The sequence below is a fragment of the Arachis ipaensis genome, chromosome B9, assembly GCF_059453495.1.
Source record: "Arachis ipaensis isolate K30076 ecotype BB chromosome B9, ASM5945349v1, whole genome shotgun sequence".
Classification (NCBI taxonomy): Eukaryota; Viridiplantae; Streptophyta; class Magnoliopsida; order Fabales; family Fabaceae; genus Arachis; species Arachis ipaensis.
In genome coordinates this window covers 97,571,246-97,715,424 of record NC_142444.1, presented here as the reverse complement: position 1 = coordinate 97,715,424, position 144,179 = coordinate 97,571,246, and the positions used below count along the sequence as shown (strand labels likewise).

The window sequence follows — 144,179 nt, the reverse complement described above, 5'->3', positions numbered from 1 at the left end:
CATCCGAGCTTCATATTGAAGGTCGAATTCGGACAACTCGACTGCCCATTGCAAGATTCTGCCTGCTAGGTCTGTTTTCTACAGTATCCCTTTTATGGGCTGGTTGGTCCGAACCTTAATGGTGTGAGCTTGGAAGTATGGGCGAAGTCGTTGAGATGTTAGTATGAGAGCATAGGAAAATTTTTCTATTTTTTGGTAGTTCAGCTCGGATCCTTGTAATGCTTTACTGATGAAGTACACGGGTTGCTACCCTCTCTCGTCTTCTCGAACTAGTGCTGAGGCTACTGCCCGACTTCCTACCGCGAGGTATAATATGAGTGGTTCTCCTTCTTGTGGCCGAGATAGGATAGGTGGCTATCCTAGGAATCTTTTGAAATCTTGGAAGGCTTGTTCGCACTCCGTTGTCCATTCAAACCTCTTTCCTTTCCTTAGAGTAGCATAGAAGGGAAGAGATCTTGTCGTTGATCCCGCTAGGAATCTGGACAAGGCTACCAATCTCCCGTTGAGTTGTTGTACGTCTTTGACACAAGTTGGGCTCTTCATGTTGAGTATGGCCTGGCATTTATCCGGATTTGCCTCAATTTCTCTTTGTGTGAGCATAAAACCTAAGAACTTGCCAGCTTCAACTGCAAAGGTGCATTTTGCAGGATTGAGTCACATGCCATGCTTCCTTATAGTGTCGAACACTTGGACCAGGTCGGACAATAATGTCTCTTCACTTTGTGTCTTTATCAACATGTCGTCCACATAGACTTCCATGACTTTTCCGATATGATCCGAAAAGACTTTATTCATTAGCCTTTGATAAGTAGCTCTCGCATTTTTGAGACCAAAAGGCATCACAATGTAACAGTAGTTTGCTTTTGGTGTTAAGAACGAGATTTTTTCTTGATCGGGTGGATACATTGGGATTTGATTGTATCTGGAATATGCATCCATAAATGAGAGGTATTTATATCCGGAGGAGGCATCTACCAGGGCGTCGATACTTGGGAGTGGATAAAGGTCTTTTTGGCAGGCTTTGTTGCGATCAGTATAGTCGGTACACATTCGCCACTTCCCATTTGATTTTTCACCAAGACGATGTTAGCTAACCATAGTGGGTACTTGACTTCTCTTATAAGTCCTGCCTCCAATAGAGCTTGTACCTGCTCTTCCACAGCTTGGGATCGTTCGGGTCTGAGCTTTCTACGCCTCTGTTGTACTGGCCGAGATCCAGGGTAGACTGCTAGCTTATGACACATTAACTCGGAGTCTATGCCTGGCATGTCTGCAGCCTTCCACGCAAAGAGGTCGGTGTTTTCTTGTAAGAACTGTACGAGTGATTCTTTTATGTCTCCTTTTAGAATCGTGCCAATATTGGTTGTTTTGTCCGAGATGTCTCCGATCTGGACTTTCTCTACTTCACCTTCAGGTTGTGGACGGAGTTCTTCTCGCCTCTGAACTCCACCAAGTTCGATTGTGTGAAATTCTTCTCCTCTGCCTCTGAGGTTTAGACTTTCATTATAACAGCGGTGTGCCATCTTCTGATATGCTTTTATCGTAGCTATCCCTTCTGCAGTTGCGAATTTCATGCATAGATGTGGAGTTGAGACTATTGCACCGAGTTGATTTAGTGTTGTCTGACCTATTAGGGCATTGTAGGCTGAACTCACGTCAACCACGATGTAGTCTATCTTGAGTGTTCTGGATTGGTTTCCTTTTCTGAAGGTTGTGTGTAGTGGGACGTATCCCAGTGGTTGCACTGGAGTGTCTCCCAGTCCGAACAGGCTGTTTGGATATGCTCTAAGTTCTTTATCTTCCAAGCCGAGCTTGTTGAAGGCAGTTTTGAATAAGATGTCGGTAGAGCTCCCTTGGTCTATCAGTGTGCGGTGGAGATTTGTATTTGCCAGTATAATGGTGATGACCATGGGATCGTGGTGTCCTGAGATGATACCGGATGCATCTTCTTTGGTAAACGTAATTGCAGGGATGTCGGGTGCTTCCTCCTTTCCTTCGATATGATATACTTCTTTGAGATATCTTTTGCGAGATGATTTGGAGATTTCTCCTCCTACAAACCCTCCGTGTATCATGTGAACATGTCTTTCTGGTGTACGAGGTGATTGCTCGGTTCATCCAACCTCCTCGTCTCTTCTCCTTTTTCTTTGCTCATCATCCCGGGTGGCCAGATACCAATCTAGTTTTCCTTCTCTCACTAATTTTTCTATGACATTTTTTAAGTCAAAGCATTCGTTGGTGGAGTACCCACGGACTCGATGGTATTCACAGTATTCATTCCGGTTTCCTCCTCCCCTTTTGCCTTTGAGTGGTCGAGCTGGGGTATTTTTTCTGTGTGGCAGACTTCTTTGTAAACATCCACAAGGGACACCCGAAGAGGGGTGTAATTATGATATTTTTTAATTTTTTCCCCTTGTCGATCTTCTTTCTTTTTGGACTCTTTATCTTTGTCTCGGTAGGTGAATCCGGATTTTGAGGTTTCTCCTAGTCGAGATTTTTCTTCCATGTTGATGTATTTCTCCGCTCGTTCTTGCACTTCATCCAGAGATGTGGGATACTTCTTTGATATAGATTGCCTAAAAGGTCCCTCTCGTAGGCCATTGATGAGGCCCATGATAGTGGCCTCTGTCGGTATGCTTTGTATGTCTAGGAATGTTTTATTGAATTTTTCCATGTAGTTGCGAAGACTTTCCCGATCTCCTTGCTTGATTCCTAATAGAATGGGGGCATGCTTAGCCTTATCTTTTTGGATGGAGAATCTGGCCAGGAACTTTTTGGTTAAGTCGTCAAAGCTTGAGATAGACTTCGGAGGTAGGTTGTCGAACCATCTAATTGCTGTCTTTGTGAGAGTTGTTGGGAAAGCTTTGCAGCAAACTGCATCTGAGGCGTCGGTGAGGTACATTCTACTTCTGAAATTGCTGAGGTGATGGTTGGGATCTGTAGTGCCATCGTACAAAGCCATATCCGAAAGTTTGAAGTCCTTAGGTATTTTGGTCTTCATGATATCCCTAGTGAATGGATCTTGATCCTTACGAGAGTTGTCCTCAGGGGTGGACCGAGTGGCTTTGAGATTGGCTTCGAGTTTTAGAAGTTTATCTTCTAATTCTCGGTGTCGCCTTATGGTATGCGAAATTGTGATCATCAACAATGGCGCCAAAGGACTTGGAGCTCTTAAACGTGAATCACACTTTGTCACAATTCCGTACAACTAACCAGCAAGTGCACTGGGTCATCCAAGTAATAAACCTTACGTGAGTAAGGGTCGATCCCACGGAGACTGTCAGCTTGAAGCAAGCTATGGTCATCTTGTAAATCTCAGTCAGGCGGATTCAGATGGTGATGGAGAATTGATAATTAAAAGATAAATAAAACATAAAATAAAGATAGAGATACTTATGTAATTCTTTGGTTGGAACTTCAGATAAGCGTATGAAGATGCTTTGTTCCTCCTAAACCTCTGCTTTCCTATTGCCTTCTTCCAATCATTCATACTCCTTTCCATGGCAAGCTTTATGTTGCGCATCACCGTTGTCAATGGCTACTTCCCGTCCTCTCAGTGAAAACGTTCCAAATGCGCTGTCACCGCATGGCTAATCATCTGTCGGTTCTCGATCATGTCGGAATAGGATCCATTAATCCTTTTGCGTCTGTCACATGCCCCACAATCGCGAGTTTAAAGCTCGTCACAGTCATCCCTTCCCAGATCCTACTCGGAATACCACAGACAAGGTTTAGACTTTTCGGATCTCAAGAATGACCGCCAATAATTCTAGCCTATACCACGAAGGTTCCAATCTTAGATTAGAAACCCAAGAGATACGCATTCAAGCCATTGCTAGTAGAACAGAGGTGGTTGTCAGGCACATGTTCATAGGTGAGAATGATGATGAGTGTCACGAATCATCACATCCATCAAGTTGAAGAACGAATGAATATCTTGGAGAAGAAATAGACTTGAGTTGAATAGGAAAACAATAGTACTTTGTATTAATTCTTGAAGAACAGCAGAGCTCCACACCTTAATCTATGGTGTGTAGAAACTCTACCGTTGAAAATACATAAGAACAAGGTCTAGGCATGGCCGTGAGGCCAGCCCCCAAACGTGAAAAGGTCTATCCAAGTATGAGTAAAAGATGAAAATACAATAGCAAAAGGTCCTATTTATAGAAAACTAGTAGCCTAGGGTTACAGAAATAGGTAATTTAATGCAGAAATCTTCTTCTGGGCCCACTTGGTGTGTGCTTGGGCTAAGCATTGAAGCTTTCATGTTTAGAGACTTTTTTTGGAGTTAAACGCCAGCTTTTGTGCCAGTTTGGGCGTTTAACTCCAGCTTTTGTGCCAGTTTTGGAGTTAAATGCCAGAATTCTTGAGCTGACTTGGAACGCCTGTTTGGGCCATCAAATCTCGAGCAAAGTATAGACTATTATATACTGCTGGAAATCCCAGGATGTCTACTTTCCAACGCAATTGAGAGCGCGCCAATTGGTCTTCTGTAGCTCCAGAAAATCCACTTCGAGTGCAGAGAGGTCAGAATCCAATAGCATCTACAGTCCTTTTTCAGCCTCTGAATCAGATTTTTGCTCAGGTCCCTCAATTTCAGCCAGAAAATACCTGAAATCATAGAAAAACACAAAAACTCATAGTAAAGTCCAAAAAAGTGATTTTTATTTAAAAACTAATAAAAACATAATAAAAACTAACTAAAATATATTAAAAATATACTAAAAACAATGCCAAAAAGCGTATAAATTATCCGCTCATCACAACACCAAACTTAAATTGTTGCTTGTCCCCAAGCAACTGAAAATCAAATAGGATAAAAAAAGAAAAGAATATACAATGAATTCCAAAAACATTTATGAAGATCAGTATTAATTAGATAAGCGAGGCTTTTAGCTTTTTGCTTCTGAACAGTTTTGGCATCTCACTTTATTCCTTGAAGTTCAGAATGATTGGCATCTATAGGAACTCAGAATCCAGATAATGTTATTGATTCTCCTAGTTAAGTATGTTGATTCTTGAACACAGCTACTTTATGAGTCTTGGCCGTGGTCCTAAGCACTTTGTTTTCCAGTATTACCACCGGATACATAAATGCCACAGACACATAACTGGGTGAACCTTTTTAGATTGTGACTCAGCTTTGCTAGAGTCCCCAATTAGAGGTGTCCAGGGTTCTTAAGCACACTCTTCTTTTTGCTTTGGACCTCGACTTTAACCGCTCAGTCTCAAGTTTTCACTTGACACGTTCACGCCACAAGCACATGGTTAGGGACAGCTTGGTTGAGCCGCTTAGGCCAGGATTTTATTCCTGTGGGCCCTCCTATCCACTGATGCTCAAAGCCTTGGATCCTTTTTATCACCCTTGCCTTTTGGTTTAAAGGGGTATTGGCTTTTTCTGCTTGCTTTTCTTTTTTCTTTCTTTTTCTTTTCTCTCTTTTTTTTCGCATGTATCCTTTTTTTTTTCTTTTTTCTGCAAGCTTTTCACTGCTTTTTCTTGCTTCAAGAATCAATTTTATGATTTTTCAGATCATCAGATAACATTTCTCCTTTTCCCATCATTCTTTCAAGAGCCAACAATTTTAACATTCATAAACAATCAAATTCAAAATTATGCACTGTTCAAGTATTCATTCAGAAAAACAATAGTATTGCCACCACATCAAGATAATTAAACTGTTTTAAAATTTGAAATTCATGCACTTCTTTTTCTTTTTCAATTAAAAACATTTTTCATTTAAGAAAGGTGATGGATTCATTTTCATAGCTTTGAGCCATAGACACTTAGACACTAATGATCATGTAATAAAGACACAAACATAAATAAACATAAGCATAAAAATTCAAAAAATAGGAAAATAAAGAACAAGAAAATCAAAGAACGGGTCCACCTTAGTGATGGCGGCTTGTTCTTCCTCTTGAAAATCTTATGGAGTGCTTGAGCTCCTCAATGTCTCTTCCTTGCCTTTGTTGCTCCTCTCTCATGGTTCTTTGGTCTTTTCTAATTTCATGGAGGAGGATGGAATGCTCTTGGTGATGTTCTCTCACTTGCTCCATCCTTTTCTTAGTGATGGGCTTGTCCTCATCAATGAGGATGTCTTCCTCTATGTCAATTCCAGCTGAATTGCAGAGGTGACAAATGAGATGAGGGAAGGCTAACCTTGCCACAGTAGAGGACTTGTTCGCTACCTTGTAGAGTTCTTGGGATATAACCTCATGAACTTCTACTTCCTCTCTAATCATGATGCTATGAATCATGATAGCCCGGTCTATAGTAACTTCAGACCGGTTGCTAGTAGGAATGATTGAGCGTTGGATGAATTCCAACCATCCCCTAGCCACGGGCTTGAGGTCATGTCCTCTTAGTTGAACCGGCTTCCCTCTTGAATCTCTCTTCCATTGAGCGCCCTCTTCACAGATGTCCATGAGGACTTGGTCCAACCTTTGATCAAAGTTGACCCTTCTAGTGTATGGGTGTGCATCTCCTTGCATCATAGGCAAATTGAATGCCAACCTTACATTTTCCGGACTAAAGTCCAAGTATTTTCCTTGGACCATTGTAAGCCAATTCTTGGGGTCCGGGTTCACACTTTGATCATGGTTCTTGGTGATCCATGCATTGGCATAGAACTCTTGAACCATTAAGATTCCGACTTGTTGAATGGGATTGGTGAGAACTTCCCAACCTCTTCTTCGGATCTCGTGTCGGATCTCCGGATATTTGCCCTTTTGAGATTAAAAGGGACCTCGGGGATCACCTTCTTCTTGGCCACAACTTCATAGAAGTGGTCTTGATGCACCTTTGAGAGGAATCTCTCCATCTCTCATGACTCGGAGGTGGAAGCTTTTGCCTTCCCTTTCCTCTTTCTAGAGGTTTCTCCGGCCTTTGGTGCCATTAATGGTTATGGAAAAACAAAAAAGCTTTAGCTTTTACCATACCAAACTTAGAAGATTACTCGTCCTCGAGCAAAAGAAGAAAGAAGAGAGTAGAAGAAGAATAAATAGAGGAGATGGAGGGGATTAGTGTTTTGGCCAAGGGGGAGAAGTAGTGTTTAGGTTGTGTGAAAATGAAGGAGTGAAGATGGGTTTATATAGGAGTGGAGAGGGGGGTATGGTTCGGCCATTAAGGGTGGGTTTGGGTGGAAAAGTGGTTTGAATTTGAATGGTGAGGTAGGTAGGGTTTTATGATGGATGGATGTGGATTGGTGAAGGGTTTATGGAGAAGAGGGTAGGATTTGATAGGTGAGGGGTTTTTGGGGAAGAGGTATTGAGGTGATTGGTGAATGGGTACAGAAGAGAGAGAGAGGTGGGGTAGGTGGGGATCCTGTGGGGTCCACGGATCCTGAGGTGTCAAGAATTTCTCGTCCCTGCACCATGTGGCATGCAAAACGCCCCTTGCTGTCAATCCTAGCGTTAAACACCAGGCTGCTGCCCATTTCTGACGTTTAACGCCAGCTTCTTGCCCATTCCTGGCGTTAAACGCCAGTCTGGTGCCCATTTCTGGCGTTAAACACCCAGAATAGTGCCAGACTGGGCGTTTAACGCCCATTCTGCTACCCTTACTGGCGTTTAAACGCCAGTAAGTTTCTCCTCCAGGGTGTTCTATTTTTCATTCTGTTTTTTCTTCTGTTTTTGATTTTTCAATTATTTTTGTGACTTCACATGATCATCAACTTATAGAAAACATAGAATAACAAAAGAAAATAGAAATTTAACATAGATAATTAAAGATTGGGTTGCCTCCCAACAAGCGCTTCTTTAATGTCAATAGCTTGATAGTGGGCTCTCATGGAGCCTCACAGATGTTCAGAGCAATGTTGGAACCTCCCAACACCAAACTTAGAGTTTGAATATGGGGGTTCAACACCAAACTTAAAGTTTGGTTGTGGCCTCCCAACACCAAACTTAGAGTTTGACTGTGGGGGCTTTGTTTGACTCTGTATTGAGAGAAGCTCTTCATGCTTCCTCTCCATGGTGACAGAGGGATATCCTTGAGCTTTAAACACAAGGGAGTCTTCATTCACTTGAATGATCAATTCTCCTTTGTCAACATCAATCACAGCTTTTGCTGTTGCTAGGAAGGGTCTGCCAAGGATGATGGATTCATCCATACACTTCCCAGTCTCTAGGATTATGAAATCAGCAGGGATGTAATGGTCTTCAACCTTTACCAAGACATCCTCTACAAGTCCATAAGCCTATTTCTTTGAATTGTCTGCCATCTCCAGTGAGATTCTTGCAGCTTGTACCTCAATGATCCCTAGCTTCTCCATTACAGAGAGAGGCATGAGGTTTATGCTTAACCCTAGGTCACACAGAGCCTTCTCAAAGGTCATGGTGCCTATGGTACAAGGTATTGAGAATTTTCCAGGGTCTTGTCTCTTCAGAGGTAATTTCTGCCTAGTCAAGTCATCCAGTTCTTTGATGAGCAATTGAGGTTCATCCTCCCAAGTCTCATTACCAAACAACTTGGCATTTAACTTCATAATTGCTCCAAGGTACTTAGCAACTTGCTCTTCAGTAACATCTTCATCCTCTTCGGAGGAAGAATACTCATCAGAACTCATGAATGGCAGAAGTAGATTCAATGGAATCTCTATGGTCTCAGTCTGAGCCTCAGATTCCCATGGTTCCTCATTAGGGAACTCCTTGGAGGTCAGTGGACGTCCATTGAGGTCTTCCTCAGTGGATATTACTGCCTCTTCCTCCTCTCTAGGTTCGGCCATGTGAGACGTGTTTATGACCTTGCACTCTCTCTTTGGATTCTTTTCTGTATTGCTTGGGAGAGTACTAGGAGGGAGTTCAGTAATTTTCTTACTCAGCTGATCCACTTGTGCCTCCAAATTTTTAATGGAGGACCTTGTTTCAGTCATAAAACTTTGAGTGGTTTTAATTAGATCAGAGACAATGTTTGCTAAGTCAAAGTGGCTTTGCTTAGAGTTCTCTGTCTGTTGCTGAGAAGATGATGGAAAAGGCTTGCTATTGCTAAACCTATTTCTTCAACCATTATTGTTGTTGAAACCTTGTTGAGGTCTATGTTGATCCTTCCATGAGAGATTTGGATGATTTCTCCATGAAGGATTATAGGTGTTTCCATAGGGTTCTCCCATGTAATTCACCTCTTCCATTGCTGGGTTCTCAGGATCATAAGCTTCTTCTTCAGAGGAAGCTTCCTTAGTACTGCCTGTTGCTGCTTGCATTCCAGACAGACTCTGAGAAATCATATTAACTTGTTTGGTCAATATTTTATTCTGAGCCAATATGGCATTCAGAGTATCAATCTCAAGAACTCCTTTCTTCTAAGTTGTCCCATTATTCACAGGATTCCTTTCAGAAGTGTACATGAATTGGTTATTTACAACCATTTCAATGAGTTCTTGAGCTTCTGCAGGTGTCTTCTTCAGATGAAGAGATCCTCCAGCAGAGCTATCCAATGACATCTTGGATAGTTCAGACAGACCATCATAGAAAATACCTATGATGCTCCATTCAGAAAGCATGTCAGAAGGACATCTTCTGATCAATTGCTTGTATCTTTTCCAAGCTTCATAGAGGGATTCTCCTTCCTTTTGTCTGAAGGTTTGGACTTCCACTCTAAGCTTGCTCAATTTTTGAGGTGGAAAGAACTTTGCCAAGAAGGCATTGACTAGCTTTTCCCAAGAGTTCAGGCTTTCTTTAGGTTGTGAATCCAACCATGTCCTAGCTCTGTCTCTTACAGCTAAAGGAAAAAGCATAAGTCTGTAGACTTCAGGATCAACCCCATTGGTCTTGACAGTGTCACAGATTTGCAAGAATTCAGCTAAGAACTGATGAGGATCTTCCAATGGAAGTCTATGAAACTTGCAATTCTGTTGCATTAGAGAAACTAATTGAGGCTTAAGCTCAAAGTTGTTTGCTCCAATGGCAGGGATTGAGATGCTTCTCCCATAGAAGTCGGGAGTAGGTGCAGTAAAGTCACCAAGCACCTTCCTTGCATTGTTGGCATTGTTGTTGTTTTCGGCTGCCATGGCTTCTTCTTGTTTGAAAAGCTCTATTAGGTCCTCTAGAGAGAATTGTGCTTTAGCTTCTCTTAGCTTTCTCTTCAAGGTCCTTTCAGGTTCAGGATCAGCTTGAACAAGTATGCCTTTATCTTTGCTCCTGCTCATATGAAAGAGAAGAGAACAAGAAAGTAGGAAATCCTCTATGTCACAGTATAGAGATTTCTTGAGGTGTCAGAGGAAAAGAAGAATAGAAGGAGCAGGTAGATAGAAGAGAATTCGAACTTATCAAGAGGGATAGAGTTTGAATTGCACCTTGAGGAGGAGTGTTAGTCCCTTAAATAGAAGGATGTGAGAAGAGGGGAAGAATTTTCGAGAATAAATTAAAAAGATTTTGAAATAATAAAAAGAAATTTGAAAATTTGATTGAGATTTTCGAAAATTAAGATTGGGAAAGAAATTAAGTGATTTTTGAAAAAGATTTTGAAATTAGAAATTAAAAAGATATGATTGAGAGTTAATTTTGAAAAAGATGTGATTGAAAAGATATGATTGAGAAGATATGATTGAAAATCAATTTAAAAAAAAGAAATTTTTAAAATTAAAGTTGATTACTTGACTAACAAGAAATTAAAAGATATGATTCTTAAAATTTAAAATTTGATCCTTTCTTAATAGGCAAGTAACAACTTGAAAATTTTGAAGTAAATCATTAATTGTAGCAAGGATTTTCAAAAATAATAATAAATAAAAAATGGAAAGAAATTGATTTTGAAGAGATATGATTGAAAAGATATGATTTGAAAAAGATTTGATTTTGAAAAATTATGAAGATTTGAAAAAAATTTGAATTAAAAACAAAATCTTCCCTCTAGTGTCCTCCTGGCATTAAACGCCCAGAATGGTATCCATTCTGGCGTTTAACGCCCAAAATGCTACCTTTTTGGGCGTTAAATGCCCAGCCAGGTACCCTGGCTGGCGTTTAAACGCCAGTTTTTCTTCTTCATTGGGCGTTTTGAACGCCCAGCTTTTTCTGTTTGATTCCTCTGCTGAATGTTCTGAATCTTCAATTCTCTGTATTATTGACTTGAAAAGACACAATTTTGAACATATTTTTGAATTTTTAATGATGAGAAACAATAAAAAATGCAACTAAGATCAATTAAACAATGCATGAAAGACACCAAACTTAAAAATTGACACTAAGATACATAAAATATTTTTTATTTTTATGATTTTATAAATTTTTTTGTGATTTTTCGGAAATCATATGGAAAAGAGAATAAAGAAATTCAAAACTTTTAATAAGAATTCTAGGAATCATGCAATGTTAGTCTAAAGCTTTACCAGGACATTACATTCAGCAGCTAAATTGATGAGAATCAATCAGCTTTTGTGATAATAAGAACATCACTTTGAAACTCTAGAATTCATTCTTAAAAATTATGAAAAATAAAAAGAAAAGTACCTAATCTAAGCAACAAGATGAACCGTCAGTTATCCAAACTCGAACAATCCCCGGCAACGGCGCCAAAAACTTGGTGCACAAAATTGTGATCATCAACAATGGCGCCAAAGGACTTGGAGCACTTAAACGTGAATCACACTTTGTCACAATTCCGCACAACTAACCAGCAAGTGCACTGGGTCATCCAAGTAATAAACCTTACGTGAGTAAGGGTCGATCCCACGGAGACTGTCAGCTTGAAGCAAGCTATGGTCATCTTGTAAATCTCAGTCAGGCGGATTCAGATGGTGATGGAGAATTGATAATTAAAAGATAAATAAAACATAAAATAAAGATAGAGATACTTATGTAATTCTTTGGTTGGAACTTCAGATAAGCATATGAAGATGCTTTGTTCCTCCTGAACCTCTGCTTTCCTATTGCCTTCTTCCAATCATTCATACTCCTTTCCATGGCAAGCTTTATGTTGGGCATCACCGTTGTCAATGGCTACTTCCCATCCTCTCAGTGAAAACGTTCCAAATGCGCTGTCACCGAACGGCTAATCATCTGTCGGTTCTCGATCATGTCGGAATAGGATCCATTGATCCTTTTGCATCTGTCACACGCCCCACAATCGCGAGTTTAAAGCTCGTCACAGTCATCCCTTCCCAGATCCTACTCGGAATACCACAGACAAGGTTTAGACTTTTCGGATCTCAAGAATGACCGCCAATAATTCTAGCCTATACCACGAAGGTTCCAATCTTAGATTAGAAACCCAAGAGATACGCATTCAAGCCATTGCTAGTAGAACAGAGGTGGTTGTCAGGCACATGTTCATAGGTGAGAATGATGATGAGTGTCACGGATCATCACATCCATCAAGTTGAAGAACGAATGAATATTTTGGAGAAGAAATAGACTTGAGTTGAATAGAAAAACAATAGTACTTTGTATTAATTCTTGAAGAACAGCAGAGCTCCACACCTTAATCTATGGTGTGTAAAAACTCTACCGTTGAAAATACATAAGAACAAGGTCTAGGCATAGCCATGAGGCCAGCCCCCAAACGTGAAAAGGTCTATCCAAGTATGAGTAAAAGATGAAAATACAATAGCAAAAGGTTCTATTTATAGAAAACTAGTAGCCTAGGGTTACAGAAATAGGCAATTAATGCAGAAATCTTCTTCCGGGCCCACTTGGTGTGTGCTTGGGCTGAGCATTGAAGCTTTCATGTGTAGAGACTTTTCTTGGAGTTAAACGCCAGCTTTTGTGCCAGTTTGGGCGTTTAACTCCATCTTTTGTGCCAGTTTTGGAGTTAAACGCCAGAATTCTTGAGCTGACTTGGAACGCCTGTTTGGGCCATCAAATCTCGAGCAAAGTATAGACTATTATATATTGCTGGAAAGCCCAGGATGTCTACTTTCCAACGCATTAAGAGCGTGCCAATTGGGCTTCTGTAGCTCCAGAAAATCCACTTCGAGTGTAGGGAGGTCAGAATCCAACAGCATCTGCAGTCCTTTTTCAGCCTCTGAATCAGATTTTTGCTCAGGTCCCTCAATTTCAGCCAGAAAATATCTGAAATCACAGAAAAACACACAAACTCATAGTAAAGTCCAAAAAAGTGATTTTTATTTAAAAACTAATAAAAACATAATAAAAACTAACTAAAATATATTAAAAACATACTAAAAACAATGCCAAAAAGCGTATAAATTATCCGCTCATCACCTTACCTCTCTTTGTAGATCTTTCCCAACTTCTCGTTGATGCTGGCTTTCTTTTTCAAGTTACTTTAAACGATCTTGAAGTGCTTCTATCACTCCCATATTTGATGAGTTTTTGTCCCCATTAGATTTCGGAGTATCTTTCAGTATAGTGTCCGCATTTTTGTGCGTTGTTCTGTCCTCTAGATCTGAATCATGGTCGTTGTCATGGTCGTCCGCCATGGTGATGGGATGACTTCCAGGTCCCCAGCAACGGCGCCAATGTTCCGAGGGTTACCTGAAACTGTAGGTCGATCTCGGATGAGATCGTCTGTGCTAGTCGGTGCTGACGTGTCCAGCTGGTGAGTGGCGGCCGGAGCTGTCGTGTCCGACTTGTTGGATTGGCTGTACTGCTGATCCTTCGTCACTGGAGGGTGGGGGGTACCTGCAAGGGACTCCGATGCTTAAGTTAGCAAGGGTATTAAGCAGGTTTTTAGTAGAATCAGAGTATGAGTTATACCTGGGTGCTCTAGTGTATTTATAATGGTTGTGGGCTGACCTTCTTTAGGTAAGATAAGTTAGTTATCTTATCTTATCTTATCTTTGGGTGAGGTCAGCTTATCTTCAAGGGAACTGCCTTTATCTCTATAGGCTTGGACTGCCTTAGGATTTGGGTCGTGTTCCTCTATTTGGGCCCTTTTACTGGGCTTTCCTGTCGATTTGGCCGAGCTCTTTGAGAAGAGGTCGGTTATCCAGACCTGAAGAGGTCGGTCGCTTTGTTACTAAACATCCCGGGTCGGATAGCTCGACCCAGGGTGTGAACAACTGTAGATAAGGATATCATCAAAATAAACAACTACAAATTTACCTAAAAATTCTCGCAAACACATGATTCATTAATCTCATAAATGTACTAGGTGCATTAGTCAATCCAAATAGTATAACTAACCACTCATACAAACCATATTTAGTTTTGAAAGATGTCTTCCATTCATCACCAAGTTTCATTCTTATTTGATAATAACCACTCCTTAAATCTATTTTAGTAAAAATAACAGAACCATGCAATTCATCAAGCATATCATCCAGCCTAGGAATAGGACGGCGATACTTTATCGTAGTCTTGTTTACAGCTCTGCAGTCAACACACATGCTCCATGAGCCATCCTTCTTAGGCTCCACCAGTATCGGAACAGCACAAGGAGTCATGCTTTCTCTCACAAAACCCTTAGCCAAAAGGTCCTCGATTTGCTGTTGTAGTTCCTTCATCTCCTCAGGATTGGTCTGGTAAGCTTGCCGGTTAGGAATGCTTGATCCGGGGACAAAGTCAATATGATGCTCAATGTCTCGTAACAGAGGTAAACCTAGGGGCATCTCCTCCGGAAAGATATCTCCAAATTCTTACAAAAGTGAAATAAAAGCACTAGGCAGTTCATGGTTAGTTTCAATGGTAGAAAGTAAAGACTCTGTAAATCTCACTAACACCAATGCTTTTTTTCCTAAATTAGCATGCTTCAAATCCCTCTCTTTTGCATAAAAACACATCTTATGAGCACCATCACTTTCTACAGATTTTTCTCTCGTACAACTCTCTTTTTCACTCAGACCTTGACTCTTTTTCTCACTCTTTTCTTCTCTCAAAGCCCTCTCTTTACCCTCTTATTTTTCAATTTTCTCACATCCTAAGGACTCTTTTGTGGATTCGCGCATGCTCAATTGCTCCAAGTACACTTTTTCAGGGATAAAGGTGCAAGAGTAATCTTCTTCCCAAGCTAAGTAAAGGAGTATCGGTTTATGGAACCATCATGGACCACCCTCCTATCATACTACCATGGACGTCCTAGGAGTAGATGACAAGCCTGCATGGAAACCACATCACAAAGTACCTCATCACTATATCTCCCAATAGAAAACTGTACGCAGGCTTGCTTCATAACCTTCAATTCACCAACATCACTTAGTCATTCCAGTTTGTAAAGGTCAGGGTGTTTGGTGCATTTTAACCCCAATTTTGTGATCAATGTACAGTTAGTAATATTTGTATGACTTCCAGCATCAATGAACATGAGTCCAACCTTGCCTCCCAATAAAATTTTTGTATGAAAGATGTTCTCACGTTGTTCTAGACGATCGTTCTTAGCTTGTACATTTAAGATCCGCCTAGTAACAAGGGCCTCACCACTAACAGCATACTCAACGATATCATCATTATCTGTAGCATCATCCACATGTGGCATTTCCTCATACTCATTTGAGTTATCAGATTCCAAGAAAATATTATTCACTTTAATGACCATGGTCCTTTTTCTTGGACACTCGGAAGCATAATGGCCTAATTCGCGACACTTAAAGCAGGTAATATCACGAAGCTGTGCAGAAGGTTTAGAAGTAGAATTAGGCATTTGCGTCTTCTTGTGCTGGTCTATAGGCTTCTCTTTCAATTTGGTAGATTTGGATCCAGTCTTCTCCCCAAAATTAGTACCTCTAGAATCCCACTTTGAAGTAGGGTTGAAAGAAGTACGCATCCCTTTCACCTTTCACTATTTTTCCACCTTGATAGCCAGATTCACAAGATCTTCCATATTCACAAATGGGTGACGTTCAACAGTATTTGCAATGTCTTGGTTTAGCCCACTCAAGAAACGTGCCATAGTAGCCTCAGACTCCTCCTCAATATTTGCTTGGATTAGCAGCATCTCCATCACCTTATGATACTCATCTACAGACTTAGAACCTTAGTATAAACCGTTGGAGCCATTGATGTAGCTCCCTGTAGTAGTAAGAAGGGACAAACCATTGTCGCATGACCTTCTTCATCTTCTCCCAAGATTGAATTGGTAGTTTTCCATTCTGTCTTCTCTTTTTGTTCAGCTCGTCCTACCAAACAAGGGCATAATCTGAGAATTTCATAACCGCTTGTCTTACCTTTTTCATATTAGAGTAGTTATGACACTGAAATAGGAGCTCCACCTCTCGTTCCCATTCCGGGTAGGCTTCAGAGTCACTTCTGCCTTTAAATTATGAGATGCGCATTTTGATAGCATTGAGGTTACTATCAACATCTTCCCGTGGTCCATGATGTCGGGATCTGGGTGAAGTCTCCTCCTCAGATTCCACAGAACGATTATGAACAAATTCTTGGAACCGTGCTCTTCGACTAGGGGAAAAAGAATTGATTCAGGAATCCATGTCATCAAGACTCTGTTTAATTCTTGCAAGGACGCCAGCGAGTGCATCGATGCAGAAAGTTCGTTGTGGATCAGGGTTTCCTTCGTTGTTAGACATCAATGAACCTGTGAAAGAAAAGACCTTACAACACTCTTTTCACGTGTATCACTCGGAGTAGGACACTCATGTTTACACTCAATACGTGACTTTTACCCTCTGTTGAACTCACCACTCTTTCCTTTTTCCACTCTTGGATTGCTTTAACAAGTGGTACTTTGAAAAATGAGGAATTGAGACACCAAACTAAGATAATCTAAATAATAGAGATGTTTAACTTGACAAGAAGACAATCAAAGTATGTGACAAAGGAAGGAAAACAAGAAGTGATACTAAGATGACAGAAACTAGCAAAATTGAGTCCTAATTGGAACCCAAAGAATATTTGGAAAGCTAAAACAAAGGTGAAAAATGTAAAACCCGGTTAATTTAATGGCTAATTAACCCATAAAATTAAAATATATTCTAGAAAGTGAGAAATGAGGTTTTTATGGTTTAATGTGGTAGAAAAAATTAAAACAAGAATTTCGACACTAATTTTAAAGAAATCGGCCTAAGATTGGGCCGAACGGGCCAAACCAGGCCAACCGGACCCAAGTTGGGCCCATGGCCCAGCCAAGCTTCATTTAATTGATGAAGCTCAGCTCTCTCCCTCCCTCAAAAACATATTCACGCTGAGATTGAGAGGGGAAAGGGGGAGGAAAACACAAACCATTGCTCCAACTTCAATTGATCATATCTTTTGATCTAGAGCTCCAATTGACTCACTGTTTGTGGCTACGCGACCGCGGTGTTAAGCTCTACAAAACCCACATAAGCAATCTTGAGGTAAGTCATAGTTTTCTCTTCGAATTCTCAGCCCTCATTTTCGAAAATTTATGGGTAAAGTGTTGAGATTTTTGAGTTTGGATGTTGTAGGCTCAAATTAACTTGAAGGGAAGGCTTTACCTAGCTTCCTTGGTCATTGGGTAAGGTAAGATTCTCTAACCCTAGTGGATATGTTGAATTTGATGTGTTGGATATTGAGTTATTGTGTTTGGGTGTGATATTGTGGCTTCGGCTTTGTATATATGTATATTGGAGCTTGATTGGTAATTTTGGAAAGCTTTGGGTGGAGCACCAAGCTTGGAAACCTGATTGGTAGAGTTTAGAAACCTTGGAAGTTAAATTTAAGTGTGTTTCGGGTGGAATGGAAATCGGCCAAGGTATGGTTTCGTTTTCCTGTATCTAAAATGTAATGTTGTGTGAAAACGTAGGCTAGTGGCCTTAGGATAGGGTTTTGAAATAATAAGTTAGTTGATGAATGATGTAAATTGTGTGGTTATGCATGAACTTGGTGGGTTGTGACATATTGATATATTTGATGAATGAATTGGATTGAGATGGATATATGGATTGATATGTTTATTTGATGAAAAGGTTGAAGCTCTTGTTGATGAGCATGTTTGTAGGGTATGATGTTGACATGTGAAAATATATGGTGATTGATGAAAATGATTGTTGTTTTGGGAATTGAGATATGAAATGGTAGCTATGATGTGAGAATTGTTAATTTGAGATATTGGTTAAATATGGTGTAATTGATGGGTTGTTGATTGAATGAAGTTTGGAAATGGTTAATGTTGGAATGGTTGAGTTTTGGGTTGATTTTGAGTGGAATTGGTAAGTGTATGTTTTGAAATGGGGAGTTTATAAGTTTTGGTAAAAATAGAATTTTGATGAACTTCAGCGGATCATATCTTGAGTTATTATTTTCAGGATTTGATAATTTTTATATCAATTGAAAGAGGATTTCATAAGCTTTAAAATGGTTTAAATTTGGTAGAAATCTGAATTTTGTGGAAGGAGATATGATCGTTGGAAGTTTGGGCCAAAAATCTAAATTCTGCAACTTTTGCAGAATTTGTGATTTCTGGCTTGTGTGCGCACGCACAGCACTGTGCACACGCACACCCCGTGGGAATCTAGACCTGTGCGCACGCACAGCCTCGTGCGTACGCATACGCGGGGACAGGGCTGCTGATGGGAACGCTAGCACGCCCTATGCACACACACAACAAATGAAGGATTGCGAACTGTGCGTACGCACAGGCCTGTGTGCACGCACACGTTGGGAATGGCATGCTGTTGGTGGCGCTAGCACACCTTGTGCGCATGCTCAACCCTAAAGATTTTGCTTCCTGTGCGTACGTACAGACCCGTGTATACGCAACACTTTTAAAAATGCTTCTGGGCGTGCTGTGCGTACGCACGCGACCCAATCCTTTTCTAAGGATCTTGTTTTCAAGCCTTTTTCATTCCCAGCAAGGTTGTAACCTTCCGAGGTGTTGTTTTACACTTATAAACCCCCAAATTCATCCTGTAAATCTTAAATTGATATAGAATGCCTAGTGAATGAGAGTAAGCTAGGGAAGAGGGTATCTTGTGGAGGAAGAAAGGGGATGTTGTGCTGAGTATGAAGAATTATGATGATATGAGTTGTTGGGGAGGATAGTGGAGTGCTGTATATGATATGGGCCGAATGGCTGTGTGTGGTGATGATTCATGGCTGATTGTGAATTATGAATTTAAGTCGGATGGCTGAGATGAATGTTGGTTTATAGTTGAGGATAAATGTGTATGTAAATTCATGATGGGATATAACAAACGAATAATGAATGGAAAAGTTAGGTGTGAGTGCGTTTGTAATGCTTCTCTCTGGTTGTAAGGATGACAGGGCACCGATACCCTCTAATGGTAAATGGGCGACAGGGCGCATATACCCTCTAATGGCGATAGGGCGCAAATACCCTCTAATGGTAAATTGGTGACAGGGCACAAATACCCTCTAATGGCGACAGGGCGCATATACCCTCTAACGGTGATAGGACACGTATTCCTTCTAATGGTATTAACGCGTAACAGAGAGACTGTGGCCAGGTTAGCTACCGGACACGTCGGGTTGGCTAGATAACCGACATATGAGACTCATCAGCCACTAGGACAGGCATGCATCATATGCATTGTACGTGATTTGTCTGGATTGCCTAATTAACTGCATCATTATTTGCTAATTGCCTAATTGTCTTATCTGCTTCCTACTTGTACATTTCTTTGTTTGATATACTTGTGTTTGCATCTCAATTACTGTTGGTGGTTGAGAGGTTTTCAGGACTTGGAATGGGGATTTATAGTTAGAATGGAGACCCTTAGTTAGTTACCTGTGTTTGATTCTTATGGTTTAGACTTGTTTATACGCTTTGATTATAATCAGGAAGTTCTAGGATTGCCTTCGGCTTTTCCAGGACATTACATGTTAGATATTTGGGCACTGTTACCATGCTGAGAACTTCCGGTTCTCACCCATGTGGATTTTGTGGTTTTCATATGCAGGACGTGAGGCTCCTCGCTGAGGCATACTGGAGACTTCCTTTTGGCGGAGATCCTTGGTATCTTGGGGTTTTATTTTGATTATGTATACTTGTTTAGATACCATATTCTATATATATATATATATATTGTATTTGCTCCTCTTAGAGGTTATTTTGGAGAAACAAGTTTTTTATTTTGTCTTTTGTGTTATTTTGGGCAATTCCTTTATATATGTATATATACTTATATGCTCAGACCGATTATCTTCGCAAGCCGAGTCTCGAGTTTTGATATATGTATCTTGGCACTCTTGTATATCTCTTAGCGTCAGCTTGTCCTCTATATGTTAATTTACATTACCGATCGGAGTGTTGCGCGTTTTGATTTATCGATTTTAATTTACCCATTTTTCTTCAAAGGCTCTTAGTTATAAATATTTTTGCAATACTATACGTACTATATTTTGTTTTAGAGGTCGTAATACCTCGCCACCTCTGTTTTATGACTTAAGCATAAGACTCTGAGTGGTAGGGTGTTACAAAAAAATTTTGAAATTTTGTGTTTTTTTTATGTCCTTTTTTTACTCTTTTTTTTGCAGACGTTAACTTTAATATATGAAAATTGCAGTAACGGAATTTAAGTAAGAAATTTTCGTATTTTTTTAAGCAACTGAAGTAAATTTTTAGAAATTGAAGAGAAAAATAAAGAGACTAAGCAAGAATCCTGCAACATGCAGATAAATAAGAATTTACCAACGACCTGTAACTGATACCAGATGATAAGAAATTGATTGGGCTTACGGGTTTTAATACAATAGATAAGGATTATTCAGTAAAGGGCACACCCAAAGGGACACAGTGGAAATACAAAAAGATAGATAAATAGGATTTTCTCCTACTAGATCTCTAAGAAACCTGTTCTTAGCAACCTAGGTCATCGAAAAGGGCTCCCTACTAGACCTTCAAAGAACCTGTCCTTGACAACCTAGATCACAGAGATGAAAACTGAAAGAAACCTCCACGCAGATCACCTTAGTGTTGGATCCTTCAATCTTCTTCATGCAACAAGCAAAGCAAATCACTCACCTCACTTAATCACACAATAAAAACGTGCTAAAAGCAACGGAAAATTTATTCATCAAAAGTTGTGTAAATGGTCTCACCAAAGGTGTTTAAATAGGCCCCTAACAAGCTAAAAAAGATAAGATAAGATTTGATTTAAATTTAAAATTCCTAAAACTACTACTAAGCAAATCAGAACTAAACAAATCTTCTAACAAAGTCTAACCACAAAACACTACAAAAATTCCTAAAATTTCAAAATTTAATGATAAATTATGCCTTTCACTGAATTTAAAAAGTATTATTGGACTTCTTGCTATCCTGACTTAGTCCAATGGACCTTGCCCATTCTTCCTTGGTTAGAACTTGATGTAACTCCTTATGCATAAGTACTGCCAAGTTTCTAAAGCTATCCTTAAGCTTCTTTGCACGTGTTCTAGTGATGGAGTCCTCTGAAAGTGTGAAATTCTCATTCTGCCCTTTTGCCTTAGAATACCCCAGTTGTCTTTTTGGGCATGTACCAGACATGGCACATAACCACCATGATGGACAACACAAAGGACGTCATTTTAGTTTTAAAGCTAAATGCTCCTAGTTTTATGTTTCGTTTTGGTGAAATGATGTCGTTTCGTAGAGTATTTAGCGCCAAAACTAAATCAACATCATTTCGTGTTTTCTAGTTTAATAGTTATGTGCCATGTCACTAACGACATTAAGAAAAAATTGACAGAAAAAATTCAGGGTCTAATATAATGTAATTTTTTAATCTCAAAGATTATTATAATGCATTTGATATTTTAGAGATTAATTTAGTGCAAATGACGAATCTTAGGGATCACTTTTGTAAGAATCTGGTTTTCGGTAAACAAATTTTTCTGGCTATTTTAAAATTTATTTCGCAAAATTTCAAACCACTGCCCGACAAGAAATAGTGAAACTGACCCAATGGTAAAAAAAATAAACAAAAAAATGCAAAAAATGAAAATTTTAAATAGAAAAAGGCCATTAATAAGGTCAAAATTGACTTTATGAGGGCAATTAATTCTCCTAAGTCAGGTTTGACTAATAAATAATAAATATTAGCTTACCATTGATTTATTTTCCTCACTAGAGACTTTTTGAGCCAGAAATTCCCTTTTAGTGACGGTTTTACGTGCACCGAGAAAAATTCTTGTAACCGAAAACTTCAAAAGCAATGGTAAAAATAATTTCTACCTTGTTAATTGTGTCCTAAGATTAATATTAATCATCTATTTATGATTTATTTTTTTAAGAATAAATCTTAGCCATTAATTATTTTACCACACAATAAAATTTACTCCGAACCGAATTTCTGACTAGTATTCCGCAAACGACTCCTAGAGACCCCAAATCTTCTTCCTTGGCACCCAAGTAAATTGTCTCTTCTTCTTAGCCTCTAGGCCGAAACTATCTCAGCCTTTCACCCCTCTCTGCTATGCTTTTAACCTCGAGTAACTAACTGCGGTTAATTGCGAATAAGCTCGACATGCAAGCGCTGACCAAGCTTCCTCGTTTTCACGCCCCTTATTCATTAAAACCCATCCCTTGAACATGAAAATTTCATCCTCTTTTACCATCATAAATTCATCAAGACTTTAATTTTTTTTATTTAAGGAAGCATTGGCCATAAAATTCGCAAAACACTTTACACATTTTTACACTCTTTTGACCGAATTTTAGAGAGAAAAAGAGAGAAAATTCTTGCACTTGTTATCCACACCCCAGCAACCTATTTCAACTCTTCTTCCATTGTTCTTCATGTGTTCTTCAAGTACTCAATTCATACAAACACAAACTCTTGCCCGTTTTTGCTAATTCTTGCGTTTATCCCAAAATTTCGGCTAGGTAAACTCTTGTTCTTTTTTCTTTCTTTTTTTTTTAAATAGTAGCCATGATAAATTTTTACTCTCTTTCATGTATAGAGAACTCCTCTTGAAGCACCCATGGATCACGCCTAAGGAGTTAGAGAGATTCGAACTCTAAGTGGTTGAATTTCGACGTTTTTGCGACACTTTCGGCCAAAAATGAAACACCACCATCACTAGCTGTGCTCCTACCCTTGTGTGCACATTTTGTAGTGTATGAAAGATTTAATAACTAAATGACATAAGAGTTAAGGGTTAGGATTAGTTAGAGTATGTTTGTGCTTGTTTTCGGTGTTCATATGAGCCACTTTATGGTGATTTTGTGCTTGATTCTTAATTATGGAAATTCAGTGGCGCTTCTCTATTTTGGACTGTTATTTGAGTGATATATGAAACTTATTTGCCTCTAAAAATTGTATGAAACCACTGAAATTATTTAGAGGACTTGGGGTTTAAGTTTCAAGCTTTAAAAGTTACTAAAAGTGGATCCAAATGAAAAATTGTATCCCTGAAATTCTAGTCACTAAATGATCATAAAATTCACGTGTATAAGGGTTAATAAGTGGTTAGAAAACTGATTTTAATGCTATAGAACAAAGGTTTAAAAGTAAAAAGGGTGTTATAGTCATTTTTGGGTAAAAAGATAGAGTTAAAAATATAATTTAATTAAAAGATAAGTAAAATTTTGAACTTAGTGTCATCAAGGATAAATTAGTAATTATATAAATTAATTGAGTCAAAATTATAATTACAAAACGTTAGTAAAAATTAGAAGTAAAATAGTAGAAAGCAGTAACTAAAATAAGTAAATAAATTAATAAAGGGTAAAACAATTTTTTAGGTCCCTAAGGGTAGAATTGGAATTAATTAAAAGTATTATGGATAATTTGGTCATAGAAAAATATTATCAACCCGGTAATATTTTGACGATAAATCAGGTTAAACAGTAAAACTAGAGTACTTATGGGCATATTAGTAACTTCAGGCATAAAGTCAAAATTAAAAATCATTAATTATCTTAATGAAGGGTAAGAAGATCTTTTAGAAAAAAAAATATGAGGGTAAAATGGTGAAGTAATAACACTAGTGGTGAAAGCATCACTAAAAGCCTAAAGAAAACTAAAAAAAACAAAGTTATGTACAAAAAGGATAAAATTAGAAATGTACAAAATACCAAGGACAAAATGGTAAATATGTGACAAGGCTGAGATATTTTAAGAAAGGATCGGGCACAAGTTTTATTTAAAAAGAAGGGCAGAGAAGTCCCTTAGAGATAAATTTTATTGAGATGTGCTACGGAAAAGGAACTGTAAACCCCAAGGTACTTGAGGTTGTTTGGAGGCGGGTATTACCCACTGACTACTAAAACTCTGTTTTTCCTTTGTGTGCATATTATGGCGTCAAGTTTTGCGACGATTGTCTGTTGTCACGGACTGGTGGTATTCTTAACCACATCGACACGTATGCACGGACGGAGACAAATTGGAAAACCATATTTAGCATTAGTTCCTAGGTAACGTCGGGTTGCGGGTAGTCAACTGACGCATGAGCTCATGACCTGCATAGGACTAGGCATGCATCATACTTGGTTGCTGCATTCTCTATGTTTGTGATTGCTTACTTGTACCTGTGATTGTATTTTGTCTCTGCTTCTTGTATTCCGTGATTGGTTACTATTCTGCTATATACTTGTGCTTGTACTTGTTTGTGTGACTTACCGACCTAACTACGAGAAGTCTTAGACTTAGGCTACGAAACCCCTTAGGTTTTCCTGTGTAATACCTTGCTGGGAATCTTAGGTTCTCACCCCTTACTTCCCTATTCCGCAGATGCAAATCGGCGAGATCTTCTTTGAGTTTTCAACCATGAGACTAGTGAGTAGCAGTAGCATTACCGGAGGGTCAGAGCGACTTCTCTTACTTCCACACAATACTTTCGTGTTTCTTCAGTTATCAGGGATCGATGACCAACAGTAGCTATAATAGTAGCAGTAGTAGTAGTTGTCTTTGCCCTCGCTTTGTAAACACTGTTAGAGGGCTGGGTGCTTTTGTAAATACCTATATAAACAAGTTAGAATGGGTTCCAAACTAGGGTGACTCTTGTGAGTCGAAACCTATTAGTATAAATACGGAGCCTGTAAATAGTTTCATGAATAAACAACGACGTAACCAAGTGTAAATTATGATGTACTAAATGAGCCTTTGAGCATATATGTATGATATTACTATATTTTCTGTATTTTCTATGCTTCATGTATATTTTATCTATTTGACTATTACCTATTTCGTTATATCTATATATCTGACATGTGATCTTTATTAGCACTACAGATTCATAGGTATATATTTAATATAGGGTCTAGAGTCTCTAGAAAAAACTGTGTAGTAACGCCTGACGGCTAGCATTGGTCATGACGTGCTAGAAGTTGGGTTCTTACAATTTTAGCGTTGAACTCGTGATCGGCAGATAAATATAGCAAGCATGATGCCTTTATTGAGGGAAATTTGTAAATTTTTAGTTTGAATAAAATTCAATTTATTTTATTAAAAACTGAATAAAGTTTGGATGATATACCGTTGGAGGATCATATCTATGCCATTAGTTAGAGGATATTGTTGTTTTCTTCTTTTCTACACTTATCAAGAATAGAAGAGTAAATTATTAAAATGGTAATCAAAATTTTATATCACTAACAAAAAAGAAATAAAAAAGATGTTAACGATAAATAAGCCGTCAAAAAAATTAAAAACTTCACAAAAAGATATATATATATATATATATATATATATATATATATATATATATATATTCTAAAAAAAATTTTAGATTTTGATACAAATTTTTACAATCATTATTAAAAAAATAAGATTTTTTTGTCTATAAAATTTGGTAATTTTATGTCAAGTGAATTTTTAAAAAAAAATTATTGTGAATTACCGCATTTTTTGGAAAATAAAAAGAAAAATCTAGAGAGAAAATTTTGTTTTGAATTTTTTTTTGTATATCTTTTAAATATTTATTCAAATGTTGACATAAAAATTCAGATCAAATAGATAAGTCGTTTGTTAAATACAAAAGTTTTTTATCATTTACAAAAGTATAATAATTATTAGTTATTTTTGTCGTATTTTTAAATTATTCAAAAACTATTTTATTGATATTATCTTTTAGAGATCTTTTTGTCAGCAGCTGAATTTTTTGAATACCAAGTTTGTAGTTAAGTAGTTAGGGAAAATGATAAAATTGTGTGTAAATTAATATATATCAAAATTATTGGCTAAAATTTATAGTATTAAGTAGAGACGGCAAAGCTAGGGCCATATACATGTCCACAAACGCATAATCCATTTATATGAACGGCTTTGCATTATTTTCCCACTAATTGTGTTGACGTCATTAGCCCACTTTGGAATTTAATAAAAGTGCCCTTTTGTCACCACAAGCCGCATCGCATTATACTACACAATACTCTAGAGTCTAGATCAAGCAAGTTAGTTTTTAGAGTTTATGAAACACATATCTAAAAAAAAGAATTATGACTTTTTTTTTTATTAAAAAATCATATTAGAAGAATTTCAATTTGTTGTAATTAGTTGAGTTAAATTAAGCAGATTTTATCAAATCTTAAATATTAATATTTTAAGAGAAAAAAATTAGGGCAAGGGAATGAGTGATCAGAGTAGAGACCAAAAGAAAGAAGACAAATGAGAACACATCTTTGCCAGAATAGCAAAAAATTGACTGCCATTTTGTGCAATTGGCACAATCCATAGCTTCGTATAATGAATGGCCATAAATCGGTGGCCCCGAATGTACAATTACATGCCATTGGCCATTACATACACTCCACAATTTCAATTTGGCTCTCCACCTAGTGAATTAAATAAATGTCCTCCTTGTTTCTTCCTATTGTTAATTTCTTCCACATTGACCCAAATTTTGTTTTGTTTTGCCCATCATACTCTTATTTTTCATTTCATTGGTCGTTTGAAGATGTCATAAAACATTGAAAGTAGAGATTGAATTTGACATGATATTGGTGTAAAAGTATTTTATAATGTCAACCAATCAAATCTCATTATATGTTCGAAATTTTAGAGTTTTTTGGTTATTAATTGTTTAGTAAGTTAATTAGCTGTATTTAGATATATAATTAGATAACGGCGTAAAAAAAAAACATCATATTAAACTAAGTTTTTAAGTGAAAAAAATAATATTAAAGAGATAATAATCTAAAATTATTTTATTTTATTTAATTTCTATAATTTGAAGCAATTATACTAACATTTAATATTATGTATTTATTCTAGCGGTAATTAATAAATATAAATGGTTCTGATAAGGTGTATCTGAAATGAATTATAAATGATGGACTTTAAAAATGAGGATGGAGATGTCTTCATCATGTCGGTTTTAAAATTACAAGAGATTTTGATGTCTAAGTTAGCAAGAATTTATGCAGGGCAAGTGTAGAATGAATTGAGGAATACTTGAAGTGTTGGGTTATTTATAGAGAGAGGTCATGACTTCACTTATAGAAATCTTAACTGAAGCTAGTGGGTGATTTTTTTCCTTATTGCATAGTAAATTAACCCACGTTGAATTTGTTATTCTCTAAGGATGATAACCAAAGTAGTGGGGGAAAAGAGCAATTACTTGCTCCCTAAGTTGCGTCGGACTCGGGTATCTGGACCTAAGCTCTTGGTTGGCCGAGTAGGTTGACCTGCGCCATGAGGCACTCATCTCCAGACTTGGGCTGATAACTCTGAGTGTAGCCCATTAAATGCAGTGAGTCCACCTTTGGCTTAAAGTATGAACAGTACCCCTACTCGAGGACTGACTGATCAAGTTGGACCTCGAGTATGAACCTGAGTTAGTTGCTAGGCGAGTTGGCTTATCTCAGGAGATTGATCAACCAAGGACGAGTTGAAGTCTTCGTGATAAGAGGTCGGAAACTCGACATGATCTATGAGCTCGTCTAGGTCGGAAAAATCAACGTAGTCGTTAGGATTTGTGCACATCTTTCAATTGTTCCGAGCCTTTTTAGTCTTCTAGGTAACTGCACTTATCGTTTAAATCAAATTAAAATCATCCTTTTATCGCTCTTTAGTTGTTATTCACATCTCACTCTTTCTATCTTCTCTTTAGTTGTTATTCATATCTTCTTCTTCTTCTTCTTCTTCTTCTTCTTCTTCTTCTTCTTCTTCTTCTTCTTCTTCTTCTTCTTCACAATTTTTCCTTATTTAAACTTTTGATATTCTGATCCTTTTCATCTTATTTGTTAGTATTTCAAGGATTCTCTAAGAATTCTTTGTTTACTCTCCACGTCCATATTTCAGGTTAGTTATCTTCCTCTTTGCAGTATTTTTGTCCCGTCAATTCTATTCTTTTTTATGCCTTCTTCTCTATTCTTGTTCTTTCTTGCCTTATGATCCTTTTACGGTTGAAGCATTGCTTCTTGATTCTAATTTGTGGTTCCACTTTCTAATTTCGTGATCTTGTATGGCTTGCTGTATGCTTATTGTTTGATCTTGATGTATCTTTAATGATGCTGATTGTGCGTTGGAAGCTTCTATTGCCCCTCCAAGGGCGGCGATGCCCCTAGCATTTAATTTGTAGTATAAAATATTTGTACAAATCCCCCTGTTTCTTGGGGTGTAGCCATCATGGATGGTGGCAAAAGTGAAGGGTTGCACTTTTTTGGAGGTGAAAGACCCCCTTTTGCGCATTTTGAGTAGTCATTGTTTTTTCTTTTGTAACTATCCGACTTTATGTCCCGATTTGTCATTTTTTGGAGGCCTTATAACGTTCTCGGGGGTTTACATTGGGTACATTTTTCCATCTTAGGTGTCATCTCAGTGATGGATATCGAGACCCTTTAAAATTTTAAAATTGTTCATATATTTTGTAGAGATAGGAATGATGAGGAACACTACGACTTAGTCGCCCCGGGCCCTAAAGTGAGAGTGTGTTATTTCTTTGTTGATGACTCCAACCACCCTACTTTATCGTTGTGTATGAGTGTTTTTTTCATATGTTTGGGAGTTAAGATTCTTTTTTCCCGAGTTTAAGAAAGATGTTTTCTATTCTTGCAAAGTTGCTCCTACCCAACTCTAACCCAATTCTTGGGCCTGCATGCGAGGGAACTAAGTCGTGTACCAAGCCCTTTGACTTCCAACCTCCTTACACGTTTTTCTTCATCTTTTTCACCTAACCAAACCCTTTAGTTCTTCGAAGAAACAATAGTCGGCATCTTTTAGAACCCAGCAAGGTCAAAAGGTTTTCTCTATTTTTAAGGAGTCCTTCCACGACTTTAAAAGCTGCTACTTCAAGCTCCAAATTCGAGATAGTTTCTGTCTTTTTTGTATTAATGAGAAGGAAGAATTTATGTCCCATTTGAACTAGCACACCAAAACTGAAAGTCCAAGGTACGAGCTAGAAGACCACAATAACGAGGAGGAGATTATGGTTAAGATCTTTTGAGAGTGCTAGGGTCGAGCTCCCAACCACTTAAAAACATAGATGTTGCTAATTAAATCTCCAAGCTATGTTCGAACCTTACTAAGTAGATATTTGTAGTCAAATCTCTTTGTCTTTTTATGTGTATTGAACTTGTTTTTCTTTGCAGAGAGGACGCTCAGTGCTTCTGAAGCTTAGAACAACTTATAGGCAGCGAAGAAAAGTCAAGCCTAACGACTTGAAAAAAAAAGTATCAAGCAGCAAGGTCCTAAACCGAGCTCTTCTGCCTCTCCTTCCTCAAAGGCCCAAACTAACCTCACAGTCCAAGTCACAAAAGTTATTCCTAAGCCTCCTCCTATTCCCAATTTCCAAGAACTCGAGAAGGGGGTCGATCAAGGAAACTCCAAAAAGAAGGAAAAATCCTTAGTAACAAATATAAGAGCTTTGCTGAGCCCAACTTGAATGCTATGGGATTAACTAATGTGTTCATCATGCCAGGTAGTCGCATTTCTGTTGATGCCATTGGCATAGAGAAGAACTTGGAAGTTCTAATCAGAAGCAGAGTCCAAATTGTGGGCTTCACCATGGCCATCTAGAAAATCAACGATAATCAAGGTCAAACCACGTCGAGTTGAGCAGGATAATCAAGAATTTTGATGAGGCTTGGAATGTTTCTTTGGAGGCCCAAAAGAAGACGGAGAAGGGACACGATTCATGTTTTTAGTGATAAGCTCATGTTGGATGAGGGCTTGGAGAAGGGAGGAGTACGAACAACTCGAGGATTCTTCAGTGAGGGGATTTGACGATATTATCACCAATCTAAAGGCTCGATTCCAAGTCCTGGCTCTCGAGTTGGACATCAGTCTTATTGACCCAGACAAGGTCATGGTGATTGGCTAGACCATAGATCTCCCTGAGGCTCAACACAAATATGCTGACGCTCTTCTAGTGGATGACCCCAAAGCTGTTTTGAGGCCTAATGTTGTTGCCCCTTCTTGAATTCCTTTAATTTTTTTATTGAATTTGTAAAGTTTTTCCCGAGCTGTGGGATTTGAACAAATTTTTTTGTATTTTGGATACTTGCACCATTTTGGAGCCTTTTAGTAGCACAACTTGTCTTTTCGTTAGGTGTTGCTTTATTTTCATCGATTATACTTTCCCAACCTCTTTCAACTTGTTTTCACTCAACAAGTTCTATTTCGCTAAGATAATTGAATTGTTTTTGCGAAAGACAAATTTATTCACCTCATTTTTCCAATTCCCTCCCAAACTTGGACCTCATCGCTTTGCATCTCCAAACACTAAGGTTGACGACTACTTTCGTGTTTTGTTGAGCTTGAGTTTAGGGTGTTCAGTAGAAAATCGAACATGTTGTAATGCATAAAATTGCATGAGTAAGAGAATATACTTTATTGAATGCTAAAAGCGATTAGAAAATAACTAGTTGCTACTAAGAGCATTTTTACAAAGAAAACTCTTAGCCCTCACTTTGAAGCCTTGTTAAAATTTTCTTTTATAAAACCCAGTGGAAAAAACTATAAAGTCGGAAAAAATAGTACATAAGTTGCGCTATCTAGCTATAGTATCTCTATAGATTGCAAGCATGGCACGATCTAGGTAGTTCGTTCTCAAACAGGTTAGAAATCTTGTAGTAGTCTTTCCCTAAGATTTGGACTATATTGTAGAGACCTTTTCAATTGGCTATAAGTTTTCCTTCACCTAGCTTAAGCATCCAAATGTTATTTCAGATTAGCACTACGTCGTTGTTCCAGAAGTTTTGATGGATGACTTTCTTCTTGGACCTTGCTGATATTCTTTAATTTAAGGGTTCTTCTTTAAGTTGACCTTCTCTAGTATCTTGAGTAGGAGATCAAGTTCTTCTTTGTGAGCTCGGATGTTACCGACTTTATAATTTACTTCCATGGGAATCATTGCTTCAATCCTGTAGGCAAGTTGGTAGGGTGAATCCCTCCTTATTGATTGGGGGTTGGTGCGCAGAAATTGTGATTACACTTTAATTATATAAAATTCATCTCTCTTTCTTTCCCTGGTAATGGCGCCAAAAACATGATGCCAATACCATGGTTCACAACTTCGCACAACTAACCAGCAAGTGCACTGGGTCGTCCAAGTAATACCTTACGTGAGTAAGGGTCGAATCCCACGGAGATTGTTGGTATGAAGCAAGCTATGGTCACCTTGTAAATCTCAGTCAGGCGGATATAAAATAATAATGGAGTTTTCGAAAGTAATTAATAAAATAGGGATAGAAATACTTATGTAAATCACTGGTGAGAATTTCAGATAAGCGAATAGAGATGCTTTCGTTCCTTTGAACCTCTGCTTTCCTGCTATCTTCATCCAATCAGTCTTACTCCTTTCCATGGCTGGCTTTATGTGATACATCACCACTGTCAATGGCTACTTTCGGTCTTCTCTCGGGAAAATGATCCAAATGCCATGTCACGGCATGGCTAATCGTCTGGAGGCATCACCCTTGTTAATGGTTTCATCCTATCCTCTCAGTGAAAATGGTCAACGCACCCTGTCACGGCACGGCTATTCATCTGTCGGTTCTCGATCATGCTGGAATAGGATTTACTATCCTTTTGCGTCTGTCACTACGCCCGGCAATCGCGAGTTTGAAGCTCGTCACAGTCATTCAATCATTGAATCCTACTCGGAATACCACAGACAAGGTTTAGACCTTCCGGATTCTCTTGAATACCGCCATCATTCTAGCTTACACCACGAAGATTCCGATTAAGAGATCTAAGAGATACTCATTCAGTCGAAGGTAGAACGGAAGTGGTTGTCAAGCACGCGTTCATAGGGAATGATGATGATTGTCACGTTCATCACATTCAGGTTGAAGAGCGAATGAATATCTTAGAAGCGAAATAAGATGAATTGAATAGAAAATAGTAGTACTTTGCATTAATCTTTGAGGAACAGCAGAGCTCCACACCTTAATCTATGGAGTGTAGAAACTCTACCGTTAAAAATACATAAGTGAAAGTCCAGGCATGGCCGAGAGGCCAGCCCTCAAACGTGATCTAAGATAGCATACAACTGATCAAAGATACCTAATACAATAGTAATAGGTCCTATTTATAATAAACTAGCTACTAGGGTTTACAGAAGTAAGTAATTGATGCATAAATCCACTTCCGGGGCCCACTTGGTGTGTGCTTGGGCTGAACTTTGAGTTTTGCACGTGTAGAGGTCCTTCTTGGAGTTGAACGCCAGCTTTTGTGCCAGTTTGGGCGTTCAACTCTGGTTTTGGATCCTTTTCTGGCGCTGGACGCCAGATTTGGGCAGAGAGCTGGTGTTGAACGCCAGTTTTCGTCGTCTAAACTTGGCCAAAGTATGGACTATTATATATTGCTGGAAATACCTAGATGTCTACTTTCCAACGCAATTGGAAGCGCGCCATTTTGTATTCTGTAGCTCCAGAAAATCCATTTTGAGTGCAGGGAGGTCAGAATCCAACAGCATCAGCAGTCCTTCTTCAACCTCTGAATCTGATTTCTGCTCAAGTCCCTCATTTTTAGCCAGAAAATACCTGAAATCACAGAAAAATACACAAACTCATAGTAAAGTCCAGAAATGTGAATTTAACATAAAAACTAATGAAAACATCCCTAAAAGTAACTAGATCCTACTAAAAACATACTAAAAACAATGCCAAAAAGCGTATAAATTATCCGCTCATCACAACACCAAACTTAAATTGTTGCTTGCCCCCAAGCAACTGAAAATCAAATAGGATAAAAAGAAGAGAATATACTATAAATTCCAAACTATCAATGAAACATAGCTTCAATTATATGAGTGGGACTTATAGCTTTTTGCCTCTTGAATAGTTTTGGCATCTCACTTTATCCATTGAGGTTCAGAATGATTGGCATCTATAGGAACTCAGAGTTTAGATAGTGTTATTGATTCTCCTAGTTCAGTATGATGATTCTTGAACACAACTTTTTTATGAGTCTTGGCCGTGGCCCTAAGCACTTTGTTTTCCAGTATTACCACCGGATACATAAATGCCACAGACACATAATTCGGTGAACCTTTTCAGATTGTGACTCAGCTTTGCTAAAGTCCCTAATTAGAGGTGTCCAGGGTTCTTAAGCACACTCTTCTTTTGCTTTGGACCTTGACTTTAACCGCTCAGTCTCAAGTTTTCACTTGACACCTTCACGCCACAAGCACATGGTTAGGGACGGCTTGGTTTAGCTGCTTAGACCAGGATTTTATTCCTTTAGGTCCTCCTATCAACTGATGCTCAAACGCCAACCTCACATTTTCCGGATTAAAATCTAAGTATTTCCCCCGAACCATTGTAATGTAGTTCTTTGGATTCGGGTTCTTACTTTGATCATGGTTCCTAGTGATCCATGCATTGGCATAGAACTCTTGAACCATTAGGATGCTGACTTGTTGGATGGGATTTGTTAGAACTTCCCAACCTCTTCTTTGAATCTCATGTCGGATCTCCAGATACTCATTTCTTTTGAGTTTAAAAGGGACCTCGGGGATCACCTTCTTTTTGGCAACAACATCATAGAAGTGGTCTTGATGGGCTTTGGAGATGAATCTTTCTATCTCCCATGACTCGGATGTGGAAGCTTTTGTCTTCCCTTTCCCTCTTCTAGAGGATTCTCCGGTCTTGGGTGCCATCAATGGTAATAGAAAAACAAAAAGCTTATGCTTTTACCACACCAAACTTAGAATATTGCTCGCCCTCGAGCAATAAAAGAAAGAATAAATGAAGAAGAAGAAGAAATGGAGGAGAGGGAGAAGGGATGGTGTTTCGGCCAAGAAGGGTATAGAGGGGTGTGTTGTGTGAATTTGATGAAGAATGGAGGGCTTTATATAGGGAAGGGAGGGGGGTTAAGGTTCGGCCATATGGGTGGGTTTGGGTGGGAAATTGGTTTTGAATTTTGAAGGTAGGTGGAGTTTATGAGGTAGGTTTATGGGGAAGAGTGGATGGATGTGAGTGGTGAAGAGGTGATGGGGAAGAGAGATTGAGGTGATTGGTGAAGGGTTTTTGGGGAAGAGTGTTTATGGGATTGTGTGAAAGAGAGTGGTGAGAAGAAGTGAGTGGAGGTAGGTGGGGATCCTGTGGGGTCCACAGATCCTGAGGTGTCAAGGATTTACATCCCTGCACCCATTAGACATGTAAAATGCCCTTGCACACAACTCTTGGCGTTCAGCGCCAGGTTGGTGCCCATTTTGGGCGTTCAACGCCCATTTGTTGCCATTTCTGGCGTTGAACGCCAGAACCAAGCTTGTTCTGGGCGTTCAGCGCCAGGATGCTGCCCATTTTGGGCGTTCAGCGCCAGAACCATGCTCTGTTCTGGCGTTGAACGCCAGGCCGGTGCTTCCTCCAGGGTGTGATTTTTCTTCTGCTGTTTTTGATTCCGTTTCCAATTTTTATATTTATTTTGTGACTCCACATGATCATGAACCTAATAAAACATGAAAAACAAAAACAAAATTAGATAAATAAACATTGGGTTGCCTCCCAACAAGCGCTTCTTTAATGTCAATAGCTTGACAGTGGGCTCTCATGGAGCCTCACAGATGTTCAGAGCATTGTTGAGACTCTCCAACACCAAACTTAGAGTTTGGATATGGGAGTTCAACACCAAACTTAGAGTTTGATTGTGGGGGCTCTGTTTGACTCTGCTTTGAGAGAAGCTTTTTATGCTTCCTCTCCATGGATGCAGAGAGGGATCCTTGAGTTGTAAACACAAGGTTGTCCTTATTCAATTGAAGGACTAATTCTCCTCTGTCCACATCAATCACAGCTCTTGCTGTGGCTAGGAAAGGTCTTCCTAGGATGATGGATTCATCCTCTTCCTTTACAGTGTCCAGGACTATGAAATCAGCAGGGGTGTAAAGGCCTTCAACCTTTACTAACACGTCCTCTACTTGTCCATAAGCCTGTTTTCTTGAATTGTCTGCCATCTCTAATGAGATTTTAGCAGCTTGCACCCCATAGATTCCCAGTTTCTCTATTACAGAGAGGGGCATGAGGTTTACTCCTGAACCAAGGTCACACAGAGCCTTAAAGATCATGGTGCCTATGGTACAGGGTATTATGAACTTTCCAGGATCCTGTCTCTTCTGAGGCAATGTCAGTTGATCCAGATCACTTAGTTCATTGATGAACAAGGAAGGTTCAACTTCCCAAGTATCAATACCAAATAATTTGGCATTCAGCTTCATGATTGCACCAAGAAATTTGGCAGTTTGCTCTTCAGTAACATCCTCATTCTCTTCAGAAGAGGAGTACTCATCAGAGCTCATGAAGGGCATAAGGAGGTTCAATGGAATCTCTATGGTCTCTAGATGAGCCTCAGAGTCCTTTGGTTCCTCAGAGGGAAGCTCCTTATTGATCACTGGACGTCCCAGGAGGTCTTCCTCCTTGGCATTCACGTCCTCCTCTCCCTCTTTGGATTCGGCCATTGTGCTTATGTCAATGGCCTTGCACTCTCCTTTTGGATTCTCTTCTGTATTGCTTGGGAGAGTACTAGGAGGGATTTTAGTGATCCTTTTACTCAGCTGGCCCACTTGTGCTTCCAGATTTCTAATGGAAGATCTTGTTTCATTCATGAAACTTACAGTGGCCTTAGATAGATCAGAGACTAAGTTTGCTAAATTAGAAGTATTTTGTTCAGAGTTCTCTGTCTGTTGCTGAGTGGATGATGGAAAAGGTTTATTATTGTTAAACCTGTTTCTTCCACCATTATTAAAGCCTTGTTGAGGCTTTTGATCCTTCCATGAGAAATTTGGATGATTTCTCCATGATGAGTTATAGGTGTTTCCATAAGGTTCACCTAAGTAATTCACCTCTGCTATTGCAGGGTTCTCAGGATCATAAGCTTCTTCTTCATAAGAAGCCTCTTGAGTACTGTTGGATGCAGCTTGCATTCCATTCAGACTCTGAGAAATCATATTGACTTGCTGAGTCAATATTTTGTTCTGAGCCAATATGGCATTCAGAGTATCAACTTCAAGAACTCCCTTCTTCATAGGCGTCCCATTACTTACAGGATTCCTCTCAAAAGTGTACATGAATTGGTTATTAGCAACCATGTCAATGAGTTCTTGAGCTTCTGCAGGCGTTTTCTTTAGGTGAATGGATCCACCTGCAGAAGTATCCAATGACATCTTTGATAACTCAGATAAACCATCATAGAATATATCCAGGATGGTCCATTCTGAAAGCATGTCAGAAAGACACTTTTTGGTCAACTGTTTGTATCTTTCCCAAGCTTCATAGAGGGATTCACCATCTTTTTGTTTGAAGGTTTGAACATCCACTCTAAGCTTGCTCAGCTTTTGAGGAGAAAAGAACTTGGCTAAGAAAGCCGTGACCAGCTTATCCCAAGAGTTCAGGCTATCTCTAGGTTGAGAATCCAACCATATTCTAGCTCTGTCTCTTACAGTAAAAGGGAAAAGCATGAGCCTGTAGACTTCAGGATCTACTCCATTAGTCTTAACAGTATCACATATCTGCAAGAATTCAGTTAAGAACTGAAAAGGATCTTCAGATGGAAGTCCATGAAACTTGCAGTTCTGCTACATCAGAGAAACTAATTGAGGTTTCAGCTCAAAGTTGTTTGCTCCAATGGCAGGAATGGAGATGCTTCTTCCATGTAGATTGGAATTAGGTGCAGTAAAGTCACCAAGCATTCTCCTTGCATTATTGTTGGGTTCGGCTGCCATCTCCTTTACTTGTTCGAAATTTTCAATCAAGTTATCTCTGGATTGTTGTAATTTAGCTTCTCTTAGTTTTCTCTTCAGATTCCTTTCAGGTTCTGGATCAGCTTCAACAATTATGCCTTTTTCTTTGTTCCTGCTCATAAGAAAGAGAAGAGAACACGAAAAGAAGAGGAGTCCTCTATGTCACAGTAAAGAGGTTCCTTATTGTTAGTAGAAGAAAAGAAGAAGAAATTCGAACACAGACAGAAGAGGGGGTTCGAATTTGGTGATGATGTGAGGAAGAGATGTTAGTAGATGAATAAATAAATAGAAGGAGATGAGAGAGAAAGAGGATTTTCGAAAACAATTTTTTTTTGAAAAAGAGTTAGTGATTTTCGAAAATAGTTTTGAAAAAGGTTAGTAGTTTTTTTTTTCGAAAATTCAAATAAAAAAAATAATTAGTTAATTAAAAAGAAATTTTTGAAAAAGGGGGAAGATATTTTCGAAAATTAGAGAGAGAGAGTTAGTTAGGTAGTTTTGAAAAAGATAAGAAACAAACAAAAAGTTAGTTAGTTAGTTGAAACAAATTTTGAAAAGATAAGAGGTTAGGAAGTTAGAAAAGATATTTTGAAATCAAATTTTTGAAAAAGATAAGATGAGAAGATATTTTTGAAAATATATGATTGAAATTAGTTTTGCAAAAGATTTGAACTACAATTAATGACTTGATTCACAAGAAATCACAAGATATGATTCTAGAACTTAAAGTTTGAATCTTTCTTAACAAGTAAGTAACAAACTTCAAATTTTTGAATCAAAGCATTAATTGTTGACATTATTTTCGAAAATTATGTGATAAAGATAAGAAAAAGATTTTTGAAAAATATTTTTATAATTTTCGAAGATAACAACAAAAAATGAAAAAGGTTTGATTTTTGAAAAAGATTTTGAAAAAGATAAGATTTTCAAATTGAAAATTTGATTTGACTCATGAGAAACAATTTGATTTTAAAAATTTTTGAAAAAGACAACTCAAATTTTCGAATTTGATGAGAGAAAAAGGAAAAGAGATATTTTTTTGATTTTTGAGTTTTTATGATGAGATGGAAACATGAAAATTACGCAATGCATGACTTTTTTAGATCAAAACAATGAATGCATGCAAGAATGCTATGAATGTCAAGATGAACACCAAGAACACCATGAAGATCATGATGAACATCAAGAACATATTTTTGAAAAATTTTTAATGCAAAGAAAACATGTAAGACACCAAACTTAGAAATCTTTCATGTTTAGACTCTAACAAACGAAAAATGCACATGAGAAACAACTAAAGATGCAAAACAAGAAAACATCAAGATCAAACAAGAAGACTTACCAAGAACAACTTGAAGATCATGAAGAACACTATGAATGTATGAATTTTTGAAAAATGCAAGATGCATATGGAATTGACACCAAACTTATGATATGACTCAAGACTCAAACAAGAAACACAAAAATATTTTTGATTTTTTTATTTTCTAATTTTTTTGGATTTTTTCGAAAATTATATGAAAAAGAAAAAATAAGGATTCCAAAATTTTTAACATGAATTCCAGGAATCTTGCATTCTTAGTCTAAAGCTTCAGTCCAGGAATTAGACATGGCTCACTAGCCAGCCAAATTTTCAATGAAAGCTCCAGTCCAAAACACTAGACATGGCCAATGGCCAGCCAAGCTTCAGCATGTAAATCAGGAACAGCAGCAGGTGGATTAGCAACAACTAGCTTGCTCTTGATAACAAATTGCAAGCCTCAGTCCAAATGAATTTAGACATGGCTTTACAGCCAGCCAGGCTTCACATGCTTCATGAAACACTAGAATTCATTCTTTAAAAAAAATTTGAATAAAATATATTTTTTGTTTTGAAAACATTTTTATTTTTTTCGAAAACAGATGAGAAATTTTTGAAATATTTTTGAAATATTTTTGAAAAATTTTTGAAAAGAAAACGAAAAGAAAGTTACCTAATCTGAGCAACAAGATGAACCGTCAGTTGTCCAAACTCGAACAATCCCCGGCAACGGCGCCAAAAACTTGGTGCGTAGAAATTGTGATTACACTTTAATTATGTAAAATTCATCGCTCTTTCTTTCCCTGGTAATGGCGCCAAAAACATGATGCCAATACCATGGTTCACAACTTCGCACAACTAACCAGCAAGTGCACTGGGTCGTCCAAGTAATACCTTACGTGAGTAAGGGTCGAATCCCACAGAGATTGTTGGTATGAAGCAAGCTATGGTCACCTTGTAAATCTCAGTCAGGCGGATATAAAATAATAATGGAGTTTTCGAAAGTAATTAATAAAATAGGGATAGAAATACTTATGTAAATCACTGGTGAGAATTTCAGATAAGCGAATAGAGATGCTTTCGTTCCTCTGAACCTCTGCTTTCCTGCTATCTTCATCCAATCAGTCTTACTCCTTTCCATGGCTGGCTTTATGTGATACATCACCACTGTCAATGGCTACTTTCGGTCTTCTCTCGGAAAAATGATCCAAATGCCCTGTCACGGCATGGCTAATCGTCTGGAGGCATCACCCTTGTCAATGGTTTCATCCTATCCTCTCAGTGAAAATGGTCAACGCACCCTGTCACGGCACGGCTATTCATCTGTCGGTTCTCGATCATGCTGGAATAGGATTTACTATCCTTTTGCGTCTGTCACTACGCCCGGCAATCGCGAGTTTGAAGCTCGTCACAGTCATTCAATCATTGAATCCTACTCGGAATACCACAGACAAGGTTTAGACCTTCTGGATTCTCTTGAATACCGCCATCATTCTAGCTTACACCACGAAGATTCCGATTAAGAGATCTAAGAGATACTCATTCAGTCGAAGGTAGAACGGAAGTGGTTGTCAGGCACGCGTTCATAGGGAATGATGATGATTGTCACGTTCATCACATTCAGGTTGAAGAGCGAATGAATATCTTAGAAGCGAAATAAGATGAATTGAATAGAAAACGGTAGTACTTTGCATTAATCTTTGAGGAACAGCAGAGCTCCACACCTTAATCTATGGAGTGTAGAAACTCTACCGTTAAAAATACATAAGTGAAAGTCCAGGCATGGCCGAGAGGCCAGCCCTCAAACGTGATCTAAGATAGCATACAACTGATCAAAGATACCTAATACAATAGTAATAGGTCCTATTTATAATAAACTAGCTACTAGGGTTTACAGAAGTAAGTAATTGATGCATAAATCCACTTCCGGGGCCCACTTGGTGTGTGCTTGGGCTGAGCTTTGAGTGTTGCACGTGTAGAGGTCCTTCTTGGAGTTGAACGCCAGCTTTTGTGCCAGTTTGGGCGTTCAACTCTGGTTTTGGATCCTTTTCTGGCGCTGGACGCCAGATTTGGGCAGAGAGCTGGTGTTGAACGCCAGTTTGCGTCATCTAAACTTGGCCAAAGTATGGAATATTATATATTGCTGCAAAGCCCTGGATGTCTACTTTCCAACGCAATTGGAAGCGCGCCATTTTGTGTTCTGTAGCTCCAGAAAATCCATTTTGAGTGCAGGGAGGTCAGAATCCAACAGCATCAGCAGTCCTTCTTCAACCTCTGAATCTGATTTCTGCTCAAGTCCCTCAATTTCAGCCAGAAAATACCTGAAATCACAGAAAAATACACAAACTCATAGTAAAGTCTAGAAATATGAATTTAACATAAAAACAAATGAAAACATCCCTAAAAGTAACTAGATCCTACTAAAAACATACTAAAAACAATGCCAAAAAGCGTATAAATTATCCGCTCATCACGGGTCATCTTATGGGAAAAAGTATTCTCCCAAGTGCCCTTAGCTTCATCTAGTCTTGTCTTCAACTCGGTTAGAATAACTTTGTTCACACCTTTTGCTTGTCCATTGGCTTATGGATGATCTACCAATATGAACTGACACCATATCTTCACTTATCTACTAACTTCTTGAAAGACGAGTCAATAAGCTAGGTCCCGTTGTTAATAGTAATAGAGAAAGAAACTCTGAACCTAGTGATTAAGTTTTTCCAAAGGAACTTCTAACCTTTTTGGGTTGTCGTCTATGAAAGTGGTTCTGCTTCAATCCACTTGGAGAAGTAGTCAACTCTCACAATCAAGTATTTCACCTGACTAGATGATTATGGGAATGGTCTGAGTAGGTCAGTTCTTATTTAGCAAAAGGCCATGGCGAGGTGATGCTTATGAGCTCTTCTAGTGGGGCTACATGAAAATTTACATGCAACTGGTATGTACCTCTTGACAAAGTTGGTAACGTCTTTTTGTAGTGTGCACCAGTTGAAACCATCTCAGAAGGCCTTCTTTGCGAGTGACCTTGCCCCAGACGATTTCCAAAGATGCCATTGGGGATTTAATCTAATACCTCTTCCATATTCGAGGTCGAGATGCACTTGAGGATGGGGTGGAGATCCTCTCTTGTAGAGAACTCCTCGAACAAGAGTGTAGTGTTGGGTCTCCCTGGTTAATCTTTTTGCTTCCTTCTCATCCTGGGAAAGGATATAAAAATTTGAGGTATATGACGTAAGGAGTCATCCATATGAGATCCATTCTATAGAACGGTAGTACTTTCAAGTTATTTGATTCCATTGATACTGAAGGTGCTGACAAGGCCTCCTAGATTAAGCTTCAATAAATACCACAGGATCGTTGTGACCATGGACTACACGCTTAGCATCTTCCTTTGGAAAAAGCTGATTGTCGGCAAGTCAGGCTCCGTACTTCTTTTTTTTTTGACTTGGTAGATATTTTTCATATGTCTCTTCTAAGATGACTTGGTGGTGCCATCCCCAACAAGACCCCCAGCTATGACATAAAAGTGTCTCTCTGGGGTCTTTTATGGTCCCAAAAACCTTTATTTCTCCTTGGATTTTCTTTTCCTCTTATTGTTCACTTCTTGCTAGTGAGATATTTGTCCAAATGACCATCTCTTGCTAGCTTCTCAATCACATTTTTCAAGTTGTAGCAATCATCGGTTGAGTGGCTATAAATGCAATAGTATTCACTATACCCTGTCTGATTTTCTCCCGCCTTGATTTTAATGGGACGATGTGTTGGTATCTTTTCTGTGTGGAAGAGTTTCCTATACACTTTCACAAAAGAAGCTTTAAGTGGAGTAAAAGTGTGATACCTTCTAGGTCAGTCAGAAGTCTCACTTTCCTTCTTCTTTTGATCTCTCTGTTTCTCGTTGGGTTGGTAGGTGTTCACCCGTCCTTGTTAGGGTCTCATAAGCTTATTTCTCTCTTCCTTGATATATTTCTTGGCCTGTTCGTGTACATCGACCATGGATGTCGGGTGGTGCTTGAAAACGGACTGCAAACAAGGCCTATCTTGTAGTCAATTGATTAACCCCATGAGAGTTACCTCAATTCGTAAGTTTTGGATCTATAGACACATGTTGTTAAACCTCTCTATATAAGATTGGAGTGATTCTCCAACTTCCTGTTTTAGACCAAGCAAGCTCAAGACATGCTTGTCCTTGTCATTCTGAATGGAGAAGTGAGTTAAAAAATTCTTGGCTAACTCATTGAAACAAGTCAATAACTTAGGGAGTTACCTTTGTCGAACCATCTTTGAGTTGCCTTTGTCAAGTTGGTTAGGAAGGCCTTGTAGCGGGTTGCATTTGATGTGCCAGCTAGGTACATCCAAATTTTGAAGTTGCTCATGTGAGTGGTAGGATTGGTTGTACCATTATAGTGAGCCATCTCCAAGTTCTTGAAGTTCTCAAAAATCTTAGCCTACATGATGACCTCTTAAAATTAAATGGGTCCTCACTATCATAGTGGAAGTCTTAGTTATCTTGGTTTTTCTGAGCTTCTTTATTGCAGAGTTCTTCCTCCAATTTTTTTATTTTCTCATTTACTTTTCTTCGCCACTACATTTCTCTGCTAAGTTGCTGCCCATCCTCCCTCTGCTGCGCCAACTTGAACTTTAAGTGCTCAAGCTGGCCAAGGTGGTTATATACCAACCTTAAGATTTTTATAATTGTACGTCCATCTCCTTCATAAGGTGGCATGTAGATGGTGGAGTGCACTCGTTATGGTTGTTATGCTTGGGGTGAAGATTATGGATGATTTTGAGGTGGAGGTAATGGGGGTATGGAGTGAGAATGGCGTCTTCAACCACAACTTCTGATATGTGAGCTAGAGTCTGATGTGGTTTCATCGTCCTCGTAGATGCTACCTGCCATTTCAATGGTTGATCCTTGGGTATCGGTAACGACCTCAATGTTCTTTGGTATACCCAAAATAATGAGTGATGGACTTTGAAAAGGAGGTCAGAGACGGTGATGAAGGTGATAGAGATGTCTTCACATTGGCTCCAGAATGGTCAAGTGAGGTAAGCCATCAACTATGGAGGTCTTATCTGAAGCTAGTGGGTGATTTTTTTCCCTTACTGTATTGAAAGTTTGCCCACATAAGGGTGGCAATGGGTCCCATAGGGGTAGGGACATGCCCCCCACCCCCACCCCCACCCCCACCCCCGTCACCATAATCCCCTTCGTCCCTACCCCATTTTCGCCACAGGTAACGGGAATCCCATATCCACCGGAGACCTAGATATCCACGGGTATTCACATATTTTACAAATTGTACAAACAAATATCCAAATTCAGAAAATTAATAATTTCAAACACAGAAAATTAACAATTGAACAAATCCTAATTTTTCAAATAAAAATTCAATAACAATTGCACAAATAAAAATACAAACTCAGGAGATTAACAATTTTAAACAATTTCAAACATTGAACAAACTCTAAACCCCAAATATTGAAAAAAAACTCAAAATATACTAATCAAAGAAGCTACTTATTGATGTGGCAACGACGATGAGGCTACAGGTGGCAGCGATGATGACAAGAAAAGAGGTTGTTGGAGGCGACGATGACGCTACTGGTGGCGGTGATGATTCTGCTGGAGGCGACAATGGCGAGGAAGACCGATTAGGAGGCTGCGACGATGATGAACCAGCATGGAGCAGGAGGCAGCGATGCTGTTGAACGAGCGCGATGTGGGATACGACGACGATGAAGCAGGGATAGTGAGTGAGAGGGCGGTCGTTTGCGGTGTGAATGAGTGAGGGTGGCGGTGACAAACGATGAGGCTTGTGAGCGGCGAAAATGCAGAGAATCTTAGAGTGGTTGGCGAGGTGGTGAAGCAGGAGGAAAATGACAGCGACGCTGTTGTTGGAGGCAAGAAGCAACAGTTGGAAGTAGAGGAAGAAGGAGGTGACTAGGTGAGGCAGCTGGGTGAAGGAAAGAGTGAACCTACTAAGTGAGGAAGTGAGGTTGAGATCTAGGATAAAAGATTAGGGTCTATATGTAATTTTATATTCACGGGTATTATACGTGTACCCACAGGGCGGATACTTCTTTTCCTGTTTCCGCCCCATTTATTACCCGCCACTTGCTGGGAAAAAAAGCCTTCATATTTGCTCCCTCGCAGATAAATTTTTGCGGATACTCGCCTCACCAAAAAAAATGTCATCTCTATGCATACACTAAATTAGTTATTCCTCTGAAGATGATAATTGAAATATTAAAAGAGGAGAGCTGTTACTTGCTTCTCAAGTCGAGTCGAACTCGGGTCTTAGTACCTAAGCTCTTGGTTGGCCTGATAGATCGACCTACGTATCTTGGGCGCTCTTTTTCAAACTTTGGCTGATGACACTGAGTGTAACCCATTAAATGCATTGAGTTCACTCTTTTGACTTTGGTAATTGCTATTTAGGACACTGTATAAACAAACAAAAGGGAAAAAAAGTTATGGCTATTTTGTTTTCCAAACTTTGGCACCAAAACATTATTAAAAAAAAAAAAACTAAATTTTTTAAAATATCACTAAAGTTTATAACAAAAAAATTAATATTATTACTAATCATGTTATTTAAAAGTAAGAAATAATTAATTTGAATATGAATACTTATTATTGAAAATGTTAGAGTACTATATTCATTGAATTTTATACTATGCATGGTTAGCGTAAAGATTTTGCAAAATGGTTTATACTTTTTGGTACGTTGAGAGTTTTGAACCCAGGACACTTGAATGAGACTAGCCTAGATTTTTACATGTAAGTGGTTTATTAATTTAAAGGCAGATTACATTACTTTTTAATTTATTATATTCCGAAAAATTAATCATCATTCAACTTTGTTTATCCATGTTATCTTGATCCATGTAGGTGAGCGGAGTGTGTTTAAAGTAAGCTTCAACAACTTTGTATTCATTAAATGTGTTATTTTTATGATTCATTAATTTTTGTGAAATAAAAATTAAAGAATAATGTGAATGAATTTTAATAAATATAGAACATATAAATAAATAAATAAATATCTTTTTAAATATAATTTTTAAAATGACAAATATAATTTTTCTTTAAATAAATAAAAAAACTATAAATACATAAAAACATAAATATGTTTTATTCATTAAAATAAATTATTATGTAGTAAAATTTTAATAATATTAAAAAATTGATCATATTAAAATTTCGTTTTTAATTACAACCTATAAAATATAGAACAATTAAATTTTGTTTTATATTAATTGAAAAATAATTATTTTTTTATTATAAAATAAAAATATATTAAGTGACTACTTTTAATTATTAAACATATTATTATATAAAATAAATATGTTATCCAAATATGTGTGTGTATATATATAAAAATAAAAACTCACATGTAGCATGTCTTTATATAAAGTTAAAAGTTAAAAGTTATTAGATGACAATTTAGTCAAATATATCAAATTATTTAATAATTTAACTATCAACTTCACAAATAAATTTTCTTAGTATATATATATAATATAAAAGGTTGAGTTGTTTTTCCGTTAGTTTTTTTCACTTCCTTTTAAAGGAAACTTTTTGGATGATATTATTATAATTTGAAAAAATAGAAATAAGAAACAAACAATAACATTATTCTTTTTTTACTTTTTCTAAATATAGATAAATACTTTTTCTAAAAAAAGTAAAAATTAAAAATGACTTGATGATCTAAACTATTGAGACCCAACTGGTACTAACCCAAAACATGATGACTTAAGAACATAATTGAGATGATTTATATCATTTCTAATCTTATGTTATATTAACCTGCGATAATCAAGTTGAGACGAAGAACAGGTACCCATGCATAAATCTAATTATGTTTCAAACTGCTATCAATTTCTTTTCTTTAAATATAAAATAAAATACTAATCACAAAAATAAACAATTAAAATTTTACTTTTTCTAAAAGTAAAAATTAGAACTGACAGCATGACATAGCTAAAACCCCTCAGGTACCCGGCCCATCCAATCTTATTAAAGAACCAATAATATTATTTATTTTTTGTTTCTAACCAAAAAATTAAAAAAAAATTGTTCATTTTTATTATTTTAAAATAACTTTTCTATGTAATTATATATGTAATATTATAAATTAAAATATAGTTTTCAATAAAATTTGCATAAATTTATATACTACGTAATAATATTTTAACAAAAATAATTATTTAAGATATTTTTAGTTTTAATATAAAATAATCTAATTATCTATCAAGTAATACAAATAAACGTTAATTATTTGATAGTTTATATGTTATAATTAGAAAACCATTTTAACTTGAATTTATTTTAAAATATTTATAATTTTTTATTAATATATTTTATATTTATTTATTTAATTTTATACAAAGCTAATATATGTTTTATATTTATTAAAGTTTATCAATATTTGTCTTCTATTACATTATTTAAGTTTTATCTAATAAAATCTAATAGTTTATAAAAATAACGCATTTAATATCTACCAAATTAGTTTGAGCTCATTTTAGACACATTTTCTACATCATAGAGGTTTGTGTAAAACATTTAAAAAGTAGTCGATGTCGTAATTTTAATATCTTTGTGTGTAGTGTGCGTGTTAAATCTAATTTAAGAGTTAAACTTTATTGATTTTTGAAGTTGTACTCCTGGTTCAATCTGGTCTATAAAATTCAATTTTTTCAATTTGATTATTAAATTTGATGTCTGTATACTACAAGAAAAAAGATCTATGGTCACGCTTTTTTCTTACCACGCTTCAAAAGTGTGGTCAAAAGTAATCAATGACTACGCTTTTATGAGGGTGGCGATTAAATAGAGATTTGGCCACATTTTTTCTTGCTACACTTTAAAAGCGTGACAAAAGGGGTCAACGGCCACGCTTTTATGAGGGTGGCAACATATTCGAGATTTGGCCACGTTTTTTTGGTCATGCTTGAAAAGCGTAGCCATAGAAAGAAACAGGCACGCTTTCAAAGCGTGGCAATAGGGTTGTGTTACAGGAGTGTTTTAAAAGCGTGGCCGTTTCTTGTAAATCTTTTGGTACGCTTCAAAAGTGTGGCCAAAAGGTTCAAAAAAAAAAAAGCTTTCCTTCATATATGAACAAAAAAGTTTTCATTCTTTTAATCTTTTATCACATCCCTAATTCCTACTCCCTAATGTTCCTAATAACAAACCCCTAACCCTAAGTGAGACTCACTCGCGCAGCGCCTCCCTCAGTCCTTAACCCATGTTCTGAAATCTCCATCCTCCTCGATAGCACCCCCTCCATCCATAGAGTCGTAGACCGTAGCGTGTCCCTACCCCCTCCTCCATCCGCGGCACCCTTCTCTTGCCCCGCCATCCTTCTCACGCAATCCGTGGCGGTGGCACGTTCCTCGTCGCCAAGTCACGAGTCCCTACCACGGCGCTCTTCTCCGTCGCAGAGAACGCCATCGTCCAAGAAGCCCTCGCCGTCACCAAGCACCTCCTTTGTCTCTAACTCTATTTTTACTACAGAATAACATTAACGATATACTGATTTAAACGGATGACTGTTACGCTAAATTTAATGTGACCATTAAATTTCATTTTATTTTTTATAATTATTCTCGTAACGTTTTTGGGAGCTTAGAATTTAGGATTTCATCTTCTTAGCTCGGAGAAAGTTAGAATATATGTTATAAGGATAATTGTGAAGAACAAGATGAACCTTAGTGACCACATCATTAAAATTTTATCCTAAAAGAGTGCAATAGGATGGAAAAGATTAGGTAAGAATCAAAATAGCTATGAGGACAACTGCCAAGAACAAGACAAATCTTAGTGGTCATATGGAATTCAACGTGGCATTTATTGTCAACCTATTTTAGTATGTCTTTAATGTCTTTCACTATAAGGAAAACATCTATTTAACCACACTTTTTTTAAACTACATTTAAAAAGCGTAGTCTATTCATACGTTTTTTTGCATGGTGCCCTTTTATAAGAGAATAAGAAACACTATTGAGGCATCACTTCAAAAGTGTCTCCTTAAATATTTTAAATATCACTTATAAAGCGTACCCGTATCTGGATATCTATGGGTACACTTTTCTCACCAAAGGGTGCGCTATTAAAGAGTAACCTATTTATTATATTTTGGATGCGCTTCAAAAACCTCTCCTAATGTATCTAGGGCTAAATACAAACACTTATTGAAAATTTTTTCACCTTTTCACCAAATCTGAAACGACGTCGTATCCCCCAATCCCTAATCTAAAGAACCCCCTTTGTCTCTCTTCTCTGTTCTCTCTCGTCACTCTCTTTTCTGTTCTCTCGTCACTCTCTCACCTCGCCTCGTCGCTCTCACGTCTCGTCTCCGGTCTCTAGCTCACTTCTCTCTCGATCTCGCACTCACTATCTCAGACTCAAGCTCATCATTGAGGTTTGTGTCGTCACCATCTCGCACTCAGTCGCAGCCTTCACTGCGCTCACTGCACTCACCTCGGGTGGTGGTCTTCGTCTTCTTGTTTCGGCCAGTAGTTTAGTTGGTCAGTGGTGCACAAAATTGTGATCTCAATGGCGCCAACAACTTAGTACGCACAATTGTAATCTCAACTCTTTTCCAGAACTTTGCACAACTAAACAGAAAGTGCACTGGGTCGTCCAAGTAATAAACCTTACGTGAGTAAGGGTCGATCCCATGGAGATTGTCGGCTTGAAGCAAGCTATGGTCATCCTTGTAAATCTCAGTCAGGAGGATTCAAATGGTTATGAGGTTTTGATAATTAAAATATAAATAAAATATAAAATAACAAAGAAATACTTATGTAATTCATTGGTGGGAATCTCAGATAAGCGTCTGGAGATGCTTTGTTGCTTCTGAACCTCTGCTTTCCTATTGCCTTCTTCCAACCATGCATTACCTCCTTCCAGGGCAAGCTGTATGATCCTCTCAGATGAAAACAAATCCATCTGCGCTGTCACCGCATGGCTAATCATCTGTCGGTTCCCGCTAGCATCGGAATAGGACCATTGTCCTTTTGCACACTGTCACTTGTGCCCCCACATTCGCAGGATTGAAGTTCGTCACAGTCATTCCTTCCCAGATCCTACTCAAAATACCACAGACAAGGTTTAGACTTTTCGGATCCTGGATCCTACTCGGAATACCACAGACAAGGTTTAGACTTTCTGGATTTCAGGAATGGCTGCCAATAATTCTAGGCTATACCACGAAGGTTCTACTCTTAGATTAGAAACCCAAGAGAATATACTCCAGCTGTCGTCCAATGACTACGTTGAACATCATGTAGATCACTTTGTGGTTGTCAGGCACGCGACCTTGGCTAAACGAGTAACGAAGATTGGGTGATTGTCACGGGTCACCCCTTCATTCTGACTTAACTGAATTAAGTACGAGAGTATATCTTGGAGAAGAAGTAGGCGTGAATTGAATAGAAAACAGTAGTAATTACATTAATTCATGAAGAACAGCAGAGCTCCACACCTTAATCTATGGGGTGTAGAAACTCCACCGTAGAAAATACATAAGTGAAAGGTCTAGGCATGGCCGTGAGGCCAGCCTCCATACGTGTACAACGGTCTAAGCTTAACAAAAGACAAAAAGTAAATCTCTAAAAGTAGTTTTTATACTAAAACTAGTAGCCTAGGGTTACAGAAAATGAGTAACTAAATACAGAGATCCACTTTCGGGGTCCACTTGGTGTGTGCTTGGGCTGAGCATTAAAGCTTTTTCGTGCATAGGCTGTTCCTGGAGTTAAACGCCAGCTTTGGTGCCAATTTGGGCGTTTAACTCCAATTCTGGTGCCAGTTTGGGCGTTTTACGCCAAGATGTTTTAGGCTGACTTTGAACGCCAGTTTGGGCCATCAAATCTCGGACAAAGTATGGACTATTATATATTTCTAGAAAGCTCAGGATGTCTACTTTCCAACGCAATTGAGAGCGCACCAATTGGGTTTCTGTAGCTCCAGAAAATCCACTTCGAATGCAGGGAGGTCAGAATCCAACAGCATCTGCAGTCCTTTTTCAGCCTCTGAATCAGATTTTTGCTCAGGTCCCTCAATTTCAGCCAGAAAATACCTGAAATTACAGAAAAACACATAAACTCAAAGTAAAGTCCAGAAATGTGATTTTTGAATAAAAACTAATAAAACTATAATAAAAAGTAATTAAAACATACTAAAAACTATGTAAAAACAATGCCAAAAAGGGTATAAATTATCCGCTCATCACAACACCAAACTTAAATTGTTGCTTGTCCCCAAGCAACTGAAAACAAAATAGGTTAAAAAGAAGAGAATATACAATGAATTCCAAACTTATCAATGAATATTAGCTTCAATTAGATGAGCGGGACTTGTAGCCTTTTTGCTTCTGAACAGTTTTGGCATCTCACTTTATCCTTTGAAGTTTAGAATGATTGGCATCTATAGGAACTCAGAATTCAGATAGTGTTATTGAGTCTCCTAGTTCAGTATGTTGATTCTTGAACACAGCTACTTTATGAGTCTTCACCGTGACCCTAAGCATTTTGTTTTCCAGTATTACCACCGGATACATAAATACCACAAAAACATAACTGGGTGAACCTTTTCAGATTGTGACTCAGCTTTGCTAGAGTCCCCAGTTAGAGGTGTCCGAAGCCCTTAAGCATACTCTTTTTTTGCTTTGGACCACGACTTTAACCGCTCAGTCTCAAGCTTTTCACTTGACACCTTCACGCCACAAGCACATGGTTAGGGACAGCTTGGTTTAGCCGTTTAGGCCAGGATTTTATTCCTTTGGGCCCTCCTATTCATTAATGCTCAAAGCCTTAGATCCTTTTTATTTTACCCTTGCCTTTTGGTTTAAAGGGCTCTTGGCTTTTTCTGCTTGCTTTTTCTTTTTTTTTCACAAGCTTTTTCTATTCACTGCTTTTTCTTGCTTCAAGAATCAATTTTATGATTTTTCAGATTATCAATAACATTTCTCCTTTTTCATTATTCTTTCAAGAGCCAACAATTTTAACATTCATAAACAACAAATTCAAAAATATGCACTGTTCAAGCATTCATTCAGAAAATAAAAAGTATTGCCATGGTGCACAAATTGTGAATCACACTTTTCACAATTCGTACCACTGACCAGCAAGTGCACTGGGTCGTCCAAGTAATACCTCACGTGAGTAAGGGTCGAATCCCACGGAGATTGTTGGTTTGAAGCAATCTATGGTAATCTTGTAAATCTTAGTCAGGAAGTCAATTATGTTTATCAGTTGAATTGCAAATAAACAAGAGAGCATGGATTAAAGGTTACTTGTTATGCAGTAATGGAGAATATGTTGGAGTTTTGGAGATGCTTTGTCTTCTGAATCTCTGCTTTTCTCTGTCTTCTTGTTCACGCACGCACGTCCTCCTATGGCAAGCTGTATGTAGGGGTTCACCGTCGTCAATGGCTACATCCCATCCTCTCAGTGAAGAATATGCTCACATGCTCTGTCACAGCACGGCTAATCATCTGTCGGTTCTCGATCATACTGGAATAGGATTCTTCGTCCTTTTGCGTCTGTCACTAACGCCCAGCACTTGCGAGTTTGAAGCTCGTCACAGTCATTCGATCATTGAATCCTACTCGGAATACCACAGACAAGGTTTAGACATTCCGGATTCTCATGAATGCTGCCATCAATTCTAGCTTATACCACGGAGATTCTGATTAAGGAATCTAAGAGATACTCATTCAATTGTATATAGAACGGAGGTGGTTGTCAGGCACACGTTCATGGTTTGAGAAAGGTGATGAGTGTCACAAATCATCACCTCCATCACAGTTAAGCGCGAATGAACATCTTAGATAGGAACAAGCGTGTTTGAATGGAAAACAGAAATACTTGCATTAATTCATCGAGACACAGCAGAGCTCCTCACCCCCAACAATGGAGTTTAGAGACTCATGCCGTCAAAGAGTACAAAGTTTAGATCTAAAATGTCATGAGATACAAAATAAGTCTCTAAAAGTTGTTTAAATACTAAACTAGTAGCCTAGGTTTACAGAAAATGAGTAAACTATAGCAGATGGTATAGAGATCCACTTCTGGGGCCCACTTGGTGTGTGCTGGGGCTGAGATTTAAGTAATTCACGTGCATAAGGCCATTTTGGGCGTTCAACGCCAGGTTTGGATCCATTTCTGGCGTTGAACTCCAACTTTTAATCCTTTTCTGGCGCTGGACGCCAGAATTGGGCAGAGAACTGGCGTTGAACGCCAGTTTATGTCGTCTATCCTTAAGCAAAGTATGGACTATTATATATTGCTGGAAAGCCCTGGATGTCTACTTTCCAACGCAATTGGAAGCACGCCATTTCGAGTTCTGTAGCTCCAGAAAATCCACTTTGAGTGCAGGGAGGTCAGAATCCAACAGCATCAGCAGTCCTTTTTCAGCCTGAATCAGATTTTTGCTCAGCTCCTTCAATTTCAGCCAGAAAAATACCTGAAATTACAGAAAAACACACAACTCATAGTAAAGTCTAGAAATATGAATTTTTCCTAAAAACTAATGAAAATAAACTAAAAACTAACTAAAACATACTAAAAACTATATGAAATTAACTCCAAAAAGCGTATAAAATATCCGCTCATCATGCCACCACATCAAAATAATTAAACTAATTTCAAGATATAATTCGAAATCATGTACTTCTTGTTCTTTTGCAATTAAAAACATTTTTCATTTAAGAAAGGTGATGGATTCATAGGACATTCATAGCTTTAAGGCATAGACACTAGATACTAATGATCATGTAATAAAGACACAAACATATATAAAACATAAAGCATAAGGAACAAAAAACAGAAAATAAAGAACAAGGAAATTAAAGAACGGGTCCACCTTAGTGATGGCGACTATTTCTTCCTCTTGAAGATCTTATGGAGTGCTTTAGCTCCTCAATGTCTCTTCCTTGCCTTTGTTGCTCCTCCCTCATGGCTCTTTGGTCTTTTCTAATTTCATGGAGGAGGATGGAATGCTATTGGTGTTCCACCCTTAGTTGTCCCATTTTGGAACTTAATTCTCCTAGGGAGGTGTTGATTTTCTCCCAATAGTTTTGTGGAGGAAAGTGCATCCCTTGAGGCATCTCAGAGATTTTATGATGAGAAATTTCCTCATGCTCTTGTTGAGGTCCATGAGTGGGCTCTCTTGTTTGCTCTATCCTTTTCTTAGTGATGGGCTTATCCTCTTCAATGAGGGTGTCTTCCTCTATGACAACTCCAGCTGCATTACATAGGTGACAAATGAGATGAGGGAAGGATAACCTTGCCAAAGTGGAAGGCTTGCCCGCCACCTTGTAGAGTTCTAGGGAAATGATCTCATGAACTTCTACTTCCTCTCTATTCATGATACTATGGATCATGATAGCCCGGTCTATTGTAACTTTAGACCGGTTGCTAGTAGGAATAATAGAGCGTTGGATGAACTCCAACCATCCCCTAGCCACAGATTTGAGGTCAAGCATTCTTAGTTGAACTGGCTTGCCTCTTGAATCTCTCTTCCATTGAGCGCCTTCCACACAAATGTCTCTAAGGACTTGGTCGAACCTTTGATCAAAGTTGACCCTTCTAGTGAAAGGGTGAGGATCTCCTTGCATCATTGGCAAGTTAAATGCCAACCTCACATTTTCCGGACTAAAATCCAAGTATTTTCCCCGAACCATTGTGAGCTAATTCTTTGGGTTCGGGTTCACACTTTGGTCATGGTTCTTAGTGATTCATTCATTGGCATAGGACTCTTGAACCATTAAGATCTCGACTTGTTGAATGAGGTTGGTGAGGATTTCCCAACCTCTTCTTCGGATCTTCGGATATTCACTCTTTTTGAGCTTAAAGGGGACCTCAGAGATCACCTTTTTCTTGGCCACAATTTCATAGAAGTGGTCTTGATGGACCTTTGATATGAATCTCTCCATCTCTCATGACTCGGAGGTGGAAGCAATTGTCTTCCCTTTCCTCTTTCTAGAGGTTTCTCCAGCCTTAGGTGCCATTAATGGTTATGGAAAAACAAAAAGCTTAGCTTTTCCTATACCAAACTTAGAAGGTTTGCTCATCCTCGAGCAAAAGAAGAAAGAAAAGAGTAGAAGAAGAAGAAATGAAGGAGATGGAGGGTTGGTGTAGGTTCGGCCAAGGTGGGTTGTAGTGTGTATGTTGTGTAAAATTGAAGGTGGTAAGGAGGGGTATTTATAGGGTAAGAGAGGGGGTTTTCGGTCATGAAGGGGAGGGTTTATGAGGGAAATGGTTTGAATTTAAATGGTGAGGTAGGTGGGGTTTTATGATGGATGGATGTGAGTGGTGAAGAGAGTTTGGAGAAGAGGGTAAGATTTGATAGGTGAATAGTGTTTGGGGAAGAGGTATTGAGGTGATTGGTCAAGGGTATATGGGGAAGAGTGTTATGGAAAGGTGTGAAGGAGAGAGAAGATGAAGTAGGGTAGATGGAGATCCTGTGGGGTCCACAGATCCTGAGGTGTCAAGGAATTTGAGTCCCTGCACTAATATGGCATTCAAACGCCCATTCTGTGCCAAATCAGGTGTTAAACGCCAGCTCTGCTACCTTTCCTGGCCTTAAACGCCACTCTGCTGCCCATTTCTGGCGTTAAATGCCAACCAGATGCCCATTTCTGGTGTTTAACGCCAGCCTGTGCCAGACAGCCCTTTCTGGCATTAAACGCCCAGAGTGCTGCCCATTCTGGCGTTTAACACCCAGAATGCTGCCAGGCTGGGCGTTAAACGCCCATTCTGCTATCCTTACTGGCGTTTAAACGCCAGTAAGCCTGTCCTCCAGGGTGTGCTGTTTTTCATTCTGTTTTTGATTTTTCAGTTGTTTTTGTGACTTCACATGATCATCAACCTAAAGAAACATAAAATAACAATGGAAAATAAATAAATATAATTAAATATCATTGGGTTGCCTCCCAACAAGCGCTTCTTTAATGTCAATAGCTTGACAGTGAGCTCTTAGAGAGCTTCACAGAGACTCAGAGCTTGATGTTGGCCTCCCAACACCAAACGTAGAAGTTGAGTGTGGGGGCTCTGTTTGACTCTGTATTGAGAGAAGCTTTTCATGCTTCCTCTCCATTGTTACAGAAGAAGATCCTTGAGCCTTAAACACAAGGTAGTCTTCATTCACTTAAAAGACTAACTCTCCTCTGTCCACATCAATCACAGCTCTTGCTGTGGCTAGGAAAGGTCTTCCAAGGATGATGGATTCATCTTCATCCTTCCCAGTGTCTAGGATTATGAAGTCAGCAGGGATGTAATAGCCTTCAACCTTCACTAAGACATCCTCTACAAGTCCATAAGCTTGTTTCCTTGAATTGTCTGCCATCTCTAGTGAGATTCTTGCAGCTTGCACCTCAAAGATCCCTAGTTTTTCCATTACAGACAGAGGCATGAGGTTTATACTTGACCCAAGGTCACACAGAGCCTTCTTAAAGGTCATGGTGCCTATGGTACAAGGTATTAAGAACTTTTCAGGATCCTGTTTCTTCTGAGATAATTTCAATTGAACCAGATCATTTAGTTCTTTGATGAGCAATGGAGGTTCATCCTCCCAAGTCTCATTACCAAATAACTTAGCATTCAGCTTCATGATTGCTCCTAGATATTGAGCAACTTGTTCTTCAATAATATCTTCATCCTCTTCAGAGGAAGAATAGTCATCAGAGCTCATGAATGGCAACAGTAAGTTCAGTAGAATCTCTATGGTCTCTGTATGAGCCTCAGATTCCTTTGGTTCCTCAATAGGGAACTCTTTAGAGTCCAGTAGATGTCCATTGAGGTCTTCCTCACTGGAAATCACTGCCTTTTCTTCCTCATTGGGTTCGGCCATGTTGGTTATATTTATGGCCTTGCACTCTCTTTTTGGATTCTCTTCTATACTGCTTGGGAGAATACTAAGAGGGAGTTCAGTAACTCTTTTACTCAGCTGACCCACTTGTGCCTCCAAATTTCTAATGGAGGACCTTGCTTCAGTTATGAAGCTGAGAGTGGTCTTAGATAGATCAGAGACTACAGTTGCTAAGTCAAAGTGGCTCTGCTTAGAATTCTCTGTCTGTTGCTGAGAAGATGATGGAAAAGATTTGCTATTGCCAAACCTGTTTCTTCCACCATTATTATTATTATTGAAGCCTTGATTAGGCTTCTGTTGATCCTACCATGAGAGATTAGGATGATTTCTTCATGAAGGATTATAGGTGTTTTCATAGGATTTTCCCATATAATTCACCTCTTCCATTGCAGGATTCTCAAGGTCATAGGCTTCTTCTTCAGAGGAAGCTTCCTTAGTACTGCCTGATGCAGCTTGCATTCCAGACAGACTCTGAGAAATCATATTGACTTGCTGAGTCAATATTTTGTTCTGAGCCAATATGGCATTCAGAGTGTCAATCTCAAGAACTCCTTTCTTCTGAGTTATCCTATTATTCACAGGATTCCTTTCAGAAGTGTACATGAACTGGTTATTTGCAACCATTTCAATGAGTTCCTGGGCTTCTGCAGGCGTCTTCTTCAGATGAAGAGATCCTCCAGCAAAGTGGTCCAATGACATCTTGGACAATTCAGACAGACCATCATAGAATATACATATGATGCTCCATTCTGAAAACATGTCAGAAGGACACCTTCTGATCAATTGCTTGTATCTTTTCCAAGCTTCATAGAGGATTCACCTTCCTTCTGTCTGAAGGTTTAGACTTTCACTCTAAGCTTGCTCAATTTTTGAGGTGGAAAGAATTTGGCCAAGAAAGTATTGACTAACTTTTCCCAAGAGTTCAGGCTATCTTTAGGTTGTGAGTCCAACCATGTCATAGCTCTGTCTCTTACAGCAAAAGGAAAAAGCATAAGTCTGTAGACCTCAGGATTAACCCCATTGGTCTTAATAGTGTCACAGAGTTGCAAGAATTCAGCTAAAAACTGATGAGGATCTTCCAATGGAAGTCCATGAAACTTGCAATTCTGCTGCATCAGAGAAACTAATTGAGGCTTAAGCTCAAAGTTGTTTGCTCCAATTGCAGGAATTGAGATGCTCCTTCCACAGAAGTCAGAAGAGGGTGCAATAAAGTCACCAAGCATCTTCCTTGCATCTCCACCATTGTTGTTAGGATCGGCCATCTCTTCTTTTTTTTCGAAAAATTTTGTCAGGTCCTCTCCAGAGTGTTATGCCTTAGCTTCTCTTAGCTTCCTCTTTAGAGTCCTTTCAGGTTCCGGATCAGCTTCAACAAGAATATTCTTATCCTTGCTCCTGCTCATATGAAAAAGAATAGAACAGAAAAGAATAGGAATCCTCTATGTCACAGTATAGAGATTCCTTTGTGTGAGTAGAAGAATAGAAGAGTAGAATGAAGAAGAGAGAAGATGAAGAATTCGAACACATAGAGGGAGAGAGGGTTCGAATTATAAGAAGAAGAGAAATGTTAGTAAATAAATAAATAAATAGAAAGAGATGAGAGAGAGAATTCGAATTTTAAATTAAAATAAAAAGAAAATATTTTTTATTTTAATTATTGGTTAGTATTCGAAAATTAAGAGAAGAAATAAAATAAACTTTGAAAACTAAATAAATTAATTAATTAAAAAGATTTTTGAAAAAGTGGTTGGTGATTTTCGAAAATTGGAGAGAGAAAAGTAGTTAGGTGGTTTTGAAAAAGATATGATTGAAATAGAAAACTTTTAAAATCAAACAAAAAGTCAAGTAGTTAATTGAAAAAGATTTGAAAATCAATTTTGAAAAGATAACAAGTTAGAAAAGATTTTGAAATTGATTTTGAAAAATATATTATTGAAATTTATTTTGAAAAAGATTTGAAAAGGAAATTAAAAAGATTTGATTTTTAAAATTAAAGTTGATTACTTGACTAACAAGAAACTAAAAGATACGATTTTAGAATTTAAAGATTGATCCTTTCTTAATAAGCAAGTAACAACTTGAAAATTTTTGAATTAAAATATTAAATGTTAGTAATAATTTCGAAAATATGAAATAAAAATAAGAAAAAGATTTTGAAAATCAAATTTTAAAATTTTTCGAAAATATTAAGAAGGAAATTGAAAAAGATTTTATTTTTGAAAAAGTTTTGAAAAGATAGGATTTTTAAATTGAAAATTTTGACTTGACTAATAAGAAACAATTAAATTTTAAAACTTTATGACTAGATCAATTCAAATTTTCGAAATTTATGAGAAGAATAAGGGAAAGATATATTTTTTATTTTTGAATTTTTAATGAGAAAAGAGAAAAACATAAAAATGACACAAAACACAAGAAATTAAGATCAAAACTAATAATGCATGCAAGAACACTTTGAATGTCAAGATGAACACCAAGAACACTTTGAAGATCATGATGAACATCAAGAACATATTTTTGAAAAAATTTTAAGAAAAGAAAAATATGCAAGACACCAAAGTTAAAACTTTTTATTCTTTAGACACTAATAATTCAAGAATGCATATGAAAAACAAGAAAAGACACAAAACAAGAAAATTTAAAGATCAAACAAGAATAACTTGAAGATCAATGAAGAACACCATGCATGAATTTTCGAAAATAAGAAAAATGCAATTGACACCAAATTTAAAATTTGACACTAGACTCAAACAAAAAACATAAAATATTTTTGGTTTTTATGATTTTATAAATTTTTTTTTGTAATTTTTCAAAAATTAATTGGAAAAAGAGAAAATAAATAAATTCAAAATTTTTAATAGGAATTCCAGGAATCATGCAATGTTAGTCAAAAGTTTCAGTCTAAAAAGATTAGACATGGCTATCCAAGCTTCAGCAGGACATTACATACAACAGCCAAATTGATGGGAATCAACTAGCTCCTGTGATGATAAAAGCATCATCTGAAACTCTAGAATTCATTCTTAAAAATTCTGAAGTCATAGAATAATTTATTTATTTTATTTATTATTTTTTTTTTGAATTTTTCTAAAATAAAAAGCTTAAAAATAAAATAAAATTACCTTATCTGAGCAACAAGATGAACCGTCAGCTGTCCAAACTCGAACAATCCCCGGCAACGGCGCCAAAAACATGGTGCACGAAATTGTGATCTCAATGGCACCAACAACTTGGTACGAACAACTGTAATCTTAACTCTTTTTCACAACTTCGCACAACTAACCAGCAAGTGCACTGGGTCGTCCAAGTAATAAACCTTACGTGAGTAAGGGTCGATCCCACGGAGATTGTCTGCTTGAAGCAAGCTATGGTCATCCTTGTAAATCTTAGTCAGGCGGATTCAAATGGTTATGAGGTTTTGATAATTAAAATATAAATAAAATATAAAATAAGATAGAAATACTTATATAATTCATTGGTGGGAATTTCAGTTAAGCGTTTGGAGATGCTTTGTTGCTTCTGAACCTCTGCTTTCCTATTGCCTTCTTCCAACCATGCGTTACCTCCTTCCATGGCAAGCTGTATGATCCTCTCGGATGAAAACAAATCCATCTGTGCTGTCACCGCAGGGCTAATCATCTATCGATTTCCGCTAGCGTCGGAATAGGACCATTGTCCTTTTGCACACTGTCACTTGTGCCCCCACATTCGCAGATTTGAAGCTCGTCACAGTCATTCCTTCCCAGATCCTACTCGGAATACCACAGACAAGGTTTAGACTTTTCGGATACTGGATCCTACTCGGAATACCACAGACAAGGTTTAGACTTTCCGGATCCCAGGAATGGCTGCCAATAATTCTAGCCTATACCACGAAGGTTCTACTCTTATATTAGAAACCCAAGAGAATATACTCCAGCTGTCGTCCAATGACTACGTTGAACATCATGTAGATTGCTTTGTGGTTGTCAGGCACGTGACCCTGGCTAAGCGAGTAACGAAGATTGGGTGATTGTCACGGGTCACCCCTTCATTCTGACTTTACTGAATTAAGTACGAGAGTATATCTTGGAGAAGAAGTAGGTGTGAATTGAATAGAAAACAGTAGTAATTGCATTAATTCATGAAGAACAGCAGAGCTCCACACCTTAATCTATGGGGTGTAGAAACTCCACTGTAGAAAATATATAAGTGAAAGGTCTAGGCATGGACGTGAGGCCAGCCTCCATACATGTACAACGGTCTAATCTTAACAAAAGACAAAAAGTAAATCTCTAAAAGTAGTTTTTATACTAAAACTAGTAGCCTAGGGTTACAGAAAATGAGTAACTAAATACAGAGATCCACTTTCGGGGTCCACTTGGTGTGTGCTTGGACTGAGCATTAAAGCTTTTTCGTTCATAGGCTGTTCCTGGAGTTAAACGCTAGCTTTGGTGCCAGTTTGGGCGTTTAACTCCAATTCTGGTGCCAGTTTGGGCGTTTTACGCCAAGATGTTTTAGGCTGACTTTGAACGCCAGTTTGGGCCATAAAATCTCGGGCAAAGTATGGACTATTACATATTGCTGGAAAGCCTAGGATGTCTACTTTCCAACGCAATTGAGAGCGCGTCAATTGGGCTTCTATATCTCCAGAAAATCCACTTCGAATGTAGGGAGGTCAGAATCCAACAGCATTTGCAGTCCTTTTTCAGCCTCTGAATCAGATTTTTGCTCAGGTCCCTCAATTTCAGCCAGAAAATACCTGAAATTACAGAAAAATACACAAACTCATATTAAAGTCTAGAAATGTGATTTTTGAATAAAAACTAATAAAAATATAATAAAAAGTAATTAAAACATACTAAAAACTATGTAAAAATAATGCCAAAAAGGGTATAAATTATCCGCTCATCAGTCAGCTTTCTTCACCATCGGTCCTAGGTGAGTTTCCTTCGGCCCTGTTCTTTATGTCAATTTTGATGTATCTTAGGGTTTCTTAGTGAAATTAGAATTTTATGGTGGTGGTAGTTGTTGTTGTATGTGTTTTTTTTTATTAATTGTCGAAGCTGAATACTAGGGATTTGGAAATTAGAATGGTACTTCTTCATAGTTTTATTGTTGCTCTCAGTGTTTGTGAAAATGCATGTGTTGTTGCACCAGTGTTGCTGTAAAAGGAGTAACTGCTGCTCATTTTCTAAGTCAAGTTGCCATAAATGGAGGAGCATATTCTGGGTATAATTTTGCTTCCGGTGATTTTCCAGTTCTATTGAGCATCACATTGGTAAACTTCTTCATTGTTTTATAACTCTCAAGACATTATTGTTCATTATTTGTTGATGTTATTGTAGTTAAGTTTGTAATGTTTATTTTCTGGATTCTGTAAGTTTGCTTAATTCCTTATTATTTTGTAAGGTTGCTAGCTAATGTTTAATTATCAATATGGGAAAGTGTTTTACTTTTACGCAGTATGTAGTATGTTCCTTACTCGCTCTCTATCCTCTCTTCACCGTCATTCTCTCACTCGCTCTCTTTTTAGTGTAGAAGAAAGTGTGTGTGGCTGTGCTGATGATGATGAACAACAATGGTTAGTGGTATGTATTTCAGTTGGTTCTGTGAAATTTTAGAAGTTTAGGGTTTCAATTTAGGGGTTTTTATTTGGGGTTTTTAGCTACTGGATATGCCACTAAGAATTAGGGGGTTTTAGCTTTAGAACAGTGGTATGTATCGATTTTTAGTTGGTTCTGTGGAATTTGAGAGGTTTGGAATTCTGATTTAGGTTTTTTATTTGGGGGGTTTTAGTTACTGGATATGCCACTAAGAATTGGGAATTTTAGCTTCAGAACGTTCCACCTGAATCGCATTTTCCTGCAGGATCAACAACGAGCAATAGGCTTTCATTTTCTCTCGGTGTCATTTAATCGGAAAAGAGGAGAAACTATTAGTAAGTGTAGCTTCTGCTAAATGCATCCATTCGTTCATTCATCTTCATCTTTTTCATTCCTATTACTGAATGCATAGTGACTGAACCAAAAAGAAAAAATGAATGTTGCTCTGTGTGCCTCCGTGCTTTAAATGTAATTCCTGCACCTAAGCCAAATTGCAACCTGTTTTGATTACATTTTTGTTAATATGCGTTGTTGTAAGATTATAAAGCTAAGGGCATTTCGAAACTGATTCTAATGGAGACGAGAATATTATCAGCTTGTACCAATGTAGGCTAACTGTGACTACTCTGCAACATTGCAACTAATTTTTCTATTTTCATTTTATTTAACAAAGGTCTAAAAATAATAACAAAAATTGTTTCTTCTATTTTGTTTATTATATATATTAGTTATATGTTACTTATATGGTACTTATGTATGTTTAATCCCTACATGTGCAATCTCACAAACTTTAGCCATTTGACAGTCTAACTTTGAGATAACTGATAAAAATTCTTGATTTATTTTATGCAAAAGCTTATTAGAAAATTATGATGGAGTTAGATTCTTTACTAAACAAACAAAGAAGATTTACTTGAGAAGATTGCTGAACTCGTAGACAAACAAATCATCATTTTTCCACTTGTTCATTTGATCACCACATTTCTTTTGTTTTGTCCACTCTTCTATAGCCATTTTTCCAAGTAAGGGTTACTTGGTGTGTGGATAAATATAATTATTATGAACATGATAATAACTGAAGTGTAGGAAGATGATGTAGCTTGATTTTATGTCAGCTCGCATATCTAATACCTAGCATGAACATGTTATGGTGATTCGTTTAACTTGCGAGTGGTCTAGATTAATTGCTTTTTAATCTTAAAAAATTTATTTCTTTGCTATTGTAAATAGATAGTCAACCCACTAATCAGAAATCTGATTACATAGTGTAGCCACTGTACAATATTAGAGTTTGCTTAAGTCTTTTCTCTGGAAGTGATGAAAGAATTCTTGTTCTAGTTGAGAAATACTTTCTTTGTAACTGCTTTTTATGACAACTTGCTTGATTTATCAACGCCTGGTACCCTTAGAATGTAGATTTAATGTGGATAGCTTATGGTAGCACAGAGATAATAATATTTTGAGCACCCAAAAAGTGCCCAATTTTGATAACAACATTTTCTTGTCTAGTCAGTGTTCTTAATTTTGGTGAACAAAGAAAACCGATTATTAACTCTTGCTTTGCAAACCATCAACATATCTATAATCAAGTACTTTGACAAAGAACTTGCAGGATAGGCTGAACAAATATGTAGGTAACTTGAAGCAAGCTGCTGAAAGTGATGGTCGAATTGAACGTTCGGTTAGAAAAAATTCGGCATTCATGTCAATCCTTGATTCTTTTCCGGTAAATTATTGTACTATTTGTTATGATTCATTTGGCTCTTGGTGTGATTAGGACATGTTGCTCGGTCATTGAACTTCTTATGCACTTTGATTCTTTGATTTATGACATATTTTTTCTTTCAAACCAACGAAAATTAATAAATTTTGCATTGTAGTTTGTGAATTTTGAAAACCATTTATTGAACTGAGGCTTTGATATCACTCAAGTTTAATTTCACCGTATGATGATGACGAAGCTTTCATAAATCTGATTAATATATCCATTAGAGTTAGTGGTAAGTTCTTTCAGGTTGTGTTATGTGAAGTCCAGTACAATGGATTGTTGTTTATTGATTATCACTCCTAATAGTACATGGAATCCATTACAATTTGTTTTTTCAAAATTTTGATTCCAAATTGATGATTTCATTGTTGATTTTATCAGAGGAAACATGAATTCAGAGGAAGCTGCACAAATTTCCAAAAGAACTACAAGGTCTTTAGCTTCATCTTCTGAACAAATTTCTGCTTCATCTTTGGTTAAGTTTTGTTTGCCTTCTATTTTTTTTTTTTTGGTCTTTAGTTTCATTCTCTTTTATTATTAGTTAACTAGTTTCAATTTTGTTTCTGGGGTTTGAGTTTCTTCTCCAAAATCCCTGGTTGAATCATGGATAAGAGCATGTTAGCTGGTTTGGAATCACTTCCAGAAGCTGATCAGCAAAGAACGGTGTCCATGATGGAACAGGTTCAAATCTGTGACAGGTACCTCCTCTTCACTCTATCTGTTAACTAATTCCATGTGTTTTAATTTGAGCTTCATGTTCCTAAAATTTTAAGTTCGGGCAGCACAAATAGTTTCAGATCTTTGTGGTGCTTGTTGTTCTGAAGCCATAGCCAAGTTCTCCTTTAAACCAATGTAACCACTTTTAATGCTTTCTTCAGGATCCGGAATTGTTTATCTCAATTGTACGCCAAAGACATCACTCTTGATGATAAGCAGGAGCTTGATGAGGCTTTGCAGCCGAAGGTAAGTGATGAAATCATTCGAATCTTTCTCTTATTTCGGTTCTTGTTAGATAGAATGTTGGAGTTCTAAACTACCTATAATCAATTGCACCTTTAGATGTGAAATTACAATTTTTTCACTTAATGTAAATTGATAATTCATATGCTATCTGATCTTTTCCACCAAAACAGGACAAGTACATTTCAGCAATGCAAACTAGAAAGTAAATTTGGTGATTTCTTTTTCTTTCTTAATTTGTGTACTTAAAATACTAAAAATATACTCTAAATATATTTATTCAATCAAGAATATAGACAATGGTATCAAGTGCTTCATTCTTTATAATTCCAAGATTTTTTCTTTTTGAAAGAAAGAAAGAGCTCAACACTTATAGTGGAACTTATTACAATTGAACAATTAAAAAAAGAAACAAAGACAACTAAAGTAATTCCAAGATTCATTTTCTTACATGGTGAAGCATTTTTATTAATCATCTGTGTTTGAAGTTGTGCTGCAGAGAATTATATCTCCAATAAGCTTCTTATGTAACTTTTGTTTGTGTAGATTCAAGCTGCATTTCAAACGGACGAAATCAGGAGAACTCCTCCAACACCACAAGATGAGATGAGAGCAGGAATGAGCTACTTTCACAAAACAATTTGGATGGGAATGCCAAAATTTCTACGTCGGCTCAATACAGCTTTGAAGAACATAGGGATAAATGAGCGTGTACCTTACAATGCTCCTCTTATTCAATTCTCATCTTGGATGTGTGGTGATCGGGATGGTATGATCTTAATTGTTGCAAGAAATATTCTCTCAATATACATTAAAATGGAAGGGTCAGCATATAATTCATGTTTTATATGATGATTCAGGTAATCAGAAAGTGACTCCTGAAGTGACAAAGGATGTTTGCTTACTAGCTAGAAAATAATGATGGCTGCTAATTTGTATTATTTCCAAATAGAAAATCTTATGTTTAAAGTAATTTATTTTTAGAGAAATAATTTGTATTATTCTCAAATAGAAGATCTTATGCCTGCTAATTTATTATGGCAGCCTAAATTTTGTTTAAAGATAATTTTTATTATTTAAAGAATATTGCATAGTATTATTATGTATTTATTTTTATTTTATAATATTTTAATAATTTAATTAAAAATATAGGATTATATATAATTATATTATTAAATATTAGATTTAAAAAAATTATTAATATATATATATATATATATATATATATATATATATATATATATATATATAAGAAAAAAAACAATGAGGGACCTAAGGCTATACTTATATACAGTAGCTATGGTATACAAAGAAAATGAGGAACCTAAGGCTACACTTATAAACGGTAGTCATGGTATACAATGTGACTACGCTTTACAGGTGATGCAGCAGCACTGAAAAGCGTAGCCTATTCTGGTAAAAATAGAAAGCTGAAAAGTGTAGCCTTTGATCTTGAACAGCATCACTTGAAAAGTACACCCTATTCCCAAAGCTAAAAGCGTAGCCTTTGAAAATAGACAACGATGGAATAGGCAACGATGGAATAGGCATCCCCTACTAAAAGCGTCTCCGCGGTCCGAAAAGCATAGCCTTGCCTAAGGCATTTTTTTTTTAAGCTACACTTCTCAAGTGTACTTGAATGTATATTTTTCTTGTAGTGTTTGCGGTAGAAATAGAGTTAGAAATTAATGTGAATAACAGATGTTAAGTTCAAAGAATAACTTGAATAAATTAAAATTTTAAGAGACAGATTAAAACTTGAAAAACTAATTTAAAATTTATCTTGCAATTTGTCCTTATTGATTATATTCAATCCTCTATTCATCGATCTCTTTTTCAACTAGTATTAATCAATTAAATGCTTGACTAGTGACTGCTATATATATATATAAACAGATGCTTGACTACTACAACTATTTAATAACTATGAAATCTTATTAGGTTCTTCCACATCTTAAAAACTAGCTTCATCAACCCATTTCATTGCTCCATCCTCGATCAACTATAGTTTATATTTTATCGTCTCACCCAAAAAGGAGCCAAAATTAAAAGTATAATTAAGAGGAGAGAATGATGATGAGGATGATAGACCAACACAACTTGGTACTTTGCGTAGCTTTATCGTCACTTTGCATTGCTTTTGCTCCTTGGATCTCTATTGAAGCTGCCCCTCCATCCTCTCTTATCACACAACTCCCTGGCTTCAAAACTTCTTTCCCATCCAAGCATTATTCCGGGTATATGTGCAATAATACACACATTATTATTTATTTATTTTTCATGATTATGATGAAATTTATCCTAATTGTCAGCCTGTAATGTTGCACCTTTTATTTAGACATATTCCATCCACTATCATTAATATCTATATTTTTTGTAAGACATATATATATATATATATATATATATATATATAGGTGAACTCTATCATACTCTCACTAAAATAAAGGGTAAATTATCCATTGTGATATATACAGTAATTATTGATAAATTATCCTTTCATTAGAATTCTAAGATTCATGTTATCTTCTCTTTTCTTTATGTTTCTCTTAAAATTTAATAACAGTGTCATTTTCATTATCTCCACCAAATACATCTCTTCCCTAATTTAAAAAAAAAAAAAAAACTAATGCATTGGTGGGAGCATATTAAACTATTATATTGTCATAAAAAATATTAAATTATTATTCAGATATCAATAAGACAAAATAGAATAAGTATTTTAATATTCACATTCGCCTCAAATATTAATTAATTATTTTATTATTCATGTCATTAATTACCTACAAGAATTTTATTTATGGTGCAAATTCATATCTGTCGTACAAACCCATACCCTCTTGTTTTTCTCCGAACGTAATATCTTCTAATACGAAAAAAAATCTTAAAAAGAAGAGAGCTGAAAAAAATTGATAGTTGTGCTCGTTGAAATTGGAGATTAAAAACGTAAGAACAAGTTCAAAATCCTAACTTAATTGATTGGAAATGGTTATTCGATTTAAAAGGAATTAGAATTTTAAAATTGGAGAAGAAGAAGTGTATTTGGTGGAATGATGAAAATGACTTTGTTATCAAGTATCAAGAGAAACACAGCGTCAATTAAAAAGGAAAGAGAAGATAACGTGGATCTTGAAACTCTGATAGAAAGATAATTATCAATAATCACTGTATATATCACAAGGGATAATTTATCCTTTATTTTAAAGAGGGTACGGTAGAATTCACCATATGTGTGTGTGCGCGCACGCGTGCGTGCGTGTTAATTCACCAATGAATTTATAAGCTATTATATATGATTTTGATTCCACAATTATTAACTACTTTGAATATTATTATTATTATTATTATTATTATTATTATTATTATTATTATTATTATTATTATTATTAAATTGGGTTTAGATATATAACTGTTGATGGAAATGTTGAGAGTGGGAAGAACCTGTTCTACTACTTTGTAAGTTCCGAAAGAAATCCAGCAAAGGATCCAGTTGTTCTATGGTTGAATGGTGGACCAGGTTGTTCTAGCTTCGATGGCTTCGTTTATGAGCATGGTAATTATAATTATTAACTAACTACTTAATAATTAATTAAGCTGCTAAATATTATGCTGTATAATAATATATACGTACCATTCCTAGTGTTTAATAAATGTCTCACACTCGCACTCATTTAAAATAAGTTTCAGAAATGGTGGGCATGGGTATATTATTATAGCCAATCCAAGTCTAACCACACATTTCTTATTGTTGGTTATATTTCCTTATCCATGTGTTATAGTCTCATATTCTTATTCGTTTTCATGAGAGGTGCTATCTATATCAACTTATTATGAACAATGAAAACATACCATTATTATTGATAAGGTTACAAAAAAATGTCATGTATGTCTAGATGTTATGTCGCATACTCGCATCAATATATGTTATCTACTATATATGTACATTTATATTTTATCTTATGATAAATAAAACATGAGTTTATATATGTATACTAAAAATTAGTTATCAAATATAAAACACATTAAAAATAAATTAAATAATATATATATATATATATATATATATATATATATAATAATTTATTTACTAATTACTGATTTTTGATGTGTATATAAAATTTTTGAAATAGTATTTGATATCATACTATTAAATTATATATATGATGCAAAGACACTGACACGAACTGGAATACGACACGATACGCGTACGGGACACATAGATACATGAGTTTTGAATTTTTAAAAGACATATATATATATATATATATATATATATATATATATATATATATATATATATATATATATATATCAAGTATTTTTTAGATAAATTATAATAATATTTTGATATTTGATTGATATTAAAATATAAATTATTTTTTTAACTATTTTTGTTGTATTTCTAATTACATAAAATATTTATTTTTTTGTTTTAATGAATAATAATATATATTATTTCTAATTCATTTCAAGAATATAAGTTAAAAATAACACTAGATACGCTAATACGTGATGATATTTAAGTGTGTCTAAGTGTGTTTAGAGAAAATTTTTTATTTTTTATTAAGACACGCACGGTTGAACAAGAAAGACACGTATATCAAATAATTTTTAATAAATATCGTGTTCGAAATATGATTGACACGTAGACACGACAACTTAGCGAATGTCTATACTTCATAATATATAATAAAATTTGAGCAATGCTAGGGGACCAGCAACTTTTGTGATTGGTAATCATCAAATAGCCATCAATGATGATTTAATGGTGTGAGATTGGTGTGAAATTTCATCTAATGACTCACCTTTCTCTGCTGATTACATACTAGCCAAAATTCAATAAAATTGTTGCCCCTAGACTTTTCCATAAAACTTTGTGGTGATATATATGTGATATATGAAATCATGCATGCAGGGCCATTCAACTTTGAGGCTTCAAGAACGGAAGGGAATCTTCCCACCTTGCATATCAATCCATACAGCTGGTCTAAGGTTAGGAGTTGAATTTTATTATCATTTTTGTATGTTTTAATTTTGTTGTTTTTTAGATTACATCAAGATCTGTCTGAATTTTATGTGTTTTTAGGTATTGAATTCCATGTGATTTGATGATTATGTCATTGTGTACAAATAATGAAAAGAGCTGCATGTTATAGGATTGTCATATTTTGGAAGATTTAGAGGATTTATATGAAAATGGTGGGTCCAGTACTCCAATATGCAATTGGACTTTACTGACAAGTGGAGCTCATCACTGTTTTGTCTTCTTTTGTATATATATAGAATTGTTCTATATATTACACCGAACAAAAAAGAAAAAGAATTGTTTAGATTTGTATACTAATACTATATCTATATATCATCTGTGATTAGCACAATGACGGGGAATATTTAATTTATAGAAAACATTGTATGTGTTAGACATTCTCTCAATTATACTCTTTAATTAATAACCTACCTTTTCCTTATTAAAGTAGGGTATATGGAATAAAAATGAAGAAAATTTTAATTTTTGATGAAGTTTAATTTGCATGAAATTTAAAATGAATAAGATTGCTCTTGAATTAAAATAATTAATAAAACCTTAGTTCAGGTTTCCAGTATTATTTATTTGGATTCACCTGCTGGGGTGGGTCTCTCTTACTCCAAGAATTCCAGCAAATACAACACTGGGGACTTACAAACTGCATCTGATACTCATGCTTTTCTCCTAAAGGTAATCCCGCTTAATATGATTAATAGGAACAATAATAAATTCCGTTCACAATACACTAAATAAATATTTTATTGATGACAGCTACCAAGTTAAAATTCTAACAATAATAAGATCCAATTAATCCATGAGTTCCTATTATTTATATGTATCATGATTTCTTGGCAGTGGTTTGAGGAATTCCCTGAATTTCTTGAAAATCCATTTTATATTTCCGGGGAGTCTTATGCTGGAATATATGTTCCCACGTTGGCTTATGAAGTGGTCAAAGGTATCACATACACACACGTGTGTAGAATTTTGATTTCTTTTTTCCAACTTGCACTATAATTTATTCAGACAATTCAAGATTGTTTCTTCATATAAGATAGAAAATATTTCCTTAGATGAAATTATAACAAATTATTTACATGTCCTGCTATTATTCCAGGAATCAAGGGTGGTATTAAGCCCGTGATCAATTTCAAGGTACGTAAAGAAGCTATGAAATTTGATTTGATTAAATTAAATTAAATTATTAGTTCAATTTCAATGCACTGTGTATCCAATTATATTTCACTGCATTAGCAAAGAAAGAGATGTTATTAGACAATTATATAAAACGTTTTATAATATCAATATATTAAAATTAAATTAATTGGCAAAATATTGTTAACTAATGATAGAAATTTAAACCTAACACTTTGTTCTTTGGTGTGTTTAGGGTTATATGATTGGAAATGGTGTCACGGACAACACCTTCGATGGCAACGCTTTTATCCCATTTGTGCATGGGATGGGCCTCATATCCGACAGTATCTACGAGGTTGTAAATTGTAATATTAGACAATTTCGGATTTTCTTTTTAATTTTTTTGGATAAGCTATATTTTTTATCTCTAATATTTTAATTTTTGTCAAAATTATTTTTAGATGTTTTTAATTATTTTTCTAATATTTTAGATAGAATAATAATGTTCAAGAATAATTTTGACATAAATAAAAGACACTACGAATAAAATTGAATAAAAAATAGTAAAAATATTTTGAAAAAAATTACAAAAATTAAATAAAAAAGTCATACTTTAGTTTTTTATTTTTTTTTTCCTAAGTGCAATTTAAGTTCATAATAATTTGCGTATTTTATTACTTGATTGCAGGAAGTAAAAGCTTATTGCAAAGGAAATGATGACGAAAGTGATATGTGCTCAAAGAGTTACCTAAAAGTTGACAGGGTAAGATGAAAGTAAATAAATTTTTTGTTATGCAGTGTTAGTACCAAAAAATTTACACAAATTTCTAATTATATGTTGCCACATAAATAAAAATGATATATATATATTTTTTTCCTTTAGATATCAGATATAAAATTTAATTGCCTTTGCTTATGCAACACTAATAATACTTTATCATATGACAATGATGAGTCAATGCATAAAAACTATACTAAAAATAAATAAACAAAAGATGTATATATTAATGATGAGTTTAATCAGAACAGAAATAACACTTACGATGAAGGACTTCCAATCACGGATATATATATATATATATATATATATATATATATATATATATGAGTTTAATTTTGAGACACTTATAGTAAAAAATATTTTATATTATTGTGTAATCACTATAAGATTTATAGAAAAGAATAATTCTGAGCTTTCCTTATGCTATTTATAGACCTTACTAACATGCCATATCACACTCTCTAACAGAATCACTAATAGAAGTGTGCTAACGCAACTAACTCATCTGCTGACTCAGCTCAGTTCTTCTAGAATTTGATGGTCTTTTGGATTCTTCTGATAATTTTTTGGACTCTTCTCACATACTATGCCAGCTACACTGTTACTAGCTACACTATCATTCTCCCTTAAACTCAAGGTAGAAAGAGTTTGCACTTTGCAGGTTGTCCCTAAAGTACAAGAAAGAATAAAAAAGAAGAGGCTTAGTAAGAACATCGATAGCTTGCACCTTTCCTGGAATATGACTAACCCGAACAAACCCAGCTGTGACCAAATCATGGACAAAGTGCGTGTCCATCTCAAAATGTTTCGATTTGGAGTGCAGAATCGGATTGGCAACAAGCAGCACAGCATTTAAATTGTCGCAATAGATCCGAGAAGGAGTAGCAAGAGAAAACCTGAGCTCACCAATCAGATTCTTGACCAAAATGAGCTCTGCAACAAGGTCAGCCATTCTCCGATACTCTGCCTTGGTACTGGAGCGAGTGACGGCAGATTGCTTTTTGGACAACTAGGAGACGAGATTCTTCCCAAGAAAAACACAATATTCCCCCTGAGACTTTTGATCGTCGGGATCACCTCCCCAGTCCGAATCACGGTAAGCAACAATCTCTAGAGATGGGTCCTTGTCCAATAATAACCAGAAGTAAGAGTACCATCCAGGTACCTCAAAATACGTTTTACAACCAGCTAGTGAGTTTCTAACAGATTTTTCATATACTGGGAGACCTTGCTGATACTGTATGCCAATTCGGGTCTAGTCATAGTAATATATTGCAGACTCCCCACAACAGAGTGATAGAGCCTGGGATCCACAAATAAAGCACCACTAATCCCCGTAAGCTTCATGGTGGAAGGCAAAGGGAGTTTGGCATGGTTTGCATCCCTCTATACCAGCCTTTTTCAACACATCTCCAATGTACTTTTGTTGAGACAACAGCAAGCCACTCATTCCTGTTCTTGTGACCTATAGCCCAAAAAAGTACTGTAACTCACCAAGATCCTTAAGAAAAAAAATCACATGTTTAATTTTTGAATCACATCTGTAATGACACTAGCACTTTCACCGGTTACAATAATATCATCAACATAGACAAGAATAAATGTTCGACCCCATTTGAGAAATTGGTGAACACAAAGACATTGGATTTGGTGGCTACAAAACCGAGCTTCCTGAGACCACCTACCAGCTTACGGTACCAAGCTCAAGGAGCTTGTTTGAGGCCATAAAGGGCCTTGGTTAGCTTACAAAGCAGAGTTTTATCACCCTGAGTATACCACGTAGGTTGTTGCATATAGAGATCTTCTCCGAGATCACCGTGTAGAAACGCATTGTTCACATCAAGTTGCCATATGGGCCAGGCATTGGCAAGTGCTAAAGTTAAAACAACCCGAATGGAAGTTGGCTTAACCACCGGACAGAAGGTTTTAGTAAAGTCAAATCCAGGCCGCTGAGCAAAACCCTGAGCAACAAGCCTTGCTTTATACTTTTGCAAGGAGCCATTTGAATTGAACTTGGTACAAAAGACCCACTTGCTATCAATAGCCTCCCTGCCCTCTGGTATGGTCACTAGTTTCTAGGTATTATTCAGCATAAGCGCATTGTACTCAGCATCCATAGCTGCCTTCCACTAAGGATTGCTGAGGGCCTATCTAACAGTTTGAGGTTCAAGTTTGGCATGAAGAGCTAGAGGTTTGTGGATGCCAGCTTTGGCACGAGTCACCATTGGGTGAGAGTTATGGGATTGAGCACACTGAGTATCAATAGCTAGTAGGATAATTTCAAAGTCGGACATAGGAATAGGGACAGAAGTGGAAGACACTGAGTGTAAAGGAGAAAGATGAGAGGAATGAGAAGAAGGTGAGGAGCTAGGAGGATCCATTAGAATAGAAGAAGGTGGTGCAGAGGTGTGAGCATGATGAATTGGGACTCTTTGGAACATGTGGAATTGTTGGCATTGTAGGTGCAGCCTCTGAAGCAGGATTAGGAACCTAGAACTTGGCAAAAGGAGAATCACTATCTTTGAAGGAAAAAATAGTTTTTGAAAACACCATATGTCTAGTGATAACAACCTTGCCAGCAGTGGTAAGATACTTGTAGCCTTTATGTTGAGAGTTGTAGCCAAGAAACAAACAAGTAGCTGAGCAAAAATCCAACTTGTGTCTGTTATAAGCCCTCAGGTGTGGAAAACATAAACACCCAAACACATGCAAACTATCATACTGAGGCTTTGTGCCAAAAGCCTTATGATGAGGAGAACAATGTTGTAAAGTTGGCGTTGGAAGATAGTTAATGATTCTTGTAGCTGAAGCGAATGCCTCTCCCTAAAATCGGATGGGCATACCTGTTGCAGCTAACAAAGTTAGGCCCATTTCAACAACTTGCCTATGCTTCCGCTCAGCATTCCCATTCTGCTGATGCACATGAGGACACGAAAACCTGTGAATAATACCCTTAGCCTGTAGATCTCTAGATAAAGACAAATATTCAGTAGCATTATCGCTTTGGAAACCTTTCAGCTTTTTATTGAATTGCAATTCAACAATAGCAAGAAAGTGATTAAAAACTGATTTGAGTTGACTTCAGGCTCGAATTAAGTACAACCATGTATACCTGGTACAAGCATCAATGAAATTAACAAAGTACCTATTTCCACAACTATCAGGGACAGGAGCTGGCCCCCATATATCTGAATAAAGAAGCTCTAAAGGTTCTTTATATACTGACTTAGAACTAGCAAATGGTAGTTGATGTGATTTGCCAATACAGCAAGCATCACACACTGTCTTATTTACAACAAAAGGAACATTACAACTCCTAAGAACAATAGCTATTACATGATTATTGGCATGTCCTAGTCTTGCATGCCACAACAAGAACTTATCTGCATTAACTACTGAAATTAATGATTGAGGATTGTTGTGAGTAGTTGACACATTGAGAAACTTATAAAGGCCATTTTCCAATTTTCCTTGGTTGAGTAGATCATTGGTTTCCTGTGATTTCACACAGCATCTATCAGCATGAAATTCGAAATAAACTCCATTATCACAACAGAATTGATACACACTTAAGAGATTCTTAGTGATATTAGGAACATGTAACAGTTTGCTTACCAAGAAAGTTTGAGCACTCAAATTATATTTTAAAATAGATTTTCCTACATGATGAATATGCAAACCTGAACCATCACCGACTATGACTTTCTCTGAGCCTCCATACTTTTGCTGTTCCAAGAGATTCTAAGAGTTTGATGTCATGTGATGTGTTGCACCACTATCTGGATACCAGCTAGGATCATCAAGTGTTGCTAATGTAGTAATCATATTATTCAGATTCGCACTTACTTGTGGCACAGCTCTACGATTATTGCTACTGTTGTGGTAACTATTGTAACTATTGCTCTCAGCACCTCTAGAATTGTCATCAAATCTATGCCAGCAGTTTAGAGCACTGTGGCCATATTTTCCACAGACCTGACACTGAATCCTCTCACATGAGCCATTTCCTCTTCCTCTAAATTGAAATCGAGAGTCAACAACATCTCTGCCTCCACTGAAGTTATTATCCTCATGAAAGTTGCCTCTACTTGCACTGAAGTTGCCTCTTCCTGCATTGAAGCCTCCTCTACCAGAACCTTCACCAAAAATTCCTCTATTAGTGCCTTCAATACTAGATCTGTTGTCAAACATTGCAGATCTGTCATAGCTTGACTGAGTTCTTCTAGCATGTCCTATTCTTCCTCCTCTATTCTGATAACCTCCTCTGAAATTTCCTTGTGTATGCTGTGCTATATTTGCTTGAATAAACTGATCCAATTTTCTAAATCTTTCTAACATACTTTCATGTGCCATTAAAACTGCTTCTAGCTCACCAACACTGATACTCTGAGGTCGTGTCATCAGAGACGTAATCAGAGAAGCATATTATTCAGTTAATTCATGAAGAATAGTGTTTACATGATCGCTTTCACGAACAAGTTCTCCCACTGATGCTAGCACATCTATCATACTCTTGATTGCAAGTACACAGTCACTTACGGAGGATCCAATTTGAATACTGCTCAATCTATTTCTCAATTGCATCACCTTAGCCTTTATCTGTGACGTGAAATGATTCTCGAGTCTCTGCCATACTTCATGGGTAAACACATATCCAACCATCCTTGTGGTGAATGGTTTTGACATAGATGCAAAGAGCCATGATTTCAACAATGCATCTTACTTTTTTCACGCCTTGTACTCAAGATTTATTGATCTTGTAGCTGCATCTGCTATTGTAAGTTATTTTTTCGAAATTTCTTCACCGGTAAGATGATTCAGCATATCATTGCCTTCAACGGTTCATTCAGCTTGATCCTTCCATTGTAGATAATTCTCATCGTCAAGTTTCATTGAGATTGGAGTAGACATGAAGCTTGATTGCATTTGAGCTGCAGAACATGGATTTGTCATTGCTGTGATTGAACCAAAGCTTTGATACCATGAAAGGTATCAGATCCGGGTTCAAATTAAAGAAAAAGAAAGAAACTAGGAGAAAAAGAGAATGAAGAATGAACGAGAGTAGAAAGAGAGATTTGAAGGCATTGTATTCATCACTGTCAAAATCACACACTACATGAGCTTCCCTTATGCTATTTATAGACCTTACTAACATGCCATATCACACTCTCTAATAGAATCATTAACAGAAGTGTGCTAACCCACTTGCAACTAACTTCTCTGCTGACTCAGCTCGGCTCTTCTAGAACTTGATGGTCTTCTGGATTCTTCTGATAATCTTCTGGGATCTTCTCACATACTATGCCAGCCACACTATTGTTAGCTATACTATCACTATTTATACTAAACATAGCACTCCAAGATAACCAAAAAAGTACTAAACTATTAGTTACTTACAGAAACTTATTTAGAGATATTTACTAACTAGAAATAATTGACTAATATACCCTTTATATCCACCACAAATTCATGGTGATTTATTGTGTAATCTGAGTTTGCTCTTGAATTTGTCAAACAACATAGTGGATAACGGTTTAGTAAAGATGTCAGCTACTTGTTCATTGGAGGGTATATGAGTGACTGAAACTAGACCATTCATTACACGTTCTCTAACAAAATATAAGTCCATCTCAAAGTACTTTATTTGCTAATATAGAATAGGATTGTATGCAAGCAATACTGATGACATATTGTCACAGAAAACACTTGGTGAGGTAAGACAGGACTGCTGCATTTCAAGGAGTAAATTTTGAACCCATGTTAATTCTGCAAAAGTTGTTGCTAGTTCTCTAAACTCAATTTCTGTAGAACTTCTATTCACTTAATCTTGCTTAGTACATTTTCATGAAACTAGATTAAGATCATAGTAGATGCAATAACCTGTTGTAGACCCCGTATCATCAAGGACCGAAGCCCTATCAGAATTTGAAAAAGTAGTAATTCTCAAATCAATTGACTTATAAAAATGCAAAGCTAGATCACTAGTGCCAATAAGATATCTTAAAATTTTCTTGACTGCATATAGAGGTGGAAATGGGGCGGGTAGGGATGGATTTTTGCCCTACCTGACCCTGCCTTGCCCTATAATAACCCTATCGAACTTGTTTTACTTCTACCCGCAGGTAGTAAAAGTTAAACCTAACCCGCCCCACCCTTATCTGCCCCTATAATTATTAAAATCCAATAAATTAAATTAAATTTTAAAATTTATATAACCTTCATTATATACACAACATAAATTAAAGTAAAAATTTAAGTATGATATAATATTATTAATTATTTTACTAATTATTTTATATATATTACATATATTATATATTAAAAGTATATATATTTTTATATATTATATATACCGGAGCGGGTAGGGGCCGGTCTAACCTAAACCCGACTTCGTCCTGCCCCGCCCAAGAATCCGTCCCCATTCGGGAGGGGGTAATTACCTGCCTCGAACGGGTAAGGTGGGGGTGGGTACCCATGGGTTCGGGTAGTATTGCCACTCCTAATGCACACCAGTGATCTTGACAAGGTTTGGCCATAAATTGGCTTACTTTATTGATTGAAAAAATAATGTCAGGTCTGGTTATAGTAGCATATTGGAGACCTCCAAGAATGCTTCTAAACAGGGTTGGATCCTCAAAGGGAGCACCCGATTGAGCTGTTAATCAAGAAGAAGATATCATTGGAGTATTCATAGGTCTAGAGTCTTGCATACCAGCTCTCAATAATAATTCAGATGTATGTTTAGTCTAATTTAACATAATAAGATTATCTGAATGTTTAACAGCTTCAATACCTAAGAAGTAATTGAAGTCACCAAGGTCTTTAAGTAAAAAACTAGAATGTAGTTTTGTAAGAATAGAATGCATTTCGTTCTCATCACTATCAGTAAGCAGCATATCATCAACATAGATTAAAATATACATAACAGAATGAGAAATATGTCTAGTGAATAGAGATGGATAAGATGTAGTGTTATTGAAACCTATGGTTTTTAAAGCTGCAGTGGTAGTTAAGTACCAAGCTCGGAGAGCTTGTTTTAATCCATCAATAGCCTTATTTAATTTTCAAACTAAATGAGGATTTGATGAGTGAAAATTAAAGCTCACGGATGTCAGCAAGTGCATCAGATCGTTCAAGTAATACCACAGTGAGTTGATATCATTTCCACAAGGATTAACGGATTAAGGAAAGCAACTCTAATTAAATATCTAATTAGATCGATCAAACCTTAGAAATTTGATTGTGAATCTTGAAGAAAATAAGAAATAGAATAAGAGAATTGAGAGAATGCTTGAATTTGAGAGAAAATTAATAGATGAGAGCATTGAAAACTTCGGAGATGTTTGATTCTTGGAAGAATAATACTTGTGCTTTCTTATTTAATTCATGGAAAAATCTTTTCATATCAAATCATTTATAACTAAACCTCAATCCCTTGGTGATTTAATTTCTCTAAACCCAATTAATCGCCAATCCCTTGGTCAACTAATCGAGAAAAGAGGTAAAGAACGGTTTCGATTATTTGGCCACACAATCTTCAAGAACTATCACTAGGCAAATTATATGTCACGTATTCGAACTAGATAATCTAGATAAGTGAAGATTATGAGATGAGTTTTAAGTTAATTTCGAAATTAATTTTCTCAAATATAATATCAGAATCTAAGACATATATAGAATATTTTCCAATAGTTCTAACCCTTATTGATAAAGAACAAAACTCAATTTTGAAAAAGTAAAGAAGTATGAATTAAAATAAAGAAAACACTTACATTATCAATCTTAAACCCAAACAGAGTCTCTAACCTTCAACGGGGAGGTTTAGGGACTCACTATAGAAAAGAAACTAATCCTAATTATGAGAGAGTGATCCTCTAGTTGATGATTAATCTCTGTGAACAAGGTTCACTTATTTATATCCTAAGGTCTATCTAAAATTCAAATTCAAAACTAACCCTAATCTTTATCCTTCGAAAAGATAAGATAGCTAACTTTTTACTTCAAATTCAACTCAAAACAGTAATTCAAATCTAATCTAGAAACAAATCCTAACAACAAAATCTTTATATTTCTAGAAGAAATTAATGATAACTAATCTCTTGAATCTTTAATCTTCGGATGAGATTAAGTTGTCTTATGATTTGTGTAATTGAACTTGGGCCTTAATTGTTGCATCCTGCGAGTTGTGGAGTTTTGTACGCCGGACTTGAGGTCTTCTACTTTGGGCGTAATCCCAATTGCACCTCCAGGGACAATTGCATTTCAGGCTTGGGCTTGGAGGCAAGGAGGGACGCCGAGCTTGTGGAGTCTTCCGCCGAGCATGTGTGCAAGGATGGGAGGATGCGGGGCTTGTGGAGCAGCTGTCGGGCGTCCTTGTTTGAAGGCTTGGGTGTCCGATTCTCTTCCTTTTAGACCTGGTTGGACCGTTCTTGAATTAGTTTTTTATTTTATTGCTAAAAAGGCCTTAATTTTTTATTATTTTGAGACAAAAGCACCTGAAAACACAATAATACTAACATAACTACAAATATTTGATTAGCTATGAAATTTCACTAGAAAATATAAAAAAATTGATTAAAATTCTAAGAGAACCTAAGAAAACAATTTAAAAAGAACCCTAAAAACTGCTTAAGATGTCATGTCATCACAACACCAAACTTAAAACTTTGCTTGTCCTCAAGCAAAAGAAAAAGTAAACAGAGTTTATCTTAAGTGAAAAGATTTGAAGAGTTTGCAAAATTAATTTTAAAAACAAAAGTGAGATTTATGATAATCCTTGTAGTTTCATTCGGCTTCTCTTATCTTTGATGAATCTTGCATACTTAAGATTTGAGAATTTCCAAAAACTTAGATCCGAATTATATTATGAGAATTTCTTTGGTCTTATATGACTTGAAGGCAGTTACTTCACTTTTAATTTTGGGAGAAGATCTTTGAGGCTTTTGACTGTTTTTCTGTTTTCACTGCTTCAAGGAATTGATGGTTGAATTCTCATAATACTTCTTTGAATTTCTATTTTTGAAGCTTGTCCTTCCATTTCCTCAAGATTCAATTATCTTATTAAATTTCTCAAATATAACCACATATTTTGTGCACCACCACTTTTGTTTTGAATTTATCATTCAATTTTTTCATTAAGATATCCTTCTTACAAACTGATCGCTAGAGAAACAAGCAAAAAAAAAAATTATGATGCAACAGTAAAGAAAAGAAAAGAAAAACAGGGATAGAAATCTTAAAAAGAACATGATGCAAAAAGAAAGGAAAAAGGGAAAGATGAATAATGCATGCTAAAATTTTAAAAACTAATTTTTCAATTAAAACATCCCTGGATGTTTTTTTTTTGAAAATTAATTTGAAATGCATAAAAGAAAGAACAGAAATATCTAACTAACTATTAGAGAAATATAATTCAAATTTACCACATTTTTACTTGTCCTCTTCTTGAATAGAGGCCTATTAGTTCTTGAAAACAATACTTCAACAGATACAAAATAAGTTGTTCTAACCATTTTCAATACCAAACTTAGAGTTTGGCCAAGTCTCTAAGTTTGGACGTACAAGTGTGAAAGGTGGGTAGAGAAAAAGAAAAGATGAACGTGAATATGAAGTGAATGTGGAATGTGCGTAGTGTTTGGATGTGTGTTTGTATGTGAAGTATGATAACAAAGAGTGATATTGAGAAGGGTGATATGCATGTATGTAGAGTGGTCTTTTAGAAGATAAACAATGATGGTAGTCATAAAGCAAAATCTTTTGAAAACTAATTTTAAAAATTAAAATCAATAAAAAAAAAATTATGAGTAGAGAGCAAAATCTATATATATAATTTTTGAAAAACAACATAAACCAAAAAAAGGAGAATAGAAAAAATACAAAAAAACAAAAAAAGAGAAATGCAACTATCTGATGTTTAAATGAAAAAGAAAAGAAAAAGACCCATTTTTTTTATAACGTGATGCATGCAGAAGAAAGAAAGAAGACGAATGTAAATGAAAACAAAGAAAAGAAAAGAAAAACTAACCACGGTTGGGTTGCCTTTAAATAAACACTTCTTTAACGTTATTAGCTTGATGTTGAGTCTTTTAGGTTGGAGGTTGGGAATTAGTTAAAAACTTTTTATTACGGACTTGTTGGCTTAATGGATTAGCCAAATCACTCTTTATGGTTTCTTCCGATGTACTGAGATATGCACCCCTTATATTAATTGCCTCACATTCTTCCGAAGCATTCGACTCCATTGTTCCTTGGATACACAAACAAAGAAAAATCAAATGCACCTTATAGAATAAAGAAGAATAAAGAAGAGAAAAAAAGAAGGAAAGAAGAATTTAAACAAAATAAAGAAAATTAAATTAAATAAAACAAGATATAAGTTGGCGATTTAACCGGACGTATGTTGTCAATCTCGATTAATTAATTTCTGACAACAGTGTCAAAAACTTAATGAGCGAAAATTAAAGTTCATGGATGCCAACAAGTGCACCAAATCGTTCAGGTAATACAACGGTGAGAAGATATCGTTCTCACGAGGATTAGCGAATTAAGGCAAGCAACGTCTAATTAAATATATAATTAGATCGATCAAACCTTAGAAATCGGATTGTGGATCCTGAAGAATAAAAGAAACAAAAGAAGAGAATTGGGATAATGATTGAATTTGAGAAAAAAAATCAATAAATGAGAGCGTTGAAAGCTTCAGAGATGTTTGATTCTTGGAAGAATGATGCTTTTGCTTTCTTATTTAATTCAAGCAAAAATCTTTTCACAACAAATCATTTATAACTAAACCACAATCCCTTGATGATTTAATTTCTCTAAACCCAATTAATCACCAATCCCTTGGTCAACTAATCGAGAGAAGAGGTGAAAAACGGTTTCGATTCTTAAGCCACACAATCTTCAAGAACTATCACTAGCCAAATTATATATGTCACGTATTTGAATTAGATCTAGATACGTGAAGATTATGAAATGAGTTTTAAACTAATTCTGAAATTAATTTTTTCAAATATAAAACCATAATCCAAGACTGATATAGAATATTTTCCAATAATTCTAACCCATATTAATGAAGAACAAAACTCAATCTTGAAAAAGTAAAAAAAAAAAAAAAAAAAAAAAAAAAAAAAAAAACATGAATTAAAATAAAGAAAATACTTACATTATCAATCCTAAAACCAAACAGAGCTCCTAACTTTCAACGGAGAGGTTTAGTAACTCATGATAGAAAAGAAACTAATCCTAATTATGAGAAAGTGATCCTCCGGTGGATGATTGATCTCTGTGATCAAGGTTCACTTATATATATCCTAAATTCTATCTAAAATTCAAATTTAAAACTAACCCTAATCTTTATCTTTTGGAAAGATAAAATAGCTAACTTCCTACTTCAAATTCAAATCAAAATAGTAATTTAAATCTAATCTAGAAACAAATTCTAACAACCAAATCTTTATATTTCTAGAAAGAATTAATGATAACTAATTTCTTGAATCTTGAATCTTCGGATGAGATTAAGGTTTCTTATGATTTGTATAATTGGACTTGGGGCTTAATTGTTGCATCCTCGGAGTTGAGGAATGTTGCACGCTGGGCTTAAGGTCTTCAACTTTGGGTGTAAGCCCAATTGCACCTCTAGGGACAATTGCACGCCAGGCTTGGGCTTGGAGGCAAGGAGGGACGACGGGCTTGTGGAGTCTTCTGCCGGAAGTGTGTAAGGGGATGGGAGGACGCCGGGCTTGTGGAGCAGCCGCCGGGCGTCCTTGCTTGAAGGCTTGGGCATCGGGTTTTCTTCCTTTTGTATGGTTGGACCGTCCTTGAATTGGTTTTGTATTTTCTTGCTAAAAAGACCTTATTTCTTGATTATTTTGAGACAAAAATACCTGAAAACATAATAATACTAATACAACTTCAAATATTTGATTAGTTATGAAATTCTACTAGAAAATATAAGAAATTTGATTAAAATTATTTTTAAAAAAACCCTAAAAACTGCTTAAGATGACGTGTCATCAAGATTGGAGTGTTCAAACCTTGTGGTTGGAGTGTCCATTGAGAAAAGCATTATGAAAATCATATTGCTTAATTCTCCATCCCTTTGATAATGCAGTGGTAATTATTATCCTAATGGTTACTGTCTTAATGATAGGAGAGAAGACTTGATCAAAATCTATTCCTGCTGTTTGAATATATCCTTTAACTACTAACCTAGCTTTATGCCTAATTACTTCCCCTTTTGAGTTTTTCTTAACAGCAAACACCCTTCTACATGTCATAAGTTTTTCATTCTTTGGTAATTCAACTAGTATGCATGTATTATGATGTAACCAAGCCTTATATTCAGTTAACACAGCTTCACTCCAAACTAAAGATTGTAGTGCAGTCTTTGCATTTTTAAGAACAACATCAGATTGAGATAGCTTAGGTGATAAGTAACTAACCTGATAAATTTTAGGTGTGAGCTTACCTGTTTTTGATCTAGTAACCATATGATGAGAATTACCTTTGTGTGATGTGGGTAGAGAGGAAGTAGAATCACCCTGAAGTTCAATTTGGATACCTAGGGGAGGAATGATACTAGCTGTGCTATGATGGTGTGTAGTGTTCTGATCTGAGGTTAAGGTTGTAGTCTAGCAACTATTGTACCTGCTTCAATAAACACAGAAGCAGCCTCCAAGGGAAGTGAAATAGATTGTGTAGGCTTAAGGGAAGAGGGGAGAATGGTAAAAATTCTGGGTGACATTTCATTATTTGATATAGATTATATACCAGAATTATTGTGTGATGTATAAAATGTTGGTGCAAAAAATTATGATTCATCAAAAATTACATCTCTTGATATTATAATTCTATCTTCTTTAATAAGACATTTATACACATTTTTCAGAGGAGATAAATTATTAAGAATTGATGTAGGCATTCGGTTAATCAAATAAATAGAAGTAGAAAAAGATTTATCCCAAAAGTGTAGAGGAAGATGAGCAGTAGCTAAAAGACTCAAACCAGTTTTAACAATGTGTCTATGTTTTCTTTCAGCAAAACCATTTTGCTGAGGGGTATGTACTATGTAGGCATGTAAGTCGGTGTCCAATGCCTTCATTGACCAAAAATTGTTTAAACGAATTCGAAAGGCATTCACCACCATTATCCATTTGTAGTGCTTTAATTGAATGTCCTAATTATTTTTCCATGCTTAGTTTATATTGTTTAAAGACTGACAGCACCTGAGATTTATTATGCAACAAGTATAAACTAGTATGTCTAGAATAAATATCAATGAAAGTCACATAGTATCAAAATCCTTTTGAGGACACAATTGGGGCTGGTCCCCATACATCAGAAACAATCAATTCTAAAGGTGCATTATAAACAGTTTGTGGAGAAGCATATGGTAATTTGTGAGATTTTGCCATACAATAAGATTGACACAAAGAAGTGAACATCTACTTACAATATTGTGTACAATTGACATAGTAGGGTGACCAAATCGCTTATGGTACACATCTAAAGAGACACTCTTTAATGGCAAAACGGAAGCAGAAAGAACAAAAGGAGTGAGTTTTGGATTGTCAACTTTTTCAAAGCAGTATATGCCATTTTTAACACTCCTTCGAAGAAGAACCTCCTTAGTAACCTGCGATTTAACCAATACAAAATCAAGCTAAAAAGAAAAATATACATTATTATCTTTGGCAAACCTAAAAACACTTATGAGGTTGTTAGCAATTGAAGGCACATGTAATAAGTCATAGAGTTTATATTTTTTATAAGTAGGAATATGATTCAAACTAGAATACCCAATATGTTTAATATCCATACCTGTAACATTACCTACGTAAACGTGTTCATTTCTATGTTTGTTGTTTCATCTGCTGAAGATGCAAATCTTGGAGGAACCTTCTCTTTTTCCAAATGATCCTAAAACTGTTGTCCACAGATCGTCAATGTTGCTAAGTGCCACCATGTGAAGAAATTAGCTTTGGAGAGTTTTTTAGAAAAGGGAACAACAAATGGTTTGGTTGGTGAGGTGGTGGTAAGCTGAATTTTCAGAAGGGAAATCATCTACAATTTCATCCACCATAGAAACATGGCTCTTGATACCATATACGGTTTATGAAGAAGAGTAATTGTGAGAATAGAGAAAGAGTAAAGTAACTTTTATATATTCGGAATATGTATTACAGAGAAGAAAGGAGAGGTACATATACTAGGCACAGCACTCCAAGATAACCAAGAAAAGTACTAAATTATTAGTTACAAACAAACTTATAGAGATATTTACTAACGAGAAGTAATTGACTAATATACCCTTATAATCACAATCATTCTCTTAAATGACTATTCTCACGCAATATTAAAAATAAATTGACAATACGTGTATTATATACAAATATATGATAGCTAATTTAATAACTGATTTTTTGTATGCAAGTAATATTTCTAATATACAAGAATTTATTCAAAATAAATTCATGTGTTAATATATCATTAATTAGGAATAATCATTGGAGAATGACTAATTTGTGTGCTATGAATATGAATATATATGTCCCAGGCCATTGAAGATCTTAATGTGTACAACATACTAGAGCCATGCTATCATAACTCAAATACAGGTTCAACAGGGAATGTGAGTTTGCCAACAAGTTTCAAGGAATTAGGGAAAAGTGAGAAGCCACACCCACACCCTGTGAGGAAGAGGATGTTTGGTAGGGCATGGCCCCTTAAAGGCACAGTCAAAGAAGGCCCAGTTACATTGTGGCCCCAGTTGGCTGAAGATGGCCACATTCCTTGTGTCGTAAGTACTCACTTCCAATAATAATATTAATCAATTCGTTCACCGAAAAATAAAATAATATTAATCAATTCAATCCTGTTCATTGCATATGTTTATATTTACAGATTTTTTTAATAAATGAATAAATAGAATTTATTATTTATTTATATATGTACTTTTTTTAAAAATATTTATATTTTTGAATTTTATTACTTATCTCATTATCATTGTAAATACAATAGATATACGTATATTTTATTTACAATAGTAGTATATACGAGATAATACATTTATTATTTAATATTTACCTATCTCATTTTCAGTAATCTTTTGAGTTAAATTGAGTTAAATGATTGTTAGTTAAATTGAGTTAAATTGAATCAAATTGGATCACAATCATTTATCTCGTAATCTTTTGAGTTAAATTGAATTAGATTAAAAAATAAAAATCAAAGCAATATAGTCCAAATTGTAAAAAAAAAATATAAATTATGCTATAATCTCTTTTATATTGTAAAATAGATATATGAGAAAATTATATTTAAACATGTATTTCAGATAAATAACGATACACAAAAATATAAATAATTTTAAATATATATCACTGAATAATAAATTTTATTTATTTATTTAAAAAAAATCCTATATTTACGTGGTGTGCCTAATAATTTGTGTCGGTCTTATTTGAATGCATGAGCATGACATAGTAATGGCATGATGAGCAAACTTGGAAAGTAATAATTAGCATTTGATCACGTATGTTTGATTTGGCAAAGAGCAGAGTGATGAGGTAGCAACTTCATGGCTGAATAACCAAGAAGTCAGACAGGCCATCCATGCTAAACCGGTAAGTAACAAGTTTATTTATTTTATGATCACCATTCAAACAGTGAATATAAAAAGTAATTACTTTTATGAATATTAATTTAGGATACCTTTTTATTTATTAAATAATAATAATAGAAATAGTTCAAATACCTTACACTCTAATTAAAAAAAGTCTTCGATTCAAGTTTAAACATAGTATAAAAAAAAATACAGGGTTGAATATTCAGATAAAACATCTTTACATTTACATTACATTAATATCAAATCCAAATCATTATCGTTGGGAAGATGTGAAGAACCAAAATTTTGTTGTTTGCAAAAATGGAGACACAATATGTTGAACATTTACATATCTTCTCTTTGATCTATCCAAACTCTTGGAAACCTTTGAATAAAATTTGTTCTTATTCTTGTTATGTTTAAGACTGACTGACAAGTTAAAACAATGATGAATTGTTTAATTGATTAATTAATCACAGAAAAGTGTTGCGGGTCCGTGGGAATTATGCACTAGAAGGATATATTACAATCACGATGCTGGAAGCATGATTCCATACCACAAGAAACTAACCATCATGGGCTATCGAGCACTAATTTTCAGGTATCCCGAATATTTTTGTTAAACCAATATATGAATCTCTTAATTAGTATCCCTTATTGAATGATGATATTGATGACAGTGGTGACCATGATATGTGTGTGCCATTTACTGGAACTGAGGCATGGACACGATCTCTTGGATATAAGATCATAGATGAATGGAGACCATGGACCTCTAATGACCAAGTTGCTGGGTACCTTTCTTTATAGCTAGCTACTTGATCAATTTTCTAATCACGTTCCCGCTCAAACTTATATATCAAAATTTACACAAATATACAATTAAGATCACTTCATTTGTTGCAGATACTTGCAGGCATACAATAACCACCTCATCTTCCTCACTGTCAAGGTACCTCATAAAATACACCACACTAACATTAATTTTCAACTTAAATATCATATCTTAAGTAGTAAAAGCTCTTTTGGCGCCTCACCATTTGTCCAAAGACAAAGCAACTCTCTGCAATTCGAAAATCTCAAATTGATCGCCGACCATGTAAATACCTAGTCTAAACAACCCTTGTAAATAGTGACATATTGATATGTCGAAGACCGCTTAGACCAATTACTTGGATGGTCGGAAACCAATTAGGAATTTTCGAATTGTAAAGGATCGATTTGTCCTAGGACAAATAGCCTAGAACTAGAAAGGACATTTACTCGTATTTCAAGTCACCATAGTTATCATTGTGACTAATTTGGGATCGGTCCTAACTGACATGGAACAGGGAGCTGGACACACAGTCCCTGAATACAAGCCACGCGAGGCACTGGATTTTTACAGCAGATGGTTGGAAGGGAAATCCATATAAATCATAGGCCACCTCAACTATGTCCGAGTACTAATTTGTTATTATTCGGTTATGTATAATAAGCAAACTATATAGTGTAGCCATTACACATTTACTGCCAATGTAAAATTGGCAGATTTCTCGTCAGTTGTTCAAAACCAAATAGAAGGCTTCGTGACTAAGTATAGTATCATTTTAAGGACAATACAAGGTCCTCATAAGTTACACATGTCAAAATAAATAGGATAATTTGTCTTTTAGCAATGTTACGAGACCAACAAAATTTATCATTTTGGGTCAATACTTAGCCAACAAACGTATTTTTAAACGCAATATCCAAAGAATAAGGTGTTGGCTAAACCCTAAACCCTAAACTTTTAAACCCTAAATATTAAACTCTAAATCCTAAATCCTAATAGTATAAAAATAAAGTGTTAGTCCAAAATATTGGCTAATATTGATAAAAAGTGTTGTTTCTAACATTTCTTACTTTTTTTCTCTTTTCTTTCAGAAACCTCGTTAAGGAGAAATGGAAGACTTTAAAATATTCAAAATATCTTTTGAACCCACATATTATAAACTTTGACCCGTTCAAAAATCTAGAACCAATCCATAAACCTAGCAAAGCAGTTGAAATCAATAAATTCAATGCACAATGGTTTTTGTTAAAAGAAAATAGATTATTTAAGTTAAATCTCAAAGCACAGAAATGCATAATACAACATAATCACTGGCGCTGGCATGCAGGAAACGGACATGATGCAGATAAGAGAGTCATATGCAAAGTCAAATAAAGAAGACAAAAAGTAATTATAACTTAGGAAATTATGAGCCAATCTCACAAAGTAGATAGGTGATGGGGCATGCTAAAGAGAGAATGCAATATCTCAGCCCTGACCCTCTGCCACTCTCATTCTTCCTCTTCCGCCTCCTCAAGCCAATTGACGAAGGGTTCAAGTGCCTTCACAAAGCTTTGCCTGAAGTATTTCCAAATAATAAACTTTAAGTAACAGCTACAACCTTAGGAAATAAATGGCACAAGAAAAATGGGAAACTTAAAAAACCACTTTTATGAGTTGGTGAATGCCCATAATTATTATATACCTGCCCTTGGTGTTCGTTCCTCTGCGGAACCAGTGAAGAATCGTGTCTTCAGCCAGCACATCCTGCTCATAAAGGGACCTTATAATCTCAGGGAACAGCTTCATGAGTTTCGCATCCTCGTAGCATTGCATCTGTACTTTGTACATCAGTTCAAGCTCAAGCTTCCCACTGGTGCAGAACGTATTCAACAATGGTGCCCAAGTTTTTACCTTTATCAAGAACAGAGTGATGTCGTCAATACTTGCAATATAGAACATGCATTATAAGAAAAATAGAAAATTATGACTTTCTTTATGAGAAATTATGTGTCCCTATATGCATGTAAAAGCAACCATCAAAACAAGCAAACACAAACATGTTTTAACACCATATAAGAACACCTAATCCATGATTAGGCTCTCAGAAGTTATGCACTACTCAGCAAGCCTATGAATACATAATATTCATAAACTAAATACTTCTTATTTATAGACTCAGATTCAACAATAGAAATTGAACATTCAAATACAGAGTAGATAAAGAGAGTAAAACACTAATGCCATTCCAAAATGCAAAAACCACTGGACCACTTCCAGCCATGGGCAGGCTAACTAGACTCAAATTGCATAACAAATTTTAAAAATACTGCCAACATTATTAATAATTATTCCGATTCCCAAGAACACTAGTTTAAGACTACAGAGCTGATAAGTTTCCAATCAAATACAAATAGTGAAATAGCCATAGATGGAAAATAATTTAAAGGTACCTGGCGCAGGGCTGAATTTGAATTCTGTTGCTGATTTTTTCCCGACCACTGAACAGCGTCCATTAAAACATCCCACAACACCCGCACAACCTCAATATCTGGCAATTTAGCATCTTTAACTTGCAGCTTCACTGTTTCTATGACTTCAGATATATCAGCTTCCTCCGTTATCAGTGTCGTCAAAGTAGACTTCATTTCCTTAAGTTTAACTTCAAATATTTTCTTCTCATTATACTCCACCAAGGTTATCAGTCCTTCCTTCCTAAAATGTTATCATGATTAATATCTTTAAGTTACAACTTAGCAAGCAAAACATTAGGAATGATAAAAACAACAAAAATACAGTCTACTAAACGATCCACCTCAGTGAACTACATAAATAAATTCAATTATTTATGGAAATAAAGGCAAGATTCCTTAGTCCAAATTCCAAATTTTAAATTGATCAAACTAAACCAAATTCTCGTCAGTGAAGTCTGCAACGCAATACTAAACAGAAGTACAGAACACCTGTCATATATATAACAATAATGACTAAGCCTCATTAAACTAGGCAGAGTCAGCTATATAGATAAGTTGACAACATAGTCTCCTATTGCAAACCATATCTACAGTCAACAGGTAGAAATTTAAATATTTTTTACTGGTTTGAACAATAGTTTTTCTTGGACTCTTACTTTTACCTATTGTACTGCTCTTAATCAAATCTACTCTTCCTAGCAGGGCTTATACAGGAGTCTTCACACATGAACAAATCATCTTAGGCAAGATTCTACTATCTTTGTTAAGATAGGTGCCACGTCATCTTGCACTCTAAGTATGTTACCAAATATCACAATCATAAATCTCAGGTCCTTAGCATATAACAAACCAAGAGCATTCCAGAATAAGGTCACCAAAGGAATTAGAACTGCATATATAAGGACGTGACTATAACAACTAAGTCTTACTTGAAATGCTCAGCAAAAGACTCATTTGATCTTTTTGAAGGGGGGAAAAAGTCCAAAAGATTATCCTCCACTTTTCCCCGTTTCAGAATTGAAATAAGATCATCAAGGCTGTTGTCAACCAGATACTCCTTAAAGAACTCAGTTACGAAGGACAGAACTAGCCCTTTGCCCACAAGATTATCTTTAAGAAGTGGTTGGAAGACAGTCTCTGGAGGAAGACCGGATAGCTTCTGAGAGAATGCAAGTGCCGTGAAGATTGCCAACTTTTTCCTTTCATTTTCTTCAAAAAACTCCAAGGATTGTAGGAATCTTCGCATGACATTTTCAAGATTCTTTATGAGGAATGGCTTCCTTCGCAAAATCTTTTGTGTGTAGATCACCGATGGCAAAATGACTTCACGCTTTGGCTCACACTCTATTATAGAGTAAGGATGGCGATCCCCTTCATCAGGCTTGGTTGTTCCAGGTTGTGTACGACAACCAATGAAAACAACCTACAGTAATGTAAAAAGCATATATCAGATAAACATTCAAAGAAGAATAAACTACATGGAAGAATCAAGGACTTCCCACTGATTGACAAGTCCTGACATATCTAACTATAGCAAAAGACTGATAGACAATGTCAACTTGAATGACCTGATTGACCCAAATAAATGGAAGAAACAATTGAAATATATTGCTACTCAACATCAATTCAATCTATACAAATGACGCATATAAATTAGTGGTTTATTTGACAGTTATGCAAATTTGCATACTCTTCTATTTGCACTACTTACATGAACAGCATCATAATACAAATAGAGATGTCAGTGTCAAGGGGAGTTGCATCTCAGACTAAAAGAAGGGTAGACTAATAGAGGTGTAGGTGGGTGGGTGGGTGGGTGTGCATGGAGAAGGAAATCTTGACCATCGAATCTGGCATCTACAGCTATCACTAGTTCTAAAAACTCTGATAAAATAACTGGTGACGTAACCATTACTAAAACAAAATAAATGTTATTTATTCAATCTAAAGATACACAGAGGAATGCTCTGCATAAATCAGACACCACCCAAGTTTACTGCACATCCTAACAGTTTTAGATGTAAAAGTCATGATATCATGAAATATGCACAATCAATCCGCATAACATGAATTAACTAACAAAAACAAATAAAATTATCTCGACTGGTTCAGAAAGCTTGCCTCGAAAAAGGTGTCACCGTATCTTGAGAAGTCAAGTTCTGAAGACTCAATGCTCTTAGCAACAAGTTCCTATACACATAAACTACCTAAATCAGTATGTATCATTAAAATATCAATAATTGAACTGAAAATACAATGTAGGATGTTATATTACCAGATCACCAGCATTATCCAAATAAATCTGGACCACTGCATCCGAGAATGCTTCAGGGTCCAAAGGCGCCGCAATATTCCGCTTGCGGGTCTTAATCCGCGTGCCACTGAAGTTAGAGAAGAAGAAATTCAATAGGCATTTTGGCAAAACTCTCAAAAAATATTGCTCAGTATATACACAATAAAAATCAGAAATCATAAGATATGTTCAGTATTACCAATTCATAGCAATAAAAAGGTAGACATTCACAAGCAATTATCTTCATGTTTGTGTTGTCTTGATGTGAAGTTAATAATTGAATAATAATTGATTCATGTTTGTTTTGTCTTCATGTAAAGTTAATAATTGAATAATAATTGAGTATCATCTAACCGTTCTCAACTATCATCTTCACATGAAGACAACTGAATATGAGTCTCTACCCAATAAGAAGCCTTCAATACAATAGAACATAAGTTCCATCACTGCCAAGTGCAATTTTTTTGAATAATAAAAAATAAATAATTGCAGTTCCGCTGAATACAAACCTAGCTATTACTATTACTAAAATATATAATTCTAAGTTAAAACCTAGATGTATAAAAAATAGATAAATATATAGAAGAATGTGAAATTAGGGATTAAAGAAATAACTTACCCGAGAGTGGGTTTCTCCTTGGAGCTGCAATAAGAAGAGGGGGAAAATTAAACGAAATTAAATAAATAATGAAATCGGAGAGGAGAAGGGGGAAATTGGAAAAGTGGAAAAGAGGTGAAGGAGAACAAAAACGACAACGTATTGAGGGATAAGGGGGTTGGTAGGTTACCTCATAAACCAAGACGATGAAGAATGAACGAACCAACGAATGAATAAGTGGGTGGGTCGGCTCTGGGATTCTACGACTGTGTTAGCTGATGCTGGGGATGAGAAGGAAAAATATGAGGGAGAGAGAGAATATATATTAAACAATTTTTGTTTTGATACTTAATAAAAAACGAATAAAGTATTATTTATGTTTTAAATATTTGGAATAAATATTAAAATAATTTCTAATATTTTCTGTCTTATTTGTATTTTAAATATTTTCAAAATTATTCAATATAATCCTCATTTTTGACAATATAAAAATTATTAATTAAATGATATATATCTTTTTAAATTTTAGTTTTTTTTTTCTGCAGTTTAGTAAAAAAAATTAAATCCTAAAAATTTTTTTTAAAAGACTATTAAAAAAATTTAATTATTAAAAAAAAATTAGTATAAAAAATTATTAAAAAATTAATTTATATAATATTTCAAACGAAGGACTAAAGTTTTTTTAAAGAAGAGATAAACATATTAGTATTTCATGCAACTATTAGCGACCGGAGTTGTTATTTTTTTCTCTTATATTTAATTAATATTAGTTCTCTTTTAATTCTTATTATTTTGTTAGGTTGGGTTTGTTTTCAAGGATAGGACACTGAGACAATCGTATTTGACAGATGAGTGGACAGAGATATTGTGTCCAGAAATACTGAATTAGTATATTTTATGTTCATCCTAACAGAAAAGACATATAGACACTAATAAATGATACAATTTATTTTTTATTTTTTCTTTTATTATTCTTATTAATTTTTTATAATTATATTTTTTATTATTATATTTTTTTCTCAAATTTTTTAAATGGAAAAAATTAGAATAAATTAGATTTTCATAATTTGTTCTAGTTTATCACCAAAAAGAATACAATAACACAAAATTTTGTGTCCTTGTCCTTTGTGTCTTGTTCTCAGTTTCTTGTCTTTGTCGTCTTCTCAGAAACAAACGCAGCCTTGTTATTGTGCTCCGTTATGGGGTGTTAAATGAAATAGTGAGGTCACCAAAAAAAATGAAATAATGAGGTTATTTAAGATATAAATTTAAAATAAAAATCAAAGTAAGACTTAGAAATTAATTTGACACCAAAAAAAAAACAATGTTAGAAGAAGAAAAAAAAAAGGAAATAAAAAAGAAAAAATTTTAATAGTAAACAAATTTTAAATTTGGAGGTCATATATTTTATCACAATAATAATAAAAGAATTATATTAAAAGTTAAAAATGACTTATTAATAGTAAATTGTTGGTTTGCAACAATAAATTTATATTATAGATAAAAAGTGCATTAATAAGAGTATGAGTATGATAGATAATTAAAATAAAAAATAAAAAAATAACCTATGAATATATTTATTTTTTTATAAAAAAGATTTAATCTTTTTTTCTTAAATATTATAAAAATTAATTCTTCTTAATTATTTTTTGTACTAAATTATTTTTAGTAGTTAAATCTCTCTAATGGATTTTTGAAGTAATTTTCTCTAAATCTTGTATACAAATATAAATTTGATAATGACACGAATCATCAATCAGTGACAGAACTAATACTTTTTTAAATTAAATAAATATAATATTTATGAAAATGTGTAATAGATGAAAAAATTACAAATTTACACACGCATTACATATTTTGGGTACAGAGAAATAAAGTCAATAATATTACAAATTGGATATTCTAAACGCAGAATACACAAAAAAAAAAAAAAAGAAACTGGATGTACATGGGATATATGATACAACTACGCGCAGTTAGGCATAAACCGGGTGCATAGTATTAGGAATATACTCGTAAAAAGTTTTAAGGCACTATATCCGGGATACGTGCATAAATATATAGGAATTTCTACATCCTAGATAAGTACTTAAAAAAAAAAAAAAACTCTTATATAAGTAGCTTCTTGACTCAACTATTTATCACACTATATCCATCTCAATTCTATCTATTCCTCCTCTCCTTGTTACTCATACAAATGACTAATAATCAGTTTTTTTTTTTTGTGGTAGTTTATCCCAATAGGATCATTAGAAACGATGACTAGGGAGTAATATTTGAGTGTAATTCACCTATGATGTTGTGCACTTGCCGTGTTGATTCTCTAGCGCTTAAAAATGCCATCTTGGGCAACATGAGGGCAACTGGTTCGAAAGAAGTTGGTATAGTAGCATATAGATTCCTATCATGCTACCTAGTAGAGGTTTTATTAACAGGACGTTTTGGGTTGAAGTTGATAAGCACATTAGTATAATGTTCGATATACATGCTAGGCTAATGCCGCAACATGTTATGGAGTGGTATGTTGATACTCGTGACGTAGGTGGTGGTTTTGGGTTGTCTTCTTTAATACCTCATGTAGTCTTAGTAGCGGCGAGGTCGCTTCACTTTGCTGATCCTCGAGATAGTATTGATGTAGAGTTGAGTGAGTCTGATTCGAATTATGTTGCTGAAACTGGATCTTCCAATGAAAGTGAGTCCTCTGGAGACTATGTGCCGAATACTCCAGCTTGTGGATCATACTGTGCTACTGAAGACGATGGATCATGCTGTTTGTGCCCTGAAGAAGGAACCTGATATGAAGTCCCTCGCAATATCCGCCTCATGCCCAACAAAGAAAGTGGGTGATGGACATCCTCCTAGACCTCCTTCTAGCGTGCATACTCTACCTCCTCATCTGACAAATGAACATCCGTTGGTGCATGCCTCACTTCCCACTCCCGAACCTTCTGAACTAGCCTTCGAATATCATCTATGACATGTCTTCGTGCACGTTGCCTGCGATCTGGAGCATATTGTGGAAGGTCTAACACATCCCTCTGACCTAGGACCATCGAAAAATATTTGCAGTTAGGGCCGCAACCTTCAGATTAGCCGATACATCATCCCCAGAGAGAAAACGGACATTACATGCTCCCTGCCACCAAATCAAGTAGTCCTGTATGGGTGGAGGATCTGGGATAACACCCTCAATGGTGAGCATCCTATGTTGCTGGCCATGCTTCCTCCACATATCATACCAATCACGGTGTCGATCAGGCCACCACACATCGTCACCACAGGTTGTCCTGAACAAAAAACTCATCCACATTGCCCGAACATCTGGCTGATGCTGCTATCCACCGAGCTATCTCTTGACCCTAACCACATGATGGAATTCTATAAAGTGAAAGCATACTAACGACTCCATGACTCTCCAAGTACGAATCGCTCTATCGCTCCCAATTCAGTCAAGAGCCATCTAATGTGGCTGAAGATCGTCGTACAGTGTCCGCCGAAAATGGAAACACGCACAATACTCTGTTTAGCATTAAAAAGTAATTTATGTATATCATAGAAAGATTCTAAATATGGTATCTCGTCAAACCTGAGAGTATCAAGCATGTGCGACAATCGTAGACCTTTGTCATGATAGTATTTTCTCATCTATTGTCCAAGTACCACCAACCGAATAATTGAAGAATTATATTCGGTTCTTAATATTGCACATAGTAACAAATACAACACAAACAAAATTTAACAACATCATAATCAACGGAATAGAAAGACAGAAACCTATGGTAAATCTACGATATCACTAACGGTATGCACTGGGCAATGTCTGTCGTATCACGTCAGGTAGTGACCTATGGTAAATCTATGATATCACTAATGGTATGTACTCGGCAATGTCCGTCGTATCATGTCAGGTAGTGCTGCACAATGAATGGTAGGTGTGCAACAATAATGCAGAGCTCCAAGACAATCGTATGCAAGCATTGAAGTCCTTCAGGACGGCAACCATTTGAGAGGGACAAGGTTGGCCGATTTGTTCGTAAACAAATATTCCCCAATCAATATAAATAAGTAACACCTAGCATACTAATGAAGAGTAGCTATATCTGCCCCGGCGGAATGTGGGCCACCTTGTTCCTGAGCCTTGTCATCTTGAGCACAAAAACATGCTTTCTGTCCTCTGGCTATGGTAGATGCCTATTACGGAACAAGTCTTCAACCCACTACCATGTAGGGTGTCCATGGATCTGCTGAAAATCTCTAGTGCAACCGTCAATCAAATCACCATCCGTGCGCAAACCAGGATGATATGTCACATCCTGAAGTATGATAGTTACCTCGCCCCACGGAAAGGCACTTGTATAATCCTTAAACTCCTCTCTTGACACATAGAAAGTTTCAATGTACTCACTCATGTTTTGTGCAGTCAATACTTCTTCCCAACAAGATCATCCTCATTATCACTAAATGGTACATCTAGAAAATCTTCACTATTATACCCTTCATCCTCATTACAAAATCCCCCAACAATCTTCTCCTTTTCCTTGTATTTTCTAACTTGTTTGCAATATGAATTTAGGTCTAAGTAGGAGCAGACTTGAATTGATCCTCTTTGCTAATGTGAACATCAATTAATCCGAACAACCCCTTCCTTGTCATCATTACTATCACCAAATCAACTTCAGTAGTACTATGGTCTGATGCATAACCCTTTCTTGAATCATCACTCCAAGAATATTCACTCCCTGACTCATCATCCATGGGTTCATAGTCATCATTCTTAGATGCCTCACTGCCTTTTTCTTCCTTATCCAATCCTTCACTCTTAGACCCAACTTCTTCCTTTGGGATTGATCCAACATTGCTCTGCCCTTGTCCAGTATCATGGGGTTATATAAAACAATTCGGTTAGACCCATCTTCATCCACTATTGTTGTTGTTGTAGGATTGACACACACTTGGACATCCTCTACATCTTCTTGGACATCACTAGTTTTGTGAATAGCATACAACTCAACCATATCCTCCTTCACCCCAATACTTGCCATCTTCATTACATCTTTATCATTTTATAGCATCTTTAAGCCTTCCTCTATGCCATCTTTTACTGACTTATACCATATGGCTGCTATGTCTTTCTTCAAATAGCCTTGTTTACGAATTATATTGTATGTCTCAATCAAGCTCCACTCATCTTCATTGCAATAGTCTATGATAGTAAGCTCCCCACCCAAATATTGCAGAGACCCTCCTTCAAGTCCAAATTAAACATATCCTGGTGCTAAACTTTCATACTAAAATAACTCAGGTTATGCCTTCAAACCCTGTTACATATATCAATCATCATTAGAAAAATAAACAAAAATAAACGGGTTAACCACCAAAAACGCCTCCAAATTATTCAAACACTGACAATAATAACCTTCACTTTTATTATCGACAAAAATAACCTTTAATAATTTAAAAACGTGCACAAAATACCCATCCGTCAAGAGAGGCATATTCCGTTAACGAAAAACATACGTGGCGCTCTCTCTCTCTCTTATTTCTTCTTCTTCCTCACTGAGTATCTCCATCCCCCATCCCCAAAATGAATAACCCTAAAACCCCAAATTTAGTCTCTCTCTCTCTCTCTCTCTCTCTCTCTCTCTCTCTCTCTCTCTCTCTCTCTTATCTCTTCTTCTTCCTCACCGTGTATCCCCATCCCCCATCCCCAAAATCTTCTTCTTTCTCACCGTGTATCTCCATCCCCCATCCCCAACCCTAAAATCCCAAATCTCTAGCTCTTCTCCTCCCGATGCCATAGCCACAGCTCTAGCTTTGTCGACTTCTCTTCGCAACACCAAAAACTACAGCACAACAATAAAAAACTACACCCAGAACTACAACGCGAGCACGATCCGAATGGAAGAAGCTTGACGGTCGGAGCTGGAAGGCGAACGCCACAACCAGAATTGAAAGGTGAGCACCGCCGGATCTGGAAGGCAAGCGTCGCCGAGTCTGGAAGGCGAGCTTCACGGGTGGGAGTTGGCTCCGAATTCTCCTTCCTCCATCATTCGTCGCAACAACAACCTCTGCCTTCTCCATTATTTCGTTCACTGTCATTGACTTAACTATTCACTATTCGCTTCTGATTTTGTTTCAATTTTAAATCTGTTGTTGAAATTAGAGTGAGTTATTATTGGTGTTGATGTTGTTGTTGTTGTTATTGTGACGGACTGTGAGAGTGGGATGAATTTTTAGAAGGATGACGATGGGATATGGTGGCGGCAAGATAGGTGAAGGTTGTAGTTTGAGTTTCAGATTGGGGTGAGATTCATGGTGTTACGGTAAGTATGAGAAGATGGCGACCATGTGATGGTGGCAAGGGTGAGGATGCAGGCCAGGTAATGGTTCAGGTGTGGTGGGCTTGAGAGATTTGAAGGAGTGGTGTCGAGTGGTGTAGTAGCTGTGACGTAAGAGAGAGAGTCTCCGTTTATCACATCAGATATTTTCGTTAATGGAATATGCTTCTTTTGAAAGATAGGTATTTTGTGCATGTTTTTAAATTATTAAAGGTTATTTTTGTCGATAATAAAAGTGGAGGTCATTATTGTCCGTCTTTGAATAATTCGAATGCATTTTTGGTGGTTAACCCAAAATAAACCCACCACTTTAGAGTAAGAAAACTAACCCAAAATACTTCATAACCCCAACATCAGTAAGCGATTAAGAAAGTACAAAAGCCCTAATTAATTCAGGACCACAAAGAATATTTTCTATGAACCCCAACTACCCCCAAACATTACAATGCAAACAACCCTATACGTTGCCACCTTCATTGCATGCATTATTGATTAGAAAACAAAAAAGAAAAATAGGTTGTACATACCTTTTGCTTCTGCATAAAATCAACACCTGTAAAAATTAAAAAGCAACAATCTTCTCCTTTACAAGTGAAATTGATCCACGAATTACCTTCAATTTACAATGTTTCATAAGATCTATCTCAAAGAAGAGAAAAATAGTAGGGTTTAGAGAGTTGGGGATAACAAGTCTTACATTCTTTTTTTCTTCTTAATGGTATCTTTCATATAATGAAAAAATAATAGGTGCAAAGAGGCAAATGTGTCAATGTTAACGTTTGGGGTAAGGAAATTAACGTCCATGTGTGTAACTTTGTTAGTGATTTGTTTATAGAATTTGACGATAAACATGATGCAATTTTGAAATGTTTAGAATTAAATAGGACGATTTAAATGTTATGTACCATTTTAAGATTTATTTTAAATATTAGAAACAAAATAATACTTTACTCACTTAAAATGATTTAATATGAGTACTTGAATTGATTCATTATTATTTACATCTATTTAAGAGAAAAATTATTTATAATCTATAATTGAAAAATAAAAATATAATTAATTAAAAATTTTATTAATTAGAGATTTAATCAAGATATAATGAGAATTGAAATCATGAAGTTGGACTGGGAAAACCAAAGTTCTTAATGGTATGAACTAAAAACCTCCAGTCAATTTTGTCATAAGTTTTCTCTAGATCAATCTTAAAGGCTAGTGTGTCTTTTTTTTATTTAGTCTTCTTCATAAAGTGGAGGACTTCTTGAGCAATAATGATGTTGTTAGGAGTTTCTCGTCCCGGAATAAATTCTCCTTGAAACGGGCTAACAATCTCCACAAGATAAGGATGAAGCCTATTAACAAAAACCTTCGTGATGATCTTGTAAACTATATTGTAGAGACTAATCAACTTGAAATCTTTCATAGATACCGGTGATTAATTTGATTATGAATTGTGTCACTGCTTCCTCCTTATCTATTCTTTAGAATGGGAATCGTTTGAATGGCTTTACTCCTAACCGGGGTATTAGACAAAGAGACCTTATGTCACTCTATCTTTTTGTGTTGTGTATGGAGAGATTGACATGTTTTATTAGTCATCAGATTGATTTGAACTTGTGGGAGCCGGTTGCTGTTTCTAGAGAAGGACCAAGAATATCCCACTTAATGTTTGCGAATGACTTGCTTCTATTCTGTAAAGCTACAAAGAGACAAGTGCAAAATGTGATGTTGGTTTTAGAGACTTTTTGCAAAGCATCTGGGATTAAGATTAATGTGGAGAAGTCTAAAGCGTTTTGCTCCAAGAATGTCTCTGCAACAAGGAAAGAGATTTTTACTAGGGTATCCTCTATCAGGTTTGTCCAAGACTTGGGCAAGTATCTTGGAGTTATCCTTAGCCATTCTAGGGTGACCCGTTCAACTTTTAATGGTGTCCTGGATAAGATTCGGAGTAGACTAGCAATCTGGAAAGGGATTTTACTCAATCGGGTTGGTAGATTCTATTTGGTTAATTCTGTTGCAGCCGCTATTCCCACGTACCAGATGCAGGTCTCTATTTTTCCCAAAGGAATCATTAGTAAATTAGAGTCTATGATGAAGAATTTTCTTTAGAAAGGACAAATTGATGGAAGAGGATTGAATCTTGTTAGTTGGAAGGTACTGGTTACTCCAAAAAAATATGGAGGTTTGGAAATTAGAGATCCTTATTGTGTGAATATTGCTCTTCTTACGAAACTAGTTTGCACTTTTTTCCAGCAGCCAAACAAGTTATGCGTTCAATTGTTGGATGTCAAATATCGATTATTTCTATTTGACTGTTTTAGTTGTCTTATGAACAAGGACTCTCCATTTGGAGGAGTCTTTGCAAGGCTTGGAAAGTATTAAAGGATGGGTTTGCTTGGGGTATTGGGGATTTGAACTAGAATTTCTTGTTTTCTAGCTAGAGGAGAGAAGGACGGTTATCTAATGAGATGGATTATGTTCACATTTTTTATTCAAATCTCCGGATACAGGATATTTGGTCGATTGGTAGGTAGCATTTGGATACTCTTTATTCTCCTTTATCTCAAAATCTAAAAGGTAATATTCTCTCTTACAATCCAGATGTGCAAGTAGGTCTGGAAGTGGGTTGTAATTGGTTTGGGTCTGCTGCCAAAGTTTATGACCCACACAATGGTTACTTGTAGTTGTGTAAGCAACTGTTTGGTTGGGAGGAGCGGGAGAATTGGCTTTGGCTTTGGCACCAGCTTGTTTCAGAAAAGCACAAGTTTTTGGCTTGGCTGTGTCTTAAGGCCTACTGCAAGTTTTCGCTTCAGAAGAGGGATATCGTCATCGGATAGGTGCCCAAGATATCTTTCTAGGCAGGAATTGGTTTTACATTGTATTCGGGATTGTCCAAAAGCTCAGCTTGTATGGCATAGGTTGGATATTTCTTGTCATCCTTTGGATTTAAAGAATTGGTTCTTGTATCATAGCAGAGAGCATCCGTTCAAGTTCTTTTCGGGACTTTGATGGATATGGTGAGCAAGGAATAATGACATATTTAATCCTCATAAAACTTGGCCTCCGAAAAAAGTGATTTGTTTGGCATTAACTTCAGAAAAGGAGTTTAGGAATATTTTTGAATTACAACGTATGTCCCTTCCCTCTACTCTAAATGATTTTTGGAATCCCCATCCATTAGTATTTTCAAGATTAATTGTGATGCTAGTTATCCTGATTCGGGTGATAGTGTTAGTTTTACTTGTGTTATTAGAGATTGTAATGGGAGTTGGCAAAGGGAGTGTTTGGGAATGATTGAGAGTAATAGTATTCTTCAAGGAGAATTGTCTGCTATTTGGAGAGGATATTTCTTAGCCTGGAATGTGGGTCAACGAGATGTTATTTATGAGACGGATTGTGTGGAAGCGTTTAATTTTGTTACTAATCACCAAAATGGTTTTGGGTTTATTGATTCATTGATGCTCAAAATAAGAGATATCATGCATTTGAATTGGCGTGTTGACTTTCATTTGATTATGAGAGATGCAAATACGGTGGTAGACACTATGGCAAAGATGGCGATAAAGTTACAACTTTCTCATGTGAGCTTCCTTCACCTTAAAAAGAGTTTAAGAGTAGTCTTAAATGAGACTGTCTCTCTATTTAAACAGTTCTTTTGTTTTATTTATTATTATTTTTTTGTTTAGTTTATTTAAGTCACACTTTCTCTTATTTATCCATTGAGAGAATAATAATATGGATATTTATTTTATTTATACTATTGTATTGTAATACGTTAATTTTTGTTAATTATATGTATTATAAGATCAATTTATATCCTTTTAATAATTACTTTAAAAATAATCATACAAATATATATTGACTAATAGAATATATACATATTAAAGGTTTAATTACTCTGTTGGTCCTGTAGTTTCGTGAAATTTTCAATTAGGTCCCTATACCTTTTTTTTTTAATTGGATCCCTGCATCAATTTTTTTTTTCAATTAAGTCCCTCTTAGTAGTAATTGACTTAATTTTATAGGGATCCAACTAAAAAAAAAAATTGATACATGGATCTAAATAAAAGAAAAAAAAAGTGTAGGGATCCAATTAAAAAAAAATTTTGGTACAAAAACTCAATTAAAAAAAAATATAAGGATCTAATTGAAAATTTTGCGAAATTATAGGAATCAGTAGAGTAATTAAACCTAAATTAAATAATAAAGAATAAATATTAGAAATTCCAACAAAAATATCAATGAATAGAAATTTTCCGTTCATTGCACAAAAACCTAAACTAGATAGCGAGAGTTACTATAGTTTTACTTTTACATAGGTCATATCAATAAAAGCTATAGTTAATATAGTAATTACACAGTTCATATTAACAAAAACTATAAGCTGTACAAATGATTTCAAAATGAGAGATAAAAGTTTACACTGCTCCACTGAAAATTAATCAGGAGACCTAATATAAAGTGTAGGTTATTTTTTTCCACAAAAATTTACTAAATGGAGTAGATGTTTGCATATTAATACAATTAGGCAAAGAACAAACATCTAATTAGAGAGTAGACACACTAAGTTAAGGTTTGACTTGTATCTCAATTCTTTGTTCATGACGAAACACCAACTTATCTCCACATAAACTTTAATTGGTTTATATTAAAAGTTAAAATGAACCAAATCAAAGATGTGGATGCTGCTAACTAATTAATTAAACTTTAGTCAATTGTGGCTTCTGTACATTGTTGTCACCGGATCTAAACAACAAGCGAGGCTTGTTTGAAGCAAATCCTTGGTATTGGTATATGATGCTGTAAAGACATTGTCTCATGTTTGAGATATCAAAGCTTTCAATGAATTCCAAATCCGTATTTCTTGATTTGGCACCGGCAAATTTTTTGTACTCTTCAAACACTGAATCCAAACACCAATTCTGTAATTTCCTCATGCATCCAACAAGGCAACCAGTCCTATGCTGTATTAAATTAAAGAAGACAAAATTATATTAATAATAGAATAATAAGGAATGTAATTAAGGATTAAGTAATGTTAGAGAATTAATTTTTTTTAGCTAACATCAGTGAATTTTTTTTTTTGAAATTATTTTGTTTATTTTAAATTTAAATTCTAAATTATAAATCTTTAATTATATAGACTCTAAATTATAATCCTAAAAAAATTTACCAATATTAGTTAAGTAAATTTGTTATACTTTTTTTTAAAGTAAGTCATGTAAAAAAAATGCAATGACTAAGACATTAATTTGACAAGTCAACGCTTACCTTTCCACTATTGCAATGGATCAAAACTGGGTGATTTTTCACATCTGAAAATTAATACAAATAATTGAGTTAATTATAAGAAAAAAAATAAGTTCTTAATTTTTTATCACAACAAAGATAAATTTTTTTTCCAAATTAAAATATAAATAAGTCTTTGATCTTCAAAAATAAGAGACAGATAAATTTCTCGAGCGATAATTTGAATTCAGTATGAAAAAATTTATGTTCCCATTTACAAAAGTTAAAAATTTATTTGTAATTAAATTTGGTGATAGATTTTTTTTTATCTTTAAAATAAAATGTTAACAACTTATTTATCATTTAAAATAAGAATAATATTACATATTTAAATTTTTTTATTAACTAAATTTAATTAAGTTAGTTTAACATTAATAAAAATTAGTTATGAATAGCATTATTTCAAATTTTATTGTTTATAACTTGGTTGAATTTAGTTTATAAAAAATTTTAAATAAATAATATTACTCTTCAAAATAAACACCGATAAATATGAAAAATATTTGAGTTTGCTTTTCTAATAAATTATAATGATGTAAATAATGTAAAAAGTTGTGTACCAATTAAAACTTTGAGAGCCTCTGTGATTGTATCTTTGACAATAGACTGAGAAAGATCCTGCAAATAAGCACCCAAGAAAAGACTAATTATTATTAGCAATAAACAAATACACATGTTTAATGCAATTCCTAAAGCCGGCCCCCTTAAAGTTTTAAATTTTTATATGTCACTGAATATACTATCTTTTGAATAGTAAAGAAAAAAAATAGAATAGTCAAACATGATAATCCAAATTCTTATGTTTCTATTTTCCGATATATTCCAACTTTGGATGTTCAAAGTTGAAACGCTATATACTAATTTAAAAACAATTTATGAGCCAGCTAGCAAGCATTATACAATGGAAGAAGAGAAAGCAGGGTAGGTTAATTACCGTCTTGCCCTCAATACCAAAATGAAAGAGACGGATATTATGTGATTGAAGAAACTCAAGATTCTCCTCGGGATAGGGTTCAGGGCATAAGCATCTGCAGTCATATTAAAATATCCACCAATTGAATTATTAATAGTAGTAATCTTCATGAATTTTAAACAAAGATTAAAAAAAATAATGCAATGAGTTAGAAAAGAATGCATAATTACAGAAATTATTGGTAATAAAGTATAATGTTACAATAATAACTTACATGATGGATTCAAGATTTAGGGTTTCAAGAAAAGCAAAATTAGAAGGTTTAGGGAAGCTGGAGCGGTAAACGCCGTCTTCGACCACCGAGAAGTTGGGCGGAGGAGCCGCGACCGCGTTGATTTCCTCCTCTATAGCCACCACTTCTTCCACCATTGTCATCTTCTTGCTGAATAGAATATTAATCTTGTTCAATAGTTCACTGGCTTGCTTCAATTCTTTAATTATGAGCTTAATAACTGAAAAACTGCTTAGTCCTAATTTTATGTTACGTATGGTTTCTCCTAATTTGGTTTCGATATAACGAGATAGAAGATTTATGTTGAGAATCTTTATCTCTTTCGAAATCTTCGCGATTCTTTGAGCTATCTTATATATTGTTATATAAGATATAAGATTAGATTTTCAGTTGTATTAGCGATTTAGTATTATTTAATTAATTATTTAGTTTAATTTAATTAATTGATGAAAAATGCGTATGTGCGTGTATGTATGTGTCACTGTAGACCAAATCAAATGGGAAACTTTGAAAAGGAGACGGCGGCTTGCAAAAAGTTATGATTTACGAACACTTATACGGATTTTAGATAAGATATCATTTTAATTATTTTTAGTCTCTTATTTTAATTATATGAAGTATTTAAAATATTTTTTATTTTAATAAATAATAATATATATTATATTTATATTTATTTTAAAAATATATATTAAAGTAAGATTGAACACGCTGATTAGTATCTAGGTGTGTTCAAATGTATTTAGAAAAGAATTTTTTACTTTTTATTAAGATACGGTTGGACATCACAGATACGGGTATCGGACAATTGTCAGTGAGTGTCATGTCCAAAATGTGTCCAACACGTGAATACGGCAACTCAGCAAAATGTTCGTACTTCATTGGCAAAAAATTAAGTTTGATTCACATGACGCATTTTATGTAAAATCCGAAAAAAACTAGCTAATAAATTAAATTAATTAAATTTGTGTTAATTGAAATTGAGATGTTTGGGATATATAAAAACTATTAGAATTTATAATTTAAAAATTTAACAATAAAATTTGAATTTGAAATTTTTTTTTGAGTAAAAAAATGTTGTTACTTGTGAAAAAGTGTAAAAATGTGTATTGGTATTTTAACTAACAGTTTAAATCTGTAAAATTTTAGCCCATGGATAAACCAAACATACCAAAAGTAGACTTGGATCACACTTGGGCCCAAGGCCCGCTCACTATCTTCGTTAAAACATTTAGAGTAAAGTATCGTTTTTGTTCTCAACGTTTGGAGTAAATTCTATTTGTGTCCCTAATGTTTAAATCGTCTTATTTGTATCACTAACGTTTGTAAAAGTGATTCAATGTTATCCTGCCATCAATTACACATCATGAGCACTTTAGTTTGAGTTTTAAAAATCTCTTCTTGAAGTTAGAATACAAATGTTTGGGATAGAATCGATTATCTACTCCGAAAAATAGCTCATCAAATGTTGAAACTAATTCCTACAACATTTACATAATTCACTTTTCTAGGGACATAATTGAATCTAAACACAAATAGTGGATATAATATTAAAATCGAACACATCCAAGTGAGACCTAATTGAGAATGAATACATTCAAGTGAGAATAATTGAAAAATATAATCTGATTTGTTAGTATAATTGATAGTAGGATAACATTGAATCACTTTTATAAATGTTAAGGATACAAATAGGACGATTTAAACGTTAGGGATATAAATAGAACTTACCCCAAACGTTAGAAATAAAAACGATACTTTACTCAAACATTTATCATTGTCCTAAGAGAAAAAAGAGAGCACTAAGAACACTATTCACTCAATCACTCAAATTCACATCACTTTCAATTCGAAATTCTGATTGATGACCCGTTTGTTGCTACGCGTTCGTCTCGAATTTCTCTTCAATTTTATCTAAGCATTGTGATAAGAAACCTTGAAACCCTTGCCCAGTTTTCAGTTTCATTCATGTTCACGTTTTTGGATTTGGTGTTGAAAAAAATTCAACTTTTGATGTTTAGGGGAGGTTCAACCTTGAGTACTAAAAAAGTTTTGACCCAAGATTGAGTGGTACAAAGGAAGCTTAACTCCCTTCATTATTCTTAATTTTAAGTAAAATCTTAGTACGATTATTGAGTCAAATTGTTGTGATTAGATTATATGAATTAGCTTGACTTGTTGGATTGAATTAGTTTGGTTGCGAAGTATTTGTTGAGGTTTGTTGACGTTGGATGAAGCTTCGACTCGGACGGAGGAAAGAATCTAAAGGGATTTGAATTCATCATGGTTAAGGTATGGGTTTAAGTTTTGAGTAAATACCATGTGATATAACATGAACTCCTAGGCTGGTTGTTTCTATGATAGAATTAAATGAATATGGTTGATGTTGTGATTAATTAGTTGTAAATTGTAAATTGTATTTATGTTTGGATGATATGAATGGTATATATGATTGAAGAGAATATGAGTTATGGAATGATTGTCTATGAATATTTGAGATGTCAAAATATGATTGAGGACGATGATGATTATGATGAATTGTGATTAAAAATCAAATGATATGCGATTAAGATGCTTTGTTGACCTCTATTACAAGATGTAGCCAGACACTTAGATCTTTTCGAATGATTCCCCCAAGATAATGTGAAGGGCACACTTCCTAGCCATTGATTTGAAAATCATGTATGATAATTATAAAGAAATATATATGAATAAACTTAAATGTAATCACAAACTATCATTGAATTATAACTTAAATGTAAAGCTATGAAGGATAGGATGTTGCATTTTATATATATAGATATAGTGTACTTAATTGTTTTGTTTATTCTATTAATTAATTAAACTTTATAAATTTATCTATAGGTTTCATCGTTATTAAGCATTTTATATGAACCATTATAATAAAATATAAAAAATATTATTATGAAATCATAATAATACAAGATTTTTGAAATTAGAAAAGAAAGTTATTTATAATTATTAAAGTTAAGTATAATTTTGGTCCGTATATTTTAGGCTAAAAGTTTTGTCATCAACCTTTTTTTACATTCGAATTCGTTCTTAAGGTTCAACTTGGTTTAAGATTATTATCCGGACCAAAATACCATTCTCTAACAACTCTTCTCCAACAACCTTTTTCACCAAAAATACTTAGTTTTTCTTTTTCTTCTTCATCCAACAAGAAATGCCAACAACAGCAATGAAAGTTTTAAAACAGAAACAGAAGAAATAAACAAGAAACACCAACATCAGCAACAAGACACAATAACAAGACAGCAAGAAAAACAATTTAATAAATAAGAAATGAAAGCAGAAATCAGTACCAAAGAATCAACAAATTAAAAAAAGGATTGGAACCCTGTGGAATAACAACGAGCAGCGGCGAGCAACGAGGAGCAGCGGCAAGCGAGCAAGGAGCAACACGGCAAAGCTCGCTGGAAAACAGAAATGGCAACACAACACTGATTCTGTCGTCCAATCTGCTTGCGTCGACGCCGTCTCCAACTTATTGCCTGCTCATGGACGTGCTAGCGCAGAGCAGAAACGGCGACAACGGCGCGCGACATCTCCTTCGCCGGCGTCGTCGCCACCTTCCTCTTCTCCGTGCTTCTCTCTTTTTGCAGAATGTGCTGGCTCATGTTCTTTTTCTTTTTTTTTTTAAAAAATTATATTTTTTTATAGGAGTAATTTGGTCTAGAATTTTAATATTTAGGTAAAAATGATGATTTTAAAATCAAATTGAACTATAGAGACGAATTCAAATGCTAAAAAAATTGAGGATAAATAAAATTTTTTGTCTAAATCATAAAGACTAAAATTATACTTAACCCTAATTATTATGTATATATATATATATATATATATATATATATATATATATATATATATATATATATATATATATATATATATATATATATATATATATATATATATAATTTGTTGATTTTTCTAAAATAAAATTTATGTTAAGATAATAATGCTAAAGAAATTAGCTTATCATAGAGCTCGATGTAACACCCTCACTATCAGAAGTCACGCTTCCGGCTGCGCTACTCTGATAGCAAGAAGTATTACGACTACTTTACATACTAAATACTAAAATAGGAGCCTGTGACTCGACACTGTATCGCTGATTTCTTTGAAAACCGGAAATAAACACTTTAACTTAAGAAAAATACAAATAAGCATAGATTCATATACAAGACTCCTTACATAATAACTCATAATATAATATACATATAAAACATACAATTCCTATCCCTCTTACAAACTTGTAATACAAAAAAAGACGAGGGAAGAAAATAATCTAATTAACAGAACAACATATAAACCAAATGCAATATAATTCTTCTTAAATGCTTCTTCATCCGGTTCCTGAAAAGGTAAAGCTGTAGGGGGGTGACAACCTAACCACACGGTCTCACCATGGAGTTTCAAAGTTGTCATAAGAAGATATTCAATAAAAAAACTGTTTTCAAGTTCAGTGATTATCAATGCCTTGTGAATCTTTTAAAAACCAATAGGAAATTGTTCAAAACCTTTTCAAAGAAACAATGTTTAATCTTTTAGAAATATGAAACCTTTCCTTTCTTATAAGAAAAATCTCAATCAGAAACCAACCACGCAATCAAACAACACCATCATTAATTCAGCATCAAAGTTCATTCTCAAATGTAGTACACCAGGACAAACATAGGCAAGACAGACAAGGAAAACACAAGTAGGTAGCAGTTACAGCAAATAGTTCAAGTAGCAGTTAAGGACAATTTAGCAATTAGACAAACCAAAACAAGTTCAAACCCAAGCAAAGCATACAAATGCATATGATGCATGCCTGTCCTATGGCTGATGAGGCTCATCTGTCGGTTATCCAGCCAACCCGACAAGTTTGAATTGTCCTTAGACTGTCCCCCGACGTGCATCCCCAAGAGTCTATACATAGCTTTTTCTCAAATAATCAATATTGTTCAATGGGGGTAACATTCCCGAAAATTTATATAGTGCCCGGTCACACTTACGTCGTAGGGTCAACAGAGTATCGAGTTTTCAACCTGGTACACGTGGTGGCAAGCCACGGCACTTAATCCAAGGAACCTCGTATCTCAGATATTTCAAATTCATAAGCCAAATGAATAATTCAAAGATCATATCTCAACATTCTCAAGCCATATCTCAACATCATCATCATTCATCAATCCAAATCTCATTTCCTAATTCATTCAAAAACCATATTTCAAAGAAAATCTTCATCATCCTTCTTTTCATTCCATTCATTAACAATCCCAATTCAAAACATAACTCTTCCTTTGATAAATGAGGTAGTTTTAAATCATATAATACTTAAAACCTTTTTAAAATAACTACTTTCAATGAAACTTCTAATTTTATAAAATTTCGGCAGCATCTCCTTTAAAACTCGGATACTGCCACCCTTTTCGGGTCCCATCCAAACATTTCTCAAACCATTTCCAAATCTCAATCACTTTCCAAAATTCAACCAATTCCAGTATCAAATTATTTTCAAACCAGACCAATTCCAATAATAAAACTCTTTTTAAAGTCAAACCAGCTCAAGTATTAAATCATTTATAAAATCAGACCGACTCAAAATCAAAGCGCTTTAACTTCAAACCAAGAAAAACCACTTTTCCTAATAATCAAGTAAATAACTTTTCAAATCCACTTCTTATCAACAATCGTACTTCACTCAAGCAATCAAGCACCCAACAATCCAGTCCAACAAACCATCACATCCACAAGACAAATATAATCACAGAAATATATCTTTTTGCATTAATATCTATTTATCACAACTCTGTAATGTAAAATAGATTTTAAGAAAAACCCCTACCTCGAATAGTTGAAACCCAAACCCAATGTGTCAATTAAATTCCTTTCCCTCAGGAACAGCATTAATATCGACCGTCCCCGCAACAGCCACAGCCTCTAAACATAGCCTTAGCTCAATCCTAAAACATTAATGTCGCGTAAAATTCAATAATCTATAACAGAACAGCAACTAAAAGAGTTTGGAACAAGAAACGACTTATTGGGCTTACGAATAATTGAGAAAACGGAGCAATAGCAGCTCCAGTGATGATGCAGCACCTTGATGCCGTATGCAACAGCCATAGAACTCAGCAATCAAGACCCGTAACTCGATCCTATGACACCAAGACCTCAGATCCTCAACTAACTTAAAATAGAAATACTAATTTATAGGTTTTGGGACGCATTGCTTACCCAAACAAGGGCGAACGACTGAACTGAAACAACGGTAACTTTGATGGTGGTTCCGGTGATCACTGCCACGTTCCTAGTGACCCGAACGGCGGCAACAACAGTGCAACAGTTCAGAACAACAAGCAGCGACAGCAGATAACTGAAATAAACATGCAGTGACGATAAAGGTTCTCGGAATCCAAAAGAATAGAGGCCAAGCTTAAAACCCTTACCGGCAGTACTTTTTCCGGCGACGACAGCGAATCTTGGGCGGCAGAGGCGTTCCCGACGGCAGAAACGCGACGGCTTCTCCATGGCGGCAGCTCCCTCATGGCACGTGTCTCTCTCTCGCGACTGGCAATGGCGCGGGCTAGAGGTGACGGCGCGATGAACAGTGGCGGCGGCGGTGGCAAGCTCTCCTCCGGCGACGCCCTTCCCTCACAGCTCTCTCGGATCTCGCTCTTTCTTCTGTCAACCGCGGCGGCGACGAAGGAACGGCGATGGCACCTTGGCGGCGTCTCCTCTTTCATCTCAGTTCTGACCTGGGCAACGGCTTCTCTCTCTTCTTAAACTCTGCGCAATGTGATCGACGGTCCGGTGGCAGCACGACGGCGGCAGGGACAGGCTGAACGGCGGCGACGTTCCCTTCTCCCTTCCCTTCTTCTGATCGCAGCCCCTTTCCTCTTTATCCCTTTCTTTTTTCTTTCTTTTGGTTTTTCTTGTGAAGCAACGTTGAGTATTGTTGGGTATTGGGGAAAGCTGGGAGTGTGGCGGTGGAGGGTTAGGTTAGAAGGGATTAGGGTTTTGTGTGTTTGATTTTAGAATTATGGTTTAATTTGGGACAAATGTGAAATTATGAATTTTTAGGTAAATTAAGATTTTGTTAAATTTTAATAAAACTAAGAGATATTGTATTAAATTAACTTCTAAATTAATCCCTTTAAATTATTTTAAAAATATTATTTAATTATTAATTTGTTAACTTGCTTTTAATTAAGTATACTAATTTAAAATATAAGGTAATATAATTAATTTTTTTGTTTATAAAAATTAAAGTATTAAATTTCAAAAATCTAAATTATTTAAACCAATTCATATAAAATTCTTATTATTTTACATTTGCTAAACTTTATAATTTAAATATAGAAAATAATTCAATAATTATAAAATCAGATAAAACTTTAAATTATTTTAAACTCAATTAATCAGAATTTATTTTAATTATCTTTAATAGAATAATTTCAGGATTAAAATACTTAATAATAAATAAGTCCAAATTAGCTCTTAATAAAATCTTCTAAAAACTTCTAGATCTTACACTCGACCTGAGTCGAAAAGAATTAAGTTAGATCAAATTCAAATTCAAGGTTAACTCATAAAAAATTGAAATTATTTATATAGCTAGGCTTGTCGAAAATTTATGAATTGATTCAAGGAATGGAATAAATACCCAAATTAATCCTAAAAGTTTAGATTGGATATGTTGATCATTGACAATTTTTTTTTCTCTAAAAATTTGATCCACGAGAATCACTTTCATCTATCTAATTGGTCCATCTATAGCCACTTTTAGTCAAAATTTTAATACGTTGTTGGATAAATAAATATTTACCAATTTTGTTATAAAACAATTGATCCCAACAAATATTTTTTTAGGATAAATTAGACTCACTTCAAAATTTTATGAAACTAAGATTTTAATCACGTCCAATAAAAATAATTTTCGAATATTTTTAGATAATAAAAATTTACTTGCAAACAAAGTATTCGATCTAAAAATTTTTAGAGATCAATTTAGATATTTATTCCAAATAATATATTTGAACATAAACTATAATTTTATATAAATAAATTATAACTTATATAAAAAATATATTAATTATATATTATATATTTATCAATTATATTTTATATCTTCTATTTAAATGATATATAAAAATTAGTTACCTTTTTAAATTTATATATATGTATTATCCTCTTCTATTATAAATAATTTAGTTGTACTTGTGACCTTTTGGATTGTGTGTGAAATTAAATATTATCATTATAAATTAAACATATAAATACATAATATAAATGTATTCATATAAATAATTATAAAATAATATATAAAATAAAGCACCATTTTATTTTTAATACTTGGAATAAGTTTTAAAGTTGTTCTTAATATTTAAATTGTCCTATTTAAATCTCTAACATTTTAAAATTGTCTCAATATTATCTTATTATTAGTAATCTGTTAGCAAAATTGATGATAGGATAACATTGAGATGATTTTGAAATGTTAGGGATTTAAATAGAAAAAATGATCCAATATTCTTAGAAGAATTACCAAATTAAGTAAAATAGTAGTGAATTTTAACGGAATAAATTGTATTAGAAATTCAAGATTTTTACTCATCTTTATAGAATGACTAGTAGATAAATTTTTAGAAAAGAGAAAAAAGAGCATAGTACATATATAATAAAGTATAATTGTATCTTTTTGTCTTTAAGATACCGAATATTTTAATATTTAATTTAATCAAACTTTATTTTCAATTTTTAAATAAATTTTAATTTTATCCTTTACTAATATTATTTTTTTAATGAAAGATAATTATTCAATTTATTTTTTAATTTTATTCTTAATCTAAAATAAATTTATTTAGAATGAAAGTAGTGTGATTAAAGTAAAATTAAAAAATAAATTTATTTAGAATGAAAGTAATTTGATTAAGAGTAATTTACTTAGATGTGATTAAAAAATAATTGAATAATTATCTATTATAAAAAATTGATATTATTAAAGGATAAAATTAAAATTTATTTTAAAATTAAATTAAATATTAAAAAAGTTCGGTGCACTGAAAACAAAAAAGATATATATAATTTATAAAGCAAAATTATCTACTAACTGTTTTATAAGCATTTCATAATAAAAATCTTTATGAGAAAAATTAAAAAAAATAAATTTACTTAAAATAAAATTAATGTGATTAAGAATAATTTATCTAGATATTATTATAAATAATAAAATTAAAATTTATTTTTAAATTACAATTTTTTTTAAATTAAATATTAAATAATTTTCATACATTAAAAACAAAAAGATATAATTTATATTTTATATATATGCTCTTTTCTTTTTTTTTTTCCTTAAAAATTTATCTACTAGTCATTATAAAATTTTATTATGAGTAAAAATCTTAAATTTATAATGCACTAATTCATTCTGTTAAAATTTACTTTCATTTCACTTAATTTAGTAATTCTTCTAAAAGTAATATATTTTTTTATCCCTAATAATTAAGTTCTTAGCATTTTAAAATAGTTTTAATGTTAATCTACTGTCAATTCTATTAATAATTCACTAACAATACGTTAAGCATTTAAATATAACAATTTAAATGTTTGAAACAATTTTAAAACTCACCTCAAATATTAAAAATAAAAACAATTTTTTACTTTAATTATATATATGCAACAAACTCACCCACCAATAAAACTGAATTTGTTAAAAAGCAAGCAATGCTCACAAGTTTAAGAATTCAACTTATCAAACTGTCAATAAATTCAGTTCACTAACTTGATTCAAATCAGATTTTATTCATATACAGCATATATAATATAATATGATATTTAAAATAAATTGGTATGTTTTCTTTAATTTATATATAGAATGAAATTATTTATTATTAAAATATACAGATAAATTTTATATTTAAGATTTTATATATTTTTCACTGATTCCTATACAGTTGTAGAAGTTCAGTAAAAGGAAGTTGAAATATCAATTTCGAAATTAAATAAAGTGAAATATTTGACAGAATCTTGAAGGAATAATATGAGGCACTGTTGAGGCTCATGTGATGGATAACGTGACATTCGCTAATAATATTAAAATTCAAAACACCATGATAGCGTTTGTTTTAAGGTATTGAGATAGATTGAGAGACTAAAATTTAGTATTATATTTGTTAGTTTAGAGATTGGTATTAAAATTTTTATCTTTTTTCTTAAAATTTTAATATTTTAGTACCTCCAAAAAATAGAGACACATAAAATTAAAATTTTTAGAGATGGAGACTGAAACTTTAATAACATTTTATACTTAAAATATTCTCATTTCAATTAATTAATTCTAATATTTTACCTTTTGTACAAATTAAATTAGAGTTTCATTCTTATTTCAATTTCTGTCTCTCACTCTGTACTAAACAGAATATTAAAATTTATTTCAATTTCTATTTCTTAATTTCTGTCTTTCAGTCTCAGTCTTTTCATCTCTATCTCTTCACTTTGAAAGGATTTTCAATTATAATATTGAAGAACTTGACCACTTCTATCTAGAAATTAAAGTTATTAAGATTATTATAATATTGGAAATTCCAAAATCAAATGCTAATTGCCTGGTCGCCAAGTATGGTCTTCGAAGTTCAAATCTTCCACAGGGTGGTCAACGTAATGCGGCAAACAAACTGTTATCACGAAATTTGACCCTCTTCTTTAATTTTAATATATAGTGCCTACAAAATAATCTTTAATTTGTAAAAAAAAATTAATATTTAATTTAAAAATATAAAAATAAATAATTTGTAAATATTTAAAATTTATTATAAAAAATAAATTAGACAAAACTAATATTTTTACCGATAATAATATTACGAAAATATAAATTTTTTAAAACTATGGTCCACTTTGTTCTAATAGTATGAATTATACATGGCACAAAAGATTTATAAAATCAAACTATTTTTACAAAAAAGAATTATAGGTCGACAAAAATCTCTGGATAAGAAGACCAAGGTATCTGTAGATAAAAAATCAAATAATAAGATTTTTAGTTATTATTTTTATACGAAAAAGTCTAATTTTTTATTAATAATTAATTTTAATATTCGTTATCTAAAATTTAAAATAATTTAACATGTATACTTTTACATTTAATTAAGTATTAAGTCTATTGCACAAATAGAAATAATTAATTTTTATACTTGCTATTTAAAAATAATATTTTTTCTCTCTATGTATATAAAAATATAATTAGATATTAGTATAAAAAAGTTATACTAATAGTTATAAAATTAATTTAAAATTATTTTTTTAAAAACAATTGAATCTTGATTTTAACTTTTAATTATAATATTAGTATTCTCTCCCAATTATATGTAATAAATATTTGAAAGAAAAGAAATGAAAATATTGATTAGAAAGATAAGCGGTAAAATTTTAAAACCAAATAAAAAACTAAAAAAAACTATGTATATGTACTGTACCCAAGAATCTCGGCTCCATCCGAACTATACCTCGACGCAACGGTTACTTTTCAACTGCTCATATACTCGAATCTCGGAATCAGCGTGCATGCCAGTATATCCGGCTAATCCACTCACCAAAATCTCGGATCCCACTGACTGTTCAGGCTACATGCTGAACTTATAAATCCGAAGAAGAGAGTTGAACAAGATATAGCATGAATACTTCTATTCCACAAGTCCATCCAGAATCCACTCCGAAATTATTTATCTCCGACCTTATATATTCGTTTTTAGTCTCGTTTATTCTATTATTAACTTGAGCGTCGGAGTCCCTTTTGCAGGTACCACGCTCGGGTTCGAGTTCACGAGGATATCGTCGTCTCAGGCGTATTTGCTGAACAACCAGACCGACGTATAGATCAGACATAGTATCCTTGCAAGAACATTTGGCGCCCACTGTGGGCCCGCGTTAATTCCCCCCCGGAGATATAACTATTTTTAGCTTACCCATATCTGCTGCACATTTCTCTTTCTTTGCAGGAAAAGGACCATGACGAATCATTCAGAAACTCAACAACCTCCTCGAGCTAATACCGATCTCATTGCCGCGAATGCCGCACTCCTGGCAGAAAATCAACGGATGGCCGAACTGTTGGCGGCGATGCAAAACAACAGGGATCGAAAGGTCGATAGTAAAAGGACAAATGCCGAACAGCACGAAGAGCATCAGTCAGAATCCAACGCTAAAACAGCAGAAACTCCCCCCAAATTTGGGAGGCGACGAGCTAACCCATTTTTCGAAGAGATAATGAGCTATAAAATGCCTCAGAATTTTACACTCCCGATGACCCTGGCACCGTAAAAGGGATCGGGGACCCAAAAGTTCATGTCACCAAGTTCGAATCCATGATGTTTCTCAACAGTGACTGCGACCCCATTATATGCCGATCTTTTCCTACTTTCCTGGATGGAGCTGCTTTACTATGGTTTTCTAATTTGCCTGCAGGATCCATAACCAGCTTTGATGAATTTGCTAAGATGTTCATTAACCACTTCGCAGCATCAAAAATCTATGTGAGAGACTCGAACTATCTCAGCACAATCAAGCAAGGCCCGCATGAAAGTCTCAAGGAATACATGACGCGCTTCACCACGGTGGCCATGGAAATCCCCGACTTAAATCCGGAAGTACAACTGCATGCTATCAAAAGTGGGCTCCGACCAGGGAAGTTCCAGGAAGCTATAGCTGTGGCCAAACCGAAGACACTAGAAGAATTTCGAGACAAAGCCACGGGACAGATTGAAATAGAGGAACTGCGTGAAACACGAAGGAACGAAAGACCACCATCACGAAAAGATGACGACAAGCCGAACAGTTCTATTGCTAAAGATCATAGAAAATCTTTTAAACTGACTCCAAAATTTGACTCGTATACTAGGTTCAACACAAGGAGGGAGGACATCATAAAGGATATATTGCACAACAGACTGATAAAACCGCCAGTTAAGGCCAGAACGTACCAGGATCAGAAGTATGTAGACAAAGGGAAGCATTGCACTTTCCACCAGAAATTCGGTCACACCACAAACGAGTGTGTAGCTGCTAAAGATTTGTTGGAGAGACTGGCGAGACAGGGGTTATTGGACAAGTACATCGGTTCCAGGAACCAAAAGGAAGCAGACATGAGCAAACCGAAGTATAACTCGGAACGCAGAGACAAAGGAGCATGGCGAGACCCAGTAGAAACCCCTACCTCCAAGGGAATCATAAATTACATCGCAGGGGATTTTGCGGGAGGAGGAATAACAAACACAGCAAGGAAGAGAAGCTACAGAGCCATGATGACGATGGAAGGGATTCAACAAGACTCTCCAGCATCAACCTCCTCGGTCACCGTCAATTTCAGTGCCTCTGATTTCAAATCAAGAATCCCAAACCTAGACGACCCAGTCGTAATTTCAGTGAGCATGGGAGCACTGACCGTGAAAAAGGTGCTACTCGATCCAGGGAGTAGCGCCGATGTCTTGTTCTACTCCACATTCAAGAAGATGCAATTGAGCGACAACCCACTACAACCATCGGGAGGAGAACTGGCAGGTTTTTCGGGCAAAAAAGTCCCCATATCAGGTTACATCTGGCTGAGGACGACATTATGAGAACCTCCAAACTCTAAAACCATGGACATTCAATTTCTAGTGGTCGACTGTGCCAGCCCTTACAACATCATTTTAGGACGCCCATCCTTAAACTCTTTCAGAGCCATTGTTTCCACCATTCACTTGTGTGTCAAGTTTTCCTTGCAGGACAACACAATAGCAACGGGTCCACGCCGACCACAAGGAGGCTAGGCAATGCTACAATGCGAGCTTACAGAAGATCGCAAAAGAACCCATCCCAAGGATTAATTCGGTGTACAACTCGGAACATATCCCATGACTAACCGAGATGGATACAAGAGACGACCACAGCTGCCCTTCTCTGACGGACGATCTGGAAAAGGTAGAATTACATACAGATAATCAATATACTAACATTGGATCAGCTTTTTCTGTAGGAAGAAAGCAACATTTGAAGTGCATCTTGAAAGCTAATGCTGACCTATTTGCTTGGACCCCGGCCGACGTGCCAGGGATCGACCCAAACTTTATCTGCCACAAGCTGGTAGTTAACCCGAATGCCCGACCTATACGACAGAAAAAACGCAATTTGGGGGGTTGAAAGAAGAAGTGCAACAGCAATAGAAACACATAAACTTCTCGATGCAGGTTTCATCAGAGAAGTCCAGTTCTCTTCATGGTTGGCGAATGTGGTTATGGTCAGAAAGAGCACAGGAAAATGGCGGATGTGCGTTGATTTCACAGATCTGAACAAGGCCTGCCCAAAAGACTCGTATCCATTGCCGAACATCGACAGACTTGTAGATGACACCTCAGGTTACAAAGTGCTAAGCTTTATGGACGCCTACTCTGGATACAATCAGATCCAAATGCACCCGAACGACGAGGACAAGACAACATTCATAACTGACCAAGGTAACTTTTGTTATAAAGTGATGCCTTTTGGACTAAAAAATGCAGGTGCCACTTATCAAAGACTAATGGACAAAATATTCAAAGAACAAATCGGAAGAAATATTGAAATATACGTCGATAAAATGGTCGTTAAGTCCAGCTCAGAAGAACAACACGAGGCTGACCTAAAAGAAGTTTTCCAACAACTCCGAGCACATAACATGAGGTTGAACCCCGAAAAATGCACATTTGGAGTAAAGAAAGGAAAGTTCCTCGGATTTTTGTTAACAAACTGAGGCATAGAGGCCAATCCAGATAAGTGCCAAGCCATGTTAAACATACAATCACCAAAGACAATTAAAGAAGTGCAACGATTAACAGGGCGCCTAGCCGCCTTATCAAGATTCTTACCAGCTGCAGTAACAAGATCCTATCATTTCTTCAAAACCATAAAAAAATTAGAAAAGTTCATATGGATGACTGACTGCGAGAAGGAATTTTCTGAATTCAAGAAAATCTTAGGATCGCTGCCTATATTGCAGAAACCAGAGCAAGGTAAGCCATTATTACTTTTCCTCTCAATTTCAGCTAACACTGTCAGTTCTGTGCTCACAACAGAAACAGGAAATGAGCAACACCCAGTATACTTCGTAAGCAGAGTCTTACAAGACGCCGAGCTAAGATATCCAACAATAGAAAAACTAGCACTCGGTTTGGTGATTACTGCTCGGCACCTGAGGCATTACTTCTAGACGCATCCGATCATAGTACGCACGGGACACCCCCTACGACAAATACTCTCAAAACCAGACTTAGCAGGGAGGATGACAAAATGGGCAATTGAGCTCTCCGAATTCGACATATCATACCAGTCAAGAGGATCACCCAAAGCTCAGGCACTAGCCGACTTTGTGACAGAATTCACAAACAAAGAAGAGCAGCCCAAAGAGTAGGAATTGTATGTAGATAGAGTGTGAAATGAAAACGGATGCGGAGCAGGAATCCTTCTAAAGGACGACGAAGGGGTCCAAGCCGAGCAATCGATCAAATTCCTCTTTCAAGCAACAAACAAGCCGAATATGAAGCTTTACTGGCAGGATTACGACTGGCCAAGGAAGTAGGGATCTCCAACCTAACCGTACATTGTGACTCACTACTCGTGGTACAACAGGTAAATGGCCAATTCCAGTTACGAGATACACTCTTAGAAAGATATTTAAACTCGATCAAAGTCCTAATAAAGTCTTTTCAAAACTTCGAAATACTACACATACCTAGAGATCAAAATTACAGAGCCGACATTTTATCAAAATTAGCCACACATAGATTGACTGAACAAACGGACAAGCTCCACCATATTACACTAACAGAAGCTAGCTTAGATGCAAAACCTGTTCTTAGTATATCACAGGAAGAAGAAAATTGGAGAAAAATGTTCATCAACTGCCTAAGAAACAGAGAGATACTAGAAGGCGAGAAGCCAAGGTCGTTCAGATACAAAGCAACCCAGTATACTCTACTGGGAGCCGAACTAATACAAACGAGGGATCTCCAGACCACTTCTGAAATGTCTTAGGCCAGCAGAAGCAGAAACTGTTATGAACGAGTTACACGACGGAATCTGCAGAAACCACACTGGAAGTAGGAGCCTAGTCACAAGAACCCTACGAGCTGGCTATTACTGGCCAATGATGAGAAAAGACTGCAGCGACAAGGTGCAACACTGTGATGCATGCCAAAGATGCGCACCACTCATCCACAACCCAGCCGAACTCCTGCACACATCAAACGTCAGTTGGCCATTTCATAAGTGGGGGATGGATATACACGGCCCGTTCCCTATCTCGACGGGACAGGTAAAATTTTTACTTGTAGCCATCGATTACTTCACAAAGTGGGTCGAGGCACAATCCCTCGCAAAAATCACAGCCGAAAAGGTACAAAATTTCATATGGAAGTTGATAATATGCAGATTTGGTTTACCTAGGGAAATCATATCTAATAATGGCAGGCAGTTCAAAGATAGGAAAATTGCATCATATCTTACAGATTTACACATTAAACATCATTTTTCCTCTGTCGAGCACCCGCAAACCAATGGGCTCGCAAAAGCGACTAATAAAGTTATCTTGCAGGCATTAAAAAAGAAATTAACAGATGCTAAGGGATGATGGGCCGAGCTCATACCAAAAGTAATATGGAGCTATAACACAACACCACACACAACGACAAATGTAAGCCCATTCCGAATAGTGTACGGCACAGAATGTATGATACCAGTCGAAATTAGCCAAGGATCCAGAAGAACCGAATACTTCAACGAACAAGATAACTCGGCAGATAGAGCAACCGAGATCGACCTAATTGATGAAGAACGCAACCTAGCTAAACTAAGACAACAAGCAATGCAAGCGATGATAAGGAAGCAGTATAACAAAAGAGTAAGACCAAGAATACTACAAGAAGGAGACCTGGTCATGCGACGGATGGAAGAGATATGGAAACCACCAGCACAGGGAAAGTTATCCGCGAATTGGGAGGGCCATTTTCAAATTTTTAAAGTTCTCGGAAAGGGGGCGTACTGCCTGGAAACATTAGAAGGAACACCCCTCCCCAACACTTGGAACATTTCGTCCCTGAAAATGTACTACAGTTGAATCTTTTCTTCAATGTAAATATGAGCTGGCCAGGTACTCTTTTTCCTGCTCACGAGGTTTTTTCCTAAGGAGGGTTTACTCGGACAGGTTTTAACGAGGCCGACCATCTCATATACTAAGCAGTTCAATAAAATTTTCAGCCTATGCAAAGCTTCAAAGCATATCAACTATAATTTAACAAAGCCGACCTCATAAAGTCGGATACGTCAATGAAACTTAAGAAATATCAAATGTTCACAAAAGCAGCTAGCATACGAGCTAGACAATATTCACAAACATAAAACACCGACAAACAAAGTCGGAAGCAAAGTTCCAAATATTCTAACTTAAACAGAAAAATAATAATGCAACATAAAAACCTCCATCAAGGAGGAGGAACACTCTCAGCTTGGTCTTCGACACCTTCATCGTCAGCAAGCTGACCGTTAACAACAATCTTTGCAACATTCAACTTCCCGACATCAAAATCAGGGGAGAACAATGAAACTTGGCTGACAGCACGATCAAATCTGGCCACGAACATGTCCATCTTTTCTTCCTCAAGCTCATTTAGACGAGCAGTCATTTCACCCTTAACCTTATCATTTTCCTTAAAATCAGCCTGGAGCAGCCTAATCTGCTCCTGAAGACGTCCCACTTCGTCTTCTTTCTCTTTCTTCAGTAATATGATCTGTTCCTTCAGGTCCCCCACTTCATCTTCTTTTTCTTTCACCTTAGCGGTGACATCACTCACGACTTTTTCCTTTTCTTTCAATAAGCGTTCAAAGGATACATCTCTTTCAATTACAACCTGCTGCTCCGAACTTAACAGCTCGGTCGTGCAGCCGACGCACAGCAACCGAGAAGCAACAATCTACATAAAGCACAAAATTTTAACATACCTATAAATTAATAAAAACAAAAAGAACATAGGCAGAAAATATACCTGGATGAACTTGCCCATTCCCTCAAGTCCTACACGACGAGTAAGCGCCATATCCCCAGAAAACTGGGAAACACGATCAGCGAGCTCGGCAAGGGAGAACTGATCGCTCCAGAGTGAATGCGGATTTGCACCAGGCAAGAAACCATGCAGCCGACGCTGTTGATCAAAAACAGACTTCATAGCCACGCTCTGATCGCCTTCGGAAATCACTTCTAACGAATTATGTGACGCAGTTTTTCTTCTCTTTGGAGAAGGAGGAGCCTGAGCAGCAGAAAATGCAGCATCCTCAGCAGTCTGCTTCACAACCCCAGATACACTACCACCTTTTTCACCTTTTTTTTTCAAATAAGCCTAAAATTTGGCAGGATTCAAATTGGGCATCTTGCTACCTGTAAATAATAAGAAAGTCAGTAAACATATATCAGAACGATATGAACACTTGCGAAAACAACAGAGCCTATATACAATTTCAGCCCTTTAAAATAATTTTCTGCATCATATTTCAATAAATCGGGAATAGGCAAACACTCCCCAGCAGCAAAATTTTCAATCAGAAACTCCAACAAACAGTCCTCTTCCTCGCTCATTTCATCAGCCTCAAGAATTTGTAACGGCTCCGAACACCAGTACAAAGGAAACTTTTCTATCATTTCTTCGTCAAGGAAAAAGGGATACACGGCCTCCAAAGCACGTATTTTTACAAACATAGACTTGAAATTCTTAAAGGAAGATTTATAAAGCAGAAAGAGGGAGCGACCGGAAAAACTACTCAGAAAAACCCAAAGTCCTTTTCGAACCCCTTTAGACTGGAAGAGGGAAAAGAAAACATTTAATGAGGGAGCAACACTTAAATAATCCATCAGAACTTCAAATGCACGCAGGAACGCCCACGAATTCGGGTGTAACTGTGAAGGAGCACAATTCAGCTGAATCAAAACTTTGCATTCAAAATCTGAAAACGAGAACCTCACATGCAGCTCAGTTAAACAGGGGATATACATGTAAAAGTAACCCCAGTCTCCTCTCCTTTCACAAACCCTATCTTGACTAGAGCAAGGAAGGAACTCGAAACTAATATCAGAACCAGGCCTAACAAACCTTCCGGGCTCCAAAACCTGAACCGACTCCTGATTACAGTCGGACGAAGCCAGAGTCTTTACATCATCGTTAACCGAATGGTAAGGGTTCTCCTTATTTTCCTCGACAACTTTCAACTTTTCTTTTTCTTTAACCATTTTTTCAGAAAACCAAACAAAGGAAGACAAAACCCGAAAGAAAATGCACAAGACAGATAGAAGACAAGAAGACTAACCTCTGGAAAACATGGTCCCTCACTCACCAAACACTTTTTTGCAAAATTGAAGACTTGTATTGAAAACCACAAACATTCAATTACAACCCACTATGTAAGTGGGAATTTGACAAACCAATAAGTTACACGCCCAGAGAAGAAACGGTCGGACTCTATTATCGCTAAACGTGTACATTAATTGCGGCCCAGTTAACAAAGCGACAAAAATTCCTTTCTCAAAAAATAAAAAATGTGTTCAAAAATTCATTTCCGAAAAAACCAGTCTGAGTTTTTAGCCCAAGCTTGTACGCACGTTGAGCTTGGGGGCTTAACCATTTAACCTCACTGCGCCGAGGTATAGTTTCAACAAAAAGCTCAACTTGCTGCACACACCAAGTCAAGCTTGGGTGCTGTGTACTGTACCCAAGAATCTCAGCTCCATCCGAACTATACGTCGACGTAACGGTTACTTTTCAACGGCTCATATACTCGAATCACGGAATCAGCGTGCACGCCAGTATATCCGGCTAATCCACTCACCAAAATCTCGGATCCCACTGACCGTTCTGGCTACACACTTAACCTATAAATCCGAAGAAGAGAGTTGAACAAGATATAACATGAATACTTCTATTCCACAAGTCCATCCAGAATTCACTCTGAAATTATTTATCTCCGACCTTATATATTCGTTTTTAGTCTCGTTTATTCCATTATTAACTTGAGCGTCGGAGTCCCTTTTGCAGGTACCACGCTCGGGTTTGAGTTCACGAGGATATCGTCGGCTCAGGCATATTTGCTGAACAACCAGATCGACGTATAGATCAGACACAGTATCCTTGCAAGAATAATAATAATAATAATAATATTTTTTATATGCATTATATTATTTTGTTAATTTTACTCTCTGTAGAACAAAAAGATAGAAAAAATCGAGAATGAGAAAAAAGAGAGAGAAAAATAAAGATGAAGAATGAGTTTGAGAGTGAGAATTTGTTAATTTTAGAAGAAAAAATTTTATTTTAAATGTAAAAAAATATCGGATGACATATTTTGATTTGTCAAATTATTAATATAAAATATAAATTATATATAGAGTAAAAATAGTAGAGAGAAATAGAAAATGGAGAGAAGTATATGAGAGAATTTAGAAAGGGAGTTTATTAATTATGAAAAAAAAGATTTTCTCTCAATTTTAATAAGAGTGTCAAGTGACACATTTGATTATTAAATTAGATAGTAATATATGATACAAAATATATGTATATTTTAATTTTAATTTTAATTCAATTAAAGAATGTCATGTTCTACATTTTGATTGCAAATTAGTAATTAGTTATTAATATTGATAATAATATATAAAATAGATAGAGTTGTTGAAGGAATGAGAAAAATAAAAAAAAGAAGAGGGAGGAGGAGATAACTCTTTAATTTTGGAGGAAAAGATTTAATTTCAATGCAATGAAAAAGTGACATGTGTCACATTTTGATTGTAAAATTAGTAAAGAGGAAAAAAGAATTCTTTAATTTTAGAAAAAAAAGATTTAATTTCAATTACAATAAGAGAGTGACACGTGACATATTTTAATTGTAAATTAATAAAAAGAATTTTTTAATTTAAAAAAAAATTTAATTTTAATTATAATAAAAAAATAATATAAAACATATTTTGGTTATAAAATTAAACATATACAATAGATTTAAAAATCAAATAACATGCATCATAGAATTCACGAGTAATATTTTGCAATCGTAAAGATGTGGATGGCCTAAGAAAAGCTAAAGAAGGCACTAAGGCGGTAGAGTCAAAATCATTGAACTAAAGTTTTTGACCGAATTGAATATAACATGATAACGTGGCGACTGGATTAACATTTATTATACGTCGCATTCAGCTTCGACCGTATGAATATTATAAATTTGCTGTTTGTTATGTATTTATTTATTTTTATATGGATTTCATACATATTTTTGTAGTAAACTAGCTAACAGTTAAAACAATTAAATTCCTTTTCTAGAAAAATAACGATTTTTTTATAATAAAATAATTATTTTTTTTTGTAAACACAAAACATTAGGTACAGGAATATTTTTATACTTACTCATTTTTTCGATTATACCCATTAAAAAATCTATGATTATAAATGTAAATTTACTTTAATTATATTATTTATAGAATTTTATCATATTATTTATAATAAATTATTATAAAATATGATTTTTTTAAATCATATTATTTCTAGGTTTAAAACATAAATGTTATCTTCTTTTATACAAATAATTACTGATAATTAACTTTTAATATATCCATATATATATATAGGCCTGCTACACATACAAGCAAAAACGAGTTACAAGCTTTACAAGTTTGGCCCAGTCCAAAAAGAATTCACGCGCATGAAGAGGGATTGAATGGAGCGTAACATTCACGCGCTCCCACTCAAAACGGTTACGTTCTCTTTGAGTAATGGCAGACTCTTCCACTTCTTCCACTTCTCAAAGCAATTCGAAGAAAACGCAACCCTTCCGTTTTCGAGCGAAAATCGAAAATCAAAATATACAACTCGTTGCTAACCTTCGAAACCTCCATCAACACACCATCAAACTCTCCATCAAGAATCTCCAGCGAAAACAAAGCAACAATACTCAAGGTACGTTACATGACGATTCCTGTATATTTTTCAGATTACGAACTATGTTTTACTTTTCTTCTACGTTGTTGTTCTAGGGTTTACTGTTATTCTTGCTTCTTTGTTACACTGTTCTTCTACGTTGTTGTTCTAGGTTCTCCTGTTATTCTTGTTGTTCTAGATCTTCTGGTAACTGATTTTTGGGGGTATATTCCGTAGATTGGGGGGGTGTATATTGCTTGACCTTGTAATGTTGCTTGATATTGAAGCATGTTTGAGTGATACCTGACTGATATATATGGATGTATCTGAATCATATCTATGGGTGTATCTCACTGTTATCAATGGGTATATCTGAATCATATCTATGGGTGTATCTTACTGTTATCAATGGGTATATCTGAATCATATATATGGGTGTATCTTACTGATATTTTTGGGTGTATCTGACTCATATATATAGGTGTATCTTACTGATGTCTTTGGGTGTATTTTTCATTTCAGAGAAAATGGCAGCAAGAAACCAAACAAAAGACCTTAAGTGTGCCACACATCTCCTAAGTGATAAATTCAGAAACATGACTGAGGAGAAGAAGGCAATTGTGAGGGATCTAGGATTCGGTGGGTTGATGCACATCCCACCACTAAGGGTGCATCACCAACTGTTAAGGGAGCTGGCAAACAACTTCAAACTTGGGGAGAACAGACTGGAAACAGGATATGGTTCTTTCAAAATAACCCCAAGAAAGATAGGTCATGCGCTTGGCATCAATGCAACAGGTAACTAGCTCAAAATTATAGGTGTATATTAAGTTGATGCTTGGGTGTATTTAAGGTTGATGCTTGGGTGTATTTGAACCGACTTTGATACTTTGTTGTTTTCCTTTTTGTAGGAAATCTGTTTCCTCAGAAAGTCGAGTATAAGAAACTTTCTGAGGATGACAAAATAATTTTTAGAAGATTCCAGGGTAAGACCCTCAAAAGTCTTACTGATGAGATGATGGATATCGGCGTTGGTAATGAAGAGGAACGCCTAATGTTCAAGAGGATTTTCATCCTCTATATACAGATGGCGTTCCTTTTGTCAACGACAATAAACAAAATCTCGCCTGTGCACCTGGCCCCAATTTTTGAGATGGACAGCATCTCGGAGCGAAACTGGGGGGGCCATGTTTTTACCTTCATCGTCAAGGGCATCACAGACTACAAGGAGAAAAAGAAGAAGGCAATTGATGGCTGCCTCTTTGCCCTGATGATAATATACTTTCATCTTTCAGAAAACAAAGGCAAGAAGAGGGCTGAAAGACCACCAAAATCATGGATTGCCAACTGGAGTAAGGAGCAGTTGGTCGAAAGAATGAATGCAGAAACAGAGAAAATTTTGGTAAGTTGAACATAATATGTTGGGTGTATATTTATTTATCTGAATGCTGCTAAATAAATTATCTGATGTTTCAGAGGATTGTAAACATGGCGCAAACAAGAGAGAAAATGAAAAAATAAAGAAAACAGAAAAAAAATAAGAAATCAAGAAAACAAAAAAAGGAAGGCAAGTTCAACATTGTCTTCGAAGGAAGAAACAACTACTGACAGTGACAGTTTTACCTCTGAGTCTGAGACTCAAGAAGACTCAGAGGATTCAGCAAGAAAACACCCCAGCAAAAAGGGGAAAAAGTAAGTACCATACTTGGGTGTAATTTCTTTTTCGAGTTGAGTGTATTTTGTGGAACCATTTGGGTGTATTTTGTTGATCAAGTTGGGTGTATGTAGTTTATTAAGCTGGGTGTATTTCGTTTGCTGCGTTGGGTGTATATTGTCCATTCAGTAGGGTGTATCTTGTGCATTCATTTCGGTGTATTTTATATCTTTAGTATGTTCTAAATAATGATTGTTTGCCTTACAGAATGGACTCCAGAAAAAGAAAGAAGAGTCAAGAGGAGTCAGATTCTGATTCAGAATCTGAATCTGAATCAAGTGATGAGTAATATTTTGAAATTATTACTCCTTTCTTTTGGCTTCATTATAAAGATTTCATGTATTAACTGAAGTGTCTCTTATTAACTTATAGAAGCGAAAAATCATCACCGGCGGAGAAGGAAAAGAAAAAGAAAAAGACAAAAACAACACCAAAAAAGTAAGCACTTCTTTGGATAAATATTCTGTGATAAAATTACTTTTTTATTTCTGATTCATACTTTTTTTTTCCACCCAGAACACAATCAAAAAAGAAAAAAGTTATTGTTGAGCATTCATCCCCTGAAGAAGATCAATACTTTGATGGGTACAGTACCTCGTTAGCTATATTACCGTCTATCATCGTAATTATTTTTGTTAACATCTTCTTTTATAAATGTAGTGAGAGATATGAAATATCAAGTGAAGAACTAGATGAATTGCTAAGGGGAAACGTTGAAAAATCTGCTGCAGAGGGGTATATCTTGTTGGGGTGTCTATTTCAGATTTTGGTGTGTTCTCTTTGCTAATAATTGTTTCTTGTTTCGTAGGGAGAACCAAGCTGACCTGCGATCGACAGAAGGTCGCTATGTCTCCTCTGAAACGTAAGAAGCTTTATTTAATAAAGTCTTGTTATCATGATTTGGGTGTATTTTGTGGAACCATTTGGGTGTATTTTGTTGATCAAGTTGGGTGTATGTTGTTTATTAAGTTGGGATATTTCGTTTGTTGTGTTCGGTGTATATTGTCCATTCGATTGGTTGTATCTTGTGCATTCATTTGGGTGTATTTTATACCTGTATCTTATTTTGTCTAAATAACATGAAATCTGTTTAGAATACCGGCTGTGAACTTGGGAAATGATGATCCTTCCTCTCAAGGATGCACAGAACAGAGTAGTGTAAACCAGCCGTCAGAGAGCATGTAATTTCTCTTTCAGATAACCGTTACTTTTGTTCTTCTATTAACTTCTACTTCTAATTCTATATATATATTTTTTAGAAAAAAAAGCCCTTTATTATTTTATTCAAGAAAAAAAAGGCAGGAAAAAAAAGCAAAAACTGCAAGTATGTAAGTTCTCATAAAACAAAGCCTGTCTTCTTTTTGAATTGTTCGGGTGTATTTTTTGACTTTCTTTGGGTGTATTTTAGGTTGAGTCCGGCTGATTCGAATATGATGGTTGTGAGGGAACAGACACCGTCTGATGCGCTTGCAATGTGAGTTTTCTAAGAATATTTTAACCTTATAACCTTATTATTTTCAAAGGCGTTGTTAACCTTTCATTTTTCTTCTTGTTTAGAGTCCCGATTCAAGTTTTTGTGCCGGCGTCCCAAACAACCACTGTGCCGGAACTTCAAGAAACACCTGAGACAGATTTTGAACCAACCCCTCCGCTACAGATTGAAGGAACTACAGAAACGTAAGAAATAGTATTGGGTGTATATTTGTTTAGAGTTTGGGTGTATATTTGCTAACAGTTTGGGTGTATATTGTTCCTGATTAGTTTTTTTTTACGCCATGATTAATTTTGTGTAACTGTGCAGCACTCCTGAACCCCCCCAACAACTTCAAGAAACCACACCCACGCTTCCCCCAGCTCCATCTAAAATGTAAGTACATCAGACTAAAATCAATCTTTGCTTATGATCCGTATATTCTTACTCTTATAATACGTTATACATGATGACGCAGTCATCCAGCCGCAGAAGACGTTGCTGCCCTGATGATGATGGCACGGACAGCATCCTATGTTCCTAAAACAGATCCAGTGCCATCATTCAGCCTTGGGTTGACTAATTCAAGCCAGGAGGGAGCGTCAACGCAGGAGACAGAAAGGACAAAATCTCCAGAAGCTACAAATTTGCTAGAACAATTAGACGATTTGGTACAAAAAATAGCAAGCAGTGCGGCGAAAGAAAAAAGTAAAAGTCCACAAATTCAAAGGGAGACTAGGGGAGATAGTTCTGGGAAGTTTGAAACTCCTGAGGGAATAAATCAGATTACGGATGATATGAAAGAAAAGTGCTACATCTGGGGGACACGACTGAAGACTTACGCAGATGGCAGTACTGACGAGTATGACCACATCTGCACTCTGATGGCGCAAGATAACATTAATGTTTTACACCAAAGTTTACTGCAATGTTTATTAACGTAAATTGATTTTGGCATATATTTCTAGATTGTATCTGCCATGTGCCACATCCTCAACCGGAAAAATGATAAAAGGTTTCAAGAACAAGTATACTGTCTGCCCCCCCGATATTGTGGTAAGTTGTGTAGTCATTTGGGTGTATTTAAAGTATTTACTTGGGTGTATTTTTAGTATTTCATTTTTTGTTTCGCAATTGTTGCAGAGCATGGCCCTTTCGAAGCACCCAAAGGGGGAATTCATATCACCGAAAACCAATAAAGAATTCAGGGTGGAAGACTACCCGAGTTTTATTCCCTTCATAGATGCAAAAAAAAAATAACTTCTCATCCATATGTAAGTTTTCATTTGCTAAATTTGTTAGTATCGTTCTTTACTTATATGCTAAATAAAATAACACACTGTTGAAATGTGGCAATCCTTCAGATTTTTGCACCTGTTTGCTACTCGGGCCATTGGTGGTTATGGGTGATTGATACAACAAAGCGGAGATGTCGTATACTTGACCCGCTACACAAGAAAGCTCCAAGCGATGAGAGAAAGCAGCTTAATAAATTCACTGTAAGTTGCCTCTGTGTTCTTTACTTTAATAGATAGGTTATTTCAGTTCAATATAAGGTGTATGTATGTTTTGCTTTGGGTGTAATTATGTTCTCTTTTGGGTGTAATTTCTTTGTCGGGTTGGGTGTATTTTGTGTGTATGTTGTTTATCAAGTTGGGTGTATGTTGTTTATCAAGTTGGGTGTATTTCGTTAGTTGTGTTGGGTGTATATTGTCTATTCAATTGGTTGTATCTTGTGTATTCATTCGGGTGTATTACTGATTTGTTTTGGTATTTAAGGGATATGTATTTTCAAGATTGAGAGCATATGCTGGCGGGGAACCTCTGCAGAAAGACGAGAAGGAGAAGGAAATTAAAGCATCATATGTTAAAATATCAGGCCAAAAATCAAGGTATAAATTTGTGACTCTGAACATTAAACTTTCCTAAATGAGATTTGTAATTTATTTTCTTCGTTTTCAGCTATGACTGCGGTATCTACGTTATGAAGTGGCTTGAGTTAATTGAGCCGGAAAACATTAAAAAGGGGAAGTATGAATGGGATAATTGGAAACAGGTAACTGTCTTTAGAACTATATAACTCTGTATTACTTTACTGAATTAATATTGCTGTTTAAACAGAATATACTTTTTAATTGTAGGAGGAGGTGGACCACTATAGAGTGGAGTATGCTTCGCGGATACTATTCAGTGAGATGAATAAAGAGAGAGATCAGGCAATTAGAGAGAGTAATGCTATAAGGCTGTCGAAGCCATCCTCTGTATTATTGAGTCCGTTTTGTCAGATAAATTCTGCTGATATAGAAACTGCGTAATCCAACTGCTGGGTAGTTTGTAAATTGAACAAATGCTGTAAATATTTGCCATTTATCAACAACTTCTATTCCATGTATATCTTTTTCCATAATTAAACTATCTGTACTGTTAAACTGTCTGTGCTGTATTCAAAAGCTGTATTACAGGTGGTAAAATATGAAGGAAAAAATCAAGGCATATATAAACGCAAATATAAACTTTTACACCCAACGCAAGTGTAATAATACACCCAAGATTGCATAAAATATACACCCAAACTGTCTGTGCTGTTAAACTGTCTGCGATGTCTTCAAAATGTATGAATTACAGGTACTAAAATATGAAGAAAAACATCAAATCAAATATACACCCATAACCAGCGAATTTTTACACCCAAATAAAGTTGAACATACACCCTGAAATCTATCCCCCCTGATGCTTTGAGACTAAAACCCTGAACCCTAAACACTTAAAACCTAAACCCTTACCCCTAACCTGTAAACCCTAAAACACAAATATTATATATATGTATCTATATGTAAATTGTGAATTAACAAAAATACACCCAAAAGCACAGTGTTTCTACACCCATATTCTGAAAAACTATACACCCAAAGAGTTATCCCCTGCTGCTGGTACCCTGAACTGATAATTCATAACATGTCCTTGATATTGGTTCGAATTTGAATGCACCGCTGATGCAGCATCAAACAAGTTTATCTGAATATAACACTCACATATTAGCTAAACTATTAACGAGAAAAATAAACTCAATCGCCACAAATTTAAAGAACATTACTTTTACCTCGCTTAAAACTTTCGTCTTCTTCTTCTTTGTGGCATTTGCGATCTGTTTGTCCAACTTTGAACCTAGCATATTTTTTGGACGTCCTCTTGTTCGAATCCTTGGCGGGCTTTGAAGCTCGTTAACGGATTCCAAGTTGGCGTCTTCGTGGGATAAAGAAGATGTCCCCTTCTTTTTGGCTTTTAAAAATTCCATCTCAGCCATGACGTTATCGTACGCACGGTGTAGAATTGTAGTCAGCTCCTTCGATTCGGATGCAAATTCGCAAATATTTTGCGAACGAAAAACCAATTGGTCGAACCTCTTGCTTCTTGGCTCCATCAGTGGCTCGTCGTGGCTGCTCTTCATGTGTGTGTGTCGCCTCTTTACCTTCTTGCTCCATCGTTCCAGTATATATCTAGGTGACACTTGGCTTACTTGTTCAAAGCTTAAGATGCTTAGTGCGTGACGACACAGTATCCCTCTCGACTCGAATAATAAGTATTGGCATTTTACCTCGGCTACAACTGAGTCGTAAGTAACCACAAACTTGTTGAATATTGAGCTGGAAACTTGTTCTCCGACTTCGTATACTGAATAGCCTAGAGCGGAATTCGTTAATCTGGTGATGCAATTCGCCTTTCCTCTAAATTGCGCTTGGACTTCCCTAAACTTTTGATGAGTGTACGCATCTTGAAACTGAGCTTCAATGGAGGATTTGGTTGCACACGGTATGACCGTATGAAAATCTACAGCATCTGATTCTCTCTCTGCTTGCTCCCTGCTTCTGAGGCAATTATCGTATTGTTTGATGAACTGAATAAGCGAGCTGTTCCGGGTGATATACTTGTTAAAAAATGAATGCATGCTCTCGCTCCTTTGTGTGCTTCTCATCCCTGCCCAGAAGTGGTGATCCAGATAGATAGGAACCCATATGTGACGGTCTTCATACAGATCTGCAGAATACACCCAAACACAGACTATAAATACACCCGAGAGAACATGCAATTTACACCTCTGCTGCAGATTTTAAAAAGACATTACCTGAAAGCCACTTGTTGTCCGCAAGACCAAAATTCAGCAGAAAATCATTCCAATTCCTATTGAATGAGTCTTTGCTATGAGAGTTCCAAACAACTTGGCTCATTTCTTGTTCAATATCGGCATGTCCCTTGTACCCATTTAATTTTCTTGAAATCTTCTTCATGATGTGCCAAATACACCAACGGTGAATTGTTGTTGGCATACAGGCCTCTAAAGCCCTTTTCATTGATGCGCACTGATCGGTGAGAAACCCTTTCGGAGCATTTCCTCCCATGCAACGAAGCCAGCATTGAAATAACCATTTGAATGATTCAATTTCTTCGTTCTTCATCAAAGAGCATCCGAGAAGTGTTGACTGACCGTGGTGATTCACCCCGACAAAAGAACCACAGACCAAATTATACCTGAAACAAATTACCATAGTGCAGAATGCAAAATCATTAAATACACCCCAACAGATTCTTCGTATACACCCAAAGAAACAGCCAATATACACCTCTGCTGCGAATTCGTAAAAATACATTAATTTAGCATCATAAACAGGGGCAGTTTGTTACCTGTTTGTATTGTAGGTGGTGTCGAATGAAATGACGTGTCTGAAATACTCAAAGGCAGCTCTGCTTCTTGCATCGGCCCAAAAAGCCAGCTTAATAGATTGATCCTCCTCGAGTTCGAGCTCAAAAACGAAATTCTGATTCTTCTCTTTCATTCTTAACAAATATTTCCCGAATTCCTTTGCATCTTCTTATTCAGAAACATTCCGCACTTCCCTGGTAATGTAATTCCTCACGTCTTTTTCGATAAAATTTAACTCGCGGTGACCCCCGGCAGCCGCAACAAATGATTGGTAGGTTTTGCTTGGTTTGATACCGGCCTCCTCGTTATTCTCTATTGTACGACGAATGGACATGCTTAGTTTCCTGTGCTGTTTGAGCATCTCTGCTTTACTTGGACAGCAGGGGTGTGAATGATCCAGCACAACCTTTGAAATGATCCAAGCACCAACATCCTTCAATGTGTGTATATAAATTCTTGCACGACAGTTTAGACTGGCTGTTGGATTGGTCTTCTCGGTCGGAGATATTTTAGATTTCCATTTTCCCTCTCTGCTACATGTAATCAGTTGATTCTTAATCTCGTTTCCCTTCCTATTTGTGCACCGAACTCTTGTAGAGAAACCTGCAGCCTTGGCGTAGTTCCTGTAAAATTTTCCAGCATCTTCAAGGGTGGTAAAGGTCATTCCAACCTTCGGAACAAGCTCATCATCAACAACCGAGAGAGGCTGCACATTACACCATGTCAAAAACTGTAAATACACCCATAGATATGATTCAAATACATCCATAGATATGATTCAAATATACCCAATCATGTCTAATATGATATACCCGAACCGCAACATCTCAATTAAAATGACAATAAAGCCATAAACTGTAAATACACATGCTGCAAAATACACCATGTCAAAAACTAAAAACACACCCAATCATGTCTGATATAATATACCTGAACAACAACAACTCAATTAAAATAACAAAAAACCAGTAAAGTGTAAATACACCCACACTTCTAGTAAAAATACACCCAAAAAAGACCTGATCTACACCCAAGCGTCTGCTATAAATTCCAGATAATTAATCAAAACTAATACATTGAATCGACAGATTCATGTTAACGTGTTAGTTTCACAGTCGATGTTCAACAATTTTTCAACTACACAATGCTATACAAATTACTGCAAGAAAATCCATACTAATCCTATGTAAATCAAACCTCAGGAACTTCGTTAGATTCAAATTCATAATCCACTTCGCCTGGATTCAGCTGACAATCTGAGGTTGAATGATCCATTATCTTCAAAACGAGTTCAAACTTTGATTTCAGAAAACAACAAATCAAAATAGAAAACAAAGCTCGAGTTGCACAGAGAGAGGAAAGTAACGTAAACGAAGAACATACCAGTGAGAAAAGGAGAGGAAAAGAACGATGGAGAAGAAGGAGGGAAGACGCACGAGAAGAAGAACAAGCAAATCTCCAAATAACGAAAACGAAGAAGGAAACAAATCTTTTAAATTTGGTAGTTAGATATACGCGGGATCTTATATAGCGCGTGTATACAACGTATTTGTAGCAGCGCGTTTTTTTGTTTTATTGCTTAATGAACTTGTAAAGCATACAAGCCCTAATAGCTTGTATGCAGAGCTTTTCCTATATATATATATATATAATTTACAGTCACTCACTGGTCAATATGCCAGAAACTCTAAATGATAATGGGAAGCTTAGCTTTATTCTCATTATTGGTAAATATTCACAAAAGATAATTTTATTTATTTTGAATATAAAAATATTTTCACATAATATAATATATATTTTTGCTCTTATACATTGTCTTTGACCCATATTTGATATTTTAACTATCTCTACCGTCACATTCTATATTCCGAAGATATATCGTCACTTGTCAATTTGGAGAAAATAAAAAAAGCCACAGAAACTAAGATACATAGGAAAAATTATGGGACACCAAAATATTTTGAATATATAATTTCTTCTTACAGATTCTAACATTGGAGAAGTTGTCGTGATTACAAGAACGAACATAATGTTAAACAATGAGACTTTGCCATTGAAATTTTAAAATAAACACTTCTCTGTGATAGTTTTTTTTGGCAATAATTAATAAACATTATTCTTTACGGTTGATTTGTATCTGTCTAAATAAGTGTTTTTTTATAGACAATTATACATTGCATGCACTCTCAAGAGTCCAGAAGGGTGAAACGCTTAGCAGTCCATTCTCTTGGCGTCCAACTCAAAACGCCATAGACAAGGTCGAATCTTCCGGATCAGAGGATGCTGCTTCTTAGGATTTTAGCCTATACCATGGAGACCCTAATCTCCCCAGAAATCGGCTGAACTGGTATCTTGAGAAGTCCCCAACGAAGTCGTGGATTAGCTGTCTGAGAGATGTATAAACATAGCTGTTGGCTTGTGCTTTCCAGTCACGTATTCAAACGAACCCAAGCAGACGCGGGTGTTTGTTAGGCACGTTCGTCTTAATGTGATGAACAGAGATAATTTGTCACATCATCCTATTCACCATGATGAAGATCGGATATACATCTTAGAGATAAATCAAACACGGATCGAAGAAGAAACAATAATATTTTTATTAATTTATAGGACTCAGCAGGGCTCCTCCCCTCAACCTAGGAGGTTTAGAAACTCATACTGATGTGAAAAACAAATTAAAACATGTATGATGGTCCAAGGAATCGAAGATGATCTGAATTACATAAATAAAATTCCTTAAATACTAAACAAATGACTAGTAAAGGTAAAACAGTCTTTTTAGTGCTAAAATCCACTTTTGAGGCCCACTTGGTGAGTGTTTGGGCTGAGCTTTGATGAGATCCGCGTGCTATGAGGTCTCTTGGGCGTGTAACACCAGCTAGGGGGTCCTCACTGAGCGTTTGGACGTTGGTCTCTGCTCTTTGGGTGTTGGACGCCTGGAAGGGGGCAGGAAGCTGTCGTTGGATGCCAGTTTTGGGCCTTCTTATCCGAAGCAAAGTATGGACTATTATATATTGCTGGAAATCTCTGGAAGTCAGCTTTCCATAGCCATTGAGAGCGCTCCATTTGGACTTTTGTATCTCCAGAAAAGCTCTTCCGAATGCAGGCAGGTCAGATTCGGACAGCATCTGCAGTGCTTTCTCTGTCTCTGAATCAGACTTCTGCTCCAACTCTTCAATTTTAGCCAGAAAATACCTGAAATTGTAAAAAAACACAAAAACTCATAGTAGAATCCAAAAATATGAATTTAACACTAAAACCTATAAAAACTTAATAAAAACTAAACAAAAACTACTAAAAACTATATGAAAATAATTCCAAAAAGCGTATAAAATGTCCCCAAGCAACTAAAAACACAGTAGGATAAAAAGAAAATTAAGATACAATAAATTTTTAAGTTTCTAATGAAGCTTAGTTACAATTAGATGAGCGGGACTTAGTAGCTTTTTGCTTCTGAATAGTTTTGGCATCTCACTATCCATTGAAACATAGAATGGTTGGCATCTCTAGGAACTTAGAATCCAGATGATATTATTGACTCTCCTAGTTAAGCTTATTTTGATTCTTGAACACAGCTTTCAGAGTCTTGGCCGTGACCCTAAGCACCTTGTTTTCCAGAATTACCACCGGATACAATAATGCCACAGACACTTTAACTGGGTGAACCTTTTTAGATTGTGACTTAGCTTTGCTAGAGTCCCTAGATAGAGGTGTCCAGAGTTCTTAAGCACACTCTTTTTGCTTTGGACCATGATTTTAACCGCTCAGTCTCAAGATTTTCACTTGACACCTTCACGCCACAAGCACATAATTAGGGACAGCTTAGTTGAGCCGCATAGGCCAGGAATTTATTCCTTTGAGCCCTCCTATCCATTAATGCTCAAAGTCTTGGGTCGTTTTACCCTTTTCTTTTAGTTTAAAGGGTTATTGGCTTTTTCAATCTGTCCTCCTTTTCCTGCATTTTTGGGCAGTAATGGATTTTTCTGCTTTTTATTTTTTTCTTTTTTTTCCGCCATTTTTCTTTCTTTTTCGCATGCCTATATTTTTTTTCTTTTACAACATGCTTTTTCTTTTTTTCGTTTTGCTGCTTTTTCTTACTTCAATAATCAATTTTATAGATTTTTCAGATCATCATTAATATTTTTCCTTTTTTCTTTTTCTTTCAAGAGCCAACATTCTAAAATTTCAACTTCAAATATGCACTGTTTAATCATACATTCAGAAAATAAAAGTAATGCCACCACATCAACATAATTAAACTATTCTTATTTTAAACTTGAAATTCATGTATCTCTCAATTCTTTTTAATAAAAATTTTCTTTTAAGCATGGTGAGAGATATATGGAACGTTTTACAACTTTAAGACATCAATGCAAATGATCATGTAACTAGAACAAGAGAACAGACAAAACATAACAGAAAAATAAAACCGGAAAGGAGGTAAAAGAGAACGAGTCTACCTTTAATGGTGGCGGCTAGTGCTCCTCCTTGAGGATCCAATGTGATGCTTGATCTCTTCTATGTCATCCCTTTGCCTTTGTTGCTCTTTCCTCATAGCCCTTTGGTCTTCCCTTATGACTCTTTGGTATTCTCTTATTTCATTGAGGGTGGTAGCATGCCCTTGATGTTCCATCCTCAATTGCTCCATGTTTGTGCTCAATTCTCCAAGAGAAGTTTTTCATTGATCCCAATAGCTTTGGGGAGGAAAGTACATCCCTTGAGGCATCTCAAGGATCTCATACTGAGGCGGCTACACAGGCTCTTGTGCATAGGGGTGGCAAACGGGCCTAAACCTGCCGGGCCGGTCCGCGTAACTCGCCAAAAAAGACGGGCTGGGCTGGGCTGAAAAATTGGGACCGCCAAATAGCAAAAGCCCGCCTAACCCGCACCGCTTAAATCGCGGGCTTTGGCAGGGCGGGGCGGGCTTCCCCGCCGGGCTTAGTATTTTTTGGCAAGGTGTATTTTTACAATTTTTTTTGCCAAAACCGAACTTCCCCCACCCTACTTACAAGAGAATGAAGATGAAAATTGAGTGTTTTGGATTATGTTTATTTTGTTTTAGAGACAATATTTATAATTATGTTTTGGATTATGTTTATTTTGCTTTGGGAACAATATTTATAATTATATTTTGGATGAAAACTTAGTTTATAATTATGTTTATTAGATATTTATAATTACAAAGACTTTAATGTTTGTGAATATAAAAATTATAATTTGTTTATACTTTTAGAAATTATAATAGTTAAAAGTAAAAAATAGAAGAGATTTTTGTATGCCTTTATATATAATATTTAATAGTTAAAACTAAAAAAAAGGATATTTGACGGGCTTAGCCCGCCGGCCTGCCAACCCGCTGTTAGGCGGGGCGGGTGGGATTCTGGGACCGCCTCATTAGGCGGGGCGGGCTTCCTCGCTTGCCACCCCTACTTGTGCATGCTCTCTGGTTTGCTCCATCCTCTTCTTAGTGATGGGTTTATCCTCCCCAATGGAGACATCTCCATTTCTGACAATTCCAGCTGAATTGCATAGATGACAGATGAGGTGTGGGAATGCTAACCTTGCATTGGTGTCACGCTTCTCAGCTACCTTGTACAATTCTTGAGGAATCACCTCATGTACTTCCACCTCAGTTGCAATCATGATGCAATGAATCATGATGGCTCTGTCAATGGTCACTTCTGACCGATTGCTAGTAGGAATGATTGATCTTTGGATGAATTCCAACTATCCTCTAGCTATAGGCTTAAGGTCAATCCTTCTTAATTGAATGGGCTTGCCTTGGGAATCCCTTTTTCACTGTGCTCCTTTCACACAGATATCTGAGAGCACTTGATCCAATCTCTAATTATAGTTGACTCTCCTAGTGTAAGGATGAGGATCTCCTTGCAGTAGAGGCAAGTTGAATGCCAACCTCACACTTTCCGGCCTGAAATCTAAGATTTTTCCTCAGACTATGGTGATCCAATTCCTTGGATTTGGGTTCACACTAGTGTCATGGTTTTTAGTAACCCATACATTAGCATAGAACTCTTACAACATGAGAATCTCAACATCCTGAATGGGATTGGTTAGGACTTCTTAACCTCTTCTCTGGATCTCTCTTCGGATTTTTGGATACTCATTCTTCTTGAGCATGAAAGGGACCTTAGGGATCACTTTCTTCTCAGCCACTACTTCATAGAAGTGGTCTTGGTGGGCTTTGGTGATGAATCTCTCCATCTTCCAAGATTCAGAGGAGTGGCTATTGCCTTTTCTTTCCTCTTTCTAGAGGAGTCTCCAACCTTAGATGCCATGAATGGTGATGGAAGGAAAAAAGCTATGCTTTTCCCACACCAAACTTAAAACTTTGCTCGTTCTCGAGCAAAAATAAAGAAAATAGAAGAATGGAGTAGAAGAAGAAGAAAATTGAAGTAGAAAGAGGGAGAAAGAAGGCTCGACCTTGTGGGGGTTTATTAGGTTATGAGAGGTGTGTGTATGGAGGGTTATAAAGAGGGGTATTTATAGGATGAGGGTAGGTTAGGGTTTGGCCATAGGGTGGGTTTCGGGTGGGAAACTTGATTTTGAAGTGGGTGGGGGTAGGTGGGAGTTATGATTGATTTGGGAAAGTGGTATGGATGTGATTGGGCTAGGGTTTATTGGGAAGCGTGTATGGAGAAGTGTGAAAGTAAGTGGGGTAGGTAGGGTAGGTGAAGATGCTGTGAGACCCACAGGTCCTGAGAGGCTAGGGAATCCCGATTCTCTGCTTCTCTACATTGGCGTTTGACCGCCCATGGGCTGCTCTCTGGCTGGCGTTCAACACCAGCAATGCTGCCCAAGATGGGCGTTGAACGCCCAACAGGGATATCCTGGCTGGCGTTCAACTTTAACACTCCATCCAGAGTGTTCTATTTTCATTGCTGTGAAATTTTGTCTCTGTTTTGAATGCATATGATCATGACCCTAAAAGAAAAATAAAATAAAATAAAAGGAAATAAATAATAAATTAAGGTTGGGTTGCCTCCCAACAAGCGCTCTTTTAACGTCATTAGCTTGACGGTTAGCTCCTTACGGAGGTGAGTATGGGCTCAGATTTTTGCCCCTTGTAGTGAACCTTCGCCCTGTCCTCTCATGAATGAGCTCCACATGCTCTAGAGACAGGACACGACTCATTGTATGTGGTAAGACTGGCTTCTTAGTGAAGACAACTCTCATGCCAGATGAGAGGCCTTCAGTTGGAACTTTCTTGTCCCTCCAGCCTTTAGGTACTTTCTTCTTAATACCTTTGTGCTTAGAGCTTGTTGATGACTGCCCAACACCAAACTTAGAATTGATGTATGGGGGCTCTGCAACGCTCTGCACAGAAAGAGAGGGTTGGAACACTAGGTGTTGCACAGTTATCTCTCTTTTAGAGGGAGAATTGGGGTGAGGCATCTTGAATAAGATGTGATCCTCCCCTAATTGTAGGGTTAGTTCTCCCTTAGCCACATTAATGATAGCATTGGCTGTGGCTAGGAAAGGTCTTCCAAGGATGACAGAGTCATCCTCATCCTCTCCAATGTCCAAGACAATGAAGTTTGCAGGGATGTAGTGGTTTTCAACTTTTACTAAGACATCCTCTACTAAGCCATATGGCTTCTTTATTGTCTTGTCTGCCATCTCTAGTGAGATGTTTGCAGATTTCACCTCAATGATTCCCAGCTTCTCCATTACAGAGAGTGGTATGAGGTTGATGCTTGAACCTAGGTCACATAGAGCCTTTTCAAAGGTCATAGTGCCTATGGTGCAAGGAATCAGAAAGCATCCAGGATCTGGAAGCTTCTGAAGTAGCCTCTGCTGAACCAAAGCATGGAGTTATTTGGTAAGTAGCGGAGGGTCTTCCTCCAAAGACTTTGTACCAAATAACTGATGAACAGAAAATTGATGGTATAGAATTTCAGAAATGAAATCTCGTTGCAAGTATAGTTTAAACCAATAAATAATCCTTTCATGCAAAAATTTGGTTGTCACAAGTAACAAACCCCTATAAAAATAACCGAAGTATTCAAACCTTGGGTCGTTCTCCCTAGGAATTGCAATAAAGTGTTCTTGTTATTGGTTATGAAGTATGTTTGGGATTTTTGAGATAATAGACAAGAAATATAAATGGCAAAGGAAATAAACTAACAACTAACAAAGCTCTTGGCAAGGTATGAGAACTAGAAGTCCTATCCTCATTATCCTCCTCAATTGTGACAAAAATTGTCCATTGCTCCCACTTAGTTAACCTCTAACTATTAAGGAAAGTCAAGTGGATGAATTAACTTGATTCCACAAGTCCTAGCCAAATCCCAAAGGAAAGACTAGCTTTAGTGGCATTCAAGTCAATTAGCAACTTCTAATTATCAATCAACAAAAGAATTAGATAACTCAAGAGTCACCAATTACTCAACCAAAGCCAAGAGAAACAAAATCTACC

General features: G+C 35.7%; 5 protein-coding genes, 1 long non-coding RNA gene and 1 other non-coding gene across 7 annotated transcripts; 4 read left to right on the top strand and 3 right to left on the bottom strand.

Annotated features, from left to right (window-relative positions):
• Window positions 1–36,351: 36,351 nt before the first annotated feature.
• On the top strand, window positions 36,352–36,459 carry LOC148545578 (small nucleolar RNA R71). Its single transcript, XR_015901479.1, has one exon. It is a non-coding gene; the product is annotated as a small nucleolar RNA R71 (small nucleolar RNA).
• Window positions 36,460–64,001: 27,542 nt separating this feature from the next.
• On the top strand, window positions 64,002–65,277 carry LOC110266343 (phosphoenolpyruvate carboxylase 2-like). The gene is made up of 4 exons (XM_088499068.1): window positions 64,002–64,096; window positions 64,277–64,361; window positions 64,905–65,127; window positions 65,219–65,277. The coding sequence occupies exons 1-4, from the start codon at window positions 64,002–64,004 to the stop codon at window positions 65,275–65,277; spliced, it is 462 nt and encodes a 153-aa protein (XP_088355194.1).
• A 983-nt stretch (window positions 65,278–66,260) lies between these two features.
• Window positions 66,261–88,567, top strand: LOC107617390 (serine carboxypeptidase-like 20). Its single transcript, XM_088497757.1, has 14 exons — window positions 66,261–66,595; window positions 67,760–67,911; window positions 69,274–69,350; window positions 69,952–70,074; window positions 70,240–70,342; window positions 70,502–70,539; window positions 70,775–70,876; window positions 71,210–71,284; window positions 85,860–86,102; window positions 86,863–86,928; window positions 87,389–87,510; window positions 87,590–87,703; window positions 87,816–87,861; window positions 88,241–88,567. Exons 1-14 carry the CDS (start codon window positions 66,429–66,431, stop codon window positions 88,322–88,324), a joined length of 1,512 nt encoding a protein of 503 aa, XP_088353883.1. The 5' UTR covers window positions 66,261–66,428; the 3' UTR covers window positions 88,325–88,567.
• On the bottom strand, window positions 84,535–85,660 carry LOC148545577 (uncharacterized). Its single transcript, XR_015899024.1, has 2 exons — window positions 85,124–85,660; window positions 84,535–84,938 (listed from the first exon to the last, which is right to left on the bottom strand). It is a non-coding gene; the product is annotated as an uncharacterized LOC148545577 (long non-coding RNA).
• A 395-nt stretch (window positions 88,568–88,962) lies between the features above and the next one.
• LOC107617391 (uncharacterized) lies at window positions 88,963–93,400 on the bottom strand. Its single transcript, XM_016319147.3, has 8 exons — window positions 93,258–93,400; window positions 93,089–93,112; window positions 92,452–92,557; window positions 92,298–92,366; window positions 91,106–91,599; window positions 90,156–90,417; window positions 89,408–89,616; window positions 88,963–89,280 (listed from the first exon to the last, which is right to left on the bottom strand). The coding sequence occupies exons 1-8, from the start codon at window positions 93,260–93,262 to the stop codon at window positions 89,214–89,216; spliced, it is 1,236 nt and encodes a 411-aa protein (XP_016174633.1). The 5' UTR covers window positions 93,263–93,400; the 3' UTR covers window positions 88,963–89,213.
• Window positions 93,401–103,727: 10,327 nt separating this feature from the next.
• On the bottom strand, window positions 103,728–106,278 carry LOC107617392 (inositol diphosphatase DSP3). Its single transcript, XM_016319149.3, has 5 exons — window positions 105,879–106,278; window positions 105,626–105,719; window positions 105,252–105,309; window positions 104,674–104,717; window positions 103,728–104,366 (listed from the first exon to the last, which is right to left on the bottom strand). The coding sequence occupies exons 1-5, from the start codon at window positions 106,037–106,039 to the stop codon at window positions 104,103–104,105; spliced, it is 621 nt and encodes a 206-aa protein (XP_016174635.1). The 5' UTR covers window positions 106,040–106,278; the 3' UTR covers window positions 103,728–104,102.
• A 23,502-nt stretch (window positions 106,279–129,780) lies between these two features.
• On the top strand, window positions 129,781–131,443 carry LOC110266881 (uncharacterized). The gene is made up of 10 exons (XM_088498244.1): window positions 129,781–129,857; window positions 129,945–130,010; window positions 130,089–130,157; window positions 130,233–130,307; window positions 130,381–130,434; window positions 130,667–130,753; window positions 130,832–130,900; window positions 130,981–131,046; window positions 131,130–131,249; window positions 131,374–131,443. Exons 1-10 carry the CDS (start codon window positions 129,781–129,783, stop codon window positions 131,441–131,443), a joined length of 753 nt encoding a protein of 250 aa, XP_088354370.1.
• The last annotated feature ends 12,736 nt before the right edge of the window (window positions 131,444–144,179 follow it).

Excerpts from the sequence above, each read along its gene's own strand:
- LOC110266343 (XM_088499068.1), top strand. The coding sequence starts at position 64,002 with ATGGATAAGAGCATGTTAGCTGGTTTGGAATCACTTCCAGAAGCTGAT. Across the intron at positions 64,362-64,904 it reads ATGAGGCTTTGCAGCCGAAG|ATTCAAGCTGCATTTCAAAC; the intron begins GTAAGTGATGAA and ends TTGTTTGTGTAG. Across the intron at positions 65,128-65,218 it reads GATGTGTGGTGATCGGGATG|GTAATCAGAAAGTGACTCCT; the intron begins GTATGATCTTAA and ends ATGATGATTCAG.
- LOC107617390 (XM_088497757.1), top strand. The coding sequence starts at position 66,429 with ATGATGATGAGGATGATAGACCAACACAACTTGGTACTTTGCGTAGCT. Across the intron at positions 67,912-69,273 it reads TGGCTTCGTTTATGAGCATG|GGCCATTCAACTTTGAGGCT; the intron begins GTAATTATAATT and ends TCATGCATGCAG. Across the intron at positions 70,540-70,774 it reads AGCCCGTGATCAATTTCAAG|GGTTATATGATTGGAAATGG; the intron begins GTACGTAAAGAA and ends TGGTGTGTTTAG.
- LOC107617391 (XM_016319147.3), bottom strand. Across the intron at positions 92,558-93,088 it reads AAGGAGAAACCCACTCTCGG|TGGCACGCGGATTAAGACCC; the intron begins GTAAGTTATTTC and ends CTCTAACTTCAG. Across the intron at positions 89,617-90,155 it reads CAAATTCAGCCCTGCGCCAG|GTAAAAACTTGGGCACCATT; the intron begins GTACCTTTAAAT and ends TTCTTGATAAAG.
- LOC110266881 (XM_088498244.1), top strand. The coding sequence starts at position 129,781 with ATGGACTCCAGAAAAAGAAAGAAGAGTCAAGAGGAGTCAGATTCTGAT. Across the intron at positions 130,308-130,380 it reads GAAAAATCTGCTGCAGAGGG|GGAGAACCAAGCTGACCTGC; the intron begins GTATATCTTGTT and ends CTTGTTTCGTAG. Across the intron at positions 131,047-131,129 it reads CCGTCTGATGCGCTTGCAAT|AGTCCCGATTCAAGTTTTTG; the intron begins GTGAGTTTTCTA and ends CTTCTTGTTTAG.
- LOC107617392 (XM_016319149.3), bottom strand. The coding sequence starts at position 106,039 with ATGACAATGGTGGAAGAAGTGGTGGCTATAGAGGAGGAAATCAACGCG. Across the intron at positions 105,310-105,625 it reads TTGGTATTGAGGGCAAGACG|GATCTTTCTCAGTCTATTGT; the intron begins GTAATTAACCTA and ends GCTTATTTGCAG. Across the intron at positions 104,367-104,673 it reads TCCATTGCAATAGTGGAAAG|CATAGGACTGGTTGCCTTGT; the intron begins GTAAGCGTTGAC and ends AATTTAATACAG.